Here is a 121,075-nt window from a genome sequence, read left to right as displayed (position 1 = left end):
TTGGACGTGCTTGGTTTTGTAGAGTACCTCACATCAGAAGAACCAAAACCTAGAGTAGACAATTTTGATAAAAAAACTTGACACATGGAAGAAAGGAAATAAGGTATGTCGTCATACTATCCTTAGTACATTATCGAATGAGCTTTATGATGTTTATTGCGCTTATAAAACTACACATGAGATATGGACAATCCTGAAAAAGAAATATGTTGTTGAAGATACTGGATCACAAAAATACACCATAGGAAACTTCCTAGATTTTAAAATGGTAGAAGAAAAAGAGGTATCCATGCAAGTCCATAACTATCATTTATTGATAAATGACTTGAAAAATGAAGAAATAATTCTTCCTAAAACTTTTGTGGCTGGTTGTTTAATTGAGAAACTTCCAGATTCATGGAGAGCTTATAAGAATAGTATGAAACATAAGCAGAAGCAAATGAGCTTAGAAGATGTGATAGTACATATTAGGATTGAGGAGACGAATAGGCATAGAGATAAAGCTGATAAGGCCAAGGAATTGACATCCAAGGCTAATGTTGTTGAAAGCTAGGTGATCCTCCTCAACCTAAGAACAAGAAACCGCAGAGTTTTAAGAACAATAACAAGAAATTGTTTAACAACAACCCCAAAGGACACTATTTTGTGTGTGGGAAAACCGGACATTTTGCTAGCCAATGTAGATACAGAAAAATTGGAGACAACAAAAATCCTCCTAAAGCCAATTTGGCTAAGGGAGATAATGTTATTGCCGCTGTGGTTGTCTCACAATTGAACATGATTGCTGAAAAGAAAGAATCAATAATTAATTATGGGGCCACAAAGCATATTTGTGAAGATAGAAATTCTTTCTATGAATACATACTAGTAAGAGATGGAGAAGAATGTGTTTACCTTGCTGATTCTTGCTCTATTCTTGTTTTGGGTAAGGGGAAAATTCTTCTCAAACTTACTTTTGGGAAAACCCTCTCACTGAGTAATGTTTTATATGTTCCAAACATTCGATATAATCTTGCATCTGTTTATGTATTAGGAAAGGCTGGAGTGAAAGTCTCCTTTGAGGGTGACAAAATTGTAATGTCCAAGAATTGAGCTTTTGTTGGGAAGGGGTATTGTTCTAGAGAGTTATTTAAACTCAATGTACTTAATGTTATTATGAATGAAAATGCATCTTCTTTTGCTTATGTTATTGATTCAATAGATTTATGGCATGGTAGATTAGGTCATGTGAATTATGGTTATCTGAAAAAGATGAAAGAACTTGGTTTATTATCAAATGTTAATATTTCAAATATTGATAATTATGATGTGTGTGTCGAATCTAAATCCACTAAAAAGACTTGTAAACTAGTTCTAGAACGAGCAAATGAGCTTCTCGGTTTAATTCACAGTGATCTTGGAGATTTGAAATAAACTATGACCAGAGGAGGAAAAAAGTTTTATATAACTTTTATTGATGATCACTCTAGATAAACTAGAGTATACTTATTGAGAAGTAAAGATGAAGCAATTAAAATGTTCTTAACATATAAAAATGAAGTTGAAAATCAACTCAATAAGAAAATTAAAAGGTTAAGAATAGATAAAGCAGGTGAATATGAGTCAAATGACTTTGATTATTTTTGTAGAGATCATGGTATTATACATGAGACTACACCTCTTTATTCTCCACAGTCTAATGGAGTTACTAAGAGGAAAAACAAAACTTTAAAAGAAATGGTGAATGCTATGTTGATTAGTTCTGGAGCACCTTTTAATTTGTTGGGGGAAGCAATGCTTTCAGCTTGTTACATACAAAACAAAATTCCTTTTAAGAAAACAGGCAAAACACCATATGAACTCTGGAAAGGTCATGTACCTAACCTAAAATGTTTTAAAGTGTGGGGGTGTCTTACTAAAGTCCTAATTCCTAAACCTAAAAGGAAAAGCTTAGGGCCCAGGACTGTTGATTGTATGTTTATAGGTTATGCTCAGAGTAGTGTTGCTTATAGATTCATGGTAATAAAGCAAGAGGTTGGTTTGTATGATGCAAACACAATCATTGAATCTAAAAGTGCAGATTTCTTTGAGAATATTTTTCCTAAGAAAATCAATTGTGAAAAGGCTCTACCTCAAAATGAAACTCTTCGAAATTCTTCTGAAAGTTCAGAGTTAGAAATAAGGAGAAGTAAGAAAGTACGAAAAGCCAAAAGTTTTGGTGATGATTACTATGTCTTTCTTATAGAGAATGATCCTTAGACTTATGAAGAAGCAATGACTTCTCGTGATGCATCCCTTTGGAAAGAGGTAGTAAATAATGAAATTGAGTCCATTATGAGTAATCATACATGGGAAGTAGTTAATTTGGCTCCAGGAACTAAACCAATAGGGTGCAAATGAATATTTAAAAAGAAATTAAAGACTGATGGATCAATTGATAAATATAAGGCAAGATTGGTTGCCAAAGGTTATACACAAAAGAAAGATATAGATTATTTTGACACTTATGCTCCTGTAACAATAATAGCACCAATTAGAGTGTTAATTGCTTTAGCCACGTTTTGTTGCACCGCATGTGCAACCATAGTTCTGATCATTTTCACCAGCTGGCCGTTCTCGGGGTTTGACGTTCCCGTCCTCTGGTTATTCGCGGCATGTTGAGATGGCATGGTGGTCAACACCCAACGACGTCCTGTTGCACCTCTTGATGGGTGGTTTCAACATCGTCGTGGTTTTCGGTGGTGGTTTTTGATCTTGTACGCACCATCGTGGGCCTGAAGTGGTTAGATCGCTGAGGTTGTCTGTTGAAATTTCTGAGATGTTGCGGAGACCCTCCTTCTAACGCCAAAATGTTGATACAGAAACTTGCACCAACTAGAGTGATCTGATTGACCTTGGCGGGATCGAAACTAGTGTGTGCGTGATTGTGGATAACCAACAATGGATGAATAATGAATGCAATAAAGTAAATGGCAAAAAAGGATTTTAAAGTGGTTCGGCGAGATGAACTCTTAAGCCTACGTACACTGTTCTTTGTATTCGCTGTGTGAGCTTACAATATAAGTTCCATGAAAATTTTCTAACCCATTTTTCATCATTTGAGGGGGTTTATATACAAAATTTGTACAAAAGAAAGAGCAAAATTAAAGAGATTACAATTAAATTGAAATGTAACTCCAATATTCTTACGATTGAGCGCTGTGATTGCACAAAGATTGCTGTCAATCTAGTCATTCCCAAAATATTTGGGATTTGAAGTTATTTGGGAATTGGTTGAATGATCATTTGGATTGTTCGCAAATAGCTTATGCTGGGTCGAGCTATATCTCGAGGAGTTTATGCTAGGTCGGATAATCAGTAGAGTTGGACTGATTCTCGGTCGAGCTATTATCTCGCAACTCCCTGAGTTTGATGGAAAAATCACACACAACAATACCAATTATACTGCTAAAATATAATGGTCAAGCCGTGTAATTAGTAATTAGTAAGTTAGATGTTTCTGCGAAAAGATTAAGGATTTAATTAAGTAGATGATTAGGTAGTCTTTTTTTAAATAGTAGTCTTTTTCAAGTAGCAGTTTAGGCATGCAACCATATTTGTATATCATTATCACCAACTCTAAGAAGCGATCAAATCTCATTTATATTTCCCGGTTAGAAAGAGTGAATGGATTAAAATCCTTCATCCAAGATGTTTAGTTAGGTGAAATAATCTACATCCTCCTTCGTCAATCGTCAACGTTAATTACATAATGAGATCTGTCACAAATATATTAAATAAATTTTCAGAACCTGCCCGCCCTTCTTTCAAAAACAATTAATCAAATACTATAACATCAATAGTTATTGATATAAAAATAAGAACTACACTTGTAATATATAAATATTACAAGTGTACTATTTATGTAATTTCAAGTGTACGTAAATATAATAGTAGTGGTCTGGTTGTACGTGTTATTGTATCTATATAAAAACGTGTGTAGAGCAAACAGGTAGCTAGCAATGGGGTTAGAGCAAGTTCTCCACATGAATGGAGGGGAGGAAGACTTCAGTTATGCAAACAACTCATCTACTCAGGTTCTCATCACATGGAAAACACATAGAATTAAAGCTCTTTTCTCTCTTTTGTATATTAATCAATTTATATTTCTCTTGCAGAATGACGTGATTTTGAAAGCAAAACCTTTAATACAAGAAAGCATTTATGAGATGTGTAGCAGCAACATATTCTCAGAATGTTTCCGTTTTGCTGATCTGGGATGCTCGTCCGGGCCCAACACATATTTGCCCACATGGGAAGTTATAGAGGCTCTTGATCTAACGTGCCGTGGATTCAATCATAAACCACCCATGCTGCAGGTATTCTTGAATGATCTTCCCGGAAATGATTTCAACAGCGCTTTCAAGTCATTGCCAAGTTTTTATGAAAGACTTGAGAAAGAGAAAGGTGATGAGTTTGGGCAACATAATTGTTTGATAGCTGCAGTTCCTCGATCGTTTTATGAAATGCTATTTCCACCCCATTCCCTTCACTTTATATTTTCCTCTTACGCTGTCCACTGGCTTTCAGAAGTACGTCATGATCATCAGTAGCTAATTAATTATTTTTCTTAACTTGTAAATATATCTTCCATTACAAAAACCGCATCATCCCTTGAATGCACAGTTACCCGAAGGATTAGTGAGTGAATCCGGAATTCCAATGAATAAACAAAACTTTTATATAGGGAAGACGAGTCCTTCTAATGTCAGGAAAGCATGCTTGGATCAGTTTGAGAAAGATTTTACGTTGTTTCTTAAATTACGATCAGAGGAGTTAAAATCTGGTGGTCGTATGGTCCTCACCGTCATGGGTGACGACAAACACAGCCCTCATGTTTGGGACTTATTAGGAAATGTAGCAAATGATATGGTCTCAGAGGTATGACACTATGCATAATATGGTTTGCTCCTCATTAATACCTTGAAAGAATCAGCATGCATGAAGAGTAGTGGAGATGGAGAATGAAAGCATGGATTCTAAAACCAGTTTTCAAACAAAGCTTGGAAAAGAGATTATACCTACTCCTTTGCTTTGGATTGATGAAGATTAGCCTCAAAGTAATGAGACCTCCACACTTTAACACCACCTTGAGAGGTTTAGAGAGTGGTCGGGGCTTGTGAGAGAGTTTTGGTTTTGCTTTGAGCGAACAATGTGTGTTATGAACAAAAATGTAACTTTTTGCATTTTATATACTTGGGCAATTTTGTAATTATTTATTTTCACTTCAAAGCCCAATAAAATCTTATTTTTAAAGGACCCACGAATTTATTATGCTACCTTTGAAATCACTATTATTCAGGGCCCATGTAAACTAAACTAGTTTTGACAACCCATAAAGTTACCCTTTTACCCTTTAACTATTAAAGGTTATTCTTGTTCATCTCATTAATCTTAACACTTTAAGATTTAATCTTAACACTTTAAGATATAATAATTAAATAAATTAATTATTGCTTGACCATTTTAAGCCTCAAATGTCACAAATAGTTTCTATGTAACTATTACTATGAAAACCCCTTATTACCCTCGAAAGGTGCTAGCCTCTTCGGATAATCATTTCTCTCTCTCATCATTCTCTAACTTCTCAAGGCTATTGGTGTGACCATGTAGGTCCACCGTGGATTAGCCGTGAGCCGGTTCTGGATGAATCGGAAACCTGTCTGGAGGCCCAACGACTATGGTAAACATATGCAAGTGGCCATAGTCCCTAAACCACGATGAAGAAATACTTCATCGAACCCATTTCAGATCATACGTACCATGCAGGTAAAGTCCCTCCATTGAGATACCCTGATCGAGCATGGATTCATGGAACGTCAAAATCCTAAACTCGATCTTCTACTGAATCGTCGATCAATATGTCGGAACCGTCATCACAAACTGTTTTGTGAGCTATAATAGACTTGGCCAGAGATTCGTTTTCCGACATTTATCGATGTTCATCTAGGAACTCGAACCGGATGGAGTCAGCGGTACTCCCGATCCTATATTTCCGAGTCCTGGATCCCCTCTTGACCATCGTTCGTTTCTGCATATGAACAATGCATGACCAAATAGGCTTTATTATACGAACAATGATTAGTCTCGTACTTATACAACGTATGAACCATACGACCCATATCGGATCCGACTACAATGTCTAGGTCAAAGGACTACATCGTGCATGATAAAACAACGAAAATCATTGACTACATGCTTTTCCAAGTGATTTGTCGTTATTTGGTCACGTTCGAAAAACAGTCACCAACCGTTAATCCATACCAATGCCCTAGTGACATGACTATCATCGTCATCCGTACTTATATCAACTCATGATATCTTTCGAAAGCATCCGATATGCCTATTGTGCAATTAGTGCCCAAATTATTGCTTCCGTAGGGACCCTTTTCGATAATTCATTACCGATTAAATGAATCATCTGGACAATTCATATACATATTTTATTTTAAATGCATGACTGAATAAAGGAAGCAATTATATATATGAATTGAAGAATTTTTCTCCATTATTTATGATATAGATACAAGACAAAATGCTCTGAAACCGACAACACGAATGGTTTTCAGGGCATACACTAATATACACTAACATACCTGTTATGCCAAAAATATAAGGGTCGACGTCAGGACCTTTTAGCCCACAAAAGTCAGATCATTGGAACAAACCATCTGCGTCTGTCAGGATAGTGGGCAAGCGTCAGACTAGTCAGAAGGCTGTGGTGCTCCCACGTGTCCAATCACTGCTCTAAATCGTGCAAATCACTCGGAAGGCGGGCAATGACATAAAGAAGGATTTGCACACATAATCCCACCAACTTGCAGATTTAGTGATCATTGCCTCAAGAAATCTGACTAAAATTGGGAATTCATTTTTCATTAAAGGGATTCACACATTTTTCACTTGATTAATTATTCTCTCTTTTCTTAGCAATTGATATCTGTATCATTTATAAAGTCAGTTAGCTAATAGCGACCTGACCCCTATTATCAATATAAGCATCAGTGGACGTAAGACTTGCTACCTTAGCATCCGAACCACTTAAAAATTGTCATTGCATTTACTATCTCTATCCATTACTTTCACAGGTGATTTCGAGGGTCCCTACAACTTTCGCACGTGCGTTTTGTTGGTGCAGAATCTCGCATCAACAGTTTGGCGCTAGAAGGAGGGCCTGATTAGTGTTCATCCTTCATCAGGAGAGTCTCCAACATACTGGTCCTACAACAACAAAGGCCCGCCAACCAGAACATGAGCAAACAACCAGGGCACTCAGGGTGCCCCCAAGTTCAGGGATAACCTCTTCCAAAAAACCTTCAGCGTAGAATGCTGTAGGAGATATTCCGTCAAGCTCACAGCTTGACCCGTATAAGAAGTACCTGGAGAGGTTTGACAATACTCTCCAGACGGTCAACCAAAGGTTGGACGTTTGGACCAAGGCGCGCCATCCAAGTCAGCTGCGGTGGTACAACCGCCAAAAACTCCTGCAGGTCGCGCGAAAGCGCAGCAAAGGAAATAGCCTGGGCGCGCGCACTGTAGCGCGAAGGCGAAAGGGTAAGCAGGTGGCAAAAAGCAAGCCATGGGCTCCAAAGGGCCACCAGACATCGACCGCGTCCCAAGCAGAATACCAGTCTCTGAGACCGGTGAAAAGAACAGCCTGAAATGTCGTATGCCAGTCGCAGGTACGTACCCATAAAGTGTTGGACGGGTCAATCTTATCACCGTCAGCAAGCCAATCTTGGTCGCCACAGTGCGAGGGGTCCCATATTCGCGGGGCGGTTTTACTATCGCGAAGGTCATGAGAATACCCCGCACCTCATCGCCACGCACGCCTTAGTCAGCGTGTGTCGAGAGTGGCTGGAACCGCCAGCCAAGGCGAAGAAGTGCCCGATCTGGACATTCCTCAATCGTAATCGCGAGAATCGAACTCGCGTGGGTGAACAACCCCCAAGGGCTCCGTTGTCGCAAATGAGAGCTGCAGCGAGCTCTAGATAGGCTAAGGGCCCAGCAAAATAAGCAGGGACAGGTTGCATCTGCATCCCCCTTTCTCCCGAGGTGTTAGCCACTCCACTCCCGCTAGAGATGGATGCCCGACATGCGGGCGTTTGATGGAAACCCGCTCCGCAGGATCATCTGTAGAATTTAACGACCTGATGGAGCTTCACCAGCTCCAGACTTGGCAAAATGCTGCTGTCTAGCAGTAACTGAAAGATTCAGCATGCATGAAGAGTGGTGGAGATGGAGAATGAAAGCATGAAAGCATGGATTAAAAAAACGGTTTACAGCAAAGCTTGGATATGAGATATATACTACTCCTTTGCTTTGTGATTGATGAAGATAGCTTCAAAAGGATGAAACCTCCACACTTTAACACCACCTTGAGAGGATTAGAGAGTGGCCTTGGCTAGGGAGAGAGAGTTTTAGTTTGTGTTTGAGTGAACAAGTGAATAATGAACAAAATGCAACCTTGCACTTATATACTTGGGCTATTTTGCAATATTTATTCACTTCCAAGCCCAATAAAATCTTATTTTATAAAGGGACCCCACGAATTAATATGCTACCCTTGAATAATCAATATTATTCAAGGGCCCATGTAAACTAAACTAGTTACATTAACAACCCATAAATTTACCCTTTTTACCTTAACTATTAAAAGGTTATTTTGTTCATCTCATTAATCTTAACCTTTAAGATATAATTAAATATAATTAATTATTGCTTGACCATTTTAACCTTAAAATATCACAAATTGTTTTCTAGTAACTATTACTATAGAAATCCCGTTATTACCCTCGGAAGGTGCTAGCCCTCTTCGGATAATCATTTCTCTCTTCCTCATTCTCTAACTTCTAAGGCTATTGGTTGGACCATGTAGGTCCACCGTGGATTAGCCGTGAGCCGGTTCTGGATGAATCCGGAAACCCTCCGGAGGCCCAACGACTATGGTAAACATCTAGCAATGTGCCATAGTCCCTAAACCACGATGAAGAAATACTTCATCGAACCCATTCAGATCATACGTACCATGCAGGTAAAGTTCCTCCATTGAGATATCCTAATCGAGTATGGATTCATGGAACGTCAAAATCCTAAACTCGACTTCTACCGAATCGTGATCAATATGTCGGAACTCGTCACACAACTGCTTGTATGACTAATAATAGACTCTGGCAGAGATTCAATTTTTGACATTTATCGATGTTCGTCTAGGAACTCGAATCTGATGGAGTCAGCAGTACTCCCGATCCTATATTTTCGAGTCAATGGATCCCCTCTTGGCCATTGTTCGTTTCCGCATGAACAACGCATGACCAAAGGCTTTATTGTACGAAACATGGTAGTCTCGTCTTATACACCTGAATCATATGCATCCATATCGGATCCGATACAATGTCTCAGGTCAAAGGACTACATCGTGCATGATATAACCAAACGAAATCATTGACTACATGCTTTTCCAAGTGATTTGTCGTTATTCGGTCACATTCGAAAAACAGTTCACCAACCGTTAATCCATACCAATGCCCCAGTGACGACTATCACTGTCATCCGTACTTATATCAACTCATGATATCTTTGGAAGCATCCGGTATGCCTACTGTGCAATATAGTTGCCAAATTTATATTGCTTCCGTAGGGAACCCTTTTCGATAATTATTTACCTATTAAATGAATCATCTGGACAATTCATATACGTACTTATTTTTAATGCATGACTGAATAAAGGAAGCAATTTACATATAAGAATTAAAGAACTCTTTCTTATTATTTAGATATATATAGATACAAGACAAAATGCTCTGAAACCGACAACACGAATGGTTTCTAGGGCATACACTAATATACACTAATAGTAACATTGACCTCCCATGCCAAACGAGGTTCAGGTCACTCCCAGCAGGGTCGGTCAGTCGTGGCCTCAGATGAGCACGACGTTCCTAAGGCATTTTCAAGCGAATCGGAAGTTTTCAATGCCTTTGAGCTGCCTTAGCAACAAAGGCAAGAAAAGGATGAATCCCTCAGTCATACATTGACCGTTCTCACAGGGAACTCAATAAGGTGGCTCATATCCCGAAGAGTCTGTTCGAACTCTCATTATAGCTGGGGTTCGCCCGTAAACCAACCTGTGGAAGGAATTACAAGCTAAGGACGATGTCTCCCTCACAGGATTCACAATCTTGCGGAGAAATACCTAATCGCAGAGGGGACACTGACGATCAGCGAAAAGGGAAGAAAACACTACGGCACAAGAAATCCTATGCTCCCATTCCTCTTGCGACTGCGACAGGGTTCAATATACTCCACTGAATGTGTCTGTAACGACCATTCTTGATAAATCGAGGAGGCCAGTCTGCTAGTGAGCTAGAACCATGAAAACTCCCGCGACAGCCAGGAATAATAAAAAATACTATCGCTTCCATCGGGACAACGGGCATCATACAGATGAATGCCGAGCTCTAAAGCAAGCAATCGAAGAGCTCATCAAGAAGGGCACTTCAAGGAGTATATTGATGTACGCTCTGCAAAGGAGAAGAACCAAGAGGAACAAGGAAGAAAGCGTCGTGATTGCAGTGGGTATAGCAGCGTTAACTAATCTTTGGGGGACCACACCTCACAGGAAATAACGAGGCGCGTAGGAAGGTACGCTTGCGAAGCCCACACGACCCGATCAGGGTGATGAGCACATCGCAGCGACCACAAAAGGCTCGAAAGGAGGAGCCAATTGTCTTATGAGAAGGAGGCAGCTCGTTTGCATCATCCTCATGACGATGCTCTTGTGATCACGCCTTAATAGGGTGCCATAATGTCTGCAGAATTCTCGTGGACAACGGAAGCGCTGTGAACAAACCATTCCAGACCGCTTTCGAAAGAATAAACGTGGATGAACCCGAACGTAAGCCCACCTCGATCCCTCTTTACTGCTTTACAGGGGACCACCTGATCCCCAAAGGAACGATCCAGTCCCAGTCACGCTCGGTGACTACGACGAGGTGACTAGGGTTATTGAATTCTTGGTCGTGGATTGCCCACGGCCTTCAATGGAATCTTGGGGCGACCTATGAGAAGCTTCAAGGCCGTCACTTCCATATACCATCTCAAGATGAAGTTCCAACCTCCAATGGGGATAGGGGAAGTGACGGATCGCAAAGGCATCTCGCGATTGCACATAAAAGCAGCACAGATGGCGTGTAAAGGAAAGGGCATTTTGAGATGTGTGCCTCACCAGGCTATGACGATCAGCCGGATCGAGCCACAGCCGGCCTAGCAGAGTATATAGATCCTCGAATCCAGGAAGTGTCCCCAGTGGCCGGTTGAGGATCTGTCCTGGTTTCGGTTGATCCAAAAGAGCAAGGAGTGTTAGAATTGGAAGCTGTCTCACACCCAGGTCGCGTCCGAGCTGATAAGCTTCCTGATTGAAAACATCGATGTGTTTGCATGGTCGCTATAGATATGGTTGGGATCAGGGACATCATTTGCCATGCGTTAAACATCGACAGTGAAGCTAAGCCAGTTCACCAGAAAAGAAGAGCGATGGATTGGAGCGGTATGCCGCCTTGAAATTAGAAGTGGACAACCTGCTCCAAAATGGGTCCATCCGAGAGGCACTTTACCCGACCTGGGTTGCCAACCCGGTTCTGGTAAAGAAGCCAAATGGGAAGTGGCGAACCTGCGTCGACTTCAGCGACCTCAATAAGGCTTGCCCTAAAGACAACTTCCCCTTGCCAAGAATTGACAGCTCGTGGATGCCACTCAGGGCACGAGCTGCTGTTTTATGGATGCATACTCGGGATACAATCAAATTCTGATGTATGGCCCAGACGAGGAGCATACATCCTTCATTACAGATCAGGGGCTGTATTGTTACAAAGTTATGCCTTTTGGCCTCAAGAATGCTGGCGCGACCCTCCAGGATTGGTTAACCGAATGTCTTGACCAGATCAAAAGAACAATGGAGGTCTATGTGGACGACAGTAGTCAAATCCCAGGTCGCCTCAGAGCACATTGCGCATTCCGCTGAGATGTTTGACATCCTCCGACTGTATAGGATGAAACGAATCTCTCAAGTGTTCATTCGGAGAGTATCACAGGAAAGTTCCTGGGGTACATGGTTAACCAGCGGGGGATAGAAATAAACCCTGAAAAGATTGAAGCTCTCGCTGACATGGAGAGCCCGACCATCAAAAAGCAGGTCATGTGTCTTAACGCGGAATAGTGGCACTTAGTGCTTATATCAAGATTACAGATCGTGCTTCCTCTTAATGTCCTAAAGGCCAAAAAGAGGTTCGAGTGGACACCGGAGTGCGAACAAGCGTTCCAAAGCATAAAAGAACACCTCGGGAAACCACCTCTCCTGTCCAAGCCTTTTCCACAAGAAATCCTACTTCTGTACCTGTCGTTTCAGTTCACGGCCAGTGCAACTTTGATTCGGGAAGAGGAAAAGGCGTAGTGGCCAGTGTACTATGAGAGCAAGTGCTGACGGATGCCGAGATGTAGTATCACAAATGGAGCGATTAGCCCTGCCCTGCTGATTGCCTCCAGAAAGCTGCGACCTTACTTCACGCCCATACTATCCATGTGATGACTAATACCCCTCAGAAAAGTCCTTTAAAAGCCAGAAGCATCGGGTAAATTACTAAATGGGCCATGGAATTAAGTCAGTTGGATCTTAAGTATAAACCAAGATCGACATAAAAGGGCAGGCAGTTGCTGACTTCATCTCAGAATTTTCCTATCTTCTGAGTGAGCAACAGCTGGCGAAGCCATTCAGGAAGATATTCAGAATCTGTCGACCTGGAGTCTCTTAGTCGACGGGTCATCGAACAGAAAAAAGGTCGGTGCCAGTCTCCTTCTTTTGAGCCCGAAGGGGCTGTATTCATGGCATTCTTTGGTTCAGATTTAAAGCAACCAACAACGAGGTTGAGTATGAGCTCTGCTCGCAGGGTTGCAGTTGGCCAAAGAGAGGGCGCAACCACGATCAGCGTGTACAGCGATTCCATGCTGGTCGTCAACCAAATTTTGGGGGAATATCAAGCCAAGGAAGAGAACATGGTCCGTTATCTGAAAGAACCAAGGTCGCACTCGAGCCGTTCAATATTTTGAAATCATCAGATTAGAGAAAACAACCTGTGGCTACACATGGCAAGGATAGCCTCGGCGTTGGACTCAGAGGCACCAGTAGCATTCCTGTTCAGCTCGTTGAAACCCAAGTATCAGCGATTGAACAGGCCGTGATGCGACTCATTCTGTTCCTGGATGACTACCATTTTTCTGTACCTCAAGAATGAGACTTTCCGGACGACAAGGTGAGGCGAGGGTCCTGCGAGATAAGATCTGCTCACTATACCCTCATCGGGGACCAGCTGTATAGGAGAGGATTTAGGGCCCCTTCCTGATGTGTAACAGCGAAGAAGTGGCTACATTATGAGGGAAGTCTCGAAGGGATCTGCGATAACACCACCGCCGTACGATCTCTTGCAAACAAGGTGTCATCAAGGGTACTATTGAATTCAAGACGACGCTTACGACTTGTCAAGAGATGTGATAAGTGTCAGCGGTTCGCAAGCATACCGCGAGCTCCCTCCAAGAACTGATAACCATGACTAGCCCCTGACCTTTTCATGTGGGGGATTGATTCTCATTGGCCCCTTGCCAGTGGAAAAGGGGGAGTCAAATATGCCGTGGTCGCGGTAGATTACTTCACCAAATGGGTAGAAGCTGAACCCTAGCCGCGATCACGACTAGAAAGTGAAGGACTTCGTTTTCAGGAATACTGTGTGCCTTTGGAATTCTCATACCCTCATTTCAGATAATGGAAAACAGTCGACAATAAAGAATTCAAACAGTTTTGTGACGAGCTGGGCATCCATAAGAAATTCGTCTCTGTGGTAAGAACGCAAGCAAATGGCCAAGTTGAAGCTGTCAACAAAGCCATCAAGCACTCTAAAGGCAAAACTTGGCACAGCCAGGGGGAATTGGGCCGAGACCTCCTGAAGTCCTATGGGCATACCAAACCACTCCAAGGACCTCCACCTCGGAAACACCTTTTCGCTGGCATACGGGTGCGAAGCAATGATCCCCGTCGAGGTATGAACTGGGTTCGCTTCGGAGAGACTTGTACAATGAGGCCGATAACGAAGCACTCATAAGGGCGGGCCTGCACTATTGAAGAACGCAGCAAGGCTTCGCTAAGGATAGTAGCCTATTAGCAACGCACAAAAAAGTTCTTCGATTCAAAGGTCAGGCGAAGAGACTTCCAAGTCGGCAACGTGGTGTTAAAGAAGTTCTCCTCAGAACCAGAGAACCAAGTACGGGAGTTTTAGGGCCGAACTGGGAAGGTCTGTACCGCATGGTAAGTAATCAGAAGGGGACTTATCATTTCAAAGGCTAAACGGTTCCAAGGTACCTCAGGCTGGAATGCTGAACATTCGGCCATACTATCAGTAATTCCGAACTCAGCTTTCCTTGTAAATTAATTTCTGATTTTTTGAAGTCATTTCTTTGTAAAGTTTATCTTGAGCATTTGTAAACGATCTCTATGTATAATCCATCGTGCGAAAAGTTATGTTATCTTTGACTCAATGAATGTAAACGATCAAAAGAACTCATGTTGTAAAGCGAACAGAAAATTGGAAGGCAAAAAGTATTTCGTTACTATGGAGTACAACAGGAAAGAAGACATGATTACAAGACCTAATCAACCCCTATAGGGCCGACTCCTCGTCCTAGGGTTGGTCAGCTGAGGATTTGTTACTGCGTGTCTGAACCTTCTGGTCGGAAAGTCGCCGCTTGTCATCCTCCCGAGCCATGGACATGAGTTTCCTGCAGTCTTCCGGGAGGTCGGACATGTCAAGAAGAGGATTCTGGGCGCAAGGCATATATAGAGTCGATGCCATTCGGTAGCCTTCTCCTGACCTCCTCTGTCAAGGAAGCAACTTTCCCTTGACTCTCCTGAAGTTCACCTCAAGAGCCTGCCTAGCTTCTCAGAGGCCTCTCTCTCCTTTTCTGCTCGCGGACCTACAAGGAGGACGCTTTTATTCCTGGTCCTTCTCCCTGGCCTGTTTGGAGAGTGACTATGGTCCTTTACAGCTCCTTATCCTCTCCTTGCTTCTCGAGCTACGCTTTCTGGAAATCCACCGTACGAAGAGCTGCATTTCTTTCATTCAATAACTATTCGCCGATTCGAGGGACAGGTTTCTCTTTGCTTCGGTAGCTTCCAAGTTTGCTTAAGCACGCGTTCTCTTCCTTTAGGTAGCGCCTCTTCGCAATTCCAGTTGTATCTTTCCAGGACACTTCTCATGGAAAGAAGAGCCTACGAACAAAAGAAGAAAGAGTTAGAAATCAAAAGAGTTAAGTCCTCGCCGAGGACAGTTCGCTCACCTTGCTTATATGCTGGATCGATGGACATTAGGACCACGTTGCTGGAACTTGCGAAATGCTCGAAAGATTTCGAAAGTCCGCATTCTTGTAGGGCATACACCACCGGCTACAGGTACTCCGGCAGGTTCTCTAGCGAGTCCAATACTGTGGGACCCTTCTTCGCAGCCTCAGCAGCCATCGTGTCATCCATAGGCTCTTGCCCGACTTGCTTGCGTCCAGTCGCGACCTCTTGGCTGTCGCCTTTAGATTCAGTCTCCGATTCCTTGGCTTGAATCTGCTTCCTCTTTTTCCACTAAGCCATGGTTTTCATCCTTGGCGAGCAGGCGACGGCTGGGCGATCTTCGTGTTGCGTTGGTATGTCCTCTGCGGCTGTGGTTGGGACGTTTCGGAAGTTGTGCTTGTGGCTCGGGGTCGCGCCCTCAGCCTGGGGGGCGTTCATGCAGCTTCGGTGCCTAGTTTCTTCGTCCGAGGAAAGTTGATGGGCCTTCGACGAGGTTGCTTTGGTTCCTTCGATGGCATGGTGTTGCTGCATACAAGGCGAGGTTAGTGAAGGTATTTGTTCCACGACCAGAAAAAAATCAGTTAGGGAAACTTACATTGTGGAGGCTCTAACGACGCGTGGCGTTAAAGAAACCGTACTCCGCAAATTCGCGGTTGTCACAAGTGTCGTTGCGTCAGCTTGTCCTCAGGAAGGGAGCGAACTGCAAGATCTTCTTCTATCATGGAGCAGCCCTATCAGTTGTCTTGTTAACTGCAAGAAAGAAAAACCAGGTCGTTAGAGCGAACAAGCTTCGAATGCAATGAGTTTGCCAAAAATAAAACGAAATACAAACAAAGAGAAAGAAGCCTACTCAGATCCTGGAAGCGGCAATGACATCGTAACGAAAGAAGAAAAACTCGTTTGTAGGCTGCGTTGCTGGGATAACTGTGTATCCTGTCGGCAATGGGGAGGTCGCCTGGACAATATATACGAATCCTTGTCCTTGCTCTTCTTCAGATAATACGAGCAGCCGAGCTTAAAGCTATCAGTTTGCCAGTCCCTTTCCTGGCACGCGATGTACATTACAATAGCAATGACGTACGCGTTCGGGTTAGTGCATCGGTGCGACCCCAAGGTGGTCAAAAAACAACCTGATGAAAGGGTGTAGGGGGATAAGTCCTCCACCCTTGATAATCTCCTTGGGATCGCAGCCAAGCCTTTTGCTGGGGATCGCGACGAGTGCGTCAGGTCATGGAATACGTTACTTCTGCCGAACTGGCTTATTACCCTCTCAGTTCTTCCTCGGTGAGTACCGAGAGAACCTCAAGAGGGATGCTAAGAGCCACATCGGGACGAGCTGGTACCCTGCTCAGGTCTGGTATCTGAGGTGTCCATTTTGCTAGTCTGCAAAAGCGACAAGTAGAGGGATTATTTGGTCTCCGTACGCTATATTGTATGATGACATGGGAGGAAATAAACTCCCTTAAATCCTAAATAAATACCCTAGCAAATGGCCGCTCAAACCGACGTAGACGACTAGTCTCTGATGGGTTACCGGAAGATCGATGCCATTAACTCATGGAAAAAATAAGTTGATGGCAAGAAAAACCTTACCTCTCAGGTACGATGATGGTGTCTGCTTAGATGCCGGAAAAATGCAAGTCTGGAAGACCAGGTTCGGCCTATGAAAATCTTTTGTTCTCTGTGAAAAAGGCTTGGTAACATTGCCTGAGAGCGATTTGTGGTTTTTATAACGCTGGATCGGCGTTTGGATTTCTTGAAATCGAAACAACGTTCGAGCGGTAAAGGTTTCTTACCGTTGATCTTGGCCACGTGTCACTCATCAGCGAAGAAGGGTGAGCGAAAAAGACTGGATGAAGTCAGACTTTCACCTTTCAGTTAAAAGTCAAGCGACGGCCATATCTCTCCCAGAGCATTAATTGCGTCTAAATCTTCATTTATTGCTCTGGTAAGGTGCACGTTCCAATGCATATTGCATTTAATGCCCTGGTAAAGAGCATTGTTTCAGCATGCAAGGCATTAAATGTTGGGGCATTCGCCACACAAGGGGCACACCTATCAGGCAGGGATGGCTTCATTAAATGCCTTCCTGTTACCAGAATAAATGGGTGACGTCAAACGAAACCAGGTCGCTCGTCCTTGAGCATGCGGGTCTTGTTCATGCAAATGCCGCTCCGACCTACTCTCGAACAGTTAAAGTTTTAGAAATATCTAACCGCGGCAAGACCTGTAGTTTCCAAGGTTCAATCCTCAAACCTTAAAAAACTAGGGGGCTTTGTTATGCCTAAAAAATAAGGGTGACATCAGGACCCTTTAGCCCGCAAAAGTCAGATCATTGGAACAGCCACCGTCTGCGTCTGTCAGGATAATGGGCATGCGTCAGACTAGTCAGAAGGCTGTGGTGCCCCCGTGTCCAATCCCTGCTCTAAATCACGCAAATACTCTGGAAGGGGGGCAATGTGACATAAAGAAGGATTTGCACGGATATCCACCAACTTGCAGATTTAGTGTCATTGCCTCAAGGCATCTGACTATAAATTAGGAATTCATCTCCATTAAAGGAGTCGCACATTTTTCACTTGATTAATTATTCTTCTTTTCTTAGCAATTGATATCTTGTAATATCATTATAAAGTCAGTCAACTAATAGCGACCTGACCCCTATCACAATATAAGCATCAGTGGACGTAGGACTTGTACTTAGCATCCTCCGAACCACTTTAAAAAACTGTCTCCATTGCATTTACTATTCTTATCCATTACTTTCACGTGTGATTTCGGGGTCCCTAAAACATTCGCAGTGCGTTGTTTTTGGCGCAGATCATCGCTTTTTTTTTTTTTTTTTTTTTTTTTTTTATCAACTGATATTACCAAAGATGAGGAGAAGCTATTTCTATACTATATGTTTTTTTTTTTTTTTTTTTTCGAGAATAGTATTAACTTCTCTGATTATTTAAATCAATTTAGGGGTTGATTGAAGGATCAAAATTGGAATCATTCAATGTTCCACTATATTCACCTCGTGCTGAAGAAGTAAGGCATATTATTGAAAGAGAAGGATCATTCAACATCCATCAGCTTCAAACATTCAATATAAGCTGGTTCCAGATCTCCGACATGAAGAATCATGAAGGCCTGGAGTTGGACAGTAGTAAGTATTCAGAAGTAGGAGGCAAGATTGTAGCAGGTCGAAAGAGAGCGGTAGCAGAACCCCTTGTGGCTAGACATTTTGGGAAGGCCATCATGGATGATATGTTCCAAAGATTTTCAATCAAAGCAACTCACTACTTGGAAATGGAACCAAGAGCAGCATACCCGAGTATACTTTTTTCCTTGATAAAAAAACGAACATTCTATATTAAATAAGAGAGTGTGCATATTCATGGAGGAAACTAAATGGTTCTTAACTGTGCCTTGGAAAATAAATGGTTGTGTCTTTAATGTTTCGTCAAATAACTACATAAATTCGAAACTGTGCTATGTACCTTCAACATCAAGGAGGTCCACAAGTTTAGGTACTGTATCAAAATTCTTGCTATGTTCTCATTTCATTTCAGAATCAAGTCCATGCAGTTTATTTTTGTGAGTTAATGACACTTCCCCACCCAAGGTTTGCCTTCATGACACTTCCCATCCAAAAAGTTTCAAAATACCACTTTTTGCTAATACTCAAAATATATTTCACTTTTTCAGCCGATGTTTAACGAGTTACTAGAAGTTTGTGTGAAGGCATCTCCAACCAGATTTACACCAAAATGGTGAGGGAATTTTGCTCCAACCACACACCAAAAGCCACACTAAATTGGTGTGAATGAATAGTATCACACCAAATTTGGTGCAACACTATTTATCCACACCAATTCGGTGTGACGCTATCATATACCACAAACATATTTTATTTGCTTATTTTTGTTATTTTTATTTATGTTAATTTAATTATTATTTATAATAATAAATTTATAATAATTATATAATTCAAAAAATGATGAAAAATTAAAAACAAAACTTCATTCAATGCAAATATTAAACTACAATAACTCAAAATAAATTAACACTAATTTAAAAACACTAAAATTAATAGAAAATACAATATAAACTAAAATAACAATTTAGTATTCCGGTAGATTAGTTTTGAAAAGAACTAGAGCTATAATAAGATCCTTGACCATGTTGTTGAGCTTTTTTTTGCATAATTCTTGATTGCTCATTTGAAAAAACTCACGCAAGCTCATATTGGTTATGGAATTCAAATCCTTGAATAAAATTTTGTTATCTTCTCGACATAGACAAATCAAGAATACGGAGGCTCATCATGCTCTTCAAAATGCATTGATTGATAATTTGTGGGAAGAATATACTAATTCAGAAAATTAAATTACTATGAATATGAAATTTTACTTTTGTGTTGTTTTTTTTTTTTGTGGCATTTTATATTAGATGTAATTTTTTTATTATATTAAATGTAATGTTTATTTGATTAAATAAATGCTTAATTTTATTAAACTAGTATAATTTTTAAAGTTATTATTATTTAATAAAAAAATCATTCCCAATATTTGATTAACATATACAAAAATAATTAGTGAAATAAATTAATTGTTGATTATTAATAAAAAGAAAAAGAAAAAGAATATTCTAAAGAATATTCTTTTTGATGTAATATTTGGTATAATAAGCTGAAGATGCAATAGTGAAATACACCAAAAGTCACACCAATTTAGTGTGAAAGTTGCATCAATTTGGTGTTTGTGGTTGGAGATGGTCTAAAAGAGTTTTTGTAGAGTAGAGGCTGGTGGATCGGTGGTGACCGATTGAATATTTGCCACCGGAATTAGCTAAGAATAGAAAACCCTAGCTTTGCGGTGACTGGCAATCAACAAGAAATTAGGTGTCGGAGTGAGAGGAGACTGGAGGTTTAAGTGATAGTAACAGAGAGAAATTTCGTTGTTGAAATCGGTTGGAATCGGCTTTGGGTAGTAATGAAATATTAACTTTGGGTGAAAAAATGGTATTTTGAAATTTTTTATGTGAAAAAGTGTCATTAAGGCAAACCTTGGGTGGGAAAAAGTCGTTTACTCTTATTTTAATTTGTTGTTGGTTTTGGCTTTTTGAAGGCTCAAAAATCATTTAAATGGCTATGTTTTGATTTAGATTAAGATCTAGAATCAACACCCTTCTATAGTTTGGCTTAGTATTCTTTAATTTGCATATAAATGGATTTCCAGTACAAAATTGGAGCTCTTTCATAGCAAAAATAATAATAAAATACAAAAGAAAATGTTTACACTTATTCTAAATCACGTTCATTCATTATTAATTGATGGCATCATCGTAAACAGGGGGTTGTGATTTGTAAACTAAATTGACGAAGATACAGGCCCACACGGCCCCTAATAAAAACATGTAGCTCACAAATGAAAACAAAACGTGGTTCATTGACTTCTGTATTATATATTTTTAGGGTGCCCAGCAGTCATCTGGTTGTTTCCTGGTATGCGCGGCACCTTCACTTCACAAACAGAACATGAAAATAAAGAAGACATTTTGTGGAACGTAATGTTGCAAGATATTCCTTTTTTTTTTTTTGTTCAGATTAGGAGAATCTGATATTCAACCTATTTTCTTGCAGCAAACCAACTCCTTATAGAATGGCTCTTCTTTTAGATAACTTTTTGCTTGTAGACAATACAATTGGCGAACACCAATCAACAAATGAACGTTAATATGCTACCGATTGATTACTGGTTTTGGTCGGTAGATAGGTCGGGTATAGGTCACAATCCGGTGGTTGAAATACAAGTAGTTTATTTTACCAGAGGATGAGAGTGCTGGAATCGGAGAAAAACCAGCATACGCCTTTTCTGATTTTGTTAAGCATATTTTGGCAACATAGTTAATTGTTCATGTTGGCGTACAAATATTGGGCGCATAATCCTCAGCGGCCATCCACGCAAAGGGAAAGAAAAAATATCATGTTATGATCTTAAGACTTTTTGGTTGATGATTAAATCTAATATCTCACAAACGTAACTAATAGCCAAAAGCATTTAGTATATTAGTTTGTACAAGCAAGTACCTGAGCAGCTTCAATTTCTGAATCTTGTTTTTGAATGTCAGAGAGCAAGGTCGTAGCATGCAAACAAACATCAAATCCGATTTTCGAAAGAATGCACGGTGGCTTTGCCTGTATGTCAAGAGTTGTAATTTGGAAATAGGGAACACGTAAGTAATCAATATCGACAATGTTGCGAAAAAAGACAGAGGGATCATCAATTGAAATGAAGATATGTTTTTACCTGAAGGCTAAAACTTCAACAAATTCTGTATCACCGGAAGCAATAAAGCAAATAATAATAGATTTTATCATCAGTGGAACATCGCAGAAAACAAATATATGTATAGCTCACAATTGATACTTGATTGTGTCTAAGAATGAGTAATTAAAAATACTTACCCTTTTCTTCTTTAACTTCTCTAATTGCAGCTGTCCATTATCCTCACCCTGTGATAATAAAATTTCAGCTCTTCTAATTATTAATAATTAAAAAGAGAAAATTCAAAGGCACCATGCTTTCTAATGAACCCACCTCCTCCGCACTCCTGTAGAAACTTCCATACGTCTGTACCTCCGAATTGTCCAGACCTCTCTTAACTACGAAACCTACCAAAGACGTTAATTCAATTTCAAAAGTCCTCTCACCAATAAACCACCACCTTAACGTATGGTTAGACTAATAACATCTGATCGATCTACTGATCAGAAGTTGTATGGTCCGTACCTCTCTCTTATCGTTCAGGACAAAAGCACAAACTCCAACACGATGCGAAGATTGTAGGAATGGTATCAGAAGTTTTAGGAATCCAATACACAAGCATCAAGTAATCTGGTTCGGCATGTGTGTACCTAAACCCTTCCTGCTCAATTTCCAGATAAAAATTAAGAATCGCAAAAGATAAAAGAAAGTGGAAGAGAGACAATTAAGATAAATTGTGTTTATTACTTGAACTGTGTTTCCACAGATTTGCCAGATGAATTGGCAATTTAATCCAAACACCCCTCTTCCTCTGCAAAATGTTACCGTCACAAACTGTAACTAAAAAAAAAAAAAACCACTCTTTATATTGGTTAAATTATAAGCCAATTACCTGTTGCCTCCAATATGATAATGATGTTCTAAGCACAGAAGTGAACACCTTGGAATCCATAGGCTTTTCCATGTTTACAGTAACTCCTCCATATGAATCCTCATCTGCATCAAGCACCAACTGCTTCTCAACGTAGATGAACTTTTGAATTTGACATGTTTTTGGTAGAATTGTGATTCTACAGAGCAATTAAAATACTTTAATCGTTAAGACTTAGAATAAGCAAGCCAACGGAAGAGACAGGTTATATCATAACATTTTGGATTATCTATTGTCAAAAAGGGTTTTGTTTTGAATGTCTCTACTTGTGAGAGTTCCTTCTTTTATATAGAATCTATCGGTTAAATACAAGGCTGAAATCAGCCATTACATCTGCCTGTGCAAGGTAAGAAGTTGACAGAAATAAACGCCTATCAATTATAGGCCTATATACAAATACTCTTCTATATATAGCTAACTAATAAGGTAGAATATTGCTGCCTTAATAGACTAGGCCAGCACATATCCAACTGTCAATTCTGCTACATCTATTAGCAGACTTGCATCATCTATATTATAAAATTAAAATGATTCTATTAAAGTATCGTCGACACTTCGTATTGTTCCTGATGGCGCGACCGTTCTCAATCTCGAGACATGTGAGGACTTCAATCATTTTTGGTGAAAGTTTAGTTCTCTTTCATTTAAAATTCTTCCACTTGCACTAAATGTTTGTTCGGATGAGACAGTTGAGACAGGAACAACGAAAACATCCAAGACAAGTCTTGATAATATCGAAAAAATACTTTTTTGGTTTTCCATTATTCTAGACATCAAAGTTAGCTCTTTGTTATGGATCTACGGCAACACTTAGGGGTTCCCAAATATTGGTGAAACTCATTACTTTGTACCTGTATGGAGGATATACATTCGTTGTTGGTGCTTCGAAGAGGAGGCTGTGCTTCAAGTTGGGTCCTCTTCGGCCTATAAGTACACTCTAAATCGAAGTCTTCATTTGTTTCTTCGATCAACTTCCTAAGTATTTGCCTCTTTGCTGGTTTCCATACCTGTTTTCATATTGCAATATACCTCTGCAGACACTCTCCACCTCTCCAGTTGATTGGCATATGCTTCGTTTTGTAAATTTTTAGTTAATGTGTCTAAATCATATTTTAAACCTGCTACTTTAATTCTAGGATCAATATAGCACCTAAACAATAAAGAAAAGGAATGGGTTCCAATATTTAAAAAAAAAAATTTCCATTGCCTTTATGGTCTCACTAAATTGCATTGTTTATGTTTTTTTTTTTTCTAAATAAATCAAAGATTTTACAATATATGTATTCCCAATTGACTAGTAGGATAATACACACCAGAAAGTTATAAAGTGGATTGGTAAAAATTTTAAGAAAATAATGATTTTTTTAGTTATATGCCAATCATTTCTTACCAAATAATGAGGACCTCTATTATTTGCTACAAAATAACTAATTATTTGCATAAGGTAAACATATCAAGCATTAAATAGTATTATTCCATCTAACAAGTTTTGTCTAATCAAAAGTTCTAAGAGACATATTTGATTTTATACAAGTTCTTGAAATTCAGCATTTCTTTTTCTTACTACTAGTAATCCAAGCTAAAGAATCTCTAATCTCTCAATATTATCTCTAATTGTTTTCATATCACTTTTCACAGTTTAAATTATAATGTGACATGCACAGCGTTGGTGAAAATTTCAAATTGTCATAAAAAGATAATTAATTTTAAAAAATCATAACTGCACTATTAGCACTTGCATTATCTAAAGTTAAACTTATCACTTTATAAAAACATCACAATTTGGTAAAACTCAACATTTTATTATAATTTGTTGACCACAGATTCACATCCATTAATCTAAATCCTAATAAATTATATTAATTTATATTCGTTATCAAATAATGACTAGTCACACAAATATAATCTTGTTTTGCTCTACCACTCAAATATCGGCGGTTGACCACACTAACATGACAATATGTATTTTATTTTTTAATTCTAATTTCATTTTCCCAAACAATTTTATTAATCATTTCTAGTTGCAGTTTTAGAATAACTTTTAAATCCTGGAAATGAATTTTTTATAAATCTTTCAAAATATTATCTTCAGCCATATTGATAGGTTGATCAGTTCAGCAATATATAAACTAATTGTTCCCTATATCCATCAGAATTATAACGCTAAGTAGTACTCATATTAGTTATTTAGTTTGATTGATTCTTTATTTCCATGTTGAGTAATATGTTTATTAGCATGCATTTTTAAAGTACTAGTACCATTACCTGAATCAGCTTATAAATATTTCTACAATACTTTCATCTACTTTCTTCACTTGAACTCCATTTCTGTCTTGTAAACTTATCGAAATGCACCCAAACATCTGATGTGCCTGTTGTCGGTTTGACAGCAGTTGATACCCGCTTCTGCTTGAGATGAAGTGTACGAGGACGACGATTACGAGGGCGACTTCTAGAACCACTAGGAGCTATAGCAGCATGGGAGGAGTCGGGGAATTATGAGGTGTTCAGATTCTGAGATTGGAAAGCAGGACTATTTGAATCTACTGCATTTATGTTTGTAAATCAGGGACTAGGTAGTTTCCTTCATCACGAAATAGATGGATGGAAATATCTATCCATTGTAGTTAAAAAAAAAAAAAAAAAATTTGAATATGAAGAAATAAAAATTAAAGAAGAGAATTGGAATTTGGAAATATGAATTAAATGGCAAAAACTAATAACAATTAAATGAGAGCAAATTGACAAATGACAACAAAGAGAATAATTGAGAGATTTCAATAGAGATGAGAAAAATGAAGAATTTGGGATGTGAGAAAATATGAGAGTTTAGGGCCTATTTATAGAAAAAAATGGGAAAAGAAAATGACCCCCCCAATTGCTATATTTCAAAGGTAAAAGGGCATTTGCCAAAAAAAAAAAAAAAAAAAAATTATTTATTAAAATTTTTTTTTTTTGCCCAACCCGCGGTTGGCGGTTTTTTTTTTTTTTTTTTAAAAGTCCCCGCGGTTGGCCATATTAAAACCCGGCCCACTCGGTGGGGTACATGAGGGTCGGGTTCAATGACTCGCCTTTTAGGCGGTCCGGATTGAACCCTCCTTAATGCGGGCTGGGTTAGGGTTGACCGGCCTAACCGGGCTCATTTGTTCCACCTCTAGCTCTTTCTAATATTCTAGTTTCTCACTTATCGATATGTAAGCACAAATAGGGAAACTAACTCAAGATAGTAGAAATGACATGATGCATATGCACAAATGCATAAACTTTTTCTATGCAATGCATTTTCTTTTCTGTTTCTCTTCTTTCTTTTCTGTTTCTATTCTTTCTTTTCTGTTTTTCTTGCTTTTCTATTATTTCTTTCTTTTCTTTTCTATTCTTTTCTTTGTCGATCGGACTTGGTTGAGGCATGGATTTAGAACCCTGGTCGTGTGAGTGTATTCTCAAATTCTTTCTTGGGTACAGTCCTCATTCACATGCACTTCTTACGGACTATACAAATTCTTCTTTCTTATTCTTAAGCCGCTCAGTAAAGGTGGCATGCATGTGGGGTTATTCTTCTTCTCGGTCACTCACGGGCTCCCCATCGCAACAACCTTCTCTTCTCTTCTCTTTTTATATTTCTTTAAATAAAATTTCAGGTTTGAGGTATTCTTTAATTATGTTCTTTAGATAATCATTCTACAATGAATTTCTTTTCTTTCTTGCTCTTTATTTTTTAATGTTCTCATACATGTATATATGCATGTAAATATGCTCATTCTTTGCTATTCTTTCTAAATGCAAATGCCCAAATGTAAGAATGCATTATGACATATAAAGATATCATTATGGAACTAATATTCTCTACTAACAACATTTCCACAAGAAGGTAATATTCTAACATACTCATATATATGCACTTTCTTTAAAATTTCATCAAACATCTTACATGCACATACAAACCCTAAATTGGTTACACTTTCACATATTTCTCAAGCCACCAAAATTGGAGCAAGTAACTCTCTAAAGCCAACATCCAACCTAGCCGAAAATTCAACTCCACCACTCAACATCCATTCTTCCATAATTCATCCAAAACTTCATCAACTCGACACATACAAATCATCACTTCTCATAGCCATGAGATTCACATATCAAACAACCTCAATTTCAATCCATAATTCTCATCATCCAAAAACACATACAACATATAAGAAATTTCTCTACACAAGTATTTATCCAATCAAAGCTAAAGTTAGATTTACTTACTTGGAATTTGAGCAATTCCAAAACTATAATCTCTCATTGGTAGAATTCCACTTCCTCTTAAACCCTAAGCATATAAACCATAAGAATTCAAAATTTTTAAATATAATCTCACATCTTGATGTAAGAATCTTACCTTTGGATGCTTAGGATTGAAAATATATCAAAATGTAGCCAAAATCCTATAATTTCCTTGAAAATTTAGTGAAGAAATTTGAGAGAATTTAGGGTGAAGGTGGCTTGAACTATGGGTGGAGTGGCTAGGGTTTCTCTTCTTGAACTCTTATTACTACATAATAATATATATAGTTTCCCATTTTACTCTTGCACTTTCTAAAAATTCTATCTATGTCCCTTAGTCAATGACAAGAACACCCTCATTTTTATTAACTTCTTCATGTTATTCTACTTCTTTTCACTCCCCACTTTTTTAACTAATTATGAGTAAAAAGACCATTTTATCCCTAATAAAATTACAAGGAATTTTCTTCACACTTGTTCAAGATAACTTTAACAAAATTCAACTAAGGGTATTAGGGCACAAATAAAGCTACGTACCTTGATGTGGGCATTACAATTCTCTTCCACTCGTCCCTAAAATTCAAACGAACAATTCGGGATAATGGCTCCGCATATCCTGTTCTACTTCCCATGTAGCTTCTTCTATTTTATGATTCCTCCATAAGACTTTTACTAATGGAATATTCTTGTTTTGGAGCTCCTTAACGTTTCTATCCAATATCTGTACTGGATGCTCCTTATAAACAAGATCATTTTTTAAGTCCACTTCATCTACTTTTAATATATGGAAAGGATCACTAAAATACCTTCGGAGCATGGAGACATGGAACACATTATGCACTTTATCCATATTTGGTGGTAGCGCTAATTTGTAAGCTATCTTTCCCACTTGTTGTAACACTTCAAAGGGACCAATGTATCTCAGAGCTAGCTTCCCTTTTCCGCCAAAGCGCATTACTCGCTTATAGGGGGAAATTTTGATAAACAATTTGTCACCCACTTCAAATTCTACATCTTTTCTCTTTAAATCTGCATAACTCTTTTGTCTGTCTTGGGCTTGTTTCATTCTATTTCTGATCAAGTTGATGTCTTCTATCATTTTCTGAGTTATTTCAGGTCTAAGAGCTGTTTCCAAAGCATCTTTCTCTCTTACTTCATTCCAATGCAGTGGAGACCTACATCGTCTACCATACAAAGCTGCATAAGGAGCCATCTTAATTGTAGACTGATAATTGTTGTTATAAGCAAATTCTACCAATGGTAACCTCTCATGCCAAGTCATTTTATAATCCATTCAACACGCTCTCAACATATCCTCAAGTACCTGATTTGCTCTTTCAGTTTGGTCATCTGTTTGAGGGTGATATGCTGTACTAAATGCTAATCTGGTACCCAAGTTTCTTTATAGACTGGTCCAAAAAGCTAAAACAAATCTGGAATCTCTATCCGATACTATGGTCTTGGGCACTCCATGGAGTCTAACTATCTCTCTAATATAAATCTAGGCCAGCTAATCTGCTGTAGTATTATCCTTTACTGGAAGGAAATGCGCTAATTTGGTTAATCTGTCTACTATTACCCGTATCACATTATACCATTTTTGAACTCTTGGAAGGCCTGTAATGAAATCCGTTGATATATTTTCCCATTTCCATTCAGGAATGCTGAGTGGCTGAAGCAATCCTGATGGCCTCTGGTGTTTTGCTTTAACCTGTTGACAAACCAGACATTTAGCTACATAATCTCTGTTATCTTTCTTCATACCTAGCCACCAATAACTCTTCTTTAGATCTTGATACATCTTAGTTCCTCCAGGATGAGCAGTGTATGGGGTGTATGAGCCTCCTCAAGAATCTTTTTCTTCAACTCAACATCTTGGGGAATGCATATGCGATTTTGGAAATGGAGGACACCATCTAAAAGGTGAAATTCTGATATCTCGCCTTCCAACACTTGTCGACTTATTTTCTGACACCACTCATCGACAATTTGCTTTTCTTTAATCGTTCCAGTAAATTAGGCTAAATTTCTAACCTGACAATCCTTCCTAGTATCACTTCAATCTATTCCCTGCACAATTCTTCTAATAATTCTTTTTGCATTGTGAGTCAGGACAAATAGGCTTTTCTACTCAAGGCAACAGCAACTACGTTAGCTTTCCCAGGCTGATACTTAATTTCACAATCATAATCTTTTACCAGCTCTAACCTTCTCATTTGTCTCATATTCAGCTCCCTCTCGGTGAAGAAATACTTTAAACTCTTATGATCAATATAAATATTGCTCTTTGCTCCATACAAGTAATGCTTCCATATTTTTAGTGCAAATATTACAACGGCCAACTCTAAATCATGTGTAAGGTATCTCGTCTCATACTCTTTCAACTATCGAGAAGCATAGGCTATTACCCTACCCAACTGCATCAATACTGCACCAAGTCCCTGAAGTGAGACATCTGTATAAATATCATAGTCTACACCCTCCTGTGGTAACACTAGGATAGGAGCTGTGGTTAATCTTTTTTTTAACTCCTAAAATCTTTCTTCACAGGCATCCAACCATATGAAGGGCGTTCTCTGCTTGGTAAGAGCTGTAAGCGGCTTAGCCAACTGAGCAAATCCTGCCACAAACCGTCTATAATAGCCTGCTAGCCCCAAGAAACTTCTAACCTCCTTTACTGTCTTTGGCTTTTGCTACTTGAGAATTGCCTTCACCTTACTAGGATCCACTAATACACCTTCCTTTGAGATAGTATGACCTAGGAAGATAACTTGATCCAGCCAAAACTCACACTCAGAAAATTTGACAAACAGTTTCTTATCTCTTAATCGTTGTAGCACAAATCTTAGGTGTTCTTCATACTTCTCTCTTGTCTTAGAAAAAATCAGGATGTCATCAATAAACACTACTATAAATCGATCAAGACAATCATTGAACACCCAGTTCATTAAATCCATAAAGACTGCTAGGGCATTGGTTAACCCAAAAAGCATTACCACAAACTCATAATGCTCATATCTGGTACGAAATGTGCAATATCTTGCTCTGCCACTCTTACTTGATGATAACCTGACCTCAAATCAATCTTTGAGAACACTACTGCTCCTTTAAGCTAATCAAATAAATCATCTATGCGAGGTAACGGGTACTTATTCTTCACTGTCACTTATTCAACTCTCTGTAATCTATACACATCCGTAGGGATCCATCTTTCTTCTTCACAAATAGGATTGGAGCACCCCAAAGAGAGTGGCTAGGTTGAATAAAGCCCTTAGCTAAGAGTTCCTGAAGTTGCTTCTTCAATTCCTGAAGCTTGGCTGGGGCCATCCGATAAGGGGCTTTAGAAATTGGTGCTGTCCCTGGTGCCAATTCAATGCTAAATTCTACTTCTCTTTCCGGAGGTAAACTAGGCAAATCTTTCGGAAATACATCTAGAAACTCCCAAACTATTGGCACCTTCTGAATCTCTGGTTGCGGGACATCACTGCTTTGCACAACATGGGCAATGTACCCAGAACACTATTTTCTTAACATCTTTCTAGTATTTTCACTGCTAATTAACATACTAAGCTAGTGGCCCTCGCCAAAACTAAACTTATCACCATCATCAAGATTAAATCTTGCTTTCTTCTTTCGGCAATATCTCCTCAGGAAATCCATGCCGAAAATAACATCAAAATCGGGCATATCAAACACAATCAAATCCACCGGTAACACCCTTCCATGGATAGCTATGGACTCCCCTGGAAGCATCTCCTGAGTTACCACACTAACACCATCTAGCAATTCTATCTTAATAGGCTATCCCACTATAATAGGTTTCAAACCTAATCTCTCTAAGATCCCATGTGTAATAAATGAATGTGTGGCTCCATAATCAATCAATGCATAAAGGGGAATTGAATGAAATAATAATTGACCGATAACTACAGATGGGCTAGCCTCGGCTTCACTCTTTTCTTTGCCGATCGGACTCGGTTGAGGCATGGATTTGGAACCCTGGCTGTGTGAGTGTATTCTCAAATTCTTTCTTGGGTACAGTCCTCATCCACATGCACTTCTTACGGACTGTAAAAATTCTTCTGTGCATGTGGGGTTATTCTTCTTCTCGGTCACTCACGGGCTCCTCATCGCATCAACATTCTCTTCTCTTCTCTTTTTATATTTCTTTAAATAAAATTTCAGGTTTGAGGTATTCTTTAATTATGTTCTTTAGATAATGATTCTACAATGAATTTGTATTCTTTCTTTCTCTTTATTCTTCAATGTTCTCATACATATATATGCGCATGTAAATATGCTCATTCTTTGCTATTCTTTCTAAAGGCAAATGCCCAAATGTAAGAATGCATTATGGTATATAAAGATATCATTATGGAACTAATATTCTCTACTAACAACATTTCCATAACAAGGTAATATTCTAACATACTCATATATATGCACTTTCTTTGAAATTTCATCAAACACCTTACATGCACATACAAACCCTAAATTGGTTACACTTCCACATATTTCTCAAGCCACCAAAATTGGAGCAAATAACTCTCTAAAGCCAACATCCAACCTAGCCGAAAATTCAACTCCACCACTCAACATCCATTCTTCCATAATTCATCCAAAACTTCAGCAACTCAACACGTACAAATCATCACTTCTCATAGCCATGAGATTCACATATCAAACAACCTCAATTCTAATCCATAATTCTCATCATCCAAAAACACATACAACATATAAGAAATTTCTCTACACAAGTATTTATCCAATCAAAACTAAAGTTGGATTTACTTATCTTGAATTTGGGCAATTCCAACACTATAATCTCTCTTTGGTAGAATTCCCCTTCCTCTTAAACCCTAAGCATATAAACCATAAGAATTCAAAATTTTTAAATTTAATCTCACATCTTGATGTAAGAATCTTACCTTTGGATGCTTAGGATTGAAAATCTATCAAAATCTAGCCAAAATCCTATGAATTTCCTTGAAAATTTAGTGAAGAAATTTGAGAGAATTTGGGGTGAAGGTGGCGTGAACTATGGGTGGAGTGGCTAGGGTTTCTCTTCTTGAACTCTTATTACTACATATAATATATGTAGTTTCCCATTTTACCCTTGCACTTTGTAAAAATTTCATCTATGTCCCTTAGTCAATTACAAGAATATCCTCATTTTTATTAACTTCTCTATGTTATTCTACTTCTTTTCACTCTCCACTTTTTCAACTAATTATTAGTGAAAAGACCATTTTATCCCTAATAGAGTTTTAAGGAATTTTCTTCACACTTGTTCAAGATAACTTTAACAAAATTCAACTAAGGGTATTAGGGCATAAATAAGCTATGTACCTTGATGTGAGCGTTACATAATACTTATCAAATATATAAATAACTTTCCACAAAGTGCATCTATCCATCTATGTAGGGTTTGAGAAAAATGAGTATATATATGTAGGATAATCTTGTAATTAAATATATAGTATAAGGGTAATTTAGTATAATTAATACTAAAATTGTCGGGCCTGAAGACATACCCAAGCCTAGCCCGTACCCGAGGTTGGGCCTTAAAATTAGGCCCAAGCCCAAGCCCAAGCTTGCGAACATCGGGTAAAGCCTGACCTTTTCGGGCAGGGCTGGGTATCTAAAAATATCGGGTCCATTGCCATCTCTAGTCCTCGGTTTCAGTTCCAATTCCATGGTTCGGGTTCGGTTCTTGAAATGGTAGATCCAGATGCTAACCCGCACAATGTCGATTCCACCAATTTTGGAATCAAAATCAACCCTGTGAAAGTCAGTTCTGGTTAGGAATCAAAACCGCACCTTGAGTACCTGTTGGTTCTGGTTCTACCCTAAAAAATTTTAGCCCTAGTTTATATTGCATGAATAACGTGGTAAGAGACATTAGGTGAATGGGAATTAATTAAAGTTGCAGTTGCAGGCGATGAGAGGTTTCTCCTCAAGAGTCAAGAGGCAACATGTTTGACAATGAGCAGGCGAGAGTTAGTTAATGACATTTTCATCCCTGATCTTTGACAAAGTTTTTAACTACGGCCAACAAAACCAAGAAAAGCAACTTCAGTCCCTTTTTCTCCATTAAATGGTGTAACGGCATTTTTGTCCTTTTGTACAAAATACAAATAAGTGAATAACTTTATGAAATTTTTAATTACAATTCTTAAAAGAGTAATGCTATTGGTCCATAATTGATCTTAATAAACTCACCTCTAAATTTACTCCATTAATATTTTAAACATATATAAATGTCTAAATAAACCCTATCCATTTACAAAATAACTCTTTGTTTTATATTTTTACTAATGTTACACTTAATCTTTGTTTTATATATATTCTTCTTATTTTTTTTTTTTTAATCTTCATTTAATATATCAATCAAGCATATAAACAATTGTGCATATTGGCATCACATGCGTTGTTTTTTTTTTTTAGAAACAATAAAATATGATGAAATAAGCCCAAAAAATTAAACGCATATATGGTATTGACCAAAATAATTTCATCTTGATTATTTCAAAATAAAGTTAGGGTTTATAATGTAGAAAAGGAAGTAGAAAATTAATATTAATAGCAGAAAATTTATTCTAAATAGATTGTGCATAAAATACTTTTAAGTCTATTTAGTAATTTTCATTAAGGATAAAACTCTAATTAAGAAAATAATAATTGGGATCAACTAAGATAAAAAGTGGGGGCCAATACCATCACTCTTTTTTTAATTTAATAATAAATTAAAAGATAAAAGAAATAATAGAGTAAAAGTTAAAACACATGTATATATAAAAATTAGGTAATATAATAAATAAAAACATTTGAAAAAAAAAAAAAAAAAAAATACTAACCCCAGTTCCCAGTTCCCAGCCCCACCCTCACCAGTCACCTCTAGCTTGTCCCACCACTTTCCATAGCTAAATCACTTGACAACCCCAATTAGCCTGAATTTTACCAAGTACAAACTACAAAAGACATCGATTATCTTCCCGACCTCAGTGCAAGATAGATGGTGAAGAAGATGTTTATGTTCACAAGGCGTACTCGGATCAATTTGAGAATGATTTTACATTATTCCTCAAATTACAGTCGGAAGAGTTGAAAACTGGAGGCCGCATGGTCCCTTTCACAAATGGCTAATGATAAACACAACCCCTAATCTTTGCGAGCGATTAGGGATGGCTGCAAATGATTTGGCTTCGGAGGTAACTCGCACTTTTTTTGTGTGCATTGAGGATACAAGTGTCCGGGTATTGATTGTTGGCTAGTTAATTAAAAGGGCTCTTGAGAATTACAATAATGGTAGCTATATATTATATTTTGATTTAGATATTTGCAATAAAGAGGATTTCACCTTAATTAACGTTGGCTCGGAAAATCAGTAGAGTCTACACTCTTATTTTCACCAAGTAATGAAAAATTCGAAATACAATAAAAATTGAAGGATCAAAGGTGTCCCTTCGATTAGATTTTCCCCTAGTCGAATTAATTGTTTGGTTAAGGGGAAGACGAGCGAAATCTACTTTACTAAAGTCCCCTTTATTGGATGGAACCACTTTATCATTTTGGAGGAAAAAGAATAAATTATGTTTTAAGCAATGTTTTAATAGTTGGACCGAGCCTTGACCCGGTCAAGGGGCCGGTCCCTGGGTTGTATGGTCTAACCGGTGGATCAAATGGATGACGTCAACATGAAACCTTAGTGTGAAAATTAACAAACATACCCTTGAGAAATTACACATCAGTCCCTACAGGTTTGAAATCTAGTAAACACACCCTTATAATCTGGCCAAGAAACCTTACCCTCCACGACTGCAATCCACCCCAGATCAGCCCAATGCTGGACAAACCACCACCATGTCTCCACGAAAAACCTAATCCACCACAAAACACCACCATTTGCCACAACAAACCCACCATAAACGAGGGGAGCTGTCTAGTGGAGATAGCAAGCTGGTGAGATGGTGTCGGTGCTAAGTGGACGATATGGTGTGGACGGCTAAAGGTCGTGCATCGCGAAGAAGAAACCCAGATTTGGCAAAGGTGAGGGCGACGAAATCAGGCCAAAAAAGGCGTGAATTGGCTTCAAAGGTGTTTTCCGTGATTTTGGATGCAAAATCTGTCGGAAAATAGCAAAATAGTCAGCGAGAGTTGATTGGTTCTTTGACCCGACAATTGAAATGGCAATTGAAATGGCGGCTCAACGTTGTTCCGCCTGTTCAACTGAGGTCAATCCGAGCCAATGGCTAAATCGAGTTTAGAGTGTCCTCGGACCGTAGAAGGGGTTGGTTCCCAGTCAAACTGGTCAGTCCGATCTAGATTTTAAAACCATGGCTTTAACTTTTAAGCGCGGGCTAATTAGTGAGCGTAAGCAACAATCTCTCTGATGTGGGTATTCTAATAATAATAACAAAACTATGGTTTCTACAAAAACAATCATTTATATATCATGCCAGCTGAGATCATAACATTATTTTATATATAACTCAAATTCAGGGGCTGATTGTAGTATCAAGATTAGATTCATTCAATATGCCGTTCTATGCACCTTCTGCGGAAGAAGTAAGGCATATTATTGAGAAAGAAGGATCGTTTAACATCCATTAGCTTCAAACATTCCATCTAAGTTGGGTCCAAAACTTTGACAATGATAATAAAAAAGGCTTAGAGTTAGACAAGTACGCGGGAGGCAATCAAGTTCCAGATCGCTCAAGAGCAGCAGTAGAGTCACTCTTCTTGTAAATCATTTTGGGAAAGCCATCATGGATGATTTGTTTCAAAGATTTTCAATCAAAGTAACCGAGCACTTAGAAATGGAGGCAGAAGCATATCCGAATGTGTAAACTGCATTAAATTCTAATTTGTAAGCTTTGTCTGGTATTACTCCTTCGTGCTTGTGTGAATCATGTTCGAGAGTTTTATGTCAATTGATATACAGTTCTGTTGGATGCCATCCTCATCCCTACCAACTGTCAATTTATTTAAAGTAGTTTCCTTTAAAACTTTAAGACACTTAAAGAAATGTATATATTCTATTAAAGGTGCCGACTAAAAATAATAAAAATGGAGTAAAAAGTGTGATTACATTTGGCCCATTGTTGATCTTGTTTAGCTTATCTGCAACTGCAAGTACACATCGGCCCTGGATTGGTTTTCCTGATAAGGACAACAATTAGTGCCTACGCTAGAAATACGTCATTAATTCATTTAATGGGAGCTGCCGTGACGTTAATCAAAACTTTAACTTTGTATGTTAATCAACAGTTATATATCATCCTAATCTTACACGTCTCCATAATAATCAAACGACGATCCCAAAGATCTGCTTTTTCTAGAACTTGGTGGTTTGATGCATGAGGTGTTAAGACATAAGGCAATAATGGAGTTAGAGCAAGCTCTACATATGAATGGAGGAGATGGAGATAACAGCTATGCTAACAACTCTTCACAACAGGTCAGTCGGATCAATTCCTCTCCCTTTCTCTCTTTTTTGCCCTCTGTTATTTATTCACTGATCAATTGCATCATCATCTTTTAGAAAGAGGCGATCTTGAAAGCTAAGCCCCTGCTACAAGAAACCATGACTGAATTCTATTGCAATAACTTCCCAGACTGCATCAGATTTACAGATATGGGGTGCTCTACTGGGCCTAACGCACTTTTGCCTACATGGGAAATTTTAGATGCCCTTCACAAAACCTGTCACAGCTTGAACCGAAAGCCACCTCTATTGCACGTCTTTCTCAATGATCTTCCTGGAAATGATTTCAACACAATTTTTAAATCACTTCCAGGGTTTTATGAGAGACTGAAGAAAGGGGGGAATCAAAATGAGTTTTTGTCATGTTTCATTGCTGCAGTGGCCGGATCTTTCTATGGGAGACTATTTCCTCCTCGTTTCCTTCACTTTGTTTTCTCCTCTTACAGCCTCCACTGGCTCTCTAAGGTACAATTAAGGTTTTTTTAATCAAATGATTATTAATTTGACATGATATAATTGAATCAACCCACATATGAGTTGGTTTTTTCCTTGCTAATTGATAAATTTGAGCTCACATATATAACCAATAATAAGACTATTTTTTCAATTATTATGAGGTACCTGAAGGGCTAGTAAGTGAACTGTCGATTCCGGTGAACAAATGGAATATTTATCCAACAAGAACAAGTCCACCTGGTGTGCACGAGGCGTACTTGGATCAATTTGAGAAAGATTTCACAACATTTCTCAAGTTACGTTCACAAGAGTTGATTACTGGAGGCCGTATGATCCTTACACTTAGGGGCAATCAATCAAAGGATGAATCTTTGAAGAATTATCGCCCTATACTTTTGGAGTTAATTGGACAGACATTGCACGAAATGGTCTTAGAGGTATCCATCTTTTACTCTTATATATCTGTATACGAGGCATGTGAGATATTATTTATACATTTCTCTCTCTGTTGTAGGGAGTAGTTGAAGAATTGAAATTAGACACATTCAATATTCCAATGTATGTACCTTCTCTTGAAGAAGTAAGACATGTGATTCAAAGAGAAGAATCCTACGATATCAATCTACTCGAAACGTTCGAGCTAAGTTGGGATGCAGGGTCTAACGATGGTGAAAATAGCTTAGAGGGAAAGTATACAAGAGGCAAGCAAGTGGCAATGAAGTTCAGACCTGTAGTAGAGCCCATTCTAATGAGCCATTTTGGAAATGACATATTGGATGATTTATTCCAGAGACTTTCTATCAGGGTTGCAGATTACATGGAAAAGGGGCTAGGAGTGCACACAAATGTGATCATTTCCTTAACAAAGAAATGATTTATGTGTTTTATCCAATTGCGTTATCAATCATTGTTTTTCTAATCATCTTGGAAATGTTTGAGTTTGTAATATAATAATTTTTTATGAGTTCAAACATTACATATGAGCAAATCAAGCAAAGGTTGAGTTCATAAAGCAATCATCCACGAAACAAACAGTAAGAAACTTCTACAAGACACTCGATAAGCAAGCTGCCACTAAACACTCCAGAGTTCATAATCATAATTACAACACCATTACTCATCAAATACATTATAGGGAAGGAGTGAGGAAGAAAATGTCTTCAAGCCGATCATTGCTGGGAGAATTGCCACCATATCCCAATAGCCCTTGTTTGCCATCCCGACACCCACCTGCAAAAGCACACCAGCCGCGAGGTCCAGGATGAATATTCGAGTCCTGCCCATCATCCCACTGTGTCCACACTAATGTCTCCGTGTCCAATGAATAAAGTTGACCAGAAAATTTTCCTGCTCCCATGTGACCCAAGTCACTCGGGTCAATTTCTCCACCATATACAATTATGTATTTTCCAATCCCAACAGTAGAAAATACACTGCGGGCCGTGGGCTTTTCACCACTCGTCTCAACTTGGGACCACTGTCCGTGGGCTGGATCAAAGCAATGAACATCATCCACTTCCACTCCGGCGAAGCCATATACAACCCATATTTTCCCTTGGGCCACAGCCAACCCAGGCCGCCCTCTACCCTTGCAATTGTCCCCTGGCGTTGGATATTTGATCCACTTTTGATCAACAACATTAAATGCCCATAAATCATTCAGCCGGCCAGAAACACCACAACCACCGAAAATGTACACATGGCGATCATCAGCAGTCATTGAGTGGTAGCTCCGATGAGGCGGCCTAGCATCAGCGCTAGATGGTAGGGTCCACTTATTCGTAGATGTGTTAAAAGAGTAGAGTTCATTCAGCTCTTTATGCGTACCATCTCTACCACCAAATACATAGATGGTTTTTCTAACAGCTGCCATTGTGACACCAACACGTGGTGGAGGGGCATCCTCGGTTACATCAACCGCAGACCATGTTAGGGTTTCAAGGTCAAAGATATGGAGCTTGTTGTCAACCGGGACTCGTGGCGTGAACTCACCACCAAAGGTATAGATTTTTTGTCCTACTAGTGCTATGGCATGAGAGCTTCTGGCTCCAGGGCCAGTTCCATTTTGGTCAAGCTGAAATAAAATTACAAAGGCTAAGTTGAACTAAACTTGTTTGCTCAGAGTGTTGAGAATGTTATTGCAACAAGGCCAGAAATGGTCAAACTAAATAAATGTGGATGATTGAGAGGAATCATGTAGTATAAACTATGAAGTCAACTGATTAGGCCCAATGAATTTGTAATTAAGTTATTAGAGGCAATATCTTTGTCATGATGACTTGATATGGTGGTTGTCCATTGTATAAGGAATGATAAAAAGAAAAAGAATATCAATGTTATGGTTTTCAATGAGAATATGCACCACAACCAACAAGAGAAGAAACTGTCATTGTACATTTTGAGGGGAAACAACTGAGAAAAGAAGTGGATGTAAACAAGAGCAACAACTTTTTCATTAGTCAACTTGTAATGAGTCTCGTTTGTCTAAATACGAACTAACCAATCACAAACTATCACATCAGAGTTATATAAAAAGGTGATATGAAAAAGTTGTAAATGTAATTTTATTAGTACACCAAACAAGATCATTTGTAAAGAATATCCATGGATTTCTTCATTGACTTCAAGATCCACTGATGCCTAAGTTTTATATGCTTGAATTTGATATTTCATTTTTATCTTCTCCTCAGCTTATCCTGTAATCTTGTTTCAACATTTGCTTACTGACTAAACCCAATTTTAAACATATCTCTATCAAAAGAGCTAAGTAAAAGCCAAGAAATGTCGATTAATACTAGACAATTAAAGCTAAGAGGAAAACAAAAAGCATAAAACGAAACTAACTTGAAAATCCCATTCAACTACGACTTTAAGTGCTTGATTAAAGGAACAAAGAGATCAATAATCAAATCAACAAAGAGAAAGCTTGCAAGTTAAGATTAGAGAAGGCTTTAGATTCCATGAAATTACTAGATTCCCAAAATAAAGAAAAAGCCAAACAATTTCAGCAGTCTGAAAAAGCCTGCAAGTTAAAATTTACATACTCTTGGTTTCCAAGAAATTTACAGAAATTCCTTACAAAGCACAATCAAACCAAACAAACTCAACATTCAGAAAAAGCCTGGAATCTACAAATTAGAAAATTCTTCAGAAACTCCTGGTTTCCAAGAAATTTAGAAAATTTCCCTAAAAGGAATGATAAAACTAAATAACTAAAAAGCTTGCATGTTCAAAATCAGAAAAAGATTAGATACTCTGTTTCCATGAAATTTTTACAAGAATTCCTTACACAAAATTAAAACCACACCCACCTAGTTGGATTGATGAAGAAGCAATTAAATTAAAAGCATATTGAACCGAATGAAAAATGTTAAGTTTTGCTAAAGAATATTAAAGCAAACCTTGACCCAATTGCCTAGCATCGAAGCCATAATCACTTTAAAAAGATCGCGAATCTAAACCACCACCTGGACACACTCACTCAGTTCCAACTTGAAACTAAAATCCGTTGAATGTTAAAATTTATAAAGGAACCTTAAGCAGTCAATGAGGACAAAAAAGGAAGATCAAGAGACATAGAAATATAGAATTATATCATTGATCATCTGAAGCATGAGGTTTCATCGTACCAAGACATACAGAAGACATCTGGTTGGGTAACTTACATATATGCTCTCTAAACTGTTGTCATTGGAAAAGGTTGTTAAGATTAATTAATTTAGAAAAAGGCATGGGATCTGCAGGTGCAGGTGCTCTTACGTAAGCTGTATTTGGAAGCTAATAGTGAAACCATTAATCACGAGTTAATACCTTCACTAGCTATGGACATTATATTATATAATATAATACTTGTTATGCCGGAAAAAGTAGGACTGACGTGGAGCCTCGTTAATAAAGAATGATAAGAGTTCAGAAAGAGTTCTGCGTCGTCCAGGTGCGGCCATGTCGCGCCTAGCACAAGTGGCATGACTCTTGTCAGTGTAGTAGGTGAGTGCCAGGCCAGCAAGCGGTTGAAGATCGCCCACGTGTCAAAGCCCTGTTTTAATTGAGGAAATCCCTCGGGTAGGTGATCAATGGGACGCAAAGAAAGGATTTACACGGCACCTACCCACTTGCAGCTTTCATAATCATTACCTTGAACTTTCCCACTATAAATAGAGAACTTCCCTCTCATTTGTGGGGGATTAGCTAATTTTACGCCAAAATAGCTCTCTCTCTCTCTCTCTCTCTCTCTCTCTCTCTAAACTATAACTTAACTCGCTGAACGCAACTTGATCACTCTCTCTTATTAATACAATAGCCGTGGACATAGGATTCGCTGTAGAGTATTCGAACCACTTTAAATATTGCTCTTCACCTTTTATTTGATTCAATCCCCTCATATCACCTGTGATTTCTAAGTCATTTCAGCATCTTACACGTGCGAGTAGTTGGTGTCAAAATCAAGCATCAACAGTTTGGCGCTAGAGGAAGTGCTTGATTTAGTACCTACTCTTCATCAGAAAAATCTCTAACTAATCGGTCCCACAACAGCAAATGGCTCGCGATTTCGAATCTGAGCGAACCAATCATGGCAATGAAGAAATCCCCTAGATCCAGGAGGACACTTCTCCTGAAATGCCATCAGTCCAGCAGAATATCACGGGGGACATTCCTTCAAGCTCGTGGCTTGACCCAACCATCATGAGTTACTTGGAGAGGTTCAATAATACTCTTAAAACGGTCCGCCAAAGGCTAAACTGATTGGATCAGGTTTTGCCACCCAAATCCAATGAGGTGGTGCCACCGCCAAAAACGCCTGCAGGTCGCGTGAAAGCACGGAAAAGGACGAAAGCCCATATTGCGCGTACTACAGCACGTTAGAGAAAGGGATATCAAGTGGCGCACAACGGACCCAAAGGCTCCAAGGGACTAGCGAACACCGATTGCACCCCGGGTAGAATACCCATGGCATTGCAACTCTATGACATGTTGCAGTATGAGCCGTCTCGCACCACGTCGCACGGGCACTCCCACAAAAGTGTAAGGCAGGGAGATTCCCAATATCGCCAAAATGATGACTTCGAGGGTCGTCGTGTAGGGGATTCCCATCACCCACGGGTCGGTTCATACCACCGTAGAGGTCGAAAAGACTCTCCGAATCACTCGATGCAATCACACAACTCTAGTCAGCGTGTGTTAAGATTGGCCGGAGCTTCCGAACGAGGCGAGGAAGAGTCCGATTTGCAGTCTTTCCTTAATTGTAACCGTGAGGGTCGAACCCACATTGCGGAAAGTGATCCCCAGGTAGCTCCGCTGCCTCAGATTGAGGAACTACAGCGAGCTCTAGATCAACTTAAGGCTCAACAGCATGAGCAAGGGCAGGTCGCAGAGGCGTCCCCCTTTTCTCTGGCAGTGTTAGTTGCCCCTCTCCTATCGAGTTTCAGAATGCCCGACATGCGAGCATTTGATGCGAATTCTGATCCACAGGATCATTTATATGAGTTCAACGACCTCATAGAACTCCACCAAGTCTCTGACTTGGCAAAATGTCGTTTCTTAGCAGTAACCCTTACTGCCCAGGCCAAGCGATGGTTTAGGTCGCTTCCAGCAGGATCAGTCAGCTCATGGCCTCAAATGAGCTCGACATTTCTGAGACACTTCCAGGCGAGCAGGAAGTTCTCAATACCGCTAAGTTTCCTGAGCAATATACAGCAAGAGAGGGATGAACCCCTCCAATCTTATATAGATAGGTTCCACAGGGAGCTCCATAAAGTGGCTCATACTCTCAAAGAGTCTATCCGGACTCTCATTGTTGCGGGAGTTCGCTTGCAGACAGACTTATAGAAGGAACTACAATCTGAGGATGATGTTTCCCTCATTCACTTTTACAACCTTACTGAAAAGTACCTCTGGATCGAAAGTTCTATGACAGCTCTTAGTTGCCATGACCCCGGTTCGTCAGGCAGCGCTCCCAATTGGGGGGAGAATAGGAGGGCTGATCACAGATGGGCTAATGATGATCAGCGAAAAGAAAAGAAGCTGCGGTACGAGCCTAAGAAATCTTATACCCTAGTTCCTCGTCACGATCACGACAAGAGTCAATACACTCCTCTAAATGCCTCGGTATCAGTTATTCTGAATAAATTAGAGGAGGCCGGTTTGCTCGGAGAGCCCGAGCCCATGAAGAATCCATTCTCAGCCAGAAACAATAAAAAGCATTACCGTTATCATCGGGATAATGGGCACCACACCGATGAGTGTCGGGCCCTCAAGCAAGCAATTAAGGACCTTATTAAACAGGGGCACTTCAAAGAGTATGTTGATGACTCAGCTCCCGTTTGGGAGAAAAATCAAGAGGAACCAGGGAAGAGGTGTCGTGGTCGCAAAGGTCTATATAGTGTGGGGATTATCTTTATAGGACCACACCCCGCGGGGAACTCTCGAGGTGCCCAGGAAAGGTATGCTCGGGAAGCCCGTCATGAACCCATAAGTGTCATGAACACGACTCCGCGACCCGCTAAGGTTCGCAGAGAGGAGGAAATCATCTTCTCCGAGAAAGACGCGGTGTGATTGCATCATCCCCATGAGGATGCTCTCGTCATCACGCCTGAAATAGGTTGGTACGAAATCCACAGGATGCTGGTGGACAATGGAAGCACCGTGAATATCTTATTTCAACAAGCCTTTGAGAAGTTGAAACCGGACGAGGCTGATCTGAAGCCTGCCTCTATCCCTCTGTACGGTTTCACTGGCGATCATCTGATTCCCAAGGGGATGATCTTACTCTAGGTCATGTTAGGAGAAACCAACGAGCTGACCAAAATGACTGAATTGTTAGTAGTAGACTATCTTTCCGCTTTCAAAGGCATATTGGGACAACCTCTACTACGAAACTTCAAGGCAGTCACTTCAATATACTATCTGAAGATGAAGTTTCCCACCCCGATAGGGATAAGGGAAGTAAGTGAATCTCAATGTGCATCTCGTGACTGCTATGTAAGGGTAGTGTAGATGGTGTGCAAGGGAAAGAGAGTACCAGTTGGCATCCCTAAGCAGGCAATGGCGATCAGTAAGATCGAGCCACAACTTGGCTTGTTGAGGATGACATGGATCCTCGCATCTAGGAATGCCTTCACAGTGGGTCGGTCGAGGACCTATCCGAGGTATCGGTCGATCAAAGCGAGCCGACCCGAGTGTTGAGGATTAGGAGTAATCTCAGCCCCTAGCTCGCTAACGACCTGACAAGCTTCCTTAGGGAAAATGTTGACGTATTCACATGGACTCATGCTGACATGGTCGGGATCAGCTCGAATGTTGTATGTCATGCCTTGAATGTTGATAGTGCAGTCAGGCCGGTTCACCAAAAGAGGAGAGCAATGGACCCCGAGCAGTATGTCACCTTAAAAGTCGAGGTAGATAACCTCCTCTTGAACGGGTCCATCCGGGAGGCACTTTACTCGAGCTGAGTTACCAACCCGGTCTTAGTAAAGAAGCCTATCAGCAAATGGCAGACCTGCGTTGACTTTACCGACCTCAACAAGGCCTGTCCGAAGAACAACTTTCCCTTGCCGAGAATCGACCAACTTGTCGATGCCAACTCCGAACACGAGCTGTTGAGTTTTATGGACGCCTACTTGGGATACAACCAGATTCTGATGTACGCGCTAGACGAAGAGCATACCTCTTTTGTTACAAATCAATGGCTGTATTGCTATAAGGTTATGCCCTTTGGCCTAAAAAATGTTGGGTCGACTTACTAGCGACTGGTTAACCGAATGTTTTCCGAGCAGATCGAAAAATCAGTGGAAGTCTATGTTGATGACATGTTGGTCAAACCGTATGTCGCTTCAGACCACATAACACATCTCGCTGAGATGTTCGGTATACTTTGAAGGTACAAAATGAAGCTCAATCCCATGAAGTGTTCGTTTGGAGTATCCTCGGAAAAATTCTTAGGGTATATGGTTAACCAGAGGGGAATAGAAATTAACCCCTAAAAGATCCAAGCTTTCCTTGATATGAGGAGCCCGACCAACTGAAAACAAGTTCAGAATCTTAATGGGCGAATAACGGCTCTTAGTCGCTTCATATCAAGAGCAACAGATCGCTACTTGCCATTTTTCAATATACTAAGGGCCAACAAGAAGTTTGAGTGGACTCTGGACTGCGAACAAACTTTTCAGAGCATAAGAGAGCACTTTAGAAAGCCACTTCTCCTGTCCAAGCCACTCCCTCAAGAAATTCTTCTCCTATATCTATCTGTTTCTCAGCATGCGGTCAGTGCAGCTCTGATTCGGGAAGAAAACAGACTCCAATGGCCAGTATATTACGCGAGCAGGCATCTGCTGGACGCCGAAATGTAGTATCTAGAAATGGAGCGATTAGATAAGCCCTGTTGGTTGCCTCTAGAAAACTGCGACCTTATTTCCATGCCCACACTATCCATGTATTGACCAACTACCCACTTAAGCAAGTCCTCTAAAAGCCAAAGGCTTCGGGTAAGTTGCTCAAGTGGGCGATAGAACTAAGTCAATTTGATCTACAATACAAACTAAAAGCAACCATTAAAGGGAAGGCTATTGCCGATTTCATTTCAGAGTTTTCACACCAACCGATTCAGGAATCTGAGCAACAGTTTAGAGAAGTCACCCAGAAAACTATTCAGAATCTATCGACCTGAAGCCTCTATGTCGATGGATCCTCAAACAGAAAAAGGGCCGGGGAAAGTCTTCTCCTTCTTAGTCCCGAGGGGACTCGCATCCATGGTATTCTTCGGTTTGGGTTCAAAGCTACCAATAACAAGGTCGAGTATGAAGCACTGCTCACTGGTCTACGGTCGACAAAAGAAATGGGGTCAATCGAGATCAATATTCACAGCAACTCCATGCTGGTTGTTAATCAGATTTTGGGAGAGTATCAAGCCAATGGAGAAAACATGATCAGTTATCTGAAGAAAGCTAAGGTTGCACTCAAGTCTTTCAAGCAGTTCACGATCATGCAGATTCTTAGAGACAATAATTTTATCGCGGATGCCCTGGCAAGAATAGTCTCATCGCTGAACTCAGATGCACCATAAAGTATTCCTGTTCGGTAAGTAGAAATCCCTAGTATTAGCTCGCCCGAATAGATCGTGGTCACAATTGAATCAGTTTCCTGGATAACCCCAATTATTCAGTATCTCCGAGATGGGACCTTGCCCAATGACAAGGTTGAGGCAAGAACCTTGCGAACCAGAACTGCTTGTTACACACTCATAGGAGATAAGTTGTACAGGCAAGGATTTAGCGCCCCTATTCTCCGATGTGTAACCGACAAGGAAGCAGATTATATCATGAGGGAAATACATGAAGGGATCTGTGGTAATCACACTGTCATGCGATCCCTCGCTAACAAAGTTGTTCGTCAAGGGTACTACTGACCCCTACTTCAAGAGAATACTTTCAACTTTGTAAAAAAGTGTGACAGGTGCCAGCGGTTCGCGAACATACCATGAGCTCCTTCCCACCAGCTGATAACAATGACTAGCCCCTGGCCATTCTCCATGTGGGGAATTGATCTCATTGGACCCATGCCAGTCAAAAAGGGAGAAGTCAAGTATGCAATGGTCGCGATGGATTATTTCACCAAATGGGCCAAAGTTGAACTATTGGCCGCGATCACTACCAAGAAGCGCAAGGACTTCGTCTTAAAAAATATAGTGTGCCGCTACAGAATTCCTCATACTCTCATCTTTAATAATGGGAAACAGTTCGACAACGAGGAATGCAAGCAGTTTTGCAATGAGCTGAGAATCCATAAAAAATTACCTCAGTCACAAGACCGTAAGCCAATGGTCAGGTTGAAGCTGTCAACAAAACCATCAAGCATACTCTAAAAGCGCGTTGCCAAGGGTAATTGGGTTGACGACCTCCTAGAAGTCCTATGGGCATACAAGACAACTCCAAGAACCTCTACTTCAGAAACACCCTTCTTGTTAGGATATGGCTGCAAGCAAATGATCCCAGTGGAAGTAGGAACTGGTTCACTTCAGAGGGACCTGTTCAATGAAACAGACAATAAAGCACTTCTGCGTGCAAGTCTGGACTTAGTTGAAAAACACCGCGACAAGGCTAAACTAAGGATAGCATCCTACCAACAGCACGCAAAAAGATTCTTCGACTATAAAGTCAGGAGAAGAGACTTCCAGGTCAGTGACCTGGTTCTAAAAGAAGTCTCGGTACAAGGGAACCGAGTGTGGGAGTGTTGGGGCCAAACTGGGAAGGCCCATACTGCATCGCTAAGGTGATATGACTAGGGACTTATCACCTCAAAAGGCTCAACGGATCTGAAGTACCACGAGCTTGGAATGTTAAACATTTTCACCCTTATTATCAGTAATTCCGAACTCGCTTTTTAATTTCCTTGTAAAGAACTCTTTTGAGCTTTGTAAATAAGACCACTTTTGTATGATTTTGTTCCCCGCATTGTTTTTATCTTTCTGTTTGCATATGTAATGTTTGTGAAGTACGAAAAATTATAAGTGCTTACAAATAATTTAATGATTTTGTTCCTCGCATTGTTTTTATCTATCTATTCGCATATGTAATGTTTGTGAAGTACAAAAAATTATAAGTGCTCATAAATGATTTAATATCGCAAATAGCTAGAGGACGTCTCCCTGTTCGCATATGTAATGCTTGTAAAGTACGAAAGATTATAAGTACTCACAAATAATTTTAAAAAATGATCATTTTATTCATAAATTTCTAAGTACAAGAGAGCATGCAAGGGCCGTCAAAAGCAAGGTTGTGGGAAAAATAAAGGCAGAAGCGATCACTGGTCATCGTCCTTAGGCCCTGAAGGTGCGACCTCGGTATCTCCAAGTTGGTCATCAACCACTTGGTCAGTTGCCGGGTCCTCCAAGACGTACTCCTCCGATTGATCCTCTTTTAGGTGAGGCCCTAGACCTTCCTCCTCATCATCGGCTCTCGCCATGGAGGCAAGGATCCTTTGGTAGTCATCTAGAAGGTCGGTGAGGTCCATGGTTGGGTTCTTTGGCCGAAGGGCATAAATGGACTAAATCAACCAGTCGACAGCTTTCCTCTCAATTTCCAATTCTTGTCGCTTCATCTCTTCGGTTAATGAAGCGACCCGCCCCTAGGATAATTCTAGGTCCACCTTGAGTGCCTTCTTCTGTTTCTCAGAAGTTTCCCACAACCGAGCTTTCTCTTCCTCCGCCCGCAAGGCCCACTCGGAGCTCGCTTGCAGCTCCAGCTCTTTCTTGCCAGCCTCTTTAGTAAGCCTGGCCACTATCCTTTGAAGCTGTTTAAGCTCTTCTCCTTTTTTCTCCAGCTCGGTCTTCTATAAGTCCACTGTGTGAAGAGTAAAGTTCCTCTTCGACATATACTAGTTCGTTTGAACGACGTGCAGGGTTAGCTCTTCTTTCGCAGCTACTAAGTGGCGCCTCAGCTGTGTGTTCTCTTCCTTCAACTCGAAGAGTCCCCTAGAAGCTTCCAGTTGGACCTTTTGTTAGGCCAGGTGCATGGCGAGCAAAGACTGCATAGTGAAATAAGGAAGCATTAGACTATCTCTTTGAGAAGAGTAAAGTATTGAAAAGTCCTTGACGAGGACAAACCGTCTTACTTGACTTTGCATTTGAACCGCCCTAATTATCAGGTTCGCATGGTTGGAGGCCACAAGCTCTTCAAACACTTTGGCAAATTAACACTCCAAAAGGGTGAACACCACTGGCTGCAGGTGCTCTGAAAGTTAACCCATAGAGTCCAACACTGGTGTGTCAGCTCCTAAAGCAGAGAGCACCTCACTAGCCAGCCCTTTGCCTTCTCTCCTCCCAGAAGCCGTGACCTCCCTTTGTCTCCTACACGGATGGACCATTGTAACCCCGATCACGCGCCTCGAGCTCCTTCTTGAGCGAAAAGCCTGATAAGGTTGTGACCTCCTAGGCTGCACCCCCAAGCCCTCTATCTCAGACTTTGATTCCTTAGGCTACATCACTTTTCTTTTCTTGGAATTTTGGCCCATGGTCTTCTGCTTTGGGCATGCGGCCGCGGGTTGAGAAGGTTCTATCGGTTGTTTGGTGGGTGGCTATGCCCCCACCTGCGCTCCTTCGGTAAGGATGTCACTAGGGCCTGCCTCAATTGGTTTCGTGATGCCGATCTGGGGAAAAACGAACCCCCTCTCTCTCAACGACCTTTGTACTTTGGGTGGCATATTTGCTGCATGCAGGTACTGTTAGTAAAAGAGTTCGCTACATGCAAAAGCAAAAATTTGAAAAAGACTGTGGACACTTACGAAGTAAGGGTTCCAAAGTCACTTCAGAATTGAAGAAGTCGTACTTCCTCAAATTGGCGGTTGTCACGAGTAGTTTCATGTCACGACAGTGATCTGGCAGGTTACCGAATGCAACTATTCGATTGAAGTCAGAGAGATCCATCAACCTGGTCGACTTGTTTCCTGCGAAGAGACAAGAAATGTCGTTAGAAAGTAAATCCCAAAAATAAAAGAAAAAATTCGCTTAGTACAAAAAGGGAAGACTTACTCGACTCCCTAAAGTGGCAGATGCCATCGTAATGGAAAAAGAAAAACTTGGTCTCCTATGCCCCGACATCACTGGGGTAATTAAAAAAGTCTCCCTCGATCGTGGATCGCTTCGAGAGGCAGTAAGAATCTTTGTCCTTGCTCTTTTTTAAATAGTACGAGCAAACGAGCTCTATTGCAGTCAGTTGGCCGAGACCGTACTCGACGCATGCGATATACATAGCCATGACTATCATGTATGTGTTAGGTGTCGGCTATAAAGGTGCGACCTCGAAGTGATCGAGGATTGACTTAATAAAGGGATGAAAGGGAATTAGTGCTCCTCATTTGAATATAGCTTCAAAGATCGCAGCCATTCCCTCTGACGGATTCCAAGCTGTACGTGACCTATACCGGTAGACATCTACGCAAAAGTGTGTATTAGTCTACTGCATTTTGTATTTCATCTCAGGTAACCACTGACAGAATCTCTTGCGCAGGGCCTACTTGGGCTTCCTACGCCTGCGAGCTCGTCCTCTCATTTGTTCTAGTTGCTGTAGGGTCCATCTCTTCTACGGTCTGAAAAAGGGGGACATGTACAGATTACTCAATCTCCGTACAGAATTTTGTACGACGACGTGGAAGAACAAAACCCTAATGTATCTTCCAAAAAATCCTAAAAAACCCTTGGGGGCCACCCCCAATGGTTTGTACCTTGAAAACCTATTCCTTACAGAAGTCTAGCCATAAACGCTCACCATTATCGCCTGGTTAAGTTCTCCACTAAACAGAAAAAGGAAAGCAATGGAAGGATCTTCCTTACCTTTTTGGCTATGGGGTTCGAACTTCTTATTGTTAACGGAAACTGCGCACCGACTTGAAGGATTGAAAATCCGGTCTCACGAAGAGCTTTTTGCTTTTTCTGAAAGTATGAGTGTTATGACATTGCTTAAGGCGAGCCTGGGGTTTTATAGTGGAGGAAACGACGATTGGTCTTCCCGAAGCCAATCGATGATTGGTATTCTCGAAGCCAAGCAACATTTGGGCGGAATGCGTCTCTCGCCATTGATCGCGACCACGTGTCATCAATTAGCGAGAAAAGAGTAACTGCCACGCTTCAAGAAATTCAATCGTTGCGTCTCCCCATTGAAATAATCGAGCGACAACTCGATTCTCTCCTCCACATTAAATGCACTCTCATCCGCATTTAATGCCTTGATAAGGAATGACGTTTCAACATGGCTTGCATTTAATGTGCATGGCTAGCACTTATTGTGCACAGGACATGTTTGTTAGAATAAAGGATACTTCATTAATGGATTAGTTGTCAAGCGCAACGGATGACATATGAAGAGGTCGTTGGAAAAGAACACTCTTCGTCGAATAGCGATGTGATTCCTTGCCTCCAGCAGAAATATGCCAAGTGTAATCAGGTTGCAGACCTCGATTAAGATAGAAGGTGCATTGATACGGTACTGAGTAGGGTCTAATCCAGGTCATCGACTTCGCGGAAGAAGATCATCTCAAGTCGCTCGTAAAAAAAAAAATGTTCTGCGACCTCCTTGTAGCCAGGTCGGCTCGACCATGCGTCATTTGGATATGTCAAATCATGGCATAATTATGAAGTTCTCAAGATTCGATCCTTAAACCTTAAAAACTGGGGGACTTCTGTTATGCCGGAAAAAGTAGGGTTGACATGGAGCCTCGTCAATAAAGGATAGTTAGAGTTCAAAAAGGGTTCTGCGCCATCCAGGTGCAGCCACGTAGCGTCTAGCGCAAGTGGCATGGCTCTTGTTAGTGTAGCAAGTGAGTGCCAGACTAGTAAGCGGCTGAAGATCACCCACGTGTCAAAGCCCTGCTTTAATCAAGGAAATCCCTCGGGCAGGTGATCAATGGGACGCAAAGAAAAGATTTGCACGGCACCTACCCACTTGCAGCTTTCATAATCATTACCTTAAATTTTCCCACTATAAATAGAGGACTTCCCTCTCATTTGTGGGGGATTGACTAATTTTATGCCGAAATAGCTCTCTCTCTCTCTCTAAACTGTAACTCAGCTTGTTGAACATGACCTGATCACTCTCTCTTATTAATACAATAGCAGTAGACGTAGGATTCGCTTTAGAGCATCCGAATCACTTTAAATATTGCTTTTCACCTATTTGATTCAATCCCCTCATATCACGTGTGACTTCTAAGTCATTTTAGCATTTTACACGTGCGAGTAATTGGTGTCAAAATCAAGCATCAACAATACTGTTGTGGAGATTGCAAATAATGGCTAATTAAAATATTGTTGGATTAAACCCATTATCAAAGCTCAAGTATGGCCTAGGAAGTGAGTTGGCTCAAATATTTTAAATAAGTGATGGAGATTTAGTCAAGTGAAGTGTGTGGCTATGATTCGCTCTTGAAAGTTATAAAGTGGGAGCATTGGTTAGGGTTTTAGGTATCCCAAAAGAAAAAGAGCAGAGTATCCAAAGGAGAAGAAAATTAGAAGTTTTATATTAAGCTTTGAGTTAGAGAATTTGGTGGGAAATTCTCTTGGGTTAATTATTCTCTTGGGTGGAATTGTTCTTTTTGTTTTTAGGTGAGAGAAAGTTTACTGAGAGTGTGAGTGATTGTAATCTTTTTTCACATAGTAAATTTTCTTAGGTTGTCTTTGACAACAACAGTGGTTTTTCTCTGATTTTGGAGTTTCCACTTAATTCTTGTGTTGTGAGATTGTGTTCTTACTTCTCTAATTTTTATTTCTCCATATTGTGTGACATTTTTTTTCTTAACAAATACCTAACTCTTTCCATCTCCTTTTTTTATCTAAAAATTGTATGACATAGTGTTGGATGACTCATGTATATAGTTTTTTTTTTTTTTGCTTAAATTAATTCTTCTGACTCCATTCCCTTGATGATAAGGGTATTGAGAAGGAATCAAGTTTTATTTGTTTGAGTAATTGCTGGACAGAATTCTTCCTATCATATTGTTGTATATCCTTTCTCCTTTTTGACTTTGGTCGTAATGGTATTTTTTTTTTTTATCACTGGGGTGTCCGAATCAGCTTGTACGCATGTCAACTAATCCTCCGAGGTCTTAGAACTGTCAACTGAGTAAGAGCCCTAAGCCCCTAATGGTCACCTCTATTAGTACCTGGGAACTCAAACTCGGGAGTTCATGAAACCTCTTTTTACTTTTTTACCATCAGGCCACCCAGTAGTGGTTGCATAATGGTATTAAGGCCAAAAGAGCATGAATCCCACCACACAGGCCTACTAATGAGTGACATGGAGGAATTATTTAATTATTACCATGGATCCTTTTATAGGATTTTATATGTAACATTGACTGGTATGTTTTCTAATATTGTAGTTGAAGATTTGTAACAGTATAGTATTTAGTTAACAGATAGAATAGAATGTATATATGTTACAAGTATTATTTCAATAGTATAGTTTTACGTAATGTACGAATGAATGACAAAACTGATACTCTAGGTTGATAATTCAATAGAATGTATATATGTTACAAGTATTATTTCAATAGTATAGTTTTATGTAATGTACGAATGAATGACAAAACTGATCCTCCAGGTTGATAATTCAATGATAAATAGCAAAAAACATTTACCCAAGGAACGAAAGAATTTCTGTGACCCTTGTTAAGGTTTACTGTGCGGTTAAACAAAAAACAATGATAATTCAATGAGGTGAGTTCATTAGAAAGTATGGTGCTTTTTATTTTTTTTAACAAGAACTTTTCATGAACTAAAATCGTATCATCCACTGCAGGGTGAGGATATTTGTACAGCTGCAACAAGAGAAGTTAAAGAAGAGACAGGAGTAAGTGTGAAATCAGCAATTAATGGATACAGTACTGAGTTTTAGATTCTCTATCTTTTTCTCAGGTTTAGCAAATGCATAATTATAATTTACCCATTGCTTCATTTTGTTTCAGGTTGACGCAGAATTTGTGGAAGTTTTAGCCTTCAGGTAGCAACATTTCTTCCTTTAAATTGACGTGTAATTGATTTCCCCTATACAATTGTCAACATTTGACAATCTCTATACTGTTTTTTAAATTTTTATTTGACAGGCAAAGTCACCAATTTTTTATGCGTGATTTTGGCACCAACTAAATGCACGTGGAAAATGCTGAGCTGACTCAAAAGACACACGTGTATAGGGGCATTAAGCTAAATAAAGAGTGAAGAACGGTGTTTAAAGTGGTTCGGATGCTTAAATAAGCGAATCCTACGTCCACTGATATCGTATTAATATATGAGATCAGGTCACATTCAACGAACTGATTTACAAGAGATTACAAGAGAGAGAGAGAGAGAGAGAGAGAGAGAGAGAGAGAGGATATATGCTAATCCAAAGAGAATTTTGCTAATCCCACAAACGGGAGAGAAACCCTCTATTTATAGTGGGATGAATTGAGGTAATGATTACTAAATCAGGGAGTGGGTCAGATTGCCGTGCAAATCCTTTCTTGCATCCCGTTATTCACCTGCTCAAGTGATTTACTCGACTCTTGCAGGGATGGGACACGTGGATCGCCTCCAGCCTTTCACCAGCCTAACGCACACCTACTGCACTGGCAGAAGCATGTCGCTTGTGTCAGATTGCGACATGGCTGCGTCTGAATGGCTGCTGGACTTACCTAAGCTCTGACCACTTACGTTAACAGGGCTCTGCGTCAGCCCTACTTTTCTAGGCATAACAAAAGTCCCCTAGTTTTTAAGGTTTGAGAATCGAACCTTGGAAACTACATATTATGCCTTGATTTGATGCGTTTGATGAGATATTTATCAATCCGACCTGGCTGCAAAGAGGTCAAAGAAACGTTTCCATGTAGGTGACATGACATGGCTTACTCCTTAGGATCAACGACCTATTCTCAGACCATGTTTAGTGTCATAACGATGACTAGTTTTTGACCAAGGTCTGCGACCTTATTGTACTTAGCAGAATTTTTGCCGAAGAGGTCACGTCGCTTCGCAACTGACATAAGACAAAGAGTGTTATATATAAAGACCTCTTCAAATGTTATCCGTTGCACTTTTGTAGCTGATGCATTTAATGAAATATCTTTTGCTCTGACAAATGTATCCTGTGCGCAATAAGTGCAAGCCATGCACATTAAATATGAGCCATGCTAAAACGACATTCCCTATCAGAACATTAAATGCGGATGTGGGCGCATTCAATGTCAGTGTATATTAGTGTATGCCCTAAAAACCATTCGTGTTGTCGATTTCAGAGCATTTTGTCTTGGAATAATACTATACATACATCATTCCCATACAATATTTCTCATACAATATTATGTGGTAAGATGTGATTGGGTGAAAATTTAATTTTAATTTTAAATTAACCAATTATATCTTGCCACATAATATTGTATGGGAAATGTTGTATGAAAATGATGTATGTGTAGTATTACTCTTTTGTCTTGTATCTATATATCATAAATAATAGAAGAAAGAATTCTTCAATTCATATATATAAATTGCTTCCTTTATTCTGTCATGCATTTAAAATAAAGTATGTATATGAATTGTCCAGATGATTCATTTAATCGATAAATGAATTATCGAAAAAGGGTTCCCTACGGAAGCAATATAATTTGGGCAACTATATTGCACAGTAGGCATATCGGATGCTTCCGAAAGATATCATGAGTTGATATAAGTACGGATGACGATGATAGTCATGTCACTGGGGTATTGGTATGGATTAGCGGTTGGTGAACTGTTTTTCGAACGTGACCGAATAACGACAAATCACTTGGAAAAACATGTAGTCAATGATTTATCGTTTGGTTATATCAGTGCATGATGTAGTCCTTTGACCTGAGACATTGTAGTCGGATCTGATACGGATGCGTATGATTCATACAGTGTATAAGTACGAGACTAATCATGTTTTGTATAATAAAGTCTATTTGGTCATTCGTTGTTCATATGCGGAAATGAACGATGGTCAAGAGGGGATCCATTGACTCGAAAATATAGGATCGAGAGTACTGCTGACTCTATCCAAATTCGAGTTCCTAGATGAACGTCGATAAATGTCAGAAGTCAAAATCTCTGGCTAGAGTCTATTATTAGTCATACAAAAGCAAGTTTGTAATGACGAGTTCCGGACATATTGATCGATGATTCAGTAGAAGATCGAGTTTAGGATTTTGACGTTCCATGAATTCGTGCTTGATCAGGATATTTCAATAGAGGGACTTTACCTGCATGGTACGTATGATCTGAAATGGGTTCAATGAAGTATTTCTTCATCATGGTTTAGGGACTATGGCACATTGCTAGATGTTTACCATAGTCGTTGGGCCTCTAGACAGGTTTCTAGATTCATCCAGAAGAGGCTCACGGCTAATCCATGGTGGACCTACATGGTCACACCAATAGCCTTGAGAAGTTAGAGAAGGATGAGAGAGAGAAATGATTATCCGAAGAGGGCTAGCACCTTCCGAGGGTAATGACGGGATTTCTATGGTAATAGTTATATAGAAAATTATTTGTGACATTTAAAGGGTTAAAATGGTCAAGCAATAATTAATTATATTTAATTATTATATCTTAAAGTGTTAAGATTAATGAGATGAATGAAAATAACTTTTAATAGTTAAAGGGTAAAAGGGTAAATTTATGGGTTGCTAATGTAAACTAGTTTAGTTTACATGGGCCCTTGAATAATATTGATTATTCAAAGGGTAACATAATAAATTTGTGGGGTCACTTTTAAAATAAGATTTTATTGGGGCTTGGAAGTGAAAAACAAATAATTACAAAATTGTCCAAGTACATATAAATGCAAAAGGTTGCATTTTAGTTCATTCTTCACTTGTTCACTCAAAAACCAAACTAAAAGCTCTCTCCCTAGCCACGGCCACTCTCTAACTCTCTCAAGGTGGTGTTAAAGTGTGGAGGTCTCATTACTTTGAGGCTAATCTTCATCAATCCAAAGCAAAGGAGTAGGTATAATCTCTTTTCCAAGCTATATTTGAAAACCGTTTTTTTTTTTAATCCATCATTTCATGCTTTCATTCTCCATTTCCACCACTCTTCATGCATGTTGATCTTTCATTCAATGTGGAGGAGGGAAAACGTGTTGTCGCTTGAGTGTTTCAACGGAAGAGAACGACAATTTGGTTTCTCGAAGCGTGACGGTCACTCTTTTCCATTGATTCGCGACACCTAGTCGCGATCAATGGTCAAATGCGCTGGTCGATCCTGGGTAGGGGAAAGTTGTCTTTTGGGCAGGCTTTGTTAAGGTTGGTGAAGTCAACACTGTTAGTGTATGCCCTAGGAACCAATCGTGTGGTTGGTTTCAAGACATTATATCTTGTAAATGTATTATGAATAAAAAAAGTGTTCTTATTTCACATGTTGCTTTTCTGCTTCATTTATATTATATTATATTTAATATTGCATGTGAAATGTCCGAATGACACGGATCTTCAGAAGATCAAATCATCAAAGAATTCCCTACGCGAGTAATGTTAATTAGGCAATAACATTGCATAGTAGGCATGCTAAATGTCTCCATTGAATATCATGTGATAGTATTAATGTGGGTGATTATAAGAGGTATGTCACTAAGGCATTAGCATGGATAAACGGTTAGTGAATTGTTATCGAATACGACCAATTATGATGAATCACATGGATATAGTCAATGATGCATATCGTAGGATCGTGCTAGTGTACCATTGATCCTTAGACCTGAGACATCACGGTTGGATTCAACATAGGATGCATATGGTTCATATGGTGTATAAGCACGAGACTAGTCATGTCTTGTGTAATAAGCCAGTTTGGTCATATGTTATTCATGTGCGAGGACAAGTGATGGTCAAGATGGGATCCGTTAACTCAAAATAGTCCAATCTCGAGTTCTCAGACAAATGTCAATAAACATTGGAAAAGGGAAATCTCTGGCCAGAGTATAATGAATGTCAGATGAAAAGTAGTTTCATGTTGATGAGTTCCATTGTATCGATTGAAAATTCGATTAAAGATTAAGTTAAAGGTTTTGACATACCATGAACCATTCTTAATCGGGATTAGATAATGGAGGGATTTGACTACACGGTACGTACGATCAGAATAGGTTCATTGGAGTTTACACTTCATTGTGGTTTAGGTGTTATGGAACATTGCTAAACGTCTACCATAATCAGTGGGAGTTTTGATTATAAAGACTTATAGCGAAACATGTCAAAATCTGATATTGGGCCCATGGCTAGATCACAGTGAACCAAAATGGTCACACATAAAACCAAGCTCAAGCAGAGAGAGTAATACATATCATTAATCAGATTAATGATGTTCAGACATAAACAGTTGCATCCGAATTAATGTATTGCTGAGAAATGATTATCCATGGATAGCTAGTACTAACCAAGGGTAATAAGGATTTATTAAATATTATTATTGAATCGGATTCAATAATAGGGGCAAAAGTGCATTAATTTTATTCTAAAGGGTTAGAATATTTAATGGAATTAAAATTTGGTCTAATTATGAATTAACCATAAAACCAAGGACTTGACATAAATGTTTGTTCTCAAGTTAATTTTAAATTGTTTGAGGCCTTCCCAAAACAATTTAAAATTACACTTTATGCCCATGGTATATGAATTAAGTTTTATGCCATTTTAATTGAATTGAATCAATTAAAGCAAAATCACTCTCTCATTTTCTCTCTCACTCTCACGGTTCTCTCTTCCTTGACTTGTGTGGATCACATTTTGAGGTTCTTCAACTTCACTTGAAGAACTAAGATTCCAAGAAAGAAGATTCAAGTGTTGAATAGTAAAGGAGTAGGTAATATTCTATCCTTACCTTGAAATTTTTTGGGCTTATGTGTTATGTTTGTGTTCTATCTTGCATCCATCACCTTGATCATCATTTTCTCTCCATTTCCATGTTCAAAATGCATGAACCCAACAAGCATAAGTCTGCCACTTGCCATTGGACTTCTTCACTAGAACCGGGTTGGCAACCCAGCTCAGGTAGAGCGCTTCTCGGATGGACCCATTCTGAAGGAGATTATCTACCTCGATTTTCAAGGCAGCATATCGCTCTGGATCCATCGCTCTTCTTTTCTGACGAACCAACCTGGCTTCACTATCGATATTCAAAGCATGGCAAATGATGTCCAGGCTGATCTCGACCATATCGGCATGCGTCCATGCGAACACATCAATATTTTCTCTGAGGAAGCTGGTTAGGTCATTAGCGAGCTAGAGGTTGAGATTGCTTCAATCCTCAACACTCGGCTTGGCTCGTTTTGGTCGACTAACACTTCTGTTAGATCCTCAATAGGCCCACTGGAAGGGCATTCCTAGATACAAGGATCCATATTATCCTTGGTTGGGCCAGGTTGTGGTTCGATCCGACTTATCGCTATCGCCTGTTCGGGAATGCCATGCGGGATGCCTTTCCCCTTACACGTCATCTGCACTACCCTTACATAGTAGTCGCAAGACGCGCGCTGAGGTCCACTTACTTCCCCTATCCCCATCGGGGTGGGGAGCTTCATCTTGAGATGGTAGATCGAAGTGACTACCTTGAAGTTTCTTAGTAGAGGTCGCCTTAGGATGCCATTGAAAGCGGAGGGGCAATCCACTACCAAGAATTCAGTGACCCTGGTCACCTCGTCAAAGTCACCCAGCATGACTAGAAGCGAGATCATTCCCTTGGGGATCAGGTGATCCCCTGTAAAATCATATAGGGGGATAGATGAGGGCTTCAGATCGGCCTTATCCAATTTCTTCTTTCGAAAGCTCGATGGAACAGGATGTTCACAGCGCTTTTGTTATCCAACAATATTCTGTGGATGTCACAGCGCCCTATTTGGGGCATGATGACGAGAGCATCATCATGGGGATGATGCAATCGGACTGCGTCTTTTTCAGAGAAGGTGATTTCTTCCTTTCTGTGAACCTTTGATGGTCACTGCGTCGTGTTCATTACACAGATAGGGTCGTGACGAGCTACGTGAGCATATCTTTCTTGGGCACCTTGCGAGTTTCCCCCAAGGTGTGGTCCCCCAAATATTATCCCCATGCTACAGATACCCTTGCGATCACGACGCTTCTTGCTCGGTTCCTCTTGATTTTTCTCCCTTACGAGAGCAGAGTCATCAACATACTCTTTGAAATGCCTATGTTTGATAAGGTCTTTGATTGCCTGCTTGAGAGCTCGGCACTCATTGGTGTGATGCCCATTGTCCCGATGATAACGATAGTACTTTTTACTGTTTCTAGCTAAAGGGGGATTTTCCATGGGCTTAGGCTTTCCGAGCAGGCCGGCCTCTTTTGATTTGTCAAGAATGGCCGAGACAGATGCATTTAAAGGAGTATATTGATCCCTATCGGGATCGCGACGAGGAACAGGAGCATAAGACTTCTTGGGCTCAAACTACTGTTTCTTTCCTTTTCACTGATCATCGTTAGCCCATCGATGATCAACCCTCTTATTTTCCCCCCGACCTGGCATACTACCTGAAGGATCAGGGTTGTGACGGTTGAGTGCCGCCACGGAGTTCTCAATACGGAGGTATTTCTCCGTGAGGCTATAGAAGCGGGTGAGAGAAACATCGTCCTCTGATTGCAGCTCCTTCCACAAATCTGTCTGTGGACGAACTCCCGTAATGATTAGAGTTCGAATGGACTCTTGGGGAGTGTGAGCTACTTTATGGAGCTCTCGGTGGAATTTGTCGATGTAAGATTAGAGGGATTCATCCCTCTCTTGCCTTATATTGCTAAGGTAGCTCAAAGGCATTGAGAACTTCCTGTTCGCTTGGAATTGTCTCAAGAATGTCGAGCTTATCTGATTCCACGAGCTGATCGATCCCGCTGGGAGCGACCTGAACCATCGCTTGGCATGAGATGTAAGAGTCACTGCCAAGCATCGGCATTTTGCCAAGTCAGAGACTTGGTGAAGTTCCATCAGGTTATTGAATTCGTACAAATGATCCTGCAAATCAGAATTCCCATCGAACGCCCGCATATCGGGCATTCTAAATCTGGATAGGAGAGGGATGGCTAACACAACCGGAGAAAAGGGAGACGCCTCTACGACCTGCCCTCGCTCATTTTGCTAAGCCTTTAGCTAATCTAGAGCTTGCTGTAGCTCCTCAATCTGAGGCAACGAAGCCATCTGGGGATTACTTTCCCCCATGCGGGTTCGACCCTCATGATTGCAATTGAGGAAAGTCAGAAGGTTGGATTCCTCCTTGCCTCGGTCGACAATTTTGGCCACTCTCGACACACGCTAGCTAGAGTCATGCGATGATGATGAACGGTCCGAGGAACCTTCTCGACCTCTGCGGTGGTGCTAACCAACCCACGGACGGTAGGAACTTCCTACGCGACGATGATCAGAGTCGTCATTTTGGCGATAGTGGGAATCTCCCCACGTTGCACTTTTGTGGGAGTGCTCGCTCAATGTGGCATGAGATAGCTCGGGCGGCGACATGTCACCAAGTCTTTACACCACGGGTTTTCTACCCGAGGTAAGGTCAGTGTTCGCTGGTCCCTCGGAGCCTCTAGGGCCGCTGTTCGCCACTTGTTTTTCCTTTCTTTGACGTGCTACAGTGCGCGTGGTACGGGCTATCGCCTTTTTCCGTGCTTTCATGCGACCTATAGGAGTTTTTGGCGGTGGCACCGCCTCATTTGATTCGGGTGGCGCGACCCTGATCTAAACGATTTAGCCTTTGGTTGACCGTTTGGAGAGTATTGTTGAACCTCTTTAAGTAGCTCATGACAGCTGGATCAAGCCATGAGCTAGAAGGGATATCCTTTATGAGATTTGGCAGGACTAGGGGCACTTCAAAAGAAGTGTCATCTTGCACCTGGGGGATCTCTTCCTCACCATGATTGGTTCGCTCAGGTTCGAATCGGCGAGCCATTTGCTGTTGTAGGACCGATTAGTTAGAGATTCTCTTGATGAAGGACGAATACTAAATCAGGCCCTCCTTCTAGCGCTAAACTGTTGATGCGTGATTTTGGCACCAACTAAACGCACATGGGAATTACTGAGTTGACTCAGAAGACACACGTGTATAGGGGTATTAAGCTAAATAAAGAGTGAAGAACGGTGTTTAAAGTGGTTCGAATGCTTAAATAAGCAAATCCTACGTCCACTGATATCGTATTAATATATGGGATCAGGTCGCATTCAGCGAACTGATTTACAAGAGATTACAAGAGAGAGAGAGAGAGAGAGAGAGAGAGAGAGAGAGGATATATGCTATTCCAAATAGAATTTTGCTAATCCCACAAACGGGAGAGGAACCCTCTACTTATAGTGGGATGAATTGAGGTAATGATTACTAAATCGGGGAGTGGGTCAGATTGTCGTGCAAATCCTTTTTTACGTCCCGTTATTCACCTGCTCAAGTGATTTACTCGACTCTTACAGGGATGGGACACATGGATCGCCTCCAGCCTTTCAGCAGCCTGACGCACACCTACTGCACTGGCAGGAGCATGTCGCTTGTGTCAGTGTGCAACGTGGCTGCGTCTGAATGGCTACTGGACTTACCTAAGCTCTGACCACTTACGCTGACAGGGCTCTGCGTCAGCCCTACTTTTCCAGGCATAACACCAATCATTCTTCCGGGAATCAGATTTATTTTTTGTTTGCATGCTAAGACCACACTCTTTTCAAATTCAGAAACAAGACTCGGAAATCGAAGCTGCTCAGGTGCTTAATTTCTTTGCAGACAATGATATACATATTAGATTTAAATGTAAATTGATTGAATTCGCTACTGAAAACATTTTGATCTGTTCATAGTCAAATGCAAAACTAGGATTATTCGCTTTATTTGGAGTGTAAAAAGGAAGGCAATACTATATTTATAACCCAATCAAAAACTTTCTCTTACAACCTCGACGTGACCATTCATAATTGGTTAGTCTGTAATAGGTCTCGTCTGTCCTATTGAGAATTGACTAATTACAAGCTGTTATGTCAAAGTTATGAGAGAAAGTTTATAAAATTGAGTTATGAACCCATCTTTATTGCGAAAAGAAAACCTTACTATTTATTGGAATCTCTGTGATCCTGAAATGAGAATTACTTTGATAAGAAACAGTGAACAAGTTTTGATAATCAGTAATAAATTGATTTTGGTTTGTGTTTGTGTTTGACAGTGGATGACAGCAAAGGAGTATGCAACAACCATTTGTACGAGAGCATAAACTATTTAATTATGTAGCCAAAATATGCTTAACGAAGTCGGAGAAAGACTATGCAGGGTTTTCTCCCTTATCTACAGCCACAACTTCAGGTAAAACCAACTACTTGTATTTCAACAACCGAGATTGTCACCCTCTCACAACCAATAATCCATCGCCACCATCAAGCTTCATTTCTACTTCTGCAATCTCAAGAGCCAATACAATATAAAAAGCAACTGTACAACATAATTCTATATATATATGTGATAACAAAATTCACAAGCTGTCAAACCCATTAAAATGATCATCTCAATCAAAACAAACAAGCTCGAATTTTGAAGAAAGTTTTAGCTTTTGCCACTCACAAGTTTAAGCTCAACGCAACGTGGTGTGATCTCCTCAAAGTTACCTTCTTTTCCCCCTATTGAACCAAAATCAAGGAAATTAGCTTAAGAATCTCAAATTTGGAGAAATGTAACGAAAATTACAGAGAAATGCATGTTGAACTAAATAGAGACAGTAGCGAGAACAAAACAATAATAAAGTAAATCACAGATAATAAATATAGAGAAAATAACACGCATGATTTACCCTGGTTCACCCAATATGGGATACGTCTAACCGAGTCAATATTATTGTAATATTTCCTCACCTCTCTCTCGTTTACAATGAATGAATGAATTGCCCTATGATTTGCTATCACACTCATAACAAGAGAAAAATATGTTTATATACTAGGTTTTAAGTGACAAAACCTAGTTTACAAGGATTCCTATTCCCAAACCCAACCCAATAAGGAATTAATAACTTAAAGAAATCCTACAGTGGTTATACATAGAAAAGGCCCAAATCAGCTACAGGCCCGGGGGCGCTGCCCAAATGCATCTGCGTAACCCAATAATGCTGAAGTAGTCGACAACTCCAACACATGTTACCCATAGATGAAAATTTGGAACTAATGTTCTTCAATTCTCTTAATCGCCACATACCCACTCTCTCTATCTCACTTCTTTTCCTTCTCACCTTTCTGCTTCTTTCTTTCTCTTCGACCAAACCTATTTTCTTTTTCTCTTTTCTTCTCTTCTTCTTCTCTCTCTTCTTTTCTTTCTTCTCTTTTTTTTTTTTTCTTTTCTTTCTTCTCTCATAGTCTCCTTCTTCCTTGATCTGGACGAAAATCAACCCCTTTTTTTATATTTTTAATCTTTCCAGAATTATGCTTCTGCCCCTAGATTACATATAATCCTGTTAAACCCCTGCCACATCAGCTTCTCCTTCGAAAGCCTCTAGATTTTGCCCCTTGTTACATGCAAACCCAACAACTTCCTTTTCTTGCAATTTCACTCCCAATAAAACTTTTAAAAACTAACAGAAATCCCCTTCTATAAAAATAAAATCACAAAGAATATGTAATATATATTATGATTAAAAACGGGGTTTCACATTAGCATAAATTGGCTTAACTTCTTGCATTTTTGCATTTGGAAAATAGACAAAGTTACATATAGCGCAGGGCGACCCAACCCCTTGGGCCTACCCTCACATTTTTAAAAAAAATTGTTGATACAGACCTATAACAAAATTCTATTAATATATATATCTAGGCCTACCTTTAGATTTAAAAAAAAAATGAAAAATATTATACATATATCTAGACTCATAAAAAATTTGCTATTAATATATATTCCAAGCCTACATTATATAAAAAGTTTAAAACTCTCTCCACTCTTTTCTACGTCCACCTGTTTTTTATGACTTTATCCCTAAAATTTTTTACTCTCTCATTCTCTCTTCCACTTTCTCTATGTTATTCATTCTTAAAACTTTTGAAAACTAAAATTGTTGAAGCTTTCACTAATCAAGGTGCAACAATTAGCTTCGTTTTCTGTTTTATCAGTTTTAGATATGTGTATTGCTCATTTCATTTTAGTTTGTTTTAGGGTTGAATGATGCTTAATTTTTGAAGGTTTTTTATTTTAATTTGATGGAAAAGGGCATGGATCTTGTGAGTTTGTTTTGTGTTTAAGAATGTTCCTGCTTTCCAAAATTAAACTTTAACTATATTTTACTAAATATTATTCTTCACCCTTCACCCATCACTTTCCTACATTTCTAACGTCACCGTTTGACTGTTCAAAATTATTAAAGAAGTTTGAGTTATTATCTATGTTTATACTAAGAAAATTTTCTCTTTTTTATTAATTCATATTAAAAGTCTAGGCAATGTTGACTTAATTTAAGTTTTGATTGACTCTAGCTTAGGTTAGGTCTGATTAAAGTCATGAAAATTTATATTATAATCTTTGAAAGCTAAAAATAAAAAAAAATAAAAAATAAAAAAAAGCGGAGAAATAAGAAATTTGTGTAGAACATTTTTGGTGGATTGTGATTGTTGTAAACTCTTTTAATTATATTAGATTTAAGTGGATCGTTAGATTCCCGTGGTCTTTTGCTCTCTTTAATTGAAGAGGTTTTTCCATGTAAAAATTTTCTTGTGTTTTCTTGTGAATTGAATGTTATTTTCAACATAATTTGCTCAAGGTTTAACTTCTCATAGATTTATTCAAGTAGTAAAGTATTGTATTATTACATTATTTTTTTTTTTTTTTTAGATTATTGATAATATATTATTTCTTTTGCATAAGGTTTTGTGATTTTTTTTAAGTTTTTACTAGTTGTTTGATAAACAATGACGAAACCGCGGAGGGATCCCCTGGGCCAAAATCCTGTGTCCGCCACTGATAGAGCGTAAATGTGGACGCAAGAAATACGTTGGTCTTGCTTTCGTTTGATTAAAAATGAAAAAGAAACAACAGAAAACTAAGAGCAATACCAGTGACACGACTGTTTAGGTGACATGAACATTGAACAAGAACTGAAAATACTAATTATTATGATTCTTCCTTGTCTTGGAAAAATGTTGATAAATGGCGGCTACCATTTCGATTCAACTGAATTAGCAGCTGGTCGAGAAGGGCTTATCAGACTTAAGGACAGGAATAACTCCTGCAATAGACCCCGCAGCGGCAGCTATGGTGATAACTAGGCAAGCAAAACTTAGGATTTGGAAGCCAAGCCATTTTGTGGTCCACTTGGGTATACCCTTTTGTGCTATGTACATCTCAACAGGGAAGTAGACTGTGAGTGGCCAAAATCATAGAGCTCCAAGGATAAATAATGGAAGAAACATCGAAGTCACAGTGGTTAGGATCACGAAAATTGTCCTCCAAACCAAACGGAAGAGGTTTAGACTGAAGGGTCTAAATCCTGGAATTGGGATTTTAATTTCTCTGGTGATAAAGTCACTGTCTGGGCATCTTGCAGCAGCTTGTTTCTCGATGAATGCGAAGAGGGGCTGGCAGTACACTTGGTATGCACAAACATGGTGGATAACAATGGCTGCATTGGCTATGTCAAGCAGCAAGAAAAGTTTATAGAAATCAAAACCAGTGAGGAGATTTCCACGTGACAAGTCTCCAAAGGCGGCATAGCCAAAGCAGCCACAGAGCATGTAGAATAGAGTTGTTACTCCAACACTTAATAGTGATGCCTTTTTCATTGTATTTTCTTCCGATGGTGGGGATTTTAATGTGTCCTGTTATATATATTAAACACTTTCTGTTTTGGTATTTATTAGAATGATATACGTAGATATACCTGAATTTCAATGAGGACGATGGAGTAAGAATAGGTAAAAGATATGCCTGTTGGTTTTATGAGCATGAATATAGTCTTACGGGAGAGAAAAGGATGAAAAACAAGAAAAAGGAAAAGAGCTGAAATATTGCATTATATTAAACTGAAAAATTACAGCAGACATATATACATGACAGACACTATTGCACCTAACCATAAAACATATTTTAGTCCAAAATGGCTTCCTAACCACACAAACTTAGCAACTTTGATTACATCACATTAATTTGATACAAAGTTGACAACCTAAATACATGCTGAACTCACCAAAATTCATCACTTCAGCATGCCTACAGAACAGCAACGTGAACTGTTCCAGACCAGTTTTTCAAACTTCAGCCTTTTCTTTTGCCGCCAGAACAGCTCCAGTTTAATCCAAAATAATGCTTCAAGCAAAATATCACTTCTTTGAACAATGCCTCCAAGTGTTTGGAAGCTCCTCCATATCTTTTGGGTTTCAGTAACAGTTCCAATGCTTATAGCAGTTAAACTTCCCCTGAAAGTTCCAGTTTCTGGAAATAAAGTAAATGAAAAAACTTAAGTTAGCATTTCTATAACCATCAACTTCCTGAAATTTAATCCAAGCGTAGTATAAAATTTGCAACTACAGATGCAGATAGCCATAGCTACCTGCAACTTTAGCAATGCCAAGACCGATACCAATTGTTGAGTAAGTGAAGGACATGTAATAACTGCTTCATACTAGGATACGTATAGAAATACATCAAGTAAATATATTTATATTAGCAAAAGTAAATGGGCCCAAAATTTTCTTTTAATACATTTAATCTTTCTTTATACAAAGTAAGGCATCATAAGTAAAAGTTATCAAAAACAGTGGACAGTGTAGCTATTACTCCTCACTTGCCGATGCCCATCCGACCGCGTCCTCACCTAGATCCTGCAAACACAAAGAAAAACAACGGGGTGAGCACAAAATAATGCTCAGTAAGTAAATCCTCTACTCGTCTATCCCCGTAACTCTTTCTCTTAATTCTTTCCTTACACTCTTCTCATCTCATTTATTTTCTCTTTCTGTTTCTCTTTCACATAGCTCTTTTCTATTAACTTTCTGTTGTATGTCACGGCCTCATCTTACCGGAGGCACGGCTGAGTGGAGATCACAAAGCACCCACCCACTCTTCGTGACTTCTACTCATTCTCTTCCTCTATTCTTTCTCATATTTTCTCATTCTTTCTCACTTGAATGTCACGGCCTCATCTTACCGGAGGCACGGCCGGGTGGAGTTCACAAAGCACCAACCCACTCTTCGTGACTTCCGGTTGGAGTTCACAAAGCACCAACCCACTTTTCGTAACTTCCGGTTGGAGTTCACAAAGCACCAACCATTCTTAGATTTTCTCATTCTCTTTACTTTTAGAGTAGCCCATTCACAAAGTTCTTTACTCTTTCTCAAACTACTTCTCAATGCACAATTAATGCATAAGGATGGTTCATGCTTAAAGTTTCTTACTTAATGCACTTTTGAAATGCACAAATGCAATATTGCATCAAAACTGCCATTCTGCGCAGGTCACACTCAAGAAGGCATAACTTGAGTTATACATCTCGGATTGCTACGGTTTTGGTCTCGTTTTAAAGCTTAGAGACAGGGCTACAACTTTTATGTTTTGGTCTCAGCCCAGTTCAAACCGTAAGTCGCCCAAAAATTACCTAGAAAGTCACGGCAGTGACAGGGCAGATTTCACTTAGGCATTTCATCAAACAACTCATATGCATAAACAAACCCTAATTCAATTATCATTCTATTTAGTTCTCAAACCATCCAAAATGAGAGAAAAACTCTCTTATAGCATCACATACCTACATGGCAAACACACTCCACAAAAATTTCTCCAATTCTTCCAATTTCAACCCATCATCAAATCATCACATATACTTCTCATATTCAAATATATCCAACAATAAGCATAATACATCATACATCTCATCTCAATTTCTCAATAATCACAACATATGCATATTTAAAATAAATCTCTACTCACTTGAATTCTTAAATTTTAGCTTGAGTTGGATTTTGAGTGGAATTTACTTACCTTGTGCTTGAGTAGTCTCTCCTAAACTCTCTACTCTTGTTGGATTCCAATCTTCTCTTAACCCTAAGCATAAACTTTATAAGAACTCAATCTTTACACAAATAAATCATAGATAAAGAGTATGAATCCTTACCTTTTGATACCTAGAATCAAAGCCCTATGAAAAACCACTTAAAAGCCCTCAAAATCCTTGGAGGATTGAATGAAAATTTGAGAGAAAATGGGGGAGGAGTGTGGCGGTGGAATGAAGAAAATAAGGGTTTCAAACCCTTAACACTTTAGTTTATAACCACACTTTCCCATTATGCCCTTATTCTTTCTTTGAAATTTCATCTATGTCCCTTAGTCAATGACCATAATGCCCTCATTTTTAATGCATTCTCTATGAAATTCTATCTCTTTTCACTCCCCACAATTTCAACTAATTTTAAGTGAAAAGACCATTTTACCCCTAATGGAGGTTTAAGGGATTTTCTTCACATCTTTCTTAAAATAACTTTAACAAAAATTCAACTAAGGCCAACCAACCAATATTAACAATATATCGACCCAAATAAAAGCAAAACAATAAACATTTAAACAATACACCATAACTTAACTATGTACCTCAAGTGGGGCGTTACAGGACATGACTGCAGCAACAATGGAGAGCCACCATAACTGATCAAAGATAGGAATTTGAGAGAAAATAATTTGTGCCACGCCAAAACCAATCATATATGGATTGCTATTCATATGGCATGGATTCTTTTCACCGCTATTGTGGAAACAGTTTGACCTCTCGATAGCCCTGATTGACCAAAAACCAGAAGATTCATTAAGGCACTAAAACAACAAACATCAAATTCTATTTAGAATGCTTAGTTTTTTTTGTTTTTTTAATTTAAAAAAACTAGAAACAACAATAAAATAAAACTTACATCATGCTCATAAATGAGGCAATTGTGCAGCCTATGGCAATACCAAAAAGATTCAGGAACTGAATAAGCCCACATATCTTAAATTTAACTCCACCTGTGGGGAAAAAAAAAAAAAAAAGGGGAAAATGTAATTTAGATATTTGAGTGAAACCCAGTTGCTTAATTGTTAGATATTTTGACAGTGGTGAAATTTACCAAGGTTGGATCGAACAGCGTCCATGAAAGTATAGTTTCTCATGCTATTGCCAGGATACCCTGAACGGTAACAAGCAGCCTGAAGAGTAGAAGTGCAGTAAGTGACAAAAGAGAACAAGAAAATGACAGTTGGCCCCGCAATCCATCCCAGCTGAGCTGTGGCCCAAGGCAGGGACAAAACTCCCGACCCAGCTGTTATTACGTGAGCACTTGCAGTCCAAACTGTCCCTGGTTCAGAAACAAAACATGAAAAAAAGAATCATTAATAGACACGTTAACTGAAATACTATTTCTACTTACTAAAAGCATAACATATTTTACTTTTTGCTTTAAGAAAAGTAAATTACCAGTTCGTTGGGGCGGCCATCATCATCGAAGCAGTTGGAGCCGCCTTGAGTATGCACGTCCAGGGAATGATCAAAAGCTTGGTTGTGAGGAAGGTGGTTCCTGTTGCCAGTGTTCTCACCTAGCTTTGTTATCACAGAGAGCAAGAAAAATAAGGCTTTCTTTAAGCAACTCTACTTAAAAATTATTTAGTAACTCAATCTTTGTGTACTGTAAATGAAAATTAACAAAGGCAAGCTTCTAAGAAATGTTGAAAAGAAGAGATATCAGTCTTGTTTCTTTGATGGATTTAAGTTTAGTTATGACTTGATTCAACTGAGACTCAGATTTTCAACTCCACAGCCCACACCTATCAGGAGTCACAGAAACTCAAAAGGATTTAGAGCTCTTGCTCAAGATGAGTAGACTAGCTAGCTATAGCTTGAAAGAGAAACAAAACCAAACAGTTAATGTTATTTTTCTGCGGGAGAAAAAGACATGAAAGCATGGAACTCGGGTATATATAACTGATGAGAAGCAAAAAGGACAAGGGCCACGTGGCGTAAAACACGCAGACTACACGCGTGTATGTCAACCACCAGTTTGACCCAAAAACTTCACCACCTGCAGCTCTGTTTCTCTCTGTAATAAAAGGTTTTGGAAATCTTTACCACCATTTGGCTCTACCCCACACGATCTCTATCTGCTGTTCATTTTTCTACAGTAACAGACACTGAAATTGTTTATGCAGTCAATATCCCCAACAAAATATCTTTGTTTTTCTTTTTCAGCCCACTTATAGTTTTTTATTTATATTAATATTATATCTTCGAACAGGTAGCGGCCATGAAAGTGTGCGAATCGGTCTTACACTTTAGTTCATTTGCGTAGCTAATGAAACACTAATACCAGCAATTAATAGGTTTTGGTATAGTTTTACAAGTTATTGCTAGTTGGGTAGAAGTTGGTAATCTATATTAGAATAAACACTAGTCTGCAAAAAGCAAGCTTGGAGTTGTATATTTTTCAGAGATGTGATAGTTTCAAAAGTTCGCTTGTTCCTGAGCTAACTACGAACGAAGCTAATGCTGAACGGGATGTTAATGAATGCCATGAAATGTAATTTAAAAACAAAACATTTCTGTAGACTCATACTATCATGTTCACCCCTTCTTCTTCGTGTCGCATGGCTCTCTTATCTTGGCTCGGGCTCCATTCTTTATATTGTACTACTAGTTGGAGAAGTAATTGTTAATAAATATAAGGTTATTTTGTTTTATTGTTTATTAAAGGTAGGATAGTCTTTTTATTATTTCCTTTCCCTTGTTTAGCTTATATATAATCTCTTTATATTTAGGTTAAATTATTCTTTTGTATTCGATTATATTGTGAGTATTAATGAAATCCTAATCTTTTCTTTTTTTTTATTTCTTTGAATTGTTTAACAGTAATAAAGAAATTAATATTATAATGACAAGTTGTGAATAAAAAATCTAACATGTATGGCTTCTCATCCCTCGTAATTAAGCGAATATATTCATTCCCATAATTAATTAATTAATGTCAATAAACTGTTTTTGGCGAACAAAATGATATCACCACTCAGTCGTTATTGATGATTATTGGATAATAGTCTAATACGATTATTCCCATTGCATAGAAGTATCTCATGCCCTTCTTTGGATCCACCAATGTAGTGAAAGGTTAATAGGTTATTAGCTAAAAACACTCTCTCTTTTATGACGGGAGGAAGGAAAGGTTATTAGCTAAAAACACTTTCTCTTTTATGACAGTATCCTTGAATTCAATTCAAACATGGAGTAAAAAGTGTAATTATTTTTCTTAACTTGTAAATATATCTTCCATTACAAAAACCGCATCATTCCTTGAATGCACAGGTACCCGAAGGATTAGTGAGTGAATCCGGAATTCCAATGAATAAACAAAACTTTTACATAGGGAAGACGAGTCCTTCTAATGTCAGGAAAGCATACTTGGATCAGTTTGAGAAAGATTTTACGTTGTTTCTTAAATTACGATCAGAGGAGTTAAAACCTGGTGGTCGTATGGTCCTCAACGTCATGGGTGATGACATTGCCAAACACAACCCTTATGTTTGGGACTTATTAGGAAATGTAGCAAATGATATGGTCACAGAGGTATGGCATTATGCATAATATGGTTTGCTTCTCATTAATACCAAAGATGAAGAAGCTATTTCTATATATTATTGTTTTTTTTTTTTTTTCAGAGATAGTATTAACTTCTCTGATTATTTAAATCAATTCAGGGGTTGATTGAAGGATCAAAATTGGAATCATTCAATGTTCCACAATATTCACCTCGTGCTGAAGAAGTAAGGCATATTATTGAAAGAGAAGGATCATTCAACATCCATCAGCTTCAAACATTCAATATAAGCTGGTTCCAGATCTCCGACATGAAGAATCATGAAGGCCTAGAGTTGGACAGTAGTAAGTATTCAGAAGTAGGAGGCAAGATTGTAGCAGGTCGAAAGAGAGTGGTACCAGAACCTCTTGTGGCTAGACATTTTGGGAAGGCCATCATAGAATTGATATGTTCCAAAGATTTTCAATCAAAGCAACTCACTACTTGGAAATGGAACCAAGAGCAGCATAACCGAGTATGCTTTTTTACCCGATAAAAAAATGAACATTCTATATTAAATAAGAGAGTGTGCATATTCATGGAGGAAACTCAATGGTTCTTAACTGTGCCTTGGAAAATAAATGGTTGTATCTTTAATGTTTCCTGAAACTGTGCTATGTACCTTCAATGTCAAGGAGGTCCACAAGTTTAGGTTCTGTATCAAAATTTCTTGCTATGTTCTCATTTCATTTCAGACTCAAGTCCGTGCCGTTTATTTTTGTTGTTGGTTTTGGGTTTTTGAAGGCTAAAATATCATTTAAATGGCTATGTTTTAATTTAGATTAAGATCTAGAATCAACGCCCTCTTATAGTTTGGCTTATGTTGATGCTTGATTTTGACACCAACTAAACGCACGTGAGAAATGCTGAGCTGACTCAAATGATACACATGTATGGGGGTATTGAATTGAATAGAAGACGAAGAACAATGTTTAAAGTGGCGGATGCTTAAGAAAGCGGATCTTACGTCCACTGGTATCGTATTAATATATTTGAGATGAGGTCGCGTTTAGCGAGCTGACTTACAAGAGATTACAAGAGAGAGAGAAAGAGAGTATATATGTTATTCCAGAGAGAAATTAGCTAATCCCACAAACGGGAGAGTATCCCTCTATTTATAGTGGGATGAATTGAGGTAATGATTACTAAATCAAGGAGTGGGTCAGATTGCCGTGCAAATCCTTCCTTGCGTCCCGTTGTTCACCTGCTCGAGTGATTTACATGACTCTTGCAGGGATTGGACACGTGGATCACCTCCAACCTTTCACCAGCCTGGCGCACACCCATTGCACTGGCAAGAGCATGCCACTTGCGTTAGCGTGCGACGTGGCTGCGTCTGAATGGCTGCAGGACTTACCTAAGCTCTGACCACTTACGCTAACAGGGCTCTGCATCAGCCCTACTTTTCCAAGCATAACAGAAGTCCCCTAGTTTTTAAGGTTTGAGGATCCAACCTTGGAAACTACCTATTATGCCTTGATTTGATGCATTTGACGATATATAGGTCGATCCGACCTGGCTGCAAAGAGGTCGAAGAAACGTTTCCATGCAGGTGACCTGAAATGACTTACTCTAAGGGTCAGCGACCTATTCTTAGACCATATTCAGTGCCATAACGATGACTCTGGTCTTTATCCGAAGTTCACTACCTTAGTGCACTTAGCGGAGTTTTTGCCAAAGACAAAGAATCATATCGCTTCGCATCTGACATAAGACATGATCGAAGAGTCAAGTTGCTTCGCGACTAACATAAGACAAAGAGTGTTCTATATAACGACCTATTCAGATGTTATCCGTTGCATTTTTGTAGTTGATACATTTAATGAAATATCTTTTACTCTGACAGATGTATCCTGTGCGCAATAAGTGTCAGCCATGCGTATTAAATGCAAGTCATTTTGAAATGATATTCCCTATCAGAGCATTAAATGCGGATGAGGGCACATTTAATGTGGAGAAGGGAAACGTGCCGTCACTTGAGTGTTTCAATGAAAGAGAACGACGATTTGATTTCTCGAAGCATGACGATCACTCTTTCTCGTTGATTTGTGACAAGTAGTCATGATCAACGGTCAAATGCGTTTTTCGCCCAAATGTCGTTTGACTTCGAGAAACCAAAGCACCACTTTCTTCACTATAAAAGCCCAAGCTCACTTCAGGTAACGCCACAATACACACCTTCTCAGAGAGAGCAAAATTTTTTGTGAACCCTGATTCTTTGTCTATCAGATTGGTGCGCGCTTGATATTCGAAGCAAAAGGATTCATCTTCTCATTCCAAGAGGTAAGGATGGTTTCTCTGCCACTTTTATTATTATTTCTTGTTTTCGATAGTTGCCATGTGACGATAGTCTGCCGGTAGTTGATCGGAGATGAAATATTCTCCTTGGGTTTGAGCCATTTAATGGTGGCTCTAAAAGTATTCTGCTAGGGTTTTTCTAGGGTTTAAGGGAGGAAGCTTTTTACTTTCTCCTCCACGTCATCGTACGAAACAGTGTACAAGGACTAAATGATTCCCTGCATGTCACTTTTTTTAGACCGCAGTAGAATGGACTCCCCAACGATCAGAATTGAGGAGGGACCAACTCGCCTGTGCAGGATGCTTATACGGGTCCCTCCCAAGAGATCTTGTCGATGATTACTGTCGAGGATATTCAGAAGGTGGTAGATCAATACGCTCTCAATGTGGAGGTCTTTCAAGATAGGATACACACAGCTCAGAGTCCGCCACAAGGGATGGCTGCGATCTCCGAGAACATTTTCAAGAGTGGAGGGTTGATCCCTTTCCACCTGTTTGTTAGGTCGGTCCTCGATCATTTCAGGATCCCACTGCTACAGCTAACGCCGAACGCATATATGATAGCAGTGGCTATGTATATCGCCAACGACGAAAATGGATGGGGCGAGCTAACCGCGCTAAAGCTCGGTTGCTCATACATCCTGAAGAAGAGTAAGGACAAAGACTCCTTCTACCTCTCCAAGCGCTCTACAATAGAAGCGGGGAATACATAGTTACCCCAGCAATGTAAGGGCATACGAGACAAAGTTCTTTTTCTTTCGATACAATGACATTTGCCACTTTCTGGAGTCGAGTAGGTTCTCCTTTCTTTTGAGGTCGCGAATTTTCCTTTTGGTCTTCGCTAATGAGCTCTTTGTTTTTTCGCAGTTAATAAAACGACCAGGTTATCGCTCCTCGAGGATCCAGACAGAATCACTACCTTTGATTTTCTGCTCGAAGAGAATTGCAATGCAAGACTGCTCGTGACAGTCGTAAATTTACGGAAGTACGGTTTCTTCAAACCTAAAGCAACTTTAGAGACCCCATCGAGTAAGCTTCTTAACCTTAGCCTACTTTTTGATTTTTTATGCAGCGAACTATTTTGCTAACGATGTTCGTATGTAGTGAACATGCCTCCCAAGGTGCCTAGATCGCCACGACCAAGGCAGTTCACCTTCCCCCGAGTAAGTGTCACCGGACCGGCTGGAGCAGCTCCCAACGGTCCCCCCATCAGAGGAACATCGGTGAGTGTTTCGGCATGACTTGCTGGGGTTTCCCAACCTTCGACTGTTCGCCCGAAGCACAAGACCAAGGCCCAAAAGTCCAAGAAGCAAAAGAAACTTTGGAACAAAGAGTCAGAGTCCGAACCGGAGGGCTTGGGCGTTCAGCTCGAGAAGTCACAGCCATACCAAGTGTTTCGCTTGGGAGGGCCTTCCAAGGGTGTGATCAGCATCTCCATTACTCTGAGGGAACTACAAACAAGGCAGAGCGAGGCTGCGGACCCTGGAAGGAGACCGAGCAAGGAACCAGCGGGCGATAAGACTCCTGCTAGAGGTGTGGGCACGAACACACCCGTGCTAGACTCAATGGGGTAACTTCCGGATCATCTGCAGCCGGTGGTTTTTACCCAGCTAGAGTGCGGGCTCGCAGAGGCTTTTGAGAAGTTCGTAACTTCCAACCTTGTGGACCTGATGTCCATATCCCTTCAGTACCTGAGCCAAGTAGAACGAGCTGTCCTTGGCGAGGACTTTACATTTATTCTTTTCAGTAGCAAGGAAACTAACTTATTACGCCTTTCGTTCACAGGCTCTGCTCTCCACGCACTTGTCCCTGTAAAAGGTCCAGCTGGGAGCTGCCGAGGGGATGGTCGTGCTGAGAAAAGAAAACGCGCGGCTTAAATGGGACATAGAAGCCACTGAAGCAAAGAAAGACTTATCCACCGTTTCGGTGAACTAGTACCTGAATGAAAAGAATGCTGCTTTTCACACGGTGGACTTTCAAAAGGCCGAGCTAGAGAAGCACGGAGAGGAGGTAAAGGAGCTCCAGAGGACAGTTGCCAGACTTACTAGGGAGGCTGGCGAGAAAGAGTAGGAGCTACAAACGACCTCCCAGTGGGCCTTACTAGTAGAGCGGGAGAGGGCAGAGCTATGGAAGGCCACCGAAAAGCAAAGGCAAGCGCTTGAGGTTGAACTCCAAGTTAGCCAAGGCCGAGTTACTTCGCTGACTGAAGAGATGCAGCGACAAGGGTTGGAGATCGAGAAGAAGGCTGCTGAATGGGCAATTCAGTCCATCTATGCCCTACGACCGAGGAATCTCGAAGTGGATATGTCTGACCTTACAGAGGAATACCGGGACATCCTCAGATCCATGGCACAGATTGACGATGAGGATGCAGCGGAGGCTGCCCGCAGACCTAACCTAGAAGAGCATCCGAAGTATGTCTTAGAGGAGCCCACGGCCGATCAGGTGGTCGGCGATTAGCCTGGGGACGATGAGGTCGCACCTCCGGGAGTTGGGGATGAAGGCCAATGATTGCTTTTACTTTTTGTATTGCCTTTCCCATGCTTGCTTTTTATACTCCTTTTTTATTTTATAAATAAAGACATGGCTTTCTTAATCTGTTATGAATACTTACAATTTTTGTACTTTCTATTACACATGAGATCGCTTTCTAACTGTCTACAATAACAATATCATTGGTACAAGTCTATGCGAACAAAATTATACATATGAAAAAGGTGGTTACAAAGGAACTTGTCTTATTTACAAGGTTTAAGAAAAGTAAAATCTTTACAAGGAGAAATTGAGTTCGGAATTACTGATAATATAGTCGGAGATGTTCAGCATTCCAAGCTCGCGGTACTTCGGAACGATTCAGTCTTTTGAGATGATAAGTCCCCGGGCTTATCACTTTGGCGATGCGGTATGGGCCTTCCCAATTCGGTCCCAAAACTCCCACACTTGGTTCTCTAGTACCGAGAAGGACTTCCTTCAAAATGAGGTCGCCAACCCGGAATTCTCTTCTTCTGACCTTAGAGTCGAAGAACCTTTTGGCACGTTGCTGATAGGCTGCTATTCTTAGCTGAGCCTTGCTGCGATGTTCTTCAACTAGATCCAGACTTGCGCGCATAAGCGCCTCATTGTCTGTCTCGTTGAACAGGTCCTTCCAAAGTGAACCAGTTCCTACCTCTACAGAGATCATTGCTTCGCAGCCATATGCTAGCGAAAAAGGGGTTTCTAAGGTAGAGGTTCTCGGAGTTGTCATGTATGCCCACAAAACTTTAGGAAGGTCATCGGCCCAACTTCCCTTGGCTGCGCCAAGTTTGGCCTCCAGAGTGTGCTTGATGGTTTTGTTGACAGCTTCAACTTAACCATTTGCTTGCGGCCTTACGACTGATGCAAATTTCTTATGGATACCCAGCTCGTCACAAAAATGCTTAAACTCCTCGTTATCGAATTACTTCCAGTTATCAGAGATAAGGGTATGAGAAATCCCATAGCAGCACACAATATTTTTAAAGACGAAGTTCTTAAGCTTTTTGGTGGTGATCGCGGCCAATGGCTCTACTTCAACCCACTTGGTGAAGTAGTCTACCGCGACCATCGCATACTTAACTCCCTTTTTACCAAACGGCATGGGTCCGATTGAGCTCGCGGTACATTTGCAAATCGCTGACACTTGTCACACATTTTAACAAAGTTGTAAGTGTCTTCTTGAATCAGGGGCCAGTAATACCCTTGATAAACAACCTTGTTGGCTAGGGATCATGTGACCGTGTGATTACCACAGATTTCTTCATGTATCTCCCTCATGATATAATCTGCTTCTTCATCGGTTACACATCGAAGAAGAGGGGCACTAAACCCTCGTTTGTACAACTAATCTCCTATGAGTATGTAACGAACAGCTCTTGTTCGTAGGGTTCTTGCCTCGACCTTGTCGTTGGGCAAGATCTCATCTCGAAGATACTGAATGATAGGGGTCATCCAGGAGACTGATTCAGTTACATTCACGGCCTGTTCAAGTGAACTGATACTAGGGGCCTCTATGAATTGAACAGGAATGCTCTCTGGCGCATCTGAATCCAACGATGAGGCTATCTTTGCCAAGGCATAATTGTTGTCCTTATGAATCTTCGTGATCATGAAGTGCTTAAACGGCTCAAGTGCGGCCTTAACTTTCTTCAAATAGCCGATCATGTTTTCTTCCTTGGCCTGATATTCCCCCAAAATCTGGTTGACAACCAGCATGGAGTCGTTGTGGATGCTGATCGCAGTTGATCCCATTTCTCTTGCCAACCGCAATCCAGCGAGCAAAGCTTCATACTCGACCTCATTGTTAGTCGCTTTGAACCCAAACCAGAGGATGCCATGAATACGAGTCCCTTCAAGACTTAAAAGAAGAAGGCTTGCCCTAGCCCGTTTCCTGTTCGATGATCCATCGACATACAAGCTCCAGGTTGACAGGTTCTGAACAGTTTCCTGGGTGACTTCGCTAGCCTATTGCTCGGATTCCTTTATCAAATGATATAAGAATTCTGAGATGAAATCGGCAACAGCCTACCCTTTGATGGTTGCTTTCGGTTTATACTGCAGATCGAACTGACTTAGTTCCATGGCCCTCTTGAGCAATTTCCCCGATGCTCTGGCTTCTAGAGGACTTACTTGAGCAAGTAAATGGTCATTACACGGATTGTGTGGGCGTGGAAGTAAGGTCGCAACTTTCTGGAGGCGATCAGCAGGGCATAAGCCAATCGCTCCATTTTTGGATACCGCGTCTGGGTATCTAGTAGATGCTTGCTCGCGTAATAAACTGGTCATTGAACCTTGTTCTCTTCCCGAACAAAAGCTACACTGACCGCATACTGAGAGACGGACAGATACAGAAGGAGAATTTCTTGTGGGAGAGGCTTGGACAGAAGAGATGGCTTTCTGAGGTACTCTTTAATGCTCTAGAATGCCTGTTCGCACTCGGGAGTCCACTCAAACTTCCTATTGGCCCTGAGAATGTTGAAGAATGGCAAGCAGCGATTTGTTGCCCTCGATATGAAGCGACTGAGTACCGTTATTCACCCATTGAGACTCTGAACCTGTTTTCGGTTGGTCGGGCTTTTCATGTTGAGGAGAGCTTGGATTTTCTCGGGGTTGATCTCTATTCCCCTCTGGTTAACCATGTACCCCATAAATTTTCCTGAGGATACTCCGAATGAGCATTTGAAAAGATTGAGCTTCATTCTGTACTTCCAGAGGATGTCGAACATCTCAATGAGATGCGCTATGTGATCTGAAGTGACATGCGACTTATTTAGCAGGTCATCAACATAGACTTTCATCGACTTCCCGATCTACTCGGAAAATATTCGGTTAACCAGCCGCTGATAAGTTGCTCTAGCGCTTTTCAGGCCGAAGGGCATAACCCTATAGCAATACAACCCCCGATCTGTAACAAAGGAGGTATGCTCTTCATCCGGTGCATACATCAAAATTTGATTGTATCCCGAGTATGCGTCCATAAAACTAAGCAGCTCGTGCTCGGAGGTGGCATCAACCAGCTGGTCAATCCTTAGTAGGGGAAAACTATCTTTTGGACAGGCTTTGTTGAGGTCGGTGAAGTCAACACAGGTCCGCCACTTGCCATTGGGCTTCTTTACTAGAACCGGGTTGGCAACCCAGCTCGGGTAAAGCCCTTCCCAGATGGACCCATTCTGAAGAAGATTATCTACCTCGATTTTCAAGGCAGCATATCGTTTAGGATCCATCGCTCTTCTTTTCTAGTGGACTGGTCTGGCTTCACTATCGATGTTCAAGGCATGGCAAATGATGTTCGGGCTGATCCTGACCATATCGGCATGCGTCCATGCGAACACATCAATATTTTCTCTGAGGAAGCTGGTCAGGTCAGTAGCGAGCTGGGGTTGAGATTGCTTCCAATCCTCAACACTCGGCTTGGCTCATTCTGGTCGACTGATACTTCTGATAGATCCTCAACTGGCCCACTGGAAGGGCATTCCTGGATACGATGATTCATATTATCCTCGGCTGGGCCAGGCTGTGGTTCGATTCGACTAATCGCCATTGCCTGTTCAGGAATGCCACACGGGATGTCTTTCCCCTTGCATGCCATCTACACTGCCCTTACATAGCAGTCGCGAGATGCGCACTAAGATCCGTTTACTTCCCCTATCCCCGTCGGGGTAGGGAACTTCATCTTGAGATGGTAGATCAAAGTGACTGCCTTGAAGTTTCTTAGTAGAGGTCGCCCTAAGATGCCATTGAAAGTGGCAGGGCAGTCCACTACCAAGAATTCAATGACCCTGGTCACCTCGTCGGAGTCATCCAGTGTAACTGGAAGCGAGATCGTTCCCTTTGGGATCAGGTGATCCCCTGTAAAACCATATATGGGGATAGAGGCAAGCTTCAGATCGGCCTCATCCAATTTCATTCTTTCGAAAGCTCACTGGAATAGGATGTTCACAACTCTTCCGTTATCCATCAATATTCTGTAGACGTCGCAGCGCCCTATTCGGGGCGTGATGACGAGAGCATCGTCATGGGGATGATGCAATCAGACTGCGTCTTTTTCAAAGAAAGTGAGTTCCTCCTCCTTGTGAACCTTTGATGGTCGTTGTGTCATGTTCATCACACGGATAGGGTCGTGATGGGTTGCACGAGCATATCTTTCTTGGGCACCTCGCGAGTTCCCTCCGAGGTGTGGTCCCCTAAAGATTATCCCCACGTTACAGATACCCTTGCGATCACAACGCTTCTTGCCTGGTTCCTCTCGATTTTTCTCCCTTACGAGAGCAGAGTCATCAACATACTCGTTGAAATGCCCCTGCCTGATAAGGTGTTCGATAGCCTGCTTGAGAGCTCGGCACTTATCAGTGTGATGCCCATTGTCCCGATGATAACGACAGTACTTTTTACTGTTTCTAGCTGAGGGGGGATTTTTCATGGGCTCAGGTTCTCCGAGCAGGCCAACCTTTTCTGACTTGTCAAGAATGGCCGAGACAGATGCATTCAAAGGGGTATATTGATTCCTGTCGCGATCGCGACAAGGAACTGGAGCATAAGACTTCTTGGGCTCAAACAGCTGCTTCTTTCCTTTTTGCTGATCATCGTTAGCCCATCGGCGATCAGCCCTCCTATTTTCCCCCCGACCTAGAGCACTGCCCGAAGGACCAGGGTCATGGCAGTGGAGCACCGCCACGGAGTTCTAAATACGGAGGTATTTCTCCGTAAGGCTGTAGAAGTGGGTGAGGGAAACATCGTCCTCTGACTACAGCTCTTTCCACAGATCTATCTGTGGACGAACTCCCGCTATGATAAGAGTCCGAACGGACTCTTCGGGAGTATGAGCTACTTTATGGAGTTCCCTATGGAACCTATCGATGTAAGATTGGAGGGTTTCATCCCTCTCTTGCCTTATGTTGCTGAGGTAGCTCAAAGGCATTGAGAACTTCATGTTCGCTTGGAAGTGTCTCAGGAACGTCTAGCTCATCTGATTCCACGAGCTAATTGATCCCGCCGGGAGCGACCTGAACCATCGCTTGGCATGAGATGTTAGAGTTACTGCCAAGCAACGGCATTTTGCCAAGTCAGAAACTTGGTGAAGTTCCATCAGGTCGTTGAATTCGTACAAATGATCCTACGAATCAGAATTCCCATCGAACGGCAGCATATCGGGCATTCTGAATCTAGATGGGAGAAGAGCGGCTAACACAGTCGGAAAAAATGGAGACGCCTCTGCGACCTACCCTCGCTCATTTTGCTGAGCTTTTAGTTGATCCAGGGCTCGCTATTGCTTCTCAATCTGAGGCAGCAGAGCCATCTAGAGATTGCTTTCCCCAACGCAGATTCGACCCTCGCGATTGTGGTTGAGGAAAGTTCGAAGGTCGGATTCCTCCTCGCCTCAGTCGGCAGTTCCGACCGCTCTTGACACACGCTCGCTAAAGTCGTGCGATAGCGCTGAATGGTCTGGGGAACCTTCCCAACCTCTGCGGTGGTGCGAACCGACCTGCGGATGGTGGGAACTTCCCGCGCGATGATAATCGGAGTCGTCATTTTGGCGATAATGGGAATTTCCTCGCCTTGCACTTTTATGGGAGTGCTCGCGCGATTTTGCGAGGAACAACTCTGGCCGCGACATGTCACTGAGTCAGCGTGCCACGGGTATTCTACCTGCGGTGCGATCGGTGTTCGCTGGTCCCTCGAAGCCTCTAGGCCCGTTGTTCGTCACATGCTTTCCCTTTCTTTGACGCGCTACAGTGCGTGCGGCATGGGCTATTGCCCTTTTTTGCGCTTTCATGCGACCTGCAGGCGTTTTTGGCGATGGCATGCCTCATTTGATTCGGGTGGTGCGACCTGATCCAAGCGATCCAGCCTTTGGTTGACCGTTTAGAGAGTATTGTTGAACCTCTCCAAGTAGCTCATGACGGATGGATCAAGCCGTGAGCTTGAAGGGATATCCCTCACAAGATTTTGCGGGACTAAGGGCACTTCAGAAGAAGTGTCCTCTTGTACCTAGGGGATCTCTTCCTCACCATGATTGGTTCGCTCAGGTTCAAATCGACGAGCCATTTGCTGTTGGTGGGATCGATTAGTTAGAGATTCTCCTGATTAAGGACGAATACTAAATCAGGCCCTCCTTCTAGCGCCAAACTGTTGATGCTTGATTTTGACACCAACTAAATGTACGTGAGAAATGCTGAGCTGACTCAGATGACACACATGTATGGGGGTATTGAACTGAATAGAAGACGAAAAACAGTGTTTAAAGTGGTTCGGATGCTTAAGAAAGCGAATCCTACATCCACTGGTATCGTATTAATATATTTGAGATCAAGTTGCATTCAGCGAGCTGACTTACAAGAGATTACAAGAGAGAGAGAGAGAGAGAGAGAGAGAGAGAGGGAGAAAGAAAGAGAGTATATATGTTATTCCAGAGAGAAATTAGCTAATCCCACAAACGGGAGAGGATCCCTCTATTTATAGTGGGATGAATTGAGGTAATGATTACTAAATCAGGGAGTAGGTCAAATTGTCGTGCAAATCGTTCATTGTGTCTCGTTGTTCACTTGCTCGAGTGATTTACTCGACTCTTGCAGGGATTGGACACGTGGATCGCCTCCAACCTTTCACCAGTCTGGCGCACTCCCACTGCACTGACAGGAGCATACAGCTAGCATCAGCGTGCAACGTGGTTGCGTCTAAATGGCTGCAAGACTTACCTAAGCTCTTATTGCTTACGCTAACAGGGTTCTACGTCAGCCCTACTTTTCCAGGCATAATAGCTTAATATTCTTTAATTGTCATATAAGTGGATTTCCATTACAAAATTGGAGCTCTTTCTTAGCAAAAATAATAATAAAATACAAAAGAAAATGTTTATACTTACTCTAAATCACGTTCATTCATTATTAATTAATGGCATCATCGTAAACAGGGGGTTGTGATTTGTGAACTAAATTGACGAAGATACAGGCCCACACCGCCCCTAATAAAAAATATAGCTCACAAATGAAAACAAAACGCGGTTCATTGACTTCTATATTATATATTTTTAGGGTGCCCAGCAGTCATCTGGTTGTTTCCTGGTATGTGCGGCACCTTCACTTCACAAACAGAACATGAAAATAAAGAAGACATTTTGGAGAATGTAATTTTGCAAGATATTCCTTTTTTTTTTTTTTTTTTTTTTTTTTTTTTTTTTTTTTTAAGATTAGGAGAATCTGATATTCAACCTAATTTTCTTGCAGCAAAACCAACTCCTTATAGAATGGTTCTTCTATTAGATTAACTTTTTGCTTGTGGACAATACAATTGGCAGAACAACAATCAACAAATGAACCTTAATTATGCTACCGATTGATTACTGGCTTTGGTCGATAGATAGGTCACAATCCCGGTGGTTGAAATACAAGTAGTTTATTTTACCAGAGGATGAGAGTGCTGGAATCGGAGAAAAACCAGCATACGCCTTTTCTGATTTTGTTAAGCATATTTTGGCAACATAGTTGAATTGTTCATGTTGGCGTACAAATGATTGGGCGGCATAATCCTCAGCGGCCATCCACTGCAAAAGGGAAAGAAAAAAATATCATGTTATGATCTTAAGACTTTTTGGTTGATGATTAAAAATCTAATATCTCACAAACGTAACTAATAGCCAAAAGCATTTAGTATATTAGTTTGTTCAAGAAAGTACCTGAGCAGCTTCAATTTCTGAATCTTGTTTTTGAATGTCAGAGGAGCAAGGTCGTAGCATGCAAACAAACATCAAATCCGATTTTCGAAAGAATGCACGGTGGCTTTGCCTGTATGTCAAGAGTTGTAGAATTTGGAGAAATAGGGAACACGTAAGTAATCAATATCGACAATGTTGCGAAAAAAGACAGAGGGGATCATCAATTGAAATGAAGAAATGTTTTTACCTGAAGGCTAAAACTTCAACAAATTCTGTATCAACCTGAAGCAAAATAAAGCAAATAATAATAGAATTTTATCATGAGTTTGGAACATCGCAGAAAGCAAATATACACAAATATATGTATAGCTCACAAATTTGATACTTGATTGTGTCTAAGAATGAGTAGATTAAAAATACTTACTCCTGTCTCTTCTTTAACTTCTCTAATTGCAGCTGTCCAGATATCCTCACCCTGTGGATAATAAAATTTCAGCTCTTCTAATTATTAAATAATTAAAAAGAGAAAATTCAAAGGCACCATGCTTTCTAATGAACCCACCTCCTCCGCAACTCCTGTAGGAAACTTCCATACGTCTGTACCTCCGAATTGTCCAGACCTCTCCTTAACTACGAGAACCTACCAAAGACGGAATAATTCAATTTCAAAAGTCCTCTCACCAATAAACCATCACCTTAACGTATGGTTGAGACTAATAAACATCTGATCGATCTACTGATCAGAAGGTGTATGGTCCGTACCTCTCTCTTATCGTTCAGGACAAAAGCACAAACTCCAATACGATGCGAAGAATTTGTAGGAATGGTATCAGAAGTTTTAGGAATCCAATACACAAGCATCAAGTAATCTGGTTCGGCATGGTGGTACCTAAACCCTTCCTGCTCAATTTCCAGATAAAAATTAAGAATCGCAAAAGATAAAAGAAAGTGGAAGAGAGACAATTAAGATAAATTGTGTTTAATTACTTGAACTGTGGGTTCCACAAGATTTGCCAGATGAATTGGCAATTTAATCCAAACACCCCTCTTCCTCTGCAAAATGTTACCGTCACAAACTGTAATTAAAAAAAAAAAACCACTCTTTATATTGGTTAAAATTAATAAGCCAATTACCTGTTGCCTCCAATATGATAATGATGTTCTAAGCACAGAAGTGAACACCTTGGAATCCATAGGCTTTTCCATGTTTACAGTAACTCCTCCATATGAATCTTCATCTGCATCAAGTACCAACTGCCTCTCAAGCGAAGATGAACTTGTTGAATTTGACATGTTTTTGGTAAGAATTGTGATTCTACAGAGCAATTAAAATACTTTAATCGTTAAGACTTAGAAATAAGCAAACCAATGGAAGAGACAGGTTATATCACAACACTTTTGGATTATCTATGAGCAGACCCAGTAAAATTTCCACAAAGACAAAACCTAAACACGCGTTAATTTAGCATCGCAAGAAAAATTTCCAGGCATAATTTCTAAAAAGATACAGAACCTTTCTAACCGGTAAAGCAGGTAGATGGTGAAATAGCGTATTGGCTCTAAGACTTTCTGCTTCAAAAGAGACCTTGGACTCTTAATTAGAAAGCATAACAGTCGGGTCTGGCGGTCTGCCAGTTCTGAACGGTCCTTCGTTGAAGATTGATTCAACTTGGCTGAAGCCACGCAGAAGTTACCATATATATTGTTTAGTATAAAGGGTACGACTAAAAATACAAAGAACAAGTCGAAGAGAAGAACAATTTGTTGCGCAGCGTCCACGTTTCATTCAATTAAAATATCTGCTTGTTAATTTGTTATATATTTAATTTTAATATAAATGTAAATATAACACCATGATAATAATTTAGTGGTGAGCAGCTCTGGGTGTCCAGTCTAATCCCTTGGAACCGGAGCCGACTCGAGGGTTCCTAGGATTTAGGAATTGGAAAGGAACCTGTTCGGTTTTGGTTCCGATTGTTTGTGTCGTCCGAGTCCAACACTGTTCACAAAATTATAATATACCCTTCTTACTCGAAAAAATAACAAATATATCCTATGAAAATTACAAATCCCCCACTATTAACAGAAATTACAAATACACTCTAAAAACCCGTAGGTTCCATATCAAGTACTCGGTCCTCCGCTCCAGTTCCAATTCCCAGGTTCGGGTCTAGTTCTTGAAGCAGTAAATCCAGACGCTAACTCGTACAATGTCGATTCCACAAATTTTGGAATCGAAATCGACCTTGTGAGAGTCAGTTCTGGTTAGGAATCGAAACTGACACCTCGAGTATCCGTTGGTTCTGGTTCTATCCTAAAAAAATTTAGGCCTAGATTATATTGCATGAATAACGTGGTAAGAGACTTTAGGTGAATGGGAATTAATTAAAGTTGCAGTTGCAGGCGATGAGAGGTTTCTTCTCAAGAGGCAACATGTTTGACAATGGCAGCAGGCGGGACTTAATTAATGACATTTTCATCCCTGATCTTTGACAAAGTTTATTAACTACGGCCAACAAAACCAAGAAAAGCTACCTCAGGCCCTTTTTCTCCATTAAATGGTGTAACGGCATTTTTGTCCTTTTGTACAAGTAAGTGAATAACTTTGCGAAATTTTTAATTACACTCTTAAAAGAGTAATGCTATTGGTCCATAATTGATCTTAATAAACTCACCTCTAAATTTACTACATTAATATTTTAAACATATCTAAATGTCTAAATAAACCCTTTCCATTTACAAAATAACTCTTTGTTTTATATTTTTACTAATGTTATACTTAATCTTTGTTTTATATATATTATTCTTCTTATTTTTTTTATCTTCATTTAATATATCAATCAAGCGGGGACCAATACCATCACTCTTTTTTTAATTTAATAATAAAAAAGATAAAAGAAATAATAAAGTTAAAGTTAAAACACAGTATATATAAAAATTAGGTAATATAATAAATAAAAACATTTGAAAAAAAAAACTAACCCCAGTTCCCAGCCCCAGCCTCACCAATCACCTCTACCTCATCCCATCAAAATTTTTACCAAGTACAAACTACAAAAGATATCGATTATCTTCCTGACCTCAGTGCAAGATAAATGGTGAAGAAGATGTTTATGTTCACAAGGCGTACTCCGATCAATCTGAGAATGATTCTACATTATTCCTCAAATTACGGTTGGAAGAGTTGAAAACTGGAGGCCGCATGGTCCTTCCACAAATGGCTGATGATAAACACAACCCTAGTCTTTGCGAGCTATTAGGGATGGTTGCAAATGATTTGGCTTCCGAGGTAACTCTCACTTTTTCTGTGTGCATTGAGGATACAAGTGTTCGGGTATTGATTGTTGGCTAGTTAATTAAAAGGGCTCTTGAGAATTACAATAATGGCAGCTATATATTATATTTTGATTTAGATATTTGTAATAAAGAGGATTTCACCTTAGTTAACGTTGGCTCGGAAAATCAGTAGAGTCTATACCCTTATTTTCATCAATTAATGAAAAATTCGAAATACAATAAGAATTGAAGGATCAAAGGTGACACTTCGATTAGATTGTCCCCTAGTCGAATTAATTGTTTGGTTAAGGAGAAGACGAGCGAAATCTACTTTAATAAAGTCCCCTTTTATATTGGATGGGACCACTTTATCATTTTGGAGAAAAATGTGTAAATTATGTTTTAAGCAATGTTTTAATAGTTGGATCGAGCCTAGGAGCCAGTCTTTGGGTTGTGTGGTCTAACTGGTGGGTCAGACCGATGACGTCAACAAAAAAACCTTAGTATGAAAATTAATGATAGACACTTGAAAAATTATACACCAGTCTCTATAGGTTTAAAATCTAATAAATACACCCTTACAATCTGGCCAAGAAACCCTAGCCTCTGCAATTGCAATCCACCCCAGATCAACCTAACGCTGGACAAATCACCACCATGTCCCCACGAAAAACCTAATCCACCACAAAACACCAACATCCGCCACAACAAACCCACCATAAACGAGGGGAGTTGTCTGGTGGAGATGGCAAGCTGGTGAGATGGTGTCGGTGCTAAGTAGACAATATGGTGTGGACGGCTAAAGGTCGTGCAGCGCGAAGAAGAAACCCAGATTTGGCGAAGGTGAGGGTGACGAAATCAGGCCAAAATGGGGTTGGTTCGAAGGTGTTTTCCGTGATTTTGGATGCAAAATCTGTCGGAAAATAGCAAAATAGTCAGTGAGAGTTGATTGGTTCTTTGACCTGGCAATTGAAATGGCAGCTCAACACTGTTCTGCCAGTTCAACTGCGGTCAATCCGAGCCAATGGCTAAAATCAAGTTTAGAGTGTCCTCAGACCAGAGAAGGGGTTGGTTCCCGATCAGACCAGTCAAACCGATCAATCCGGCCCAGGTTTTAAAACCATGGTTTTAACTTTTAAGCGCGGGCTAATTAGTGAGCGTAAGCAACAATATCTCTGATGTGGGCATTCTAATAATAATAACAAAACTATGGTTTCTACGAAAACAATCATTTATATGTCATGCCAGCTGAGATCATAACATTATTTTATATATAACTCAAATTCAGGGGCTGATTGAAGAATCAAGATTGGATTCATTCAATATGCCGTTCTATGCACCTTCTGCTGAAGAAGTAAGGCATATTATTGAGAAAGAAGGATCGTTTAACATCCATCAGCTTCAAACATTCCATCTAAGTTGGGTCCAAAATTTTGACAATGATAACAAAAAGGCTTAGAGTTAGACAAGTACGCGGGAGGCAATCAAGTTGCAGATCGTTCAAGAGCAGCAGTAGAGTCACTTCTTGTAAATCATTTTGGGAAAGCCATCATGGATGATTTGTTTCAAAGATTTTCAATCAAAGTAACCGAGCACTTAGAAATGGAGGCTGGAGCATATCCGAATGTGTAAACTGCATTAAATTCTAATTTGTAAGCTTTGTCTGGTGTTACTCTTTCGTGCTTCTGTGAATCATGTTTGAGCTTTATGTCAATTGATATACAGTTCTGTTGGATGTCATCCTCATCCCTACCAACTGTCAATTTATTTAAAGTAGTTTCCTTTAAAACTTTAAGACACTTAAAGGAATGTATATATTCTATTAAAGGTGCCGACTAAAATGTAAAAATGGAGTAAAAAGTGTGATTACATTTGGCCCATTGTTGATCTTGTTTAGCTTATCTGCAACTGCAAGTACACATCGGCCCTGGATTGGTTGAGAAACTGTTCCTGATAAGGACAACAATTATTGCCTTCGCTAGAAATACGTCATTAATTGATTTAATGGGAGCTGCCGTGACTTTAATCAAAACTTAACTTTGTATGTTAATCAACAGTTATATATAATCCTAATCTTACACGTCTCCATAATAATCAAACGACGATCCCAAAGAGCAGCTTTTTCTAGAACTTGGTGGTTTGATGCGTGAGGTGTTAAGACATAAGGCAATAATGGAGTTAGAGAAAGTTCTACATATGAATGGAGGAGATGGAGATAACAGCTATGCTAACAACTCTTCACAACAGGTCAGTCGGATCAATTCCTCTCCCTTTCTCTCTTTTTTGCCCTCTGTTATTTATTCACTGATCAATTGCATCATCATCTTTTAGAAAGAGGCCATCTTGAAAGCTAAGCCCCTGCTACAAGAAACCATGACTGAATTCTATTGCAATAACTTCCCAGACTGCATCAGATTTACAGATATGGGGTGCTCTACAGGGCCTAACGCACTTTTGCCTACATGGGAAATTTTAGATGCCCTTCACAAAACCTGTCACAGCTTGAACCGAAAGCCACCTGTATTGCACGTCTTTCTCAATGATCTTCCTGGAAATGATTTCAACACAATTTTTAAATCACTTCCAGGGTTTTATGAGAGACTGAAGAATGGGGAGAATCAAAATGAGTTTTTGTCATGTTTCATTGCTGCAGTGGCCGGATCTTTCTATGGGAGACTATTTCCTCCTCGTTTCCTTCACTTTGTTTTCTCCTCTTACAGCCTCCACTGGCTCTCTAAGGTACAATTAAGGTTTTTTTAATCAAATGATTATTAATTTGACATGATATAATTGAATCAACCCACATATGAGTTGGTTTTTTCCTTGCTAATTGATAAATTTGAGCTCACATATATAACCTGTAATAAGACTATTTTTTCAATTATTATGAGGTACCTGAAGGGCTGGTAAGTGAAATGTCGATTCCGGTGAACATATGGAATATTTTTCCAACAAGAACAAGTCCACCTGGTGTGCACAAGGCATACTTGGATCAATTTGAGAAAGATTTCACAACATTTCTCAAGTTACGTTCACAAGAGTTGATTACTGGAGGCCGTATGATCCTTACACTTGGGGGCAGTCAATCAAAGGATGAATCTTTGAAGAATTATCGCCCTATACTTTTGGAGTTAATTGGACAGACATTGCACGAAATGGTCTTAGAGGTATCCATCTTTTACTCTTATATATCTGTATACGAGGCATGTTAGATATGATTTATACATTTCTTTCTCTGTTGTAGGGAGTAGTTGAAGAATCGAAATTAGACGCATTCAATATGCCAATATATGCACCTTCGCTTGAAGAAATAAGATATGTGATTCAAAGAGAAGAATCCTACTATATCAATCTACTCGAAACGTTTGAGCTAAGTTGGGATGCAGGGTCTAACAATGGTGAAAATAGCTTAGAGGGAAAGTATACAAGAGGCAAGCAAGTGGCAATGAAGTCCAGACCTGTACTAGAGCCCATTCTAGTTAGCCACTGTGGAAATGACATACTGGATGATTTATTCCAGAGACTTTCTATCAGGGTTGCAGATTGCATGGAAAAGGGGCTAGGAGTATACACAAATGTGATCATTTCCTTAACAAAGAAATGATTTATGTGTTTTATCTTATTGCGTTATCAATCATTGTTTTTCTAATCATCTTGGAAATGTTTTAGTTTGTAATATAATAATTTTTTATGAGTTCAAACATTACATATGAGCAAATCAAGCAAAGGTTGAGTTCATAAAGCAATCATCCACGAAACAAACAGTAAGAAACTTCTACAAGACACTTGATAAGCAAGCTGCCACTAAACACTCCAGAGTTCATAATCATAGTTACAACACCATTACTCATCATATAAATTAGAGGGAAGGAGTGAGGAAGAAAATGTCTTCAAGCCGATCATTGCTGGGAGAATTGCCACCATATACCAATAGCCCTTGTTTGCCATCCCGACACCCACCTGCAAAAGCACACCAGCCGCGAGGTCCTGGATGAATATTCGAGTCCTGCCCATCATCCCACCGTGTCCACACTAATGTTTCCGTGTCCAATGAATAAAGTTCACCAGAAAATTTTCCTGCTCCCATGTGACCCAAGTCACTCGGGTCAATTTCTCCACCATATACAATTATGTATTTTCCAATCCCAACAGTAGAAAACACACTGCGGGCCGTGGGCTTTTCACCACTCGTCTCAACTTGGGACCACTGTCCATGGGCTGGATCAAAGCAATGAACATCATCCACTTCCACTCCCGCGAAACCATATACAACCCATATTTTCCCTTGGGCCACAACCAACCCAGGCCCGCCTCTACCCTTGCAATTGTCCCCTGGCGTTGGATATTTGATCCACTTTTGATCAACAACATCAAATGCCCATAAATCATTCAGCCGGCCAGAAACACCACAACCACCGAAAATGTACACATGGCGATCATCAGCAGTCATTGAGTGGTAGCTCCGATGAGGCGGCCCAGCATCAGCGCTAGATAGTAGGGTCCACTTACTTGTAGATGTATCAAAAGAGTAGAGTTCATTCAGCTCTTTATGTGTACCATCTCTACCACCAAATACATAGATGGTTTTTCCAACAGCTGCCATTGTGACACCAACACGTGGTGGAGGGACATCCTCGGTTACATCCGCCACAGACCATGTTAGGGTTTCAAGGTCAAAGATATGGAGCTTGTTGTCAACCGGGACTCGTGGCGTGAACTCGCCACCAAAGGCATAGATTTTTTGTCCTACTAGTGCTATGGCATGAGAGCTTCTGGCTCCAGGCCCAGTCCCTTTTTGGTCAAGCTGAAATAAAATTACGAAGGCTAAGTTGAACTAAACTTGGTTGCTCAGAGTGTTGAGAATGTTATTGCAACAAGACCAGAAATGGTCAAACTAAATAAATGTGGATGATTGAGAGGAATCATGTAGTATAAACTATGAAGTCAACTGATTAGGCCCAATGAATTTGTAATTAAGTTATTAGAGGCAATATCTTTGTCATGATGACTTGATATGGTGGTTGTCCATTGTATAAGGAATGATAAAAAGAAAAAGAATATCAATGTTATGGTTTTCAATGAGAATATGCACCACAACCAACAAGAGAAGAAACTGTCATTGTACATTTTGAGGGGAAACAACTGAGAAAAGAAGTGGATGTAAACAAGAGCAACAACTTTTTCATTAGTCAACTTGTAATGAGTCTCGTTTGTCTAAATACGAACTAACCAATCACAAACTATCACATCAGAGTTATATAAAAAGGTGATATGAAAAAGTTGTAAATGTAATTTTATTAGTACACCAAACAAGATCATTTGTAAAGAATATCCATGGATTTCTTCATTGACTTCAAGATCCACTGATGCCTAAGTTTTATATGCTTTAATTTGATATTTCATTTTTATCTTCTCCTCAGCTTATCCTGTAATCTTGTTTCAACATTTGCTTACTGACTAAACCCAATTTTAAACATATCTCTATCAAAAGAGCCAAGTAAAAGCCAAGAAATGTCGATTAATACTAGACAATTAAAGCTAAGAGGAAAACAAAAAGCATAAAACGAAACTAACTTGAAAATCCCATTCAACTACTACTTTAAGTGTTTGATTAAAGGAACAAAGAGATCAATAATCAAATCAACAAAGAGAAAGCTTGCAAGTTAAGATTAGAGAAGGCTTTAGATTCCATGAAATTACTAGATTCCCAAAATGAAGAAAAAGCCAAACAATTTCAGCAGTCTGAAAAAGCCCGCAAGTTAAAATTTACATACTCTTGGTTTCCAAGAAATTTACAGAAATTCCTTACAAAGCACAATCAAACTAAACAAACTCAACATTCAGAAAAAGCCTGGAATCTACAAATAAGAAAATTCTTCAGAAAAATCCTGGTTTCCAAGAAATTTAGAAAATTTCCCTAAAAGGAATGATAAAACCAAATAACTAAAAAGGTTGCATGCTCAAAATCAGAAAAAAAGATTAGATACTCTGTTTCCATGAAATTTTTACAAGAATTCCTTACACAAAAATAAAACCACACCCACCTAGTTGGATTGATGAAGAAGCAATTAAATTAAAAGCATATTGAACCGAATGAAAAATGTTAAGTTTTGCTAAAGAATATTAAAGCAAACCTTGACCCAATTGCCTTGCATCGAAGCCATAATCACTTTAAAAAGATCGCGAATCTGGACACACTCACTCAGTTCCAACTTGAAACTAAAATCCATTGAATGTTAAAATTTATAAAGAAACCTTAAGCAGTCAATGAGGGCAAAAAAGGAAGATCAAGAGACATAGAAATATAGAATTATATCATTGATCATCTGAAGGATGAGGTTTCATCGTACCAAATGCCAATACATACAGAAGACATCTGGTTGGGTAACTTACATATATGCCCTCTAAACTGTTGTCATTAGAAAAGGTTGTTTAGATTTAATTAATTTAGAACAAGGCATGGGATGTGCAGGTGCAGGTGCAGGTGCAGGTGCTCTTACGTAAGCTGTATTTGGAAGCTAATACTAAAACCATTAATCACCAGTTAATACCTTCACTAGCTATGGACATTATATTATATAATACAATACTGTTGTGCAAATTGCACATAATGGCTAATGCCTTCACTAGCTATGGACATTAATCATCAGAAGGTTTAGGTTTCATCGTACCAAGACATACAAAAGACATCTGGTTGGGTAACTTAAATATATGCCCTCTAAACTGTTGTCATTAGAAAAGGTTGTTTAGATTAATTAAGGGGGAACTACTTACACATACCCAAAGTTTGCTGTAAAGACAAAGTGGTACCCAAAAGGTTTGGAAATGACAATCACCCACTTTTCGTTATGTTCTGTTAGTCTACTAAAAGACAAAAATAGTGAAAAACTAGAATACCCATCGATCTCCATTCCCAACGCGCGCCAGCAAGGTTCAATGCCACTGTTTATCACCGAACTTCGCAGAAAAATGCTAAATGTGGTCAAAAAATCGATCGATGACGTAAGAGGGCTGTGCAAACGGGCTTGGAGTGAGAATGGATACGGAGAAAAAGATTTAAAATTTAAAAATTTCGTGACTGTAGATGAAATTTCTATACTGTCTTTTAGCAGACAAAAATTCCTAACAGAATATGATAGAAAGTATTTGTTTATCATTTCCAAACCTTTTGGGTATCAATCTGTCTTTATGCCAAACTTTGGGTAGGTGGAAGTCGTTCGGCCATTAATTAATTTAGAACAAGGCATGGGATGTGTAGGTGCGGGTGCTCTTGCGTAAGCGGTATTCGGAAGCTAATACTAAAACCACTAAGAGTAAACGACCTGTTCCCACCCAAATTTTCGCAAAATGCCAAGTTCCCACCCCTGGTTTCATAAATTCCAGATTCTCACTCTTAAATTAACATAAAACCGTTTAATTTAATGATCAAGGGTAAAATGGTCCTTTGCTTTCCACTTTCTTCTTCCTCTCATCTTTGTTTTAAAAACTGGACCAGGACCCGACAACTTTTCCGGTCCGGTTTAGGTCATAGGGGGTTTTTATAATATTTTAAAATTATAAGGGTTAATAAATTTATAGGGGTGTTTTAGAGATATGTAAAAGTTTAAGGATTAATTAGTAAATTTTTGGGATATTTTTGAAATAAATAAAAATTTTAGGGATTACTTAAACTTTTTAGGGGAATTTTTGCTAGATATTAAAATTTAAAGGATTAATATGAAATTTTTTAAAATTAAAATTGTCGATGATATCATTGGTCCAACCGGTTGACCCGTGACCCGAACAGCAAAATGGATTGCTCTCCGGTCTGGGTTTTAAAACAATGCCTATCATCTCTTCTTCGTCACCATGCCAAGCAACTCCCCTCTCAATGTCCAGAATCCTTCAATTCCTCCCTAGCACAATCCACGCATCATCTCTAAATTTCAAAGAGGGAAATTGTTTCCAAACTCAATTAAACAAAACCACAACTACACAAATTTCACAACAAAACAATCGGAAAAAAACCCAATTCATAGCCGCTAACTGACACCAGAACTACAGAAGAAAAAAAAGCCATTGACTCTCCCACAAATCATTTCAAAACTCAATTCAACAAACCACAACTACAGACTCTAACACATAATCCACATCACAATCCAAATTTCAGGAGGGGAAAAACAACAGAAAATTTGAAAATTCAAAGGAAATATATGGCGGTGGGTGCGTAGGGCTTATTTGCAACCACTTCTTTCAATTTGAAAACAGCTGTGCATTTGGTTAGCAACTACATTCAGCGATTGAAGGCGGCCCAATCTGGCTTTGTGGAGGGCAGTGCAACTGCAGTCTTGGTGGTAGATCAGCAACGGAAACAGGAGCGCTTTGCTGCTTCTGGTTAGTCGGCGAACAAGGAAGGTAACGACTACGATTTGGCATCGAAAAGCGGCAAAAACCACCGACATGACATTGCCAGGATTGATTGCAATTGTCGTCACTTCTTGCTTCGTTCTTGAGGTCAGATTCTAGCAGGTATAGCCTAGTCAGCGCCGCCGCTGAAGCGCAATGGCTTTGGTTGGTTTTCTTGGGGATTTCTAGTTGTTGGTTTGGGTTGTGGAGTTTCATCGTTGGTCGTGTTTTGGTGGGCGATTTGGTGATGGGTCATATGCGGGGGTTAAAAAAAAAACAATTTATTTATTTATTTATTGAGGGCAATATGGTAATAGTTCTTCCATCTTGTGTCAGATCCTAAAAAATCTTTAACATTGTTGGTTTTTGGGTGGGAATCTGGAATTTATGAAACTAGGGGTGGTAACTTGTAGTTTCGTGAAACCTTGGGTGGGTACATGTCGTTTACTCAACTATTAATCACCAGTTAATACCTCCACTAGCAATGGACGTCTACATATTATATAATACAATATCCTAATTCCTAACTCTTTCCATCTCCATTTTTTATCTGAAATTTTTATGAGAGATAGTGCTGGATGACCCATGTTTATATATATATATATATATTGCTATTTAAATTAATTATTCTGAGTTCTGACTCCATTCCCTTTATGATAGGGGTATTGAGAAGGAATCAAGTTTTATTTGTCTGAGTAATTGCTGGACAGAATTCTTCCTACCATATTTTTTATAACTTTTATATTCTTTCTCCTTTTTGCCTTTGGCGTAATGGTATTAAGGCCAAAAGAGCATGCACACAGGCCTACTGAGAAGTGACATGGAGGAATTATTTAATTATTACCATGGAGCCTTTTAGAGGATTTTATATGTAACATCGACTGGTATATTTTCTAATAATGTAGTTGAAGATTTGTAACAGTATAGTATTTAGTTGAGATAGAATAGAATGTTGGGTTCATATATGTTACAAGTATTATTTCAATATTATAGTTTTATGTAAGGTACGAATGAATGACAAGACTGATACTCCAGGTTGATAATTCAATGATAAATAGCACAAAGCATTTACTAGAGGAACGAAAGAATTTCTGTGACCCCTGTTAAGGTTTACTGTGCGGTTAAACAAAAATCAATCGTAAACTTTATTCGCCTTCACTTAACACCACGTAACGGATAATCCAAGATAGGAAAAATGCAGAGTTTTTCTCTGTGGTTACAAAAATTAGGAAATTTCAAAGAAACTTTCTCAAAATATTCAAAACTTCAGAAAAGATTACCACTTATTTCTTCAAACTAGGAAAATCTTCTAGTCTAAACCGCAGGAGACCAACAAAATTTCTTTGAAAAGAAGAATAAAAAAAAAAACCTTTTATGTTGTACCATTGCTTTTTAAATTGTATTGGCTCTTGAGATTGCAGAAGCAGAAATGAAGCTTTATGGTGGCGATGGATTATTGGTTGTGAGAGGGTGACAATCTCGGTTGTTGAAATACAAGTAGCTGGTTTTACCTGAAGTTGTGGTTGTAGATAAGGGAGAAAACCCTGCATAGTCCTTCTCTGACTTCGTTAAGCATATTTTGGCTACATAATTAAACAGTCTATGCTTTCGTACAAATGGTTGTGCTGCATACTCCTCAGCTGCCATCCACTGTCAAACACAAACATAAACCAAAATCAATTTTATTACTCATTAATGATTATCAAAACTTGTTCACTGTTTCTTATCAAAGCAATTCTCATTTAGGATCATTGAGATTTGAGTAAATAGTAAGCTTTTCTTTTTGCAATAAAGATGGGTTCACAACTCAATCTTACAAACTTTCTTATAATCTCGACGTGATAGCTCGAAACTGGTCAGTTCTTAATTAAGCAGATGAGACCCATTATCAACTGATCAATTGCAAGCTGTCAGGTCAGGATTGTAAAAGAAAGTTTGTGATTGGATTGTAAGTATAGAATTGTCCTTCTTTTTTACCTTCCAAATAAAGTGTATAATCCTAAAGTAGTTTGTATTTGACTAAGAACAGATCAAAAATGTTCAGTGGCTAATTCAATCAATTTACATTTAAAACCAATATGTATATCATTGTCTACAAAGAAATTAAGCACCTGAGCAGCTTCAATTTCCGAGTCTTGTTTCTGAATATGAAAAGAGCGTGGTCTTAGCATGCAAACGAAAAATAAATCTGATTTCCGGAAGAATGATTGGTGACTTTGCCTGTCAAAGAAAAATAAATCTAATTTCCGAAAGAATGATTGGTGACTTTGCCTGTCAAAGAAAAATAAATCTGATTGCCGGAAGAATGATTGGTGACTTTGCCTGTCAAAGAAAAATTTAAAAAGTAGCATAGAGATTGTCAAATGGCTGACAATTGCATAGGGGAAATCAATTACACGTCAATTCAAAGGAAGAAATGTTGCTACCTGAAGGCCAAAACTTCCACAAATTCTGCGTCAACCTGAAACAAAATGAAGCAAAGGGTAAATTATAATTCTGCTTTTGTTAAACCTGAGAAAAAGATAGATAATCTGAAACTCAGTACTGTGTCCATAAATTGCTGATTTCACACTTACTCCTGTCTCTTCTTTAACTTCTCTTACTGCAGCTGTACAAATATCCTCACCCTTTAGTGGGTGATACAATTTTAGTTCAGGAAAAGTTCTTGTTAAAATAAAATAAAATAAAAAAGCACCATACTTTCAAATGAACTCACCTCATTAACAACTCCGGTAGGGAGCTTCCACACACCTGTACCTCTGAATTTGCCACTACTCTCCTGAACTACCAGAACCTACCAAAATGCGATAATTCAACTTAAAACAAGTTCCCTAACCAACAAAGTAAGATCTTTGTTTTAGCTTAATTTATTGTTGAGACTTAATTAGACAGTAACAAACATTAGATTGGTGATAACTGATAAGAATAGGTGAGGAACCTCTCTATTATGGTTCATGACAAAGGCACCAACACCAACGCGATGCGAAGCATTTTCAGGAAGAGTATCTGGGATTTCAGGAATCCAGTGCACAAGCATCAAGTAATCTGGTTCAGCATGGTGGTATCTGAATCCTTGCTGTATAATATTTTGCAGAACAAGATTAAGAAACTCAGTCAAATGTATAAGAGAATGAAAACCGAAAGGACAAAAGATATTAATTTTATTTAAATTACCTGAACTGCAGGTTCAACAAGATTAGCAAATCCAATGGGCAATTTAATCCAAACACCTTTTTTCCCCTGCAAAATTTGACTGTCACAAACTGAATATACATATACTCTTGCAGTAAGTTATATTGGTTAAAAAATGAATAAACTCATTACCTTCTTCCTCCAATATGATAATGAAGATTTAAGCGCAGAAGCAAACAACTTGGAGTCCATAGGCTTTTCCATGTCTACTGTAACTCCTCCATGTAAATCATCAACTGCGTTAAGTAATTCAACATGTTGAACTTCATTACTTTCAAGTACCACGGGCTTCTCAAGAGGTAATGAACTTGTTGAATCTGGCATGTTTCTGATAAGAGATGGGATTCTTTCGTGAGGTGCTGAAGCAATAAAAAGAGAAAGTTGACTAATCATTAGACTTTGAAAACAAGCAAAGCCAATGGGGTGAAAAAAGTGATATCCAAGTCATAACAAATATAGGAACATGACCAAACCCACTGAAATTTCCAGAAATTAATAACAACCACCTAGGGAAAAGTTTGCATCAGAAATTTAGATTTACATGCATATATTATTTATAAAATGAGTCAACCTTTTGAACCGGTAAACCGAGAAGATAATGATGGAGTGGTAGAAACGCAATTTGTGTTTGATAACAGAGGAGAAGTAACAGAAGATGGTAAAGAATTTCTGTTGGCGAAAGAGTATTGCAATAGCTTGCTGGTTCTAAAGACTCTCTGCATGAAATTAAATCAAAATAATAGAGATCTTAGACTCTCCGGCATGCATGCATATATAATATATGATTATATACAATCTGCTGAGATTATTTATAGGGGTTAGAAAGATTGATATCGTGTCAAAAGGGTAAGCTTCAATATTTGAACGTTTCAATTATTATTGGTTGAACATTGAATTATGAAGCTGAGTAGAAATTACTGTATGCTTTCTCTTGAAAGACGTCGGAATATAAAGCCCTTGTTAATGTCAACAAAAACGATTGGATAGTGGCTTTGGTTTATGGTGCAGTTTTTTATTCATGATTTTAAATAGAATTTTGCAAATTTAGACAAGTGAAGTGTTGAGAGGGTTCTTGGTTCGTGGTGGGCATTTTCATGTTGTTTCAGCGGGAGGCAGGACGCGGCTTTTAAATCAACTGGGCATTACGCGGTCTACTGCGGCATTTTGATTAATATTATCACACTTATACTGTGTTTTTATTTTTTTTTTAACATATAAATGAAGTCCAGTCAACTCTAACACCAGAGTCCAATTGACTTTAGCACTAGAGCAATTTTTTTTTTATTTCTTATTTTAAAAAAAATTAAAATAACTTTTATATATATTTACTATTTTTCTAAAAAATAATATATATTATGTCTTAATTTTTTTAAATAAAATATAATTAGCTAATTTATGTGTTAGTTAAAGCATGAAAATTGTGAATACATTATGAAAGACTTTTCATTTTATAAAGCATTAAAAGGTACTATATAAATCTAAAGGGTTGACCTGACAATCAAGAATATTTGATCCTTCTTTTTTTTATTTTGGGTTGGTGACCAGGCCCTAAAGTTAACAGTCGAGTAAACACCCTATTACAATCAAGGTGAATTGAACTCAATACCTCTTCGGTAATACACTACGAGTCCTTATTCAACCACTTGGCCACTCAAGGATGGATGGTTTGTTCCCTTTCTTGAGTTTCTAGGTTTAAACATTGGGGTCATCTACTATAATAACATATTAACATTATGGCTTACCTGATCCTTTGGATTTGTAGGGTATTTAATGACCATATGGATTAGTTGGGATTAGTTAAGGTGCTCGCAAGCTGGCCCAAACACCCCACTTAGAAAAAAAAAGAGGGCATTTTTCAAGAAATAACCTGACAAAATTAAATAATAAGATGAAGTAAATAGAAGATCAATTGTTTTAAAGGTAAAATTTGCATAAAACTTTTATTAACCAACCATCAGGTCCATCACCGACAATTAAGCATAATTAGTCTTTGATATCATAGTTATTAGTATCCTATGATACGAGATACATATCTTACGATACGATTCAATACATGTCGTCAACAATACATATCAGAGAGTATATCTTAAACCTTTCGATACGCTAATATGTATCCTATGATAATTTACGTACTGGTTCGAATCCTTAAATATATCGATACAAACCGATACGACTTTATTAATTTGAGCCAAAGCCCAAAAAAAAATTTACAGTTCGGATTCGGGTCAGCCGACCCAATTCACTAAAACCCGCCCAAATTTATCCTTCCATAATTTTACCCTAGCTAGATTCATTCCTGGTGAAAGAGCAGCTACGCCTCTTGGTCCCCACTCCTCAACAATTAAACCAATTAAGTTGGACATCACCCAAGTTTTGGACGATTTGATTCAGGTAAATTAAGCTGCTCCTTTTCTCTTCTCATTATTGATTTAATCCCTTGCTTTTTGTTGAAGACTTTACAAATAATGTAATATTACAAAACCCTTCATTTATTCGTCTTGTTCATCATAAATCAAAAAGTGATTTTACTTTCCATGGGTTACTTACGTTATTTATGCAGTCCATGAATGGCATTTAACATGCTATTGCTTTATTGCTTTTAATCGAATAGGGGAGCCTAGTTACAAAGTTAAACCCTTTTACATGGAATCCTCTCACCTTTTAATATTCAGTCAAAGTAACCATTTGGGTATTTGCCGTTAAACAAATTGCATTAAGGTCAAATTAATTTTGCCCAAATCTTTTTAAACTTTAGATTACAATATACTGGGATGAATATATGGTATTATTGAAATGCTAAATCTTTAGAATTAGATGAGGCCATCTTTTAATAATAATTTATTAAGCGAAACCAATCAACACAACAATAAGTTGAAATCATGGTCAAGACCCTCCTTTTATCTCATACACACGTACACCCATACAACTTCTTACATCATCTAAAAGGATTAGTGAATATTAAATAATAACATAAATGAAGAACAATAATATAAATGACGAGCATATACAGAAATGAAGAACAAGAACATAAATAAAAAACATATATATTAAACATGTTAAAGAACATAAATCTAAAATATTTATGAGATCTTTTGCTATCCGTAACATTATCGGAATATTATAACACCCTTGAGGTTGAGAGAAAGATTAGAAATATGAAAGAAATATTTAAGAACTATGGTAAAGATGTGTAGAGAAAATATGAAAGAGAGAAGTGAGAGATTCTTGGTCAAGAGAAATAAACAAGAGTTTTATAAAGTTCCTCCTTCTTCCGAGAAGGTAAAAAGCTTTATTTATAGATAAAATGTATACAACTACTCATAAATGAGTCATTGAATACATGACTAAACTTTTTGACTTTTTGACCTTCTTTTTTTTTTTTTTTTTTTTTTTTTTTTACATTTATTAGCCTACAATACTTGACTTTTACAAAACAACATACGAAAGATACTACATTGAGAGGGCAAATTGCTATTTAGTCCACCCCTATTTTACATAAATGACACAACCTTCTATTTTAAGACACATAGAGCTTTAATCATCTGACAAGTTGGTAACGTGCCACGAGTCTTCATCCTAGAAATCGAGACAACCCATTGATTGAATCCAGTTAACAGGGATTTGTCAGGAAGATGTATCTGGATGAGTTTCTGAAGAAATGTCTAAAATCTGAGATGTTTGCTTTACAGAAGTACTTGGTGCATGCATGTACTGTTGTCGCCTGGATTTATGGAGATAGTAATCACAAAACTGCTGAAGCTCTTCTTTCTGCACAGTATCTGGCTGCAAGTCTGGGTACCACCATTCTGGATAATCTGAATTGGCATCAAATTGAGCAATGATGGAACGTATGCATGTCTATTTGGCTTGGAGTAATTTCCTAGTATAGGCTGGAGGAAAGAGTTCCCATGGAGCATCATCACGAAAGGATGGTCATATTTCATCTAGAATGATCTGATTTTTTTCAAAAAGGATTTTTTAAATTGATCTAATCTCAACAGGATGGTCAAACATATTATGAACTAGGTCATATGGATAAGACCGATGAAATGTGACTTGATGCTGAGAAAAATAGAGGCCATCGGATCTGATGGAGTGATGTCTGTGGAAAAACATGATAGACCATGCCAATTTGGTAGACATAAGACCTTTGTACCAGGCAAGCTGATGAGCAAACACATATTTCCATTTGTCGAGGGTTTTGAACCATCAGAGAAAGGTCATTAAAGAGCGTAATTCAGGGGTTGAGGATGACTGATATTGGAAAATTATTTTCAGCATATGATGGATCAAGAATTGAATGGCAATGTGGTACTGGTGTAACATATACCAAAAGAACCATAATAATTCTTCTAGAAATATGATATCAAGACCTAGAGGTAAACAAAAGATTTTGAAAAAGGGTAGTCTGGATGGACACCTAACATATCATACATAGATTGTCCACATTTTTCAATACATTGAATCTGATAAGAAAACATGAGGGTAGTAGCATTTTCATCAATGGTACAGTTCGAACAAGGTCATCAAATTCAGGAGGTACGTCTGAAGTATGGTTTGGTGAAGAAGATGATGAACATGAACTGGATTAGGTTAATGGTTGGAACATGAAACAAGGAAGAGGTTTGGATCTAGGGTTCATGAAACCGACTTGTTTAGTTTTAGGTCTGGATAAATAATCTGCAATGGTGTTGGTGTGACCTTTGATGTGCTAGACGGTGAAGGAATATTTGCTGAACTATTTTGCCCATCGAAGTAATTGTTGATGCGGAACCTTTTTCTTGTTGAATCAAAGCATTTGATCAAAAGACTTCATATTCGTTTCAACAAAGAAGTGATGTCCAACAAGATGGAATTCAAACCTTTCAATGGCATTTTTTACTGCCAATACTTCCTTGAAAGTAGAATGATTATGCTGCTGGTGTGGTTTGAATTATCCACCCTGGTATCCACACAAATGTCGTACCTTGTCATCATCTTGTTCAAAAAGCACTGCACCCCAATGAGTGTCACTAGCATCTGTCTGAAGAATTCGTTTCCCAGAAGAAGGAATCTTCAACGGCTGTGTATGGAAGGATGTGCGCTTGAGACTCTTGACTGCACTTGTTTGCTTTATAGACCATGAAGGAGGATTCTTCTTAAGCATCTAAGAAAGTGGAGTAGTGAAACGAGACATGTTGGGAATAAAATTGCGCATGTAATTGACAATTCCCAAGAATTGTTGTATTTCTTTCTTGATTATGAGAACATCTGGGAATTTTTGCAACTCATTAGCAATATGAGGCTGAAAATCATACTTGCCGTCAGCAATCACCATACCAAGAAAATCAATCTTTGTTTGCCCTAACTGCATTTTCTTCTTAGAGAGCATAATACCATAAGTGTGTATGATATCAGTAAAGTCACAAAGAAGACATATATAAGATTTCTCATCTTTTGAAAAGAGAAGAATATCATCAATGTAAATGAGACATGTATGCAGAAGGGGAGCAAAAATCTTCGTCATGGCTTTCTGAAATAGGGAAGGAGTGACCTTAAGCCTAAAAGGCATGATCGTCCACTAGTAGTGTTGGTTGGGAATGCAGAAAGCAGTCTTAGGACGATCATCAGGATGAATTCCAAGTTGCCAAAATCCAGCTTTGAGATCAAATTTGGAAAACATCTTTGCATTATGGAGATTAGCAAAGAGACTTGTCTGGAAGGCAGAGGAAATTTATCATCACAGAGAAAGAAATTCAATGGCTGATAATTGATAACAAGTCTGAGTTTTCCTCTAGCTTGTTCAGCACGTTTATTGACATAAAAAGCTTCACATGCCCATTGAGAGTCTGTGGGTTCGATCAATCGTTGAGATAAAAGCTGAGTACATTCTTGTTGGGCTAGGCTGAGATGTTCTGGTGACATGCCTGAATGACTAGCTTTAGTGGGATTGATATCTTCGCTCTTGATGAATGGAAGATGGATAAAAAAATCTGAATTCTTCCATAATGGATGAGCACATTTAGTGAGAAAATCTGCATGAGAGTCTGCACAAGAGCGGGAAATAAGCTGGGTCTTGATCTGCTCAATAGGATTGCCTTCAATCTGGAATAAATTAGGCTGAGTTGTCCAGGATTGGAAAAACATCTTGTACCAAACACCATCAGGGAGGATTCTAAATTTATTGAGTTTAGAATAAACATCAAAACCTAGAACCATATCTTTGCCAGATAGATCGGAACCAAGAACTTTATGAAAAGTGAAACATCCTAGGAAAATTTGGATTTTAATGGGTTTGGTAGTGTAGAAAACTTCCTAATGAGGTTTCCACTGAGAGGCTGTGAGGATCTTAAGGTTGATATTAGTACGAGTAACACCAGTATCAAAAAAATGCTATGACTGAAATGGGATTAGAGTATTTAGGGGGGAAGATCTGAACTTTTGCTTTAGGTATGTGACATGAGAAGGCTAATGATGGAAGGGATTGTGGTGATTGTTGGATATGGTAGAAATAGTGACAATCATCTGAATCAGAGAACTCAGTATCAGTGGTTGCAAACTTGAAAATAATGTCTGAAATGGGTTCTTCATCCATTGAAAACCAACTTTTAATATCATCATCAGAAAAATCTCTATCTGTGAGCTGAGAAAGCTATTACATCATTTTGGCTGACTGCTTGGGCTTGTTTGGACAGTTTTTGGTAAAATGACTAAGGTGGTTGCACAAATAACACTGATTAGACCGTTTGCCTTTGCGTTTCCTTTTCCGAAGAAACTTGCGATAACGTCGAAATTTGCATCGGGCCAGACCATTAGGTAGAGAAAACTTGATGCGTCTGGAATGAAACTTCTTCTTGGTAGGACAAGAACATGAGCGATCTGATTTGCATTTGATCTGCAAGTCTGGTCTTTGACAAATCTTTGTTAACTGCTTAGAACGCTTCAGATAATCGTCAAATAATTGTTTTTTAGAACAGAGCTTTTCCAAAGCAAGAATAACAAACTGATAAATTTCTCTAAGAGAAGTGGAACCAAGTTGTTTGTTCTGGGACTGCATAAGCTTGGTTGCTTCACGACTTAAGGATTCTGGAATAGATGCTAAAAAGGCTTGCTTCATGTTAGGATCATCTATACCCCTAAGTATATGATATCTTTTTACCATCTTTTTGCAATGTCTGTCAAGATCTTTCTTTTTTAGAGAACAACATCGCATCTTAAAATATTCTTCTCTAACTTGGTTCTCATAAAGGTGAGGTAATCTACAAAATTCATCATAGAGGAGATACAGAGCTTGGTTAATATCTGGCATTTGGATGAACAAATTTTGTCTATACTCCTGAAGACTTATCCACCAATCACGGAAAATGCTATCAAATCTAGCTGTAAACTATGTAAGTACAGTTGAGACTTGGGCATTAGGTTTCAGCATCTCAGCTTGTAACCAAGCCTGAAATTCATACATCCGAGCTCTCCATTTGTGTGGAGGAAGATCATCGACAATAAAAGTGTGGAGCTTTGCTGAAGTTGTATAAGAGTCACGTTCAGCCATAGTGTGATGGGATTGTTGATACATAGGCGGAGAGTCTGAAATGGAAGCATCACCTTCAAGCATTTCATCATCGACCTCAGAAACAACAGGTGGTCTGGACGATTCGGGCTGATGGGTCATTAGTTGGGGATAAACATTAGGATGTTGATCAGAAGTATTACTGTTAGAGTCAAAGCCACTGTCAAATGATTCATCAATCGAAGGTATATCAGCTTCTGATTTTGTTTGGAAGGTGGATAAAGAATCCTGAGAAATACCCGAAGCTGTAAGACGTTGCCTTTCTGCCATGTCTCTAAAAAAAGAGCTCATAAAATTAGAAGAGACAGGATTTTCTAAAGAGTCAGGATTAGCAGAAGGTTGGCGGTCTTCCATCATCATTATTTGCATTAGAGGCTTATCCTTAGACAAAGAACGATGAGGCTTAGGAGATGGAGGATCTGAATGACTGGAAGAGAAAGAGTCAGGTATATCAGTGGATAGGGTCTATGGTTTAGCAGAATATTTTTCTCGCTTCTTTTGTTCCTGTTCTAGCTTGATCTTTTCATCACGTTCTTTGCGGAGCTTGGCATATAATTGTTCAGTGTTGCCAAAAGCTTGAACAACACAAGAAGGTATATGAGGTGAGACCAAAGGTTGACTAATTTTTGGGAAAGGTGAAAAGGAGGGTTATGCCTATGCTGTTGAGGAGTCAAAAGGATTTGGTACCAAAGACATTTTAGGGAAAGTCTGTGGTTGTCTGAGTTTCTGCTTAAGATATTCCTATTGAAGGGATGCCATTTGGGTTTTTAATGACTTCATTTCTACTTCATTCTGGAGAAATTAAGCTGAATAGCCATGAGAGGTGCTGACAATGTACATTAATTCCTAATGGAGCTGATCAATCCGGTTTTGGAAATGATCAATATGCTTTTGTAACCGAGAAATAAGCATAGTGTGGTTCTGAGGCTGAGAGTCCACTTGATGAGCTACCAGATCCAGTTTTTGTTTAATTATGGTAATGGTTTTGTTTTGGGCTAAAGCATTTTCAGTCTGCCAATTGAGAACTGCTTCAGCTTGGGAGAGTTTTAGGTTGGATCCGTTAGGCTGTATAACTTTGGAAGGAGCCACTTTTGGTTGTTGAGTAGCAATTTCCTTAAGAGAAAGAAAGTCTACGTCATAATTGAAATGTTGTCTTGTCTTTTGGGGTTCAAGGGATTGAATCATCATCATGGATTGAATAGGTGGAGTATGAACAAGGGGTGAATGGGTTAGTTTGTTTTCTTTTGCAATCCACCGAAGGGCCTGCTAATAACATTGTAAAGGTTGTTTAAAGTAAGGTGAGTTAGCAGGTTTGGATAGTTTTAAAGGTGATTTGGGCTGAGGTTTCGAAGGGATGTCCCATGAAGGATTAATGGATGGTGAATCTTTCCTGGCTGGTGGAGAATATTTGACATAATAGTCAAATTTACCAGATGGTTGACCAAGAAGGCCAACTTCAGGATCATGGTCTTTAAATCTGGAGTGAAGATTTTTTTTATTGCACCGAGCTGTCTGTTTTTTCTGTCTGGAATAATTTCGTCTGGATAGATAATGCTCATCTATTTCCAAATAGGATCGTCACGGCAGGCCAAACATTGGCAGTCAAGATCAAATGGGGTGTGACCAGTGACTAGATCAAATTGATGATAGATAGGAGCACCCGATTGTTGAAATGAATGAATGGAAAGTCCAGGTTCCCGTACTACTATAGCTGGTATGACTGGAGTGATCATGAATTGAGTTTGTTGAAAACTCAAAGGTGGATCACTAGGAGTTGCTAAGACTTAAATCTGATAGTTGTTGTTCTGTCACTGTTATTATGCATGGTAGATTCTGTAAAAACCACCAGAGTTTCTTTTTTTATTAAGAGACTCATAACTTGTCACCCAAGAGTCAGGTAACAATTTAATCAAATCATCTCTGGAAATTTGTTTGGGAATATTGATGCAGTGAGGAGTATTCTAAGAGTCAACAGTAAGGAGCAGTGCATCAATAGTCGTAAGGATAGCGAGATCAAGAGCATGGTCTTTGATTTGCCAAACCATCTGATAATGCAAAGTAGCTGCAATACTTCCTGGATTTAAATCTGCACCAACGATCTGTAATTGAACTTTAAGGGCTTTGGAGCAATGAACATCAGAGAGAGACATGTTGAAATTAAGAAACAGTGTCATAATGACTGTCCCAGCATTCAAAGTTGTTTGTGCCGTCCCTATACAAGCATGTTGATATTGGACAAATCTAGTGTCCAACAAAACGATTTGGACAGAAACTGGGAGTCCTTTTCTGCCATGATAAGATAGAGCAAGCCGGATAGCGCCAAAGTGTATATGAGAGTATCCTTCACGGATCCATTAAGTAATGGATTCTTGAGGGATTTCCAAAGTAACATATTGCTCTTGGGTTGTGGCTGGAATTTGACACTTGTCAAAAGTACTAGTCTGAACATACTCTTTGACTGGCTTTTTGGAAGGTCTTACAAGAGTCTTAAAGGTTTTAGACAAAGAAGACGAAGACTTGAAAAAGGTTGTGTAAGGATTTACAATGGGAGGGATAGTATCTTGGATTTTTTGGTTTTCTAAGATATAAGATATTTCATACAAACTATCTACTTTAGAAGAAGATCTAGATAAGCTAATATTTATGGGAGCAGTAAACGTAGAAAAAGCTGAAGAGGATTCTATGTACGTAAGTTCAACCGCTTGGATGTGTAATATCACCTCAAATGATAAGGATAACGCAAGACCCACACATTAAACATAAAATAAAATTTAAAGCAAAAAATATAAAACATAACCAAAACTTAAAGGAGCCAATATCCGAGGGGAGGTAGTCCTCTGCACACACAGAAATTGGAACCAATAAGTAACTTAAAGAAGCCAATATCCGAGGGGAGGTAATCCTTCGCACACACAGAAATTGGCTGCCATAAGTGGTATGGCTCTGATACCATAAATCTGCACACACAGAAATTGGAGACAATTAAATAATAGTATTAGAATACCAAGTAATTCCTAGTTGCATTGTTTTATGGATAACAACTTTATAGACCTCTTGTATATGAATTTTGATTTGTTTTCCTTATGTTTATGCTTCTTTATTTGGTTGTTTTTAACCTCTTTTGGTCCATTAGATTAAGACTCATATTTGAATCATGAGAAACAAGAAGGGAAAATTAAATGATATTACATGGGAGCATTGTAAAAAAGTGAATAAGGAAACTAGATTGCATATTACATCTTACTATTGTGGTATACCATATTGGGGTGGTGTAAACGAATGAAAAATCATCTTGCTGGAACCTATATCCAAGTTAAGCCATGTAGTCAAGTTCCCAAAGATGTTAAGATGAAATTTCAAGAGATGTTGGTAGCAAAGAAAGTTAATAAGAATGATGATGAGGATGATATGTATGACCTTTTTAAAAGGCAAAATGTTAATCCAAATAAAGGTAAAATTGATAATTTTCTTAGTAAGGGAAAAAAAGGAAGTGGTTCTTACTCTAAGCAAAGAACTTTAAATGAAGTTGTAAAAGATAGGGAAAAGGTAATTCAAGGTATATGTAGGTGTCTTTATGGCAATGAATTACCATTTAATTTTGTTAAAAGTCCTATTTTTGTTAAAATGTTAAAGTTAGTGGGTGATTATGGAAGGGGACTGAAACCTCCTACTTATCATGAAGCAAGAGTTTCTTAGTTGAAGAGAGAGGTTGATCTTGTGGGAGAAAAACTTGGAAAGTATAAAAATGAGTGGAAAAAGAATGGTTGCACATTAATGTCGGATGAGTGGACGGATGGAAATGGTAGATCATTGACTAACTTTCTTGTTAATAGTCCAAGCGGGACAGTTTTTTTGAAATCTATTGATACCTCCGAATTTATAAAAATGCTCAAAAAAATGTTTGAGTTACCTGATACTATTGTGGGGGAGATAGGAGAAGAGCGTATTGTAAAAGTGGTAACTAATGGGGCATCCAATTATGTAGCTATCGATAGAATGTTAGAAGAGAAAAGGAGAAAACTATTTTGGTCTCCTTGTGCAGCTCATTGTCTTGACTTGATTCTTGAGGATATTTGAAAGATTCTAGTATTCTGTGATACCATTGCAAAAGCCAAGCAAGTCACAAGTTTCATTTATAGGCATACATGGGTACTTAATTTATATAGAAAAATTTCAAAGGATAAAAAGCTAGCAAGACTGGCAGTAACGAGATTTGCAACCTTTTTTCTCACATTGAGTTGCATTATGGATAGTAAACTAGCTCTTAGGTCCATGTTTGCATTGGAAGAATAGGCAAATAGTACACATGCTACTACAGTTAAGGGGAACAAAGTGGTGGATATTATCTTGAGTGATACAAGTTTTGGAAATCCATACAATTTCCCTTGAAATGTGTGGATCCACTAGTGGAGGTTTTTGTTAGTGTATCTCCTAGAAACCATTCGTGTTGTCGGTTTCAGAGCATTTTGTCTTGTATCAATATATGTTTCCTTTATTCAATCATGCATTTAAAATAAAGTATATATATGAATTGTCTAGATGATTCATTTAATTGGTAAATGAATTTATCAAAATGTTCCCTACGGAAGCAATATTATTTGGGCAACTATATTGCATAGTAGGCATACTAGATGCTTCCGAAAGATATCATGAGTTGATACAAGTACAAATGATGATAATAGTCATGTCATTGGGGCATTAGTATGGATTAGCGGTTGGTGAACTGTTTTTCAAACATGACCGAATAACGATAAATCACTTGAAAAAGCATGTAATCAATGATTTATTGTTTGGTTATATCAGTGCACGATATAGTCCTTTGACTTAAGACATCGTGGTCAGATTCGATACGGATGCATATGATTCATATGGTGTATAAGTACGAGACTAGTCATGTTTCGTATGATAAAGCCTATTTGGTCAAGCGTTGTTCATATGAGGAAACAAACGATGATCAAAACGGGATCCATTGACTAGGAAATATAGGATTAGGAGTACCGTTAACTCCATCCGGACCTAGGTTCGTGGATGAATGTCAATAAATTTCGGAAACCAAAAACCTCTAGCCAGAGTATATTATTAGTCACAGGAAAGTAAGTTTGTGATGACAAGTTTCGGACATAGTGATCGACAATTCGATAAAAGATCAAGTTTAGGATTTTGATGTTCCATAAATCAGTACTCGATCAATATATATCAATGGAAGGACTTTACTTGCATGATACATATAATCTCAAAAGGGTTCGATGAAGTATTTCTTCATCGTGGTTTAGGAACTATGGTACATTACTAGATGTTTACCATAGTCGTGGAGCCTCCGAACAAGTTTCTGGATTCATCCGAAACTGGCTCATAGCTAATCCACGGTGGACCTACATGGTCACACCGATAGCCTTGAGAAGTTAGAAAAGAATAAGAGAGAGAAATTATTATCCGAAGATGGCTAGCACCTTCCAAGGGTAATGACATGATTTCTATGGTAATTGTTACATAAAAAATTATTCGTGACATTTTAAAGATTAAAATGGTCAAGCAATAATTAATTGTATTTAATTAAGATATCTAATAACTTTTAATAGTTAAAGGGCAAAAAGATAAACTTACAGTTGTTAATGTAAACTAGTGTAGTTTACATGAGCCCTTAAATAAAATTGATTATTCAAAGACTAAATTACTAAATGCTTGAACTCTTTTTAGAATAAGATTTTATTAGGGCATGCAAGTGAAAATAAGTAATTATACAATAACCCGTGTATATATAAATGCAAAAAGTTGCATTTTAGATTAAGTTGTTCATTGTACACTTAAAAGAAAAACACAAGTTCTCTCTTAGGTTTGGCCACCCTCTCTTTCTCTCAAGGTGGTGTTAAGTGTGGAGGGTTCATAGCTTTGAATCTTGGCTTCATCAAACCTAAGCTCTAAGAGAAGGTATAATGTTCATTTATGCTTTATTTAAAAAAAATAAAATTAATCCTTTAATTCATATCTTAGCTTGCATGTCTTGTTTACATGCTTTCCATCATTTTTTCGCCACCTCTTCATGGGTTTTTCAGTTTTGAGGCTTGTAGACGATGATGTGAAACCAGCAATGGGATACATCTATGAAGCCATGAGGAGAGCAAAGAATCAATTGCAAAAGAATTTCAACAATGTGGAGCATTGATATAGAGAAATATGGAAGATAATTGACACTTGTTGGGATTTTCAACTTCATAGGCCACTTCATGCAATGACATACTACCTTAATCCTAAGTAAGTGTTGATCCTTTTTTTTTTTCTAATCCATATACTGCATGTTTGGCTTAATATTTTTATCCCTATTCTGGATCCTATTCTCTAAATAATGTTTGGCACACTATTCCAGAAATATTACCCTATTTTTTAATTACATTTTAACCCCATAAAGTTATTAATTTCACTAAATACCCCCTTAAAAAAAGTTTAAAAATTAACAAAAACACCCCCATCAACCCAACTTGTCAGATTCCGGCAACCACCATCGGTGATAGCCGGAATCTGTACAAACGACCTAACTTCTGACCAGAAATGGCCGGAAGTTCACCGCTGTGGCCTTTTCCGGCCAGATCCACCACGGATCTGGCCGGAAAAGGCCAGATCTGGCCGTCGTTGACGGTCAACGACGGCCACATCTTTGGCCGTCGCTGACGGCCAAAGATGGCCCTTGTTTGGCCTTTTCCGGCCGTCGACGGCCATAACAGACCGTAGATCTGGCCTTTTTCGGCCAGATCCACCATGGATTTGGCCGGAAAAGGCCATAACGGCGTGTTACGGCACAGATCCGACAGGTCTGTACCGTAACGAAATTTTCCGGTCAGATTCCAGCGGTGGTGGCCGGAATCTGACACTGCAGGTGGTGGGGGTGTTTTTGTCATTTTATATGTTAGGGTCTTTAGTTAAATTAGTAAACCTAAGGGCTTTTTCACAAATTTTTAAAATTTACCTCGTAATACTCCTCTATCCAATAACTCAATACTATCCCTAAAATCCTATCCAAAATACTAAACCAAACGCACCCATAAAAATTGCTTGAAAATTTGAATTTAGAAATCTAATTTATGTTGATTTTATATATTAGGTACCATTATAATCCAAACTTCAATCTAGACAAAGAAGTTAAAAATGGATTGTACAAGGTAATTGAGAAGATGAATACGGATGTGGAAACAAGAGTTGAAGTTGATGCTCAACTTGACAAGTTTACAATAGGAGTAGGATTATTTGGAATAGATATGACCATAATAACAAGAGACAAAAAACAACCGCGTATGTTTGCTTATACGTTTGTTACTTTTTTTTTTTTTTTTTTTTTTTTTTTTTTTTTTGTAACGTGTTGGTTACTTTTTTATTTTTAAACAGCTTTATCGTGGGACAACTATGGAGAAGAGTGCAAAGAGTTGCAAACACTTGCCATAAAAGTTTTAAGCCTTGCATGTAATGTCACGGGTTGTGAAAGAAATTGGAGCACCTTTGAATATGTGCATTCTAAAATAAGGAATCATTTGGAGCAGCAACAAAGATTGAATGCTCATGTCTTTGTTAAATATAAACTTCAATTAGAAACGAGGCAAAAGCTTAGAGATGAGAAAGGAGAGGCATCTAATCCAATATGTTTATCAGACATAGAATCCGATGACGAGTGGATTATGGAAAAAGAAGATCCTTGCTTACCCGATGATAATTCATGGATGGATGTTCAAGAATGCTTCAACATAGATGAAAGCTCCTAGCAATAAAAGAGTTAATCCAACAATTCTTTTAATAAAAAATTGAATGTACTATATATATTGATGATTTGATGATTTCCTTATAGGACCAAGGAACTTGAATGCTAGTAGCAAGAAAGCTAAAGAAAAAGTTGATGAAGAAGATATATTGCCCATTATGCGTGAAGAAGATGGAGAAAGTGGAGAGGAAGATGTATTACCTACTTTGCATGCTAATAATAACACTCGTGGAGATATGAATATTGACATTGATCTTAGAAATAATATAAATGGTTGAAAAAAAATGATATAGATTTTTAATTTTATGATTAATTTTGATTATATAATACTATAATTTAAAGTCAATAATATCACAAAATTCATTAATTAATCTTGTAAATGATATTAATTTTTAGAAAAAAATTTATTATTATTATTTTTTTTTTAAATATCCTACGATATGATACGCGATACACGATTTGTAAAATTAAATTTTCCATACAACACGCAATTTGGCAATCATGTTTGACATATATATATGGAGATGTCTTCTGTAAATTCTAAGATATTGAGAAAAGTAAGAAACAGGAATTACCAAATTCATACCCATATGTATTTTAAATAATCACAATCAAATAACAAATAATGGGTCATGTAGAGAAAATATTCATTTACTTGACGATTGATATTCTTCTCTCACAACAACTTTGTTGAGATGAAATGAAACGTCAAATGACGCTTCAACCAATTATCACTTTATAGCCAAATAAAACGAAGGGGGTAAAAAAGTCATTTAAGAAAAGTGAAGACTGAAGACGCAGAGACGTACTCTCGCCTCGATTTAAGAGCATCATTACTTTTTGGAGTGTTGTGTGTATTTGTATGTCTTGCTCTTCACAGACAACCTCTTCTCTTGCTCTTATTTTTAAATTTTAACACTCACTCTCTCCGTATAATCTCAAGAAGAAGGAGAGGAGAAATCCATAAAATATTCTGACAAAACACACACACAAAACATGTCTTTGGGTTATGCAGAGAAGCTCTCTTATAGAGAAGATGTGGGCTCTGTTGGAATGTCTGAGATTTTCGACCCACCCCACGTATTGCAACAGAAAGTACACTCCTTTTTATTCACTTTTAACTTGTCTTTTCTAGTTTTTGTAACTACTTTTGCATGTTGCTTTTCTTCTCTTATTCTTGTGTTTTGTTTTGTTCTTGCTTTCTTGTTTTTTTTTTAACTTAACATTAAACACAGGTTGATTACTCAGTAGTGTTTGGGAGGTGACATGATATACGGGTTTTGTATGGAATTATTTTTGTTGGGCTGAAATGGGTTTGAATGTGATTGTTTTGTTATGGGTTTATTTGCTTTTTTTATGTTCACCTTTAAAATGGCGAGATTGCTTGTTAATTTTTTTTTTTTTTAATTTTTTTTTTTTGGTTGAGAAAGAATGTATTTCGGAGGTGTATTCTTTTTTTATGTTCATTAGAAATTTTAGGGTTTCATTGCTGTGGGTACTGTCAAAATGTTCATTTAATCTAATATTGTCGTACATTAGTTTGTCGGGCAAGTGATTCTAAGAAGGAAGATCATGGACTAGGTGCGAAAGAGAATGTGCAAACGGTTTGCTTGGGATCAAAATTATTGTAGACTATACTATATGATTCTAGATTATTTATGTTTTCATGGTGAAGGATGACACATTTATTTTGTATTATATAGCTCCTAGAATAATTTTTTTAGCTATAGATATTATAAGCAAATTTATATAGTTGCTTTTCTGCTCTTAATAAAAATGTATATGGTTGCATAAAGCCATTTGCATGGGGAATTCTTGTCCCAAGGGCTGGTCATACTTTTGCATTACACATGATTTGTATAATCTGAGTCATTTTAATTTCATTTCAATGAATTTCATAATCTTGTTATAATTCTGTGATTTCAAACCTCTTTTCTATTTAATTGCAGATTACACAGCTTGCAGCGATGATAAAGCAGGTTTGGAACTCTTTAACTTCCCTATTCTCTAGTGCTTATGGAATCTTTCTTTTTTCTTTAATTTTTTTTTTTTTTTTTTTTTTAAATTATAGGAGCTGCATGATTGATTAACAAAGTCTTTTTTGAGTTGTCTTTTCCTGTGCTTGCAGAGTAAGCATCTAGTGGCATTTACAGGTGCAGGAATATCAACTTCATGTGGTATTCCTGATTTTAGAGGTCCCAAAGGAGTTTGGACACTTCAGGTGAGAACCATTTTCATTTATCTTTTTATTCCTAAGTTTGGATAAATGGAACCGAAAAGGCCTTTCTGTATAGACACACACGTGCATCTCATATTTTGGCAGTTAATACCAATCTTATATATTGAGTTGTAGCGTGAAGGCAAAGGTGTGCCTGATGCATCACTCCCATTTCATCGTGCTATGCCAAGTATTACTCATATGGCTTTGGTTGAACTAGAGAAGGCTGGCATCTTAAAGTTTGTTATTAGCCAGGTTAGAGTTCTTCATTTTGTTATCAAGATATTATGCCATATTCCATATTTTTCCTCCTCTGGGAACTGCAATGTGAACTTACAATGCTCAGCAATTTTCTCTTTTCTTTAATTCTTTCTGCCCCATATAAACTTTCAGAATGTGGATAGCCTCCATCTTCGATCTGGAATACCAAGGGAGAAACTTGCAGAGTTGCACGGGAATTCTTTTAGAGAAATTTGCCCATCCTGTGGAGCAGAGTAATTTTACATTCTGTTTTTCTGCTAATGATGTGGCTCAATATTTTGGTTTCATTGTTCAGCAGAATCTCTCAGTCTATCTCTTTGTGGAGCTTCTATTATTGTTCAGATATTTAATCAAGTTTGCTATATGCAGGTATTTGCGGGATTTTGAGATAGAAACTATTGGCAAGAAAAGGACACCACGGCGTTGTTCTGATGTTAAATGTGGGGTGAGACTCAATGACACCGTTCTTGATTGGGAGGTAAACTAGTTTGTTGCTTTGCTTCGTTCCACTGTTTTTGAGGACAAGTACTATGATGCTTGCTTCAAAATCTGCGTTAGCTGTGATTTAGGAAATCTGTAAACTTGTATAAATGGTTTATGGTAACTTGTTGAAGTTCATGCTGACACTCCTCGTTTTATCATAGGATGCTTTGCCAACATCGGAGATGAATCCTGCGGAGCAACACTGTCGGATGGCAGATGTTGTACTATGCTTGGGAACCAGGTGGGTTCCTTTATATGTGTTGATATCATCTTATTATCTGCAACAAAACTGTCATTTGCTGCTTTGTATTATACATTACTTGTGGAGGTGTTTGCAGTTGAACTGCCCACTTCATTATGTGTTGAATGTTATGGTTTCAAAAGTAGATGAAGGGGTCCCATCACTTTGTGGTTTTGTACTGTTAAAAAATTCAGGTTCCTAGATGTAATTTATCTGATTTTGAACATCCTTTTTTTCTGTATTTCCCCTTTTTCTCTCTTTAGTGTCTTAGTCAGATTGCTGTGATACAGTCTGCAGATAATTCCAGCTTGCAACCTTCCTTTAAAAACACTTCGTGGTGGGGGTAAGATCATAATTGTAAACCTTCAGGTATTTTTTTCTCTCCATTTTCTTTTACTCATGCATCTGAAGCACGATTTGTGCATACAACCCATGTAGACTGAATATTTAAGTGTAGCTGATCAGGAAGTTAAGGTTGCATTAGTGGCTACACTGAACCCAAACTAAGAATTTTGAGTTTGTCTTTTGTTTTATTAAATGTGAAAGTAATGCCTATTTTGTTTATCCAGTCTTTTACCTTTTATTTGAGTTTTCATTAACTATATCATAATTTAGGGAGATGTGTCACCAGGATCATGCAGAATAATGCAATTTCTTGGCCAAATGAATGCTTCATGCAACCAATTACATGATTCTTTCGTGAATCATGCTACACTATTTGTGAAAATAGTTTAATATGGATGGAGTTCTTTGTCTACTCCACAAGAGGTATAGCATGGTGGGATGCTTTTGTATCTCAATTAGCTCGATCTTCTCTGCTCTTCTAGGTCTATATTTTCAGTGCAGGCATTTTCTCTATAAATTGTCTAGTCTTAGCTTGACTGCACCCTTTATGGAATTTATTTAATTTTGCAGCCAACCCCAAAGGACAAGAAAGCAAGTTTGGTTATCCATGGTCTCGTTGATAAGGTACTCATGTCATTTTCTGAATTGATGTGGAACAATGGTGCTTGTGTACTAAAATTTTGTATAAAATGCTTAATAAATTTCATGCAACTACAAATTATGTGATCATTGGTGCTGTTTGCCATTTATAATTATAGCAATTCCTTACCGCACTCGTTAGATGTTGTCAGTGTCAAGTTGTGATATAGAATCAAGAATAAGGATTATGTAATAACTAACAAGTGGATGGCTTTTTGTATAAAAGCATATATAGTCAGTAAGGTAGAGTTAGTCTCAGCACTTTCTGCTTAGTACTTACTCAGGGTGGCTCAAACCTGATTGTAACATAAACAGACCTGCAACGCTCCTGGTCACTAAAGCTATATGTTGAGGGGTGGAAAATCCTTTTGATTCTTGGACACTGCCTATCTTTGACATTTATACTCTTGCATTTCTTGTTTTGGATACTTGAGGGTTTCTTTTAAGTCCAAAGAGCAGTTTATGTTTATATTACAACTAATATAAGTGAATTTTTGTGAGTATTTTCTGAAAGGAAATATGTACTGTATATTTTCCTTGAGGGTGAGTTGAATTAATATGTACAGTATATGGTCCTTAAGGATGAGTTTAGGTAATCAGATATAATATGTACAGTATATGGTCCTTAAGGGTGAGTTTAGTTAATCAGATACAATATGTACAGTGTCTACACTCTACACGCTAAATCATCACTCAGCTAGACCAAGTTGACAATTTTTTTTACTACAAAGAGATTAATTTGAACGACAGGTAATTGCTGGAGTTATTCATGACCTTAATCTTTCGATTCCACCATACGTTCAAGTTGATCTTTTCCAGATTAGTCTTACTCAGTTCTCTAGACTATCAATATCAGGTATCATTTCTTGCTTTTTGCATCCTTTTCTTATCCAATTAAACATGGACCTCTGCAAAGTTTTTTTGGTGATAAGCTTACTAAGCTTAGTGTCAATTATGAATCTTAACCTTGGATTTTTCCTTTTTCCTGAGGTATCAGGATCACCAGTATCGTTATTTTGTGTAAGTGTTGGGATGTGCAAATGCACAAGATTTTATATGTACTTCAGTTTATCATATTCCCATTTGTGGCTTGAGTTACACAAACCAAAAACTTGGTGGAATAACTAATTGCTTTTTGGGTCATGGGATCAATACAGAGAACAAGTATGTAAAATGGGCTCTCAGAGTTGATAGTGTTTTTGGACCCAAAGCTCCTTTGCCATTCATCAAATCAGTTGAGGTAGGATTTATTACTAATCTTATCCAAGCGTTGATTTTACTGCTCGAATTTTTGTGCAAAGAGTATCTTTTAAAACTGTCTTTCAGTTGCTTTCAGTTACCTATCTGTTTTCCAACCATTTAACTTTTTTTCTTTTTTCTAGCTTGAATCTGAATTTAATTCTTATGTATTTTCAACATAGGTTTCTTTCTCAGACAGGCGAGATCTCAAATCAGCTGTTTTACATAAGCAACCCTTTGTGCTTAAAAGGTACTGTCGTTTTTAGTAAGTGCTGGAGGGTGGAATATAACGCCCTTTGCTTGTGGAGATGTAAACTATATTTAGCCACTTTACCAAATAAATCTAGTAGATTCACTGAACCGCTATCTTTTCTCTGGTCTTGTAACTATGAATTTACTAGTTGCTTAGTCTAATGGTTTTTACATGGGAGATTCTAATATATTTTTATCCTCCATGTTTGTCAATGCACTAGGGAAATGCTTAGAACAAGACCATTTACATTGGTCCTTAAGCTCAATTTTAGTGATGGTTGTGGTTGTCAGTGCACCAGTTTGGAGTTACCGGTCAGTTTGCAGGTAATGTGATATCTGTATGCTCGCAATTTTGGTTCATCTTTTGGGCTTAACTCTTTTTTCCCCACATGCATCAACTATCAGCTCTAAAATTAGACCTCTTAAAAAAAATTCTTCAAGAAAATTCTCAAACAAAATCATAGAGATAATTCACATGTTATAATGTACAATGCAGGAACAAGGAGATAGCATCAGCCATGATAAGGATGCTGTGGTCGAGATGTTAAGGAATTCGGCGATCCAAAATGAGTGCTTAGGGCAGGTTTCTCTTGTTGAGAGAGAAATTCTTCTATCTCCAAAAAAGGAAATTGCTGTGTGTGCTGTTGCAACAAACATAGTCTGGTATGACAGTTATTTTGAGAACTCTGCATTCTTTGAAGAAACAGCAAAGAACGACGAACATTTACTGAGAATGCCAAATGACAGCCTGAGGTATAGTGAAATGCCTACAAAAAAACTGAAATGTTATTAGCTTCACAAGTGTGCTATTTGATGGATATATATATTTAGGAAGATGATGTGCTAGCAGGACTGGAATGAGGGTCGACTGGATTGCATAGATGATGTTCCTTTAGATGTTGATGGTGCTTATACTATTATCTATCAATGCAAA

General features: G+C 38.8%; 8 protein-coding genes and 2 pseudogenes across 9 annotated transcripts; 4 read left to right on the top strand and 6 right to left on the bottom strand.

Annotated features, from left to right (window-relative positions):
• Positions 1-3,980: 3,980 nt before the first annotated feature.
• LOC116123163 (probable caffeine synthase 4) lies at positions 3,981-18,766 on the top strand. Its single transcript, XM_031408971.1, has 4 exons — positions 3,981-4,055; positions 4,137-4,550; positions 4,645-4,899; positions 18,368-18,766. The coding sequence occupies exons 1-4, from the start codon at positions 3,981-3,983 to the stop codon at positions 18,764-18,766; spliced, it is 1,143 nt and encodes a 380-aa protein (XP_031264831.1).
• A 2,361-nt stretch (positions 18,767-21,127) lies between these two features.
• LOC116123162 lies at positions 21,128-27,806 on the bottom strand (annotated as a pseudogene).
• An 8,430-nt stretch (positions 27,807-36,236) lies between these two features.
• LOC116123161 (probable caffeine synthase 3) lies at positions 36,237-37,668 on the top strand. The gene is made up of 5 exons (XM_031408970.1): positions 36,237-36,311; positions 36,396-36,803; positions 36,956-37,231; positions 37,309-37,438; positions 37,478-37,668. Exons 1-5 carry the CDS (start codon positions 36,237-36,239, stop codon positions 37,666-37,668), a joined length of 1,080 nt encoding a protein of 359 aa, XP_031264830.1.
• Positions 37,669-37,923: 255 nt separating this feature from the next.
• Positions 37,924-40,375, bottom strand: LOC116123105 (nitrile-specifier protein 5-like). The gene is made up of 2 exons (XM_031408897.1): positions 40,196-40,375; positions 37,924-38,868 (listed from the first exon to the last, which is right to left on the bottom strand). The coding sequence occupies exons 1-2, from the start codon at positions 40,223-40,225 to the stop codon at positions 37,924-37,926; spliced, it is 975 nt and encodes a 324-aa protein (XP_031264757.1). The 5' UTR covers positions 40,226-40,375.
• A 25,076-nt stretch (positions 40,376-65,451) lies between these two features.
• LOC116123159 lies at positions 65,452-70,876 on the bottom strand (annotated as a pseudogene).
• Positions 70,877-83,812: 12,936 nt separating this feature from the next.
• LOC116123106 (nudix hydrolase 2-like) lies at positions 83,813-86,074 on the bottom strand. The gene is made up of 9 exons (XM_031408898.1): positions 85,834-86,074; positions 85,455-85,635; positions 85,308-85,373; positions 85,083-85,220; positions 84,883-84,960; positions 84,745-84,795; positions 84,568-84,602; positions 84,342-84,450; positions 83,813-84,209 (listed from the first exon to the last, which is right to left on the bottom strand). The coding sequence occupies exons 2-9, from the start codon at positions 85,611-85,613 to the stop codon at positions 84,006-84,008; spliced, it is 840 nt and encodes a 279-aa protein (XP_031264758.1). The 5' UTR covers positions 85,614-85,635; positions 85,834-86,074; the 3' UTR covers positions 83,813-84,005.
• A 3,683-nt stretch (positions 86,075-89,757) lies between these two features.
• Positions 89,758-91,299, top strand: LOC116123133 (probable caffeine synthase 3). The gene is made up of 4 exons (XM_031408936.1): positions 89,758-89,843; positions 89,928-90,335; positions 90,488-90,763; positions 90,841-91,299. The coding sequence occupies exons 1-4, from the start codon at positions 89,769-89,771 to the stop codon at positions 91,198-91,200; spliced, it is 1,119 nt and encodes a 372-aa protein (XP_031264796.1). The 5' UTR covers positions 89,758-89,768; the 3' UTR covers positions 91,201-91,299.
• A 9-nt stretch (positions 91,300-91,308) lies between these two features.
• On the bottom strand, positions 91,309-93,780 carry LOC116123132 (nitrile-specifier protein 5-like). Its single transcript, XM_031408935.1, has 2 exons — positions 93,731-93,780; positions 91,309-92,400 (listed from the first exon to the last, which is right to left on the bottom strand). Exons 1-2 carry the CDS (start codon positions 93,758-93,760, stop codon positions 91,456-91,458), a joined length of 975 nt encoding a protein of 324 aa, XP_031264795.1. The 5' UTR covers positions 93,761-93,780; the 3' UTR covers positions 91,309-91,455.
• A 3,236-nt stretch (positions 93,781-97,016) lies between these two features.
• LOC116123108 (nudix hydrolase 2-like) lies at positions 97,017-99,928 on the bottom strand. Of its 2 annotated transcripts, XM_031408900.1 has the most exons (9): positions 99,745-99,928; positions 99,306-99,532; positions 99,156-99,221; positions 98,920-99,057; positions 98,698-98,775; positions 98,558-98,608; positions 98,408-98,442; positions 98,093-98,201; positions 97,017-97,631 (listed from the first exon to the last, which is right to left on the bottom strand). In XM_031408900.1, the coding sequence occupies exons 1-9, from the start codon at positions 99,893-99,895 to the stop codon at positions 97,419-97,421; spliced, it is 1,068 nt and encodes a 355-aa protein (XP_031264760.1). In that variant the 5' UTR covers positions 99,896-99,928; the 3' UTR covers positions 97,017-97,418. The 2 variants fall into 2 exon arrangements, with proteins under 2 accessions (XP_031264760.1, XP_031264761.1); XM_031408901.1 differs by lacking the exon at positions 98,558-98,608.
• A 15,531-nt stretch (positions 99,929-115,459) lies between these two features.
• LOC116123090 (NAD-dependent protein deacetylase SRT1-like) lies at positions 115,460-120,853 on the top strand (the record flags this gene model as incomplete). The annotated part of the gene is made up of 14 exons (XM_031408877.1): positions 115,460-115,558; positions 116,413-116,442; positions 116,592-116,684; positions 116,817-116,936; positions 117,075-117,175; positions 117,312-117,420; positions 117,587-117,666; positions 117,957-118,035; positions 118,582-118,635; positions 119,401-119,506; positions 119,808-119,890; positions 120,072-120,139; positions 120,363-120,465; positions 120,638-120,853. Coding segments are annotated over exons 1-14 (1,341 nt in total), but the record flags the coding sequence as incomplete, so codon positions are not given.
• Between the last annotated feature and the right edge of the window lie 222 nt (positions 120,854-121,075).

Source organism: Pistacia vera, unplaced genomic scaffold, assembly GCF_008641045.1.
Source record: "Pistacia vera cultivar Batoury unplaced genomic scaffold, PisVer_v2 Contig140, whole genome shotgun sequence".
NCBI classification, from domain to species: domain Eukaryota; kingdom Viridiplantae; phylum Streptophyta; class Magnoliopsida; order Sapindales; family Anacardiaceae; genus Pistacia; species Pistacia vera.
This window is presented reverse-complemented; position numbering and strand designations above follow the sequence as displayed.

Bases quoted from the DNA above. Each gene is read 5' to 3' on its own strand.
- LOC116123163 (XM_031408971.1), top strand. From the start codon at position 3,981: ATGGGGTTAGAGCAAGTTCTCCACATGAATGGAGGGGAGGAAGACTTC. The intron at 4,551-4,644 runs GTACGTCATGAT...TTGAATGCACAG, and splicing joins CTGTCCACTGGCTTTCAGAA to TTACCCGAAGGATTAGTGAG. The intron at 4,900-18,367 runs GTATGACACTAT...AAATCAATTTAG, and splicing joins CAAATGATATGGTCTCAGAG to GGGTTGATTGAAGGATCAAA.
- LOC116123161 (XM_031408970.1), top strand. From the start codon at position 36,237: ATGGAGTTAGAGCAAGCTCTACATATGAATGGAGGAGATGGAGATAAC. The intron at 36,312-36,395 runs GTCAGTCGGATC...ATCATCTTTTAG, and splicing joins CTAACAACTCTTCACAACAG to AAAGAGGCGATCTTGAAAGC. The intron at 37,232-37,308 runs GTATCCATCTTT...TCTCTGTTGTAG, and splicing joins TGCACGAAATGGTCTTAGAG to GGAGTAGTTGAAGAATTGAA.
- LOC116123105 (XM_031408897.1), bottom strand. From the start codon at position 40,225: ATGGCTTCGATGCTAGGCAATTGGGTCAAG. The intron at 38,869-40,195 runs GTTTGCTTTAAT...ATTTTATTTCAG, and splicing joins TGCTAGGCAATTGGGTCAAG to CTTGACCAAAATGGAACTGG.
- LOC116123106 (XM_031408898.1), bottom strand. From the start codon at position 85,613: ATGTCAAATTCAACAAGTTCATCTTCGCTTGAGAGGCAGTTGGTACTT. The intron at 85,221-85,307 runs GTAATTAAACAC...GAAATTGAGCAG, and splicing joins TTGTGGAACCCACAGTTCAA to GAAGGGTTTAGGTACCACCA. The intron at 84,603-84,744 runs GTAAGTATTTTT...ATTTTGCTTCAG, and splicing joins AAGTTAAAGAAGAGACAGGA to GTTGATACAGAATTTGTTGA.
- LOC116123133 (XM_031408936.1), top strand. From the start codon at position 89,769: ATGGAGTTAGAGAAAGTTCTACATATGAATGGAGGAGATGGAGATAAC. The intron at 89,844-89,927 runs GTCAGTCGGATC...ATCATCTTTTAG, and splicing joins CTAACAACTCTTCACAACAG to AAAGAGGCCATCTTGAAAGC. The intron at 90,764-90,840 runs GTATCCATCTTT...TCTCTGTTGTAG, and splicing joins TGCACGAAATGGTCTTAGAG to GGAGTAGTTGAAGAATCGAA.
- LOC116123132 (XM_031408935.1), bottom strand. From the start codon at position 93,760: ATGGCTTCGATGCAAGGCAATTGGGTCAAG. The intron at 92,401-93,730 runs GTTTGCTTTAAT...ATTTTATTTCAG, and splicing joins TGCAAGGCAATTGGGTCAAG to CTTGACCAAAAAGGGACTGG.
- LOC116123108 (XM_031408900.1), bottom strand. From the start codon at position 99,895: ATGCAGAGAGTCTTTAGAACCAGCAAGCTATTGCAATACTCTTTCGCC. The intron at 99,533-99,744 runs GTTGACTCATTT...TTATTGCTTCAG, and splicing joins TCGGTTTACCGGTTCAAAAG to CACCTCACGAAAGAATCCCA. The intron at 99,222-99,305 runs GTAATGAGTTTA...CAAATTTTGCAG, and splicing joins TATCATATTGGAGGAAGAAG to GGGAAAAAAGGTGTTTGGAT.